This window comes from Gobio gobio, assembly GCF_949357685.1.
Source record: "Gobio gobio genome assembly, chromosome: 21".
Taxonomy (NCBI): domain Eukaryota; kingdom Metazoa; phylum Chordata; class Actinopteri; order Cypriniformes; family Gobionidae; genus Gobio; species Gobio gobio.
In genome coordinates this window covers 38,876,642-39,020,820 of record NC_137117.1, presented here as the reverse complement: position 1 = coordinate 39,020,820, position 144,179 = coordinate 38,876,642, and the positions used below count along the sequence as shown (strand labels likewise).

Genomic DNA, 144,179 nt, shown 5'->3' with positions numbered 1-144,179 from the left:
AATTAAAAAGAAACGAAAAGCGAATGAACATCGATCTGGTAATGGATCAGAGACTTTAAGAATGGATGATACAGATGAAAAGGAGGATGATATGGAGGTAGGGTGGACAAAGATAGATGTAAGGTCACGAAAGAAGGAATCTAAAAAGAGGAAAAAAGTTAAGGAGGAAGGATCAGAAAGTAGTTCGGTAGCGAGCGAGGAAGAAGGGGATGGAAGAAATAAGATCATTGGAGGATTTAGGGTAATATTACAATTTAAAGAAGCGGTAGGAGTTTTAGGAATAAATCCGTTGGAGTTGACATACAAATTAAGGAAATTAGTAGGTGAGATGGAGTTTGCAAAAGTGTTGCGAGATGGTGCTTTATTGATAGCATGTATGAATGAAGAGCAGCAAAACAAAGCTATAAAACTAAATGTAGTGGGAAAGAAGTCAGTGATGAGCTTTAAGATTGTAGGACAGACGTTGTGGGTGTTTGGGTGTAAACAGAGTTCCGTTAGGAGTTAATATGGAGGAACTAAAAAATAATCTAGATGGAGAAAAGGTCATTGATGCAGTCCGTTTACAGATGAATAGAGATGGAAGAAGAATAGATAGCTTGTCAGTGCGTCTAAAGTTTGAAGGGAAAGAATTGCCAGAACGGATTAAGATGGGTTTTATCAGCTACTCGATTAGGGAATAGCCCCACCGTTGAGGTGTTATAATTGCCAGAGGTATGGACATAATGCATCAGTATGTAAAGCTAAAATTAGATGTGCGCGTTGTGGAGGGGAGCATGAATTTGTGAAGTGTGATGAAGGAGTTGGTTTGAAATGTTGCAATTGTGGAGGAAGGCATAATGCGGCATATGGTGGGTGTGAGGTAAGGAAAAGGGCAGTAGAAGTACAACGGGAGAAAGTCAAAAATAATCTAACTTATGCTGAGGCGGCAAAAGTAGTAAGCGTTAGGAATAAGCTTAGTGGTACAGAATGAATGGTGTATGAAAAGATGAGTGAAGATACAGGAAAAAATGCAGAGGGGGGAGTAACAGAAGATACAATGTTGGTAAATAAAAAACAATTTGTGCTCTTTATGGTAGAGGTAATCAATTGTACTGCTCAAACGGAAAAAAGAACAGAAAAGATACAAATAATTCTCAAGGCAGCAGAAAGATTTCTAGAGATAAAGGGTTTGAAGTGTGAAGACATTAGGAAGAGTCTCAATTCAGAGTCTCAGTCAAGCCAGGAGTTATGGGTTGGATAAAAAATGTCTTAATTGTCTTACAATGGAATGCTAGAAGCCTTTGTGCAAATGGTCAAGAGTTTAAAGGATATATTGTTCAAATGAAAGAAAAGTCAGATATTATATGTATACAAGAGTCATGGCTGAATTCTAGGTTAGATTTTGTGTTAAAGGGGTTGTGGTGTAGAATAAACACGACCAGACCAGAAATGCAGTGAACAACTTTTGTTTACTCTCACTCTCCAAAAACTCCACTCCACTAACTAGGCAGAACCAATCACACACGGAACAATCAGACATGTATTGTGATCACAGAACAATCTATCTTTCTTTTTTAAACAGTGCTTTTCCACCCTCTAGTGGACACAACATTTTCCCCCCTCTCCCACCCTCCCATGCAACTCTTTACACATGAAAGGTGGCAACAAAGTCTTTCAAATGACCTGGTCGGTTTCTGGTATGCACCGGTCTTGGGAGGGAAGGGTCCTGGCATAGAGCTAAAGAGCCCGGAGACTGTGAGGCCTGTGAGATTATTGGTGGGTTAAGTGAAACAGGGGTTGGGGCCAAAAAGGGGTCTAAGTCTTGCTGGCCAACCTGAGGTTTTGCAATTTCCCGTTCCTGTGGGAGGAAGGTATGTGGCGGATTCCCATTGCTTTGTGGGCCGACTGGGGTAGGTGCAGCTACTTTATGAAGACGGCTAGCGTGCCATCGGGTACCATCCTCCAGGAGATAAGACGCCCTGCCGATCTGACGAATAACCAACAAGGGGGCAGACCAGAACGAGGCCAGTTTATTACTCCTGTGGGGTCTGCGAACTCTCACCCAGTCCTGAGCTACAATATTTGGCTCTTTGGCGCGTCTGAGTCTGTCATATCTCTGTTTCATCCGGCGCTGCTGGCGCGTGATGTGAGCTTTTACCCCCCCGGGGGGTCCCTTGGTTGTGGAGGGATGGAGTCTGTCCAGTGGCAAGGTGAGTTCCCTGCCCAACATTAATAATGCAGGGGAGACCCCAGTGGTGCTATGCTGCGAGGCCCGGTAGTGTAGCAAAGTCAGACGAATGGCTTGGTTGAAAGAGCACCCTTGTGCCAGGTGTGCTCTAAGGCCATTTTTTAGAGACTGGTGGAAACGTTCCACACCCCCATTGGCCTGGGGGTGGTACAGGGTGGTGCGAATGTGCTGGATACCTTTATTCTCCAGGTAAGATGAGAAGTCCACTGAGATGAACTGAGGGCTGTTATCTGTTGTAATAGTTTGAGGGAGGCCCCAACGGGAGAACAGCGAGTCCAGAAAGTTCACAATGACTTGAGTGGTGATGGAGCCGGTGGTGGTTAGTTCTGGCCATTTGGAATGCAAATCATATGCTACCACCAGGTATCGCTGGTTGTGGGGAACCCCATGAATCTCACCGCAGATATCCATCTGCAGGTGCTGCCACGGACGTGTGGGCCAGGCCAGGGGTCGGAGGGGCGGGGGAGGTGAGTTACCTGTTTTCCCGCTCACAAGACAGGCTGGGCAGTCTTTAACTAAAAGTTCAATTTCTCTGTCTATGCCCGGCCACCAGACCCTGTCCCGGCAACGCTGTTTGAGCTTAACTATCCCCAGATGCCCCTCATGCGCCATTTGGAGCACACGAGCACGAAGGGGACCTGGGACCACAGTGCAATGCCCTCGTGCCACACATGTGTCATTCCAGCAGGATAGTTCATCTTTGACACGGGCAAATGGTATTAGCTCTTCTGAGACATGTGACGGCCAGCCTTCTCGGATGTAAGTGCGGAGCAGGGAAAGGATAGCGTCCTGCTCTGAAGCAGTTTTAAGCTCCTGTAGTGACACCACGCTCTGCAGAGGCGTGTGTAGCAGCTGGATGATGTCTTTTTCGGGGCTAAAGTCTTTTGTTGTTTCCGGAACTGGAACAGAGCGGGACAGGAGGTCAGCCACCACGTTTTCACGGCCTGGTGTGAACTGGAGGCTGTAGTTATACTGACGAAGCCGGTCATACCAGCGGTGTAATCTCAGTGGTCTGTGACCGGTTCCTGACGTTGCCAGTAGTGCCACTAAGGCATGATGATCTGTCCTCAGAGTGAAATGGCGGCCATACAAGTACAGGTGCCATCGTTCGCATGCCCATAGGCATGCCAGCGCTTCCCGTTCACCCACTGAATATCGTTGCTCTGTTGGGTTAAGAGCCCGAGAAACAAAAGCTATAGGCCTTTCTACACCTTTCTGTACCTGTGACAGTACCGCTCCAATGGCTGTGGCGGATGCATCGCAGGTGACCATGGTCTTACAGGAGGTGCTGAAGTGTGACAGTATGGGGGGTGAAGTAAGTTGGGCTTTGAGGGTGTGCACAGCCTCCGAACATGCCGGCGTCCACACCCAGGGCTCTTCTTTCCGGAGTAATTTCCGTAGTGGGGCAGTAGTGGCCGAATACTGAGGAAGAAACTTTAAGTAGTAGCCCGTCATCCCTAGGAAAGAAGCAACCTGGGCAGGTGAGTTTGGTTCCGGGATGGACTGAATGGCCTCCACGTTAGACTGGAGTGGAGAAATGCCCTGTGCTGACAATTTGAACCCCACAAACTCGATGACGGGTACAGCAAAAAGACATTTTCCACCATTTAGCCTGTGCTTGGCGAGTGCATCAAAGACCCTGTTGAGACGCTCATCATGAGTGTGCGTTGTGGGCCCGTGCACGACAATGTCGTCGTGGTAGATGACCACGCCTGGTATTCCCGCTAGCACAGAGGTCATGACCTTTTGGAAACAGGAAGGGGCGGAGCTAAGGCCAAATGGCGTCCTGGTATAACGAAAAACTCCCTCATGTGTCACGAAAGTTGTTAGATTCCTGCTGTCGGCATGGAGAGGCACCTGCAGATAACCTTCTCTCAGGTCCAGCTTAGAAAACACTGTGGAGCCGTAGAACTGAGCGGTGAGTTCCTCCGTCGTTGGTAAAGGGTACTTATCCAGAATAACTGCCTTATTGACTTGACGCAGGTCCACACAGATGCACAGAGCACCAGATTTTTTAGTGGCCACCACCAGATTTGAGACCCAAGGTGATGCATCCACATGCTCAATGATGCCTGCCCCCAGCAGGCGTTTTAGTTCTGTCGACACCCCCTCCCGCAGGGCCAGGGGTATGCGGCGTAGTGGCTGAATGACCGGTGTGATGGAATGGTCGATGAGGGGCTGGTGCATAAATGAGGTGAGGCAGCCCAGTCCATCAAATAGTGTTGGTCGCTGCTGATGCCACATTGCGGTCACAGCCAGTATAGCGGACCCCTCCGTGTCCACTAGGGTGAACCCCAGTGCAGTGAACAAGTCCAGCCCCATCAAATTTGCTCCTTTGTGGGCCACTTGGAAGATGAATGAGGGCAGTGTCCTTGTACCGTAGCGAGCAGTCAGTTTAAGTGACCCCAATAGCTCAATTTTTGAATCGCCATAACCACACAGGGCTGTAGAAGGCGTGGCCAGGGGAACCGCGCTGAAGAACTGACTGTAAGTGCTTGCATTGATCAGGGACACACTGGCCCCCGTATCCAATAGCAGCGGGATGTTCACATCATTCAGGGTGACAGTGCATGATCTGAACGGCACAAGACCTGAAGTTACATTGTGGATGATGGCAGGTTGGGACTGATTGGTGCGCGTCTGTTGTCTAGTTGGGGCTGAACGACATACACTGGCAATGGTTTTGTTTTCCACAATTATGGCATGTCTGGCCCTGGGCTGGACAACTTTGGGCTCTAGTGATATGCGAACGAGATCCGCAATTAGCGCAGGGCTGTTGTTGATGTGATCGCCTACGTTGTTGCCGCATGAGTTGCATAACCGAGTCAGGGGCATCTGCAGCCGCTTCTGCACCATGTTCGTGTGGCTGTTCAACTGGTGGAGTTGTTTCCATAAATGTTGAATGGCTGTGAGTCAAACTATTTTGGCTTGTGAGGGTAGCCACACATTCAGCAGCGCTTTCCACATTGCTCTAGATAGCGTCAGGTCATCTGGCTGTAACAGCAGGGTTTCTCTAATTTTGTTGTCATTGGTGTGTTCAATCAGCTGATCGCGGATCATTTCATCACGCAGCACTCCAAATTTGCAAGAATTCGCTAGCCCTCTCAGATTGGCCACATACTGATGCACAGACTCACCGGGAAGTTGATGGCGCCGACGAAATATGAACCGCCGTAGTAAAACACTCTGTGGAGCGGCAAAATGTTAATTTAAGGCCGTCACAGACTGTTCATACGTGGCCTCACTGCTGTCGCTGATTGTTCCGAGCACTCGCTGTCCCTCCGCACCCAGGCAGTGCTGGAGAAGTGCTTTTTTCCGTGCTGCACTCACTTCTGTGAGGCCGGCTGCGATGAGATATGTCTCAAAGGACTGCAGCCAACGAGGCCAGGGTATAGGAGGTTCACCCGGGAGAGTGAGGAAAGGCTGCGGTGGAGGTAGAGAAAAATCAGCCATCCTTGTCGCCAAAATGTGGTGTAGAATAAACACGACCAGACCAGAAATGCAGTGAACAACTTTTGTTTACTCTCACTCTCCAAAAACTCCACTCCACTAACTAGGCAGAACCAATCACACACGGAACAATCAGACATGTATTGTGACCACAGAACAATCTATCTTTCTTTTTTAAACAGTGCTTTTCCACCCTCTAGTGGACACAACAGGGGTATGTAAGTGTGAGAAGGGACAGGGAAGATGGTAAAGGTGGCGGTTGTGTTACATTTATAAAAGAAGGAATACCTTATAGAGTTGTGGAGAAAGGGGTGACAATGGAGTATATAGTTGTAGAAAGATGGTCTGGAATGAAGAATTGCTATAATACATTTTTATAATCCGTGTAAAAGACTAGTACAAAACAATATGGATGAAATAAAAGGATTAAGTGGAGAAAGAGTAATATGGTGTGGTGATTTTAATGCCCATTTTACTTTATGGGGTGGATTATTAACAGATACAAATGGATCAATCATTGAAGAGGTAATAGAAAGGAAAAACTTGGTCTGCTTAAATGATGGGAGTTACACACGTTGGGATGTAAATACTGGTTGGGAATCTGCAATAGTTTTAACATTTGTTTCAAATTCCCTGAGTGGAATAATAAATTGGGAGGTTCTAAGGAATTGTACAATTGGGAGTGATCATTTTCCTATAATTAGTTCTATTGTAAATAATAAGATAGGAAATGTTAATCAAGGAAATACAGGAAAGTGGAAGTATGAGGGAGCTGATTGGGAAAAAATCAAAATATTGTGTGAGGAAAGATTGAAATTGATAAAGGTGAATGAGAAATAGGAATTGAGAAGATATATACGGAGGTAGTGTCAGCAATTCACAATGGTGCAAGTAAATGCATTCCAAAAAGTAAAGGAAAGAGAGTGGGAAAAATAGTTCCATGGTCGAATGAGAAATGTTCAATAGCAGTTAGAAGGAAAAGGAAGGCATTGAAAAAATTGAAGAGAACTCATAACTGGCAAAATATGATATTGTATAAGAAAACTCAGGCAGAAACTAGGAAAATAATAAGGGAAGTGAAGAAAGAGTATTGGAGAATATTTTGTGAGGATATCGGGAAAAATACTGCAGTTGAGGAAGTGTGGAGTATGATTAAAAAGATGAGTGGGATTCAGGGACGGACTGGGGCTAAAAAACAGCCCTGGACTTTCTCCCAAATAGGCCCATCATCCGGCCATTCGCCCCTAGCCGTGCGCAACAGAAACTAGCAAGGATGTAGGCTACTATGCCACAATACTGTCAGACTATCAGACAAGGTATTCACAACAAGTGACATCTCAAAACCTATGGCTAGGCCCTATTCATTTTGTCTGTGAAGCTTTCACAAACAACCACCATGTCTTTGCCAATTCCACAATAATAAACACAAATATGAAAGACAAGGAAAAACTGCACTCTGATGGAAGACAGAAAGTGCAAGCTAGGATTTTTTGGTTAAACAAAAACGTAGTCAATTATGTAGCCCCCTTCCTTGTATGTTAGCACGTTTAGAGTGGTAGCAATGCATGCCTGATGTTTTCCCATTTAATTCAATACCTTAGTCTTCATTCCACCAGAAAATGTGAGCTCACTACAACCTCTCATATACAACAACGTGAATGAAAGAAATGAAAACCAATGCAATACGATGATGAATGTCCAAAAGATGACACCCACAGACTGTTTTTAAATGAGTTTGGATACATATTTTTTGCTTTTAAACTGTGTGTGTGTGTGTGTGTGAGAGAGAGAGAGAGAGAGAGAGAGTGTGTGTGTGTGTGTGTGTGTGTGTGTGTGTGTGTGTGTGTGTGTGTGTGTGTGTGTGTGTGTGTGTGTGTGTGTGTGTGTGTGTGTGTGTGTGTGTGAGAGAGAGAGAGAGAGAGAGAGAGATTTTGGTTAGATCACAGTTGTAGGTTACAGTTTGACAAAAGCACAATGTTTTGTTTTATTGCGAGTGTACACAAATATAAGCAAACACTTTGCAGTTTGAATGATGTCCTGTATGAACAAAATGACGGAGTAGGAGAGCGGGGTTGGTTGGTACACTTTTCACTCTCTGTCATATTTCTCAGTCATGCTATATGTTAAAATAACCTAACCAGTAACAACTGAAAGGTTAAGATCTCAGCTAATCAACAGGTATATTTAATGTTCACAAATGATTCCAAATGTTTTTTATTCATCATTAAACTCATGTTGTGCGTTTGTGCCAACCAGCCCCAGTATGGGGGTTGGTTGGCACATGCAATGGGGTTGGTTGGCACAGATGCTTTAGTTACAAAAAAATGAGGTGACAAATATAAAGAACTTGAGTATTTAATTAAAACAGTCAAGCAAAGTATCTGCTTAATGTGCTGAATGGTATTTTTATGTCCTTTGCTGTGCTCTAATACTTCTGTTTTGAGTCTTCACCTGTCGGGCTGACTCTAGCATAATCTGTGCTGGTGTCTTTCCTCTGTCTATTGTTCTTAAATACTTTCTAACCATTTTGACTTCTAAAAGAAAATTATTTAATACATAAGTTTATGTTCATGATAATTTAACATACAATCCTGATAAAAATGTAATGCATAAATATATTTATATACATGCAACATATATGTAATATTTATCATGTTGGTTGGCACATGTGTCAACTATAGTGCCAACCAACCCCACCCACATTAGGACACACCTCTTTACTGACATGATGTTCGCCACATAGCATAGCTCATCAGAGACTTTTAAATTTCATATTAAAATATAGATGATTCCTATCTCTATCAACTGAAATCCTTACATTTTATATATCTCTATCTATCATAGTTCTAAAATGTATTTAGTGGGGGGGACCATTTTTTTGTTTTGATAAAATTTTTGTCTGTAAAATAGAAAAATTGTCCTCACCTCAATAGTTAGTGACCGTTTGATGATTTTAGTCAATGGTTGTGTTTAGGTCAAGTTGGCAGTCATTTTAATGTTATATATATTAGTTAGCAACTTTGGTGGTTGCAATGCAATTTCCCATTGCCAACGGCCTAAGTTGCTAACAGGTTAGCAACTATGGTTTTGGGAAACGCACCCCAGCCCCGCTCTCCCCTGTACTGTTTTTATGTTTCCACTGTTCGATCGCGGCATCGCGTCCGGGCCTCATCCCTCTCTCTCTCTCTCTCTCCCTCTCTCCCTCTCTCTCTCACACACACACACACATCACGTCTCTCTCTAACAGTAGTTCTCCGCATGACATTAATTTTCGCGCAAGTTTTATTTATTTTTATATCGTGTATTCTCCGTGTAAATTCGTGCACCGAGCGGTGACGCCCGTGCCAATTCTGGAAATCCGGGGACCAATCACAAACTGGCTACTAGTAGGCCGACTTTCTCAGGTTTTTTTTTTGCGCAAAGCAGCATATAAGTGATTGTATTAGTGCCCCTGCTGTTGGCTGTTCATATTGCGTTATTAGACTCTTTTCTTTCTCTTTTTTTTCTTTTGCCGACGGCCGGGTGACGGCCCTCGGTTGGACGGCCGTTCTGGACTTTTCCAGAACGCACAGATTGTCAATCCGTCCCTGGTGGGATTAGGAGAGAATATAATTATCCAGTGTTAAATATTGGGGAAGAAATCGCTACAAACTACCTTTTTGGACCTCACACCGCCCCTTTAACTTTTTTAAATATTTTTTTTTAAATATATAATATCACCTGACATGTCTGTTCAATGAAATGATGGGCTGAAGTGGGTGTGACTTTTTGTTTGGGGGTGGAGCAGTCCTTTCATGAAGCAAAGCCACATGGGACACAGTGCCATCAATTGGTTAGATAAATATCACTTTTTAACATGTTTAAATTTAAATAAATGTATACCGTAAATCCTCTAATATAGGCCCGGGCCTTTATTTTACTCAAGCGCATCGCGGTCCAGGCCTTTATTGGAAGGAGGCCAGAATTAGAGGCAGGCCTCAATTTCTATTTGAGCAAATCAAACTACCAGTAGAATGAATAAAAATGAGATTTTGCGTCTATTTCAACCTATAAAATACTAGGTTCATTTATTGAAAACATACAGTTACCATAACATTATGGTATGCATACAGAATATTAACAACAACAAAAAAACGTAGCAAACAGTGCATTGTAAACACTTAACCATACACGGTAGGTTATCGATCAAAGATACGTGAGTGCTAATTTCAACACACCTGTCCCTCTCGGAAGCACAGTATGAGGTTGTCCTCACTCCCGTCGGGTTTCACAGACTGCCCACACACTTTGAAGGACTTGATGATCAGGTCCTTGTCCAGCTTTTCCCAAGCAGCGAGAACCCAGCCCACTAGCAGACGGCGAGATGGTGCTTTTAGGTTCCCTCCACTTGTGTATTGCTTGTCTGTGTCCCCAGCCATCCACTCGTCATAAGAAGCATGTAGGCTCGCTTTGAAGGGCTGGTTCCACATGATATCGGGGGCTTGGACATACTTAGTGCAGCCTCCTGGGATCACCGCGGTTGTGATGTTGTAGGGTCTCAATTCCTGTTTGGTAGAAGTGCTGATGTGACAGCGGTAGGCATCCCACACCAGCAGGCGCGGGCGAAAACTGAATTTGCCTACCACTGATCTGAGCCATGCTGTGGTCAAGTCGTCATTCATCCAGCCGTTTGCAGATGTGGCGATGACTGCTCTTGAGATCTCTTGCTGCATTGCCTTCACTTCACGGATGACCCCCCGGAAGATTACAAAAGGCTTGAGTTTAGTGCCATCAGCTTTGGCAGCAAGGACAACAGTGAGATGGCTTTTCTCGTGGCCTGTTGTTTTAAGCGCAACACTCTTCGTCCCCCTTACGTCAATGGTACTGGGAGACACCATATCGAACCAAACGGCAGTCTCATCCATTGCAATTATGTCCTTTTCTGAAATTCTTTTCGAGACGACAGTCTTGCTCACATAGTCGACGAATGAGACAAGTTTCTCTGTGAGGAGATCTGGGTCCTTCTGAGCCATTGTGGTGCGACGTCGCAATGCGAAGCCATTTCGGTTTAAAAACTTTTGCAGCCAACCCCTGCTAGCCAGAAATTGTGCACCTCTATCACTCACTGTCGGGTAGATTTCCAGAGCCTTGTTTCGGATCATTTTTCTCGACACTCGGTTATGATTGTCCCTCATTGAATGAATCCACTCAGAGAGTTGTGTGTCCAACTCCTCGCTAACCTTTTTTCTCCCTCCTCCTGGCAGTCTTGCTCTCTTTTTGTTTGATGCGGCTAGATCCATTTTCTGCTTTTTCCAGTATCTAATTCTTTTCGGGTCAATATTAAAATGTTTAGCAGCTTGCTCCCCAGAGTGGTCTGTAGCATATTCCAGCACTTTCTCTTTGAACTTGATGTCAAATTTTCGTCTCCTCTTTGGCTCTGCAGCTGCCATGGTAAACGTTAGCCTACCGGTGACTGAAGTCTCACGTGCGAGTCAAGATTGAGGTGATTGACATGACCAGGTTACCATAGCAAACACCCCCTCCCCCCTGCCCAGAAAAACGTTGGTTCTAATAATAGCCCCGGCCGCTATTAGAGACCGGCCTTTATTTACCTTTGGTGACAGCGAGACCGGCCAATGTTGGAGACCCGGCCGCTAATGGAATACAGGCCAATATTAGAGGATTTACGGTATAAAAAAATATATGCATGCGCATTAGCAGGTAAAGAAGTTTGTTTTATTGTTTAAATATTTATTTTGTTTTTATCTATATGCTAAAACTGTGTTTTTTTTGTTTGTTGCCTCAGGGCAACACTGTGCAGTTAGACCACTTTTGTTCCGGCAATATCATAGTGTTAGGACCATATGGGGCATTCAAGTCTTCCTGGGAAGTTTGTTTTTACACGTTCAGAAAACTCGTTTTCTTATGAGTATTATGAGTATCATTTATGTTTTTTATTATTATTATTATTAACACCGATCAGGCATAACATTATGACCACCTCCCTAATATTGTGTTGGTCCCCCTTTTGCTGCCAAAACAGCCCTGACCCATCGAGGCATGGACTCCACTAAACCCCTGCAGGTGTGCTGTGGTATCTGGCACCAAGACGTTAGCAGCAGATCCTGTAAGTTACAGGACTTATCCTGTAAGTCCTGTAAGTTGTGAGGTGGGGCCTCCATGGATCAGACTTGTTTGTTCAGCACATCCCACAGATGCTCGATTGGATTGAGATCTGGGGAATTTGGAGGCCAAATCAACAACGTTGATCAACTCGTTGTTGTGCTCCTTAAACCATTTCTGAACCATTTTAGCTTTGTGGAAGTGTGAAAGAGTTAAAGAGGCCACAGCCACCAGGGAATACTGTTTCCATGAAAGGCTGGACATGGTCTCAACAATGCTTAGGTAGGTGGTGTGTGTCAAAGTAACATCCACATGGATGGCGGGACCCAAGGTTTCCCAGCAGAACATTGCCCAAAGCATCACTGCCTCCGCTGGCTTGCCTTCTTCCCATAGTGCACCTGGTGCCATGTGTTCCCCAGGTAAGCCACGCACACGGACCCATCCACGTAATGTAGAAGAACACGTGATCATCAGACCAGGCCACCTTCTTCCATTGCTCCGTGGTCCAGTTCTGATGCTCACGTGCCACTGTTGGTGCTTTCGGCGGTGGACAGGGGTCAGCATGGGCACCCTGACGGGACTCAATGAGCCTTGGCCGCCCATGATCCTGTCGGCCGGTTCTCCACTGTTTCTTCCTTGGAGCACTTTTGAGAGACACTGACCACTGCAGACCGGGAACAGCCCACAAGAGCTGCAGTTTTGGAGATGCTCTGACCCAGTCGTCTAGCCGTCACAATCTGGCCCTTGTCAAACTCGCTCAAATCCTTATGCTTGCCCATTTTTCCTGCTTCTAACACATCAACTCTGAGGACAAAATGTTCACTTGCTGCCTAATATATCCCACCCACTAACAGGTGCCGTGATGAAGAGATCATCCGTGTTTTAGTACCCTTATGGCACATTGTTGCCCTGAGGCAACAAACCAAAATCTGGTTCAGGGGTGGGGGGTGGGGTGTGGGGGGGCTACACTTTTTATGATGGATATAATATCAGGGATCCCCAAGCTCCCAAAAAATGGGGTGAAATATTTTTTTCCCCAAAAAATAAAAAGTCATGCCATAGAGGGTTAAATCAATAATTAAAAAGGGGATAAATATACATTGGCAATTGTTTTGGGATAAAGAGTTAAAAGGCAGACATCTATATTTATTACAACCAATGGTAGGTAAAGGAAGGAATTCAAGAGGGAGAAGAAAGGAAGATTGTGTTCTTTCAAGACTAAGGTTGGGACGTACAGGGCTGAATTCAACATTGCACATAATAGGGAAGCATCCAACAGGACTGTGTGATTGGTGTGGAGTTAGAGAAACTGTAGAACATGTACTTATTCAGTGTAATAGATATATGGAGGAGAGAAGTAAGTTAATCAATGAACTTCAAAAAAATTGTGAGCAGCAAGTAACGTTAAAAGAGATTTTGAATCCAGTCAGAGGTGATAGTCTATTAATACAATTTTTAAATAGAACTCAGTTAATTCATAGAATATAGATTATTATTAATGTTATTACTATTTCTCTGGGCTTAGAGGGACTTCGGCTGTAGATGGATGAGCTGAACACGCAGCAACATCGAAAGCTTGAGTTCTGATAAGTCTGGGTAAAGGGAATTCAAGTCTCTGATCCATTGCTTCAGTAGATGGCGGTAATGCTCAATTTGTAATTGCGAGCCGCCAATAAAAAACGAAGAAGAAGGTCTAATCCTTTAGGAGCAAAGATGGGCCGAGGATCGCCAGTTTGCCAACAAATACGTGAGAAAATTATTGAAATGTTTAAAAACAATGTTCCTCAAAGAAAGATAGGAAGAGATTTGGATATTTCACATTCAACAGTGCACAACATAATTAAAAGATTCAAGGAATCTGGAGGAATTTCAGTGCGTAAAGGACAAGGGCGCAAGCCTAAGCTGAACAACCGTGATCTCCGATCCCTCAGGCGGCACTGCATCAAGAATCTTCATTCATCTAGAAGCGATATCACCACATGGGCTCAGGACTACTTTGGCAAACCTTTGTCAAGTACCACAATACGTAGTTACATCCACAAATGCCAGTTAAAACTGTACTGTGCCAAAAGGAAGCCCTATGTTAACAGTGTCCAGAAGCGCCGTCGACTTCCCTGGGCTCGGAGGCATCTGGGATGGACCATCACACAGTGGAAACGTGTACAGTGGTCAGTTGAATCAGTATTTCAGGTATTTTTTGGGAGGAATGGACGCCGTGTGCTCCGGACCAAAGAAGAAAAGGATCATCCAGACTGTTACCAGCAACAAGTCCAAAAGCCAGGGTCTGTCATGGTATGGGGTTGTGTCAGTGCCCTTGGCAAAGGTAACTTGCACTTCTGTGAAGGCACCATTAATGCTGAAAAGTACATAGAGATTTTGGAGCATAATATCGTCGCTGCCCGATGAAACTCACGTATGTCCAAAACGGTTACTTTTCAGGAAGTGAAAAAAACACCGTATTTCAAAAGCAGTTGAATGTAGCATTGTCATACTAGGTACGGCATCTTTACATGTAACCATATTCTTGCCAGTGTGATGATATAATCCACATTTGACCAAAATTGAGTTTAAATGGACATACGTGCATATTTTACAGTAACGGTGGTCGATACGCGTTCTTCCGATCATTAATTAGAATGGCCAAGTCGCGTTTCATATTGACAGAGGAATACGCCAGTTTATTAAATAGTCTACGTCTTAGTTTATTAAATTAGAACTAAACTGTGGAGAGCTTCAATGTCGTACTTTCGTCAGCCAGGTTCACAAATATAAAAATAAATAAAAATATTCAGTGACAATTACTTCGTCTAGACCATTTACCGATAAATAATAGTTGTGAATATATAATAAACTTGAGAACAGTTGTCAAAAACAAATGTTTGCTGATACTTTACCTCACAGTGTTATTCGGCTATCCAGTGCTGAGCTTCGATGAAACTTCACGAGACCGGCAAGATGCTTCCACAGGGCGGGAGATATGCGGCGTGATTGACAGCTTTGACACCAAATGGATATACGTGAAAATCAGATGACATGATTTCACAACTTTTCATTGGCCATTTAGATATGTGAAGCATACTGTATACGGAAATGAACCTGGACATTCAATCCGTCGAAAAATCTCAAAATCGGCAAAATGGACATACGTGGTTTTCATCGGACAGCGACGATATGCTGCCTTCAAGAAGACATCTTTTCCAGGGACGTCCATGCATATTTCAACAAGACAATGCAAAACCACATTCTGCACACATTACAAAGTCCTGGCTGCGGAGGAAGAGGGTACGGGTACTTGACTGGCCTGCCTGCAGTCCCGACCTGTCTCCAATAGAGAATGTGTGGCACATTTTGAAGCGCAAAATGCGACAACGAAGACCCCGTACTGTTGCCCACCTTAAGACTGGTTTGCAGGAAGAATGGGACAAAAGTACACCTGAAACACTTCACATTACAAAGTGGTAAATGTTTTACTGTCCCAACTTTTTTTTAAATGTGTTGCAGATCTGAATGCACGGGCGGATCTACAGAGGGGCAAGGGGTGGCAGGTGCCCCCCCACTCTAGAGCCTTGCCCCCCCAGCTGCCCCCCTAACTTTGATGATCCAAAAACTGTACTTGTAAAAACAACCCGCCAGTATGTCCAATACATTTACCAAAAGTAAACCATTTAATTTTTAATTTTAAATGTATTAAAATTAAAATACATAAAATACCCCTCCCCCCGCCCCTCAAATACTAGCTACGTCCCTGATTCAAGCGTGCAGAGCGGCGTTCGCTCAGTCTGGCTCACACACAGCGAGTCTGCTGCGGTGCAGTGGCCCTACAAACCCACTGGAGAGACTGAGCTGCCCCAGAGCCCCTGAAGGTGAAGTGAGTTTCCCCAGGTGTAGTTTAAACACACGTTTAACTTAAAATTACATTTGTAATGAATGTATTGTATGTTAAAGACGATTCAGCATCAGCAAAAACAGCGAGTCTATTACGTTGGCCAAAATCAGCGGTTGTGATTCGTAAGAGCACTCTTCCCTTTGATTAGCCTAATTTTGATTTTAGTAAAGACAAGAACAGCTTAATAAAAAATATAAAAATATTCCATAACTGCCAACTCTCACGCATTCACCGTGAGACACACGCAATTGACCCTTTTCACGCTCACACGCCACACATACATTTTCTCACGCACAGAAAAATCGCGAAGCAAGGAAGACACGGAGACCGACAGACTAGACAGAGCATTTTACTTATGATATAAAAAAAAGCTCAGCTCTCAGATTCTGTCATTTTTATTACGAAATTTAAACAATAAATGCCGTTTTGGCGCTTGTAAATGTTACGTGACAGATCCCTAGCTGCACGTGGACCGATCATCTCTACTAGCTAATAGTAAATAAACACGAATTAACAATGTTGAAAGAAACAGTAGCCTACAACTTACCTAAATGTATATTCCTTATACATAATATCGACCAATCAATCTAACAAAGGGGTCAATAAAACAACTGGAGAACAATTATGTCACATAACATTTACCTCAGGAAAGCCATTTAATGACCATAGCACATTAGTTGGCTAGAAAAAAAGAGCTATAGAAAGTATTTTAATAATAATAATAATAATAATAATACATTTTATTTGTACTGCACTTTACATTTGGAACAAATCTCAAAGTGCTACAGTTAAGATCATTTAAGAAGGATAAAATACTAATAGATTGAATGGTTAAAAGTCATAAGTTCTCCTAAAAAGAAATGTTTTTAGTCCTTTTTTAAAAGTCTCAGTAGTTTGAGGTGCCCTCAGATGGTCGGGGAGGGCATTCCAAATCCGAGGAGCGGCAGAACAGAAAGCCCGATCACCCATAGTGCTGAGCTTTGTCTTGGGGAGAAGGAGGCGGTTTGAGTTTGTTGATCGAGTTGTAGTTGAAGGTGTGAGTAGTTCTTTCAGATAGGGGGGGGGGGCATTTCCATAGATGCACTGGTGGGTTAGAAGGGAGACCTTATAGTCAATCCTGGCGGTAACAGGAAGCCAGTGAAGTGAATGGAGAATGGGTGTGATGTGATCGTATTTTCGAACTCTCATCAGGATCCTAGCAGCACTATTCTGAACGTACTGCAGTCTCTGCAAGCTTTTGTTAGGGATCCCGGTGAGAAGTGCGTTACAGTAATCCAGTCTGGATTACTAAATTTTACTAAATATGTGTAGTGTACCATATTACATATTTATTGTATTTTTATTTATATCATTAAAAAAAGTTATTATAATAAAAAAAACCGCATTGTATGTAATTTGAGTTATTTTTAACCCTAAAAAACACTGCCAGCTGATAGGGCTCTCTGTATGTTTACAGCATTTGGTGAGTTGTTTTTTCTTGAGATTAGGTACATCTTGTGTGCCTAATATTTATCCTAATGAGTCAATATTAAATCAAATCACAATAATTTAATTGAATTGAAATAACAAAAAAGCGTAGCTTACCAGAAATTGTACCATGTAAACACTGTAACATGTTGTCACTAAACCTAATAAAATTCAGTTGTTACTAAAATGTTAGTGACAATCACAATACACTTATTGTGATGCAATTATTTATTTTTTTACATTTGATTTAGCTAGTACGCAGTCCTATTAAATCCAATTCCTCTCAGATATCACAGCAATGAAACCAGGTTACAACTGGGGAAAAAACAAATACAATAGGATTAAAGGGTTAGTTCACCCAAAAATGAAAATTCTGTCATTAATTACTTACCCTCATGTCGTTCGACACCCGTCAGACCTCCGTTCATCTTCAGACACAAATGAAGATATTTTAGTTGAAATCTGATGGCTCTGAAAGGCCTCCATTGGCACAATGCACGGTTCACTCTCAAGACCCTTAAAAGGTACTAAAGACGTCGTTACAAAGTCCATCTCACTACAGTGGTTCTACAAATAACTTTATGAATCGGCGAGAATAGTTTTTGCGCGCAAAAAAAACCCTAAATAACAACTTATATAGTGATGGCGATTTCAAAACACGGAATCATGAAGCTTCGAAGCGTTATGAATCAGTGAGTCGAATCATGATTCGGATCGCGTGTCAAACCGCCAAACTGCTGAAATTTGGCGATCCAAACTGCTGAATCGACTCACTGATTCATAACACTTCGAAGCTTCATGAGGCCGTGAATTTTATGCGATTTTATGATTCATTGAAATACATTTCTTACATTCAGTTCCTTTAATGTCAAAAAGGTTCAGCTGACAAAAAAGATTTTGAATCCCTGGTGAAATTGTTATGCCTGTGTTATGACATGGGGGCAAAAAGAACAAAACACTGACAAAAAACAAATAGACAAAAAAAAAAAAGTTCTGAAAAATATGAGTTCTGAATGACCGACAAACCACATGGCAAATAACTGAACACGAAAGCAGCACGCGACTTTCTGCTCTTAGAAACCTTCTTAGAAAAAGTGTAATTTATTCAACATCATAAACATTGATTCAAAATATTGTACTTGATGTCACCCTGCTCATTGGGTGTATAAAACACTATTGTGAAGTGTTACAGGATTAGTTTAACAGCATTTATTCATCTAGGTCAATGCTCATTTCTTTATGTACTGATACTATTTTAAAATGTAAGATAAAATAATGCATTTAAAATAGCATTAATGTATTAGGAATGTACATATTAGTGTTTTGATGAATGACTTAACTTTAAACTAGATTAATAAATGCTGTAATAAAAGTTTACACATTTACTAATGTTAACATATTGAACATTATTGTAATCCCATTTATTCAGATAATGTTCCTCAAGGAAAAGCGAGCATACAACAGACATCATCTCAGGCCCTCAGCACCTCTACACCAAAACTATCCAGAAAGCTGTTTTTTTTTTTACAATACAATTTACAATAAAATAAGCAATATAAAAGAAATTGATGAACATTGAATTGTGTTCACTCTTACAAAAATGTAACATGACAAAAAAAAAGAGCCAGCCACTCTTCATAAAGCCTCCCAACATTGAAAAAAAACCAGGTGAACAAAGGCCCTTTAAGAAGAGGGAACACAAATACGGAAGAGGGATGTACTAATTATTAATGGTGCATTACTGCCACCTGCCAGACTCTCAGATACTGTTGAAGTGATATAACCAATCTTTACCTTCATTTTCTTTCTCTTATTACTCTCTAAAATGGCTTCTGCATGTTCTTTATTGTCTCTATTCATTTGTTCTATTTTTTAACACTTTAAAGGGAAAGTTAACATAAAATGAATACTCAGTCAATATTTACTTCAAAAACGTCAAAAGCTTTGTCCACATGGAAGTCAGATTTCCCAGTGTCCTTTCAAAGTATCTTCTTTTGTGTTCCACAGAAGAAAGAAAGTAATACAGAATTAAAATATAAAAAAGTTATAAATGTTAACTCAGAATTCCATGAATAAAGGTCAAAACAACAAGATTTCAAGCTGCACTCTATAAATGTTGCCTCTTTGTCGCCATCTCTGTGTGAAACCTGCAATTGCAGTTATTTGTGGTATTATCATCTTTACGTGGGTTGTGCAGCGGCTCCTCAGCGCGGATGAATCTAATGTTTTGAGGAGTTTGTGTCGCTGTCATTCATTCATCGCACCGGTGTGGATACTGTACTTCTGAATCACAGATTCTACGTCTTGGAAGTACATCCAAAATAATAATTTTCACTGGAGAATGTCATCTGAACAAGTAAGTAACATGTCTGCCACTTTTGTTCTGACCAACTGAGGAAAATATACAATAAATCACACTACAAACAGTGATTATATCCAACGATCACTTAGCTCATATCACATCAAACTATGTAAATAATTATTATTGTTATACTTTGTTCTCAAATTGTTAATGTTAACAAAATCAGCATTGTGTGACTACATGTAGCTATTTAGTGTGTATTAGCATTACAGGTCTGAAGATTTCAATTTCTTTTGCTTTTGACTACGGGTGAATCTCCAGTTGTCAATGATTCTTGTCGTTTGGACCTTTCTGGATTACAATCTGCCATCAAAATTATAGCTACATTTAATTGTTCCAGCTGCTGTGAGAAAAGGCTATAAATGATCTGCCACCTGCAGCATCCTCACATGCGATACTACTACTAGCCGGACTCTTTCTTTATGTATACAGACGTGACGTAATGACAAAAAGACATGCTCGAATTTCCCGTGGAAATCCACCAGTACCACTTTAATTATAACACATTATTACAAGCTTACTGTTGTGAATCGAGCTAAGGAAAGGAGATAGTTTTGAACACTGGCTGGTTATGTTCTTGCTGAAAAATAGATCATTTTTAACCAAAAAAAGTTATTGACTGCAGATGTAAACTCACAATTCAAAAGAAATTATAAGATTTCATACTTTTGGAACAACATGAAGGTGAGTGAATAATAGAATTTTCATTTTTGGCTGGACTATCCCTTTAAATACACAAGCGATTCTGCAAAGTCATGTTAGTGAAGGGCACAAAACAATACAGAACCTAAAGGCAGTGTCCCATATCATCAGGTAAGTGCAGGATAACCCCAGACAAACACTTACACAATCAGCATAGCTAAGTGTGGTTGGGATGTGAGGCATTTGCTGAGGAAAAAATATGGAAATTCAGACGAGAGCCGATCAGGTCAGTAGTTCATCAGTGAGAGAAGAAGCTCTTTGGTCACTGTTAAGACCAACCAACCACCTCTGATCATTTCAGACAGGCTTCAAGTAGCTTTCAAAGAGTTTTCAATTCAAGCACCTAACATGCTTCCTTATACATCCATCGTGAGCACAAATACACAGTGTATCCCATAGTTCCTTGAGGCCAGTCTTACCACTGAAGACGTAATGGTCACAGCGTGTCCATAATCACCCCTGCTCCTGTACAGGTGTCAATATTGTTGTCTTCGAGCAACAATGTCTTAGCACTAAAAAAAAAAAAAATTCCTAAAAAAGCCCTGGTACCCCTTTGCAGCTGAGCTGAAAGCATGATAGAAATGTGGAACGATATAAAGCAGTATTGCTGAAGCCTCATATCATCATCCATTTTCACAGTCGGACATTCCTGCGCTCCATTGACTGTTGACAAATCCCTCCCAGAGTGCTGAACTTTGGCCCAAGGTTCTGCAGGAAGTCCAGGTTATCACCAAGGTTGCTAACAGTCAGCTGATCCAGAGACTGGCAATCACTGCCCTTCCCCTCATACTCATACTGATATGGGTAATATTCAGGATAGTCCTTCTGTGCTTCCGGAAACCCGCTGATCTTCTATAGAATAACAAATAGAAAGAGAAAAATCATAATCTTAATGCTTTTGATAGGATTATTTGCTGATAGAATGTGATTTGCTAACTCATGGTGTCTCCATGACCAGCAGATCTTCGTCCATTAATATTACATTGTGCTATGAAGGATCTAGCAGACAGGTGGCGACAGTGCACTGGATTTTCAATTCGGAACAAGTTGAAGCAAGGTCTCTTATCCACCAGTAATGTGCCAAAGGCAAGTCATGCAGTGCAATAATATTTAAACAGTTGTTACCACTGGCATAAAACCAAATTAAATTAACCTGTTGATTCACATATACCCTTAAGCGTACTTTAATATTACCCTTGTGCACTTAATTATACTTCACATTTTAGAAGTATATTTTATACATTTGCAAATAATCTAATATATGAAATGAATCACTGTGGAATCTCATCTCACTGGTGAAATGAAAACAGATATTATCAGCAGCTCATGAGAATTCCCCTATCTCTTGTTCTCTCTTGTTTGTTCTCGTTGACATTGTTCATGTAAGGGATAATCCACGGCTAGCCATGCATTAAAGGATTTTAATGAACGCCATAGAGGCGACATAAAATTATTTATGAATGACAGGCAACACTGATAGTGACAAGGCAGTCTTTATTTGAACTAATCATATCATTTATTTAAATGAATTATGTAGAGTGTGAAATAAAACCGGCGTCTCTAACCACAGTTTAGGCTACTATAAATATAAAGACATTACATTTATAGAAATGCATTAAATAAAAAAATATAAAAAAAATCAAACAGTTGGAAATTTAATTTGGGGATTGTTTTACTCATCGTTATACTAATTGATGTTAAACTCAACATTTCCATTTATGGTGAAATTGGACATGGAAAAGGGTAGGGTTATTTCATGTTTAGTCTTGGAGGTGAAATTCTGTTTCTCTTTGCTTGTTGAGGTTCTAGATGTCAGTATGTAACGCAAAAATAAAGGTTTACAGACTGTTAATGCGTTATTCGTAGTGACCCATGATAGATTTATTTCGTGTTTTTCCTAGAATGGGCAGTGATGTATTACAAAACATTCAGTGGCACATGCCAATCAAATACAGACGTGACACAAATAAATGATACAAAATATTACTGTATATAAATAATACTATAAATATTACTTTAATGCGTTTTATTGACATTTAAAATACAACAAATTAGGCTATTTATTCAGAATTTTGTGTCACAATTACGTCAACATGGCACACGGCAACATGTTCCGCGACTAGGTGTCATTCAGGTGTCAGTGTCAGCGTGTTACGATAATGTCAGTGACACATGCCACTATCCACTGGCACATGCCAATGAAGACCGGATGTGCCAATACGCATAGTGACACGTGCCATTGGCTTCTGTGCGTCAGATGTCATTTCACTTAATGTTAATACTGCTACTGTCACTCTGTTTGCAGAGTTTACTTTGGTTAGAACTTTGAACTGTAATCAAACTGACTGGAACTACCTGTGCATTAAACGGTTTTACTGCACGCCAATCAGCCAATATTTAAACAGACCAAGGTATAATGAAGCTTATGTAAAAGAGTTTTGTGAGAGAGAGATTGACTAAGTGACACTGACAGCGCTAGTCAAAGCATTTGTCAGTTGTGTTTTGCTCCGTGTTCACAACAAGTTTCAATCCTTTCGATATAAAAGTGACTCACTCATGAAGAGTGATCATCTATTGGCGTAATAATGTTGCTGTTCACGGTCAGGGATAATTTTTTTCCGGCAGAAGGAAGACTTTTAGTAATTTTACTTCATTAAAGTTGCATTGGTACATATTTTTTGGCTTTAATATCTGTATTGTGTGGTAACTGTTTTATAAAAGCAATAAGGTACTCGAGGCTAACGCTGTGTCGTGAATAAGGTTGCAAAGGGGCGGAACGTTTCTGGTAAATTTCTGGAAACTTTTCATTGGAACTTAACCAATTTGGAAACTTAACAGGACTTCACTGGAATTTATAGGATTTTATGGGAATTAATTGGAAATTTGGGGAAATTTATATAAACTGTATCATATACAAATATAAACATTATGTTCAGTCATAAGCGGACATGTTAGTTTTTTTTTTGCATACTAGTATATTTTTCAATTAATTACTTCTAATTTAGTAAATATGTAAAATAAATATATTTGTATTGCAGTAATTTTTATGGATGCGTTATTTATTTCAGTGTCCCATGATTCTTCAGAAAGCATTCTTATACGCTGATTTGATACTCAGTTATTATCAATGTTGGAAACAGTTTAATATTCTGCTTAATATTTTTTGGGCTTGTGATACTTTTTTCAGGATTCATTGATGAATAAAATGTTGAAAAGCATTCATTAAAAAAAGACATCTAACAATATAAGTCGTTACTATCCATTTTTTAAAAATAAAATTTAACACATCCTTGCCGAATAAAAGTCTTGATTTCTTTCAAATGACTGACCCCAAACTTTTGAACGGAAGTGTGTATTGTTACATAAGATTTCTATTTTAAATAAAAGCTGTTCTTTAACTTTTTATTCATCAAATAATCCTGAAAAGAGTATCACAGGGTATAAAAATATTATGCTGCTCAGCTGTTTCCAACATTGATAAATCATCATATCAGAATGATTTCTGAAGGATCATGTGACACTAAAGACTTGATGTTTTGAAGGAATGTACAGTGCATGCCTGCAGGGTGTGGCCTCAAAAGCCCTGCATTAAATAGTGTGCTGTATGTCTGTGATTGAGGAATGTTCAGGGAAGAATTTCAACTGAAAATGCATTAAATCTGGTTGTTTTCGACTACATTTAAGTTCCCTGTTATAGGCTAACCTGCAATTTGGCAAATTCCCAATTTTTTTCCAGTAATTCCCATGGAATGTTTCTAGCCTGAAAATTCCCTGGAATTTTGCAACCCTAATCGTGAATAAGTCACGGCTTCGCATCATGCCTAACAATGCCCTTCAGCCGTGAATTATTCACATACAGCACAGCTTCGAGTACCTTATTCCTTACATCAATTTTAGGCTACCTTAAAATTATTTTTGTTCTTTCTATCTCATATTTACTACAAATTTCCTGAAAATCATGCCAGTTAAGTGTTTTGCGTAGTGGACTCACCCGCTCAATGCGTTCTGCCAGGTTTCTTTCTGTTCGAGCCAAGCTGAATGTCTGGGACAGCTGGCCGCTTCCATTCTTAAAAACAAGTGTGATATTTCATTCAGACTTCAGTTGAAACAGGTACTTTTTTGTTTTTAATGTTCATTTAATTGTACTTGTTATTTCTGTATTTAACACGTTTAGCTAGTACTACAATGATGGTCTAAAACCATCATTAACAGTCAGTATGACTACTTTAACAAGTTTCAAAACCATTACAGCTGATTAGTGTTGAATGAGTCATTTGAAAAGCTTACCATAAAGCTTCCCCTTCCCCTTCTGAGCTCTGACCAGCTTTGATATGGCTTAAAGAGAGGAAAAAAACAAATACATTTTTAAATATCCATTTTAATCAAATATAACACTTACTGTATACTGATCAAAAGTTTGGGGTCAGTACATTATTTTAATGAAAATCTAGTTCAGTCATGAAACTCTAGAGGGCGCAGGTTGATCGGTCCTTTTCATTCAATCTACAAGCGGATTGGCCTCTGCTGATCCTGCAGCCAATGAGATTGCTGGCTCAACATTTAAACAGTCTGGTTCAGTGTTTGCTGTAGGCTAGTCCTGCAGTATCAGAGTTCCTCTGAACTCCTCCACCTCCCCAGCTCCACCTGCCTAAATTAGGATTAATGTATGTCTATTCATGCAGCAGCAGCAGATCTTACATGATCACAGCAGTGTGTGTGTGTGTGTGTGTCTATTAGCAGTCGCAAGTCTACAAGTCTAGCAGAACTATTCCGCAAAGACCAAATACATTAAAGGGTCATGAAATCCCCCATTTCAGCAGCAGTCAGTTCTCACCACAGTTTCGAAAAATGCTATAAAAGTGGGCGTGGTTTAGCGCCGAGTAGAGGGGGACGAGGGGAGACTGACAGCACATCAACGGCTTCTGATTCAGACAATTTTATATCGCTCTCATTAAAAGCATCAAAACTTCCCACAAATGCACGCTGCAAATGACCATTAAGTTACACGCAACACAATATACACAAGGCTTTGTAAGCTCACCGTTACACAAATACATATATATCCTGTGAATCAACGGACAATTAAATGCACAGCCATTTGCAATTTGTTTTCTGCATCGGAAATACATTTGAACACGCTGTTGCATAGCTTTGATAACTTTTGAGGCTTATTTTGTGGAGTTTTTATAAGCCGTTTGGTCGGTTAAATGGCCGTAAAAGAGTGGTTACACGATGAATCGCGTTTGTGTGAAGACTCAGGATCTATTGAAGAGAACGTAGGCAACGCATAATCTCATACAAAGCGGAAAAAATACTCGTTTTTGATCCATTAATGCATCTCTCACTTACTGTGTGCGATCTCACTGTTTGAAGCCAGTCAGAGAAAAATGCCTATCAATGCGTGCGGTCATGAATAATTAAGCGCGTGCTGTCATGAATTAAGCAACGCGTCTTCTCATAGGACAAGGACACACAGTCTCATGAATAATTATGAGACACAGATGAGTCATCGCCGTACTATAGTACGAGAAAACATCACAGCCTATGACGTTGACATGAAGACGAATTTAAACCAGGAAGTTGAAAATAGAGCAAAAATTAACTAGTTTTCTCCCACATTCAAAACTAACAGATGGTAACATTGCCTTCCATGATGTTCAACACATACTTCTGTTAAAATCTCAGAAAATTTGGTTTAGGGTTTCATGACCCTTTAACATTGCCATATTCAATAACAATGCTAAAACTATTTCGAGAGTTGTCATGACTGAAATAAATGTATTCAGCAAGGACACATTACACAGAAAAAAAGATCAATGTCAGCATTGATAATAATAAAAAATGTCACTTGAACACCAAATAAGAGTATTAGAATGATTTTTTGAGTAATGATGCTGTAATGGCAAACTCGGTTGTAAAATGGATGTCTATGGTCTGTATATCAGAATCATGTTCAATAACGAATGCAAGGAAATCTACCATTCATTTACATTTGATTAACTTGATTTGCAGATTTTCTATGTGGTTTCAGTAATATGAACCCCACTGGGACTTGTGTCAAGGCACAAGGGACAAAAATCCCAAATGTCTTTGTTTTCTTTAACACTCATATCTCAGTTTGATGGATGCCCTCACTCACCATGCTCATCACACCTCCACCATTGGACATTTCCTGGAATGACGCAGAGTTATACTGATACTGTGAGAGAAGGAATACATTTAAGTTAATATTTCACATTACCAAAAGAACACTCTGACTTATGACCATGACATATGATATTTAGTATTATTACATTTTTGAATGGTTAGAAATAGTGTTTTAAACAGACAAAAATGTCACACGTGTCTAGCAAAAGCCACTACAATCTTACAGCAATCTGCAACTATTTTACATTGTCAAATTGGTGGCTAATGTGTATGAATGCATGTTTGTTCTCATTTATTCGTTTTCTTATGATCATCTTACACACCGCTGATGGTTAGGTATAGGGATAGACCTTCTTCTAAAAATCTTGTTTTTGCACAAATCACAACCCTCATTTCGGAATGGAGTCATTCACCATTTCCAGTTCCTTTTTAGTCACATTTTAAGTGAAATAACTAGGAAACTTGACAAGTCTCAACTCGCCTTTTTGAAAGCATTTGGATGCTTTATCATTTCATTTTTCTTTCCCACTCCCACACTCCCACTCTGTTGGGCAAATACGTTGCTATTGAATAACAGTTCATGGTCAGCCAATGAGACTAGGACAATATCACAACATCACAGATCTACAGCTAATTCAACCTTTACATTTCCACCGTATGATAATTCAGTTTTAACCTGTCCCCCTGGATATGTTTTCACTATCAGTCATTAATTTGCTTTGTTTAAAAAGGGGGAAACAAATCTGATCCTAGGTAAATATTTTTCCAGAATGATCAAACATGTGCCACATATAGAGTAAAATAACTAAGCTGATACCATATTTAAATCCATTTAGCAGATTTGTGTGCTTTGCTTATAGTCAGCTTTTCCATTCTTGTCAATGAATGATCTAAGGTTAATTATTGGCAGTCGACACATTTATTTGATTTGATACTCACCCCTGCAATGCTTCTCAGTGTACCATTCCTGTATCCATCAGTAACCATGTAATCAGGCTGGAAAAATAGTAATATGCAAGTTGTTAGCAGCTTGTTATTTACTTACAGTATGAGATTTAAAAGGCAATGTCACATCCTTTCTTTTAGTCCTGTTGTTACTTAAATCTGAACAGTTACGGATATTATGCTAATGCTTATATATACTTTTGAATACGTTCTATTGTGATATATAGTAAAATGTAATTTATTCCTGTGATCAAAGCTGAATTTTCAGCATCATTACTCCAGTCTTCAGTGTCACATGATCCTTCAGAAATCATTATATATGATGATTTGTTGAAACATTTATTTTTATTATCAATGTTGAAAACCGCTGCTATTGCTTTACATTTTTGATAAATAGAAAGGTCAAAAGAACAGCATTTATTTAAAATAGGAATCTTTTGTTACATTATAAACTGTCACTTTTGATCTTTTTTTCATTAGAGTTTAAAAGGCATGGAGAAAAAGTCACCGCAAAACTGTGAGAAAGAACTCCCATTGGTACCCATGAAGTCATTTGCATATTCTATTTTGGCATAACAGGTCCTAACGTGTAAAAGAAGCAAGTTAAACTTGTAAAAGAAAGTGTACATTACTAACATGCAGTTGAGCCAACAACCTGCGTTCAAGTGTGAGTCATAAACTGCATGTAGCGGCACGTTGCTATTGGGATTCTGTTTACTGTGCCAAAATGGGATACAACATTCATGTCTAAACATATGGCTTTCGCCAACGTAGACATTAAGTCAATGGGAAAAAAACCTTGTATGTACCGGTGCAGATGTAAATTTCATGCCATCCGTCAGACCATTATTGGGAGTAAATATGGACTCGGGCTGAGGAGAGAAAAAAAAATGACAGGCAAAATGATTCATCAGGGTTTGCTCTCAGACAACAGGAGCTGTTCCCTGTAAAACTGTGCCAAATAGCTCACCACAGGTTCAGTCTTTATATGCAAATATCACTGCCCATACTTTGGATTTTCGCCACACTCAGAACCTGATTTCACCCAGTGCAACACGTTCCTGGATCAACATCTTTGTTCAATCAGATTTGAAGGACAAGTTTACAGTTTATGTCAAGTGTAGGCGCTTCTACATCAGTGTTATTCACCATCATTTCCCTTGGATAACTTATAAGTAGGGTTAGGTTTAGGGGTAGGGATATGGTTAGCATTACATTTTCGGATAAGAATGTATTGAACCAGGAACGCGTCTAATGGCTCGTTCACACCAAGAACGTTAACTATAAACTAATGATAACTATATTAGCGCCCCCATACCAGTGGACGATATCGTTCTGTTTATTCTAAGCGCGGCTTGTCTGCCGCTTTAAATGCACAAGCTAGTTACAGCAGGATGGATTCTGATTGGCTGTTAACAGTGATGGGAATAACGGTGTTATAGATAAACGGCGTTACTAACGGAATTATTTTTTTCAGCAACGAGTAATCAAACGAATGACTGTTTCTCCCGTTACAACACCGTTAGCATTACTGAGAATAAAATGCTCTGTCAGTCGTGTGTTTTTTTTTCTCTGGTAGGTTGGTGTGTGTGTGTGTGTGTGTGTGTGCGTGCGCACGTGCGTGCATGCCATGCGTGTTTCTGGTACACATAACTGATGATGATTGGTGGGTGGGAGACAAGGTTGAGGTTGTCACACACACACGCATATGCACAGTCAAACACACCAACGACCAGGAGGAGCGATGGCAAGTCCAACAACTTCAAAGGTAGCTTTCGCAAACTGGAAGTATAAGCGCTACTTTTAAGGTAAGAATGTTTATGTAACGTGCAACTTATGCCAAGTAGAGTGGAGTCTCTCCACGTCGGGGACAAGTAATTCTGATCTAATGAAGCGCCTCACATCATCATATGCCGCCACAAAATTAGTGGCTAAAAACCCAGGTGATAACGTGAGCTCCACTACTAAAGGAGTAGTATAGTACTGATAATATTTACACAATATTTACACTATAGTAGGCCTACTGATAATATTTACAATAATGTATTGAATTTGATAGGTGTCTCTCACATTGTCCCACAGCAACATTACAATAGTGTACATTAATGTACAATGTTTTATAATAATAATTTACTCTATTTAGTGTCCAATTCATTCATTTAACATATTTAATATTGGGGGCATCCAAGTTATTTGACATATTTGAACATTTGAAAAAAGAAAAAAAAAAGTAACACAATAGTTACTTTCCCTGGTAATTAGTTACTTTTATAATGATGTAACTCAGTTACTAACTCAGTTACTATTTGTAAGAAGTAACTATAACTAATATAACTAACCCAACACTGACTGTTAATGTTTTTATTGTTCATCGGCTGGATAAAATCGGTCTGAAAGTGATTCCAACGATATAGCTTCTCTGTGCTGTTATCATTATAGCTTTGGTGTGATCTCTGCTATTCTTTAATATTGAGAACGATTTTTAGAACTATATCTTTATTGTTATATTTATAGTTATCGTCCTTGGTGTGAACGGGCCTTAACTCAAAATGATAATGATAATGCTTTGACATTCACACATCAGTCTAATGCAGAAATACCACAGTTATATTCAAAATGTTTAAAGCTAAGCGATAATATTTAATTTATTGATAAATACGAGTGTATGTAAACAGTGAAAAAAATATTTTGTTATATATACTATATACATATAGTAACGCAGTAGCATTTTTGTAGCACAAGTCACATAAATAAGGGACATTCAATACCAAATTATGCTTCTTATTAAGAAAGGGAGAACACAGCTGATCGTTTTTACCGCCTTCTACTAAAATCATAACTTTGAACTTTGAACAAGACCAGTTTCACATACCTTAAAGACTGAGCCTCCTCCCTCCTCGTTGTATTTGACAAGGGTTTGGTTGCCTTCATCCTGCAGGTTCAGAGGAATGTGTTGAAAGGTCTTGCTTTTACAGTCACAGCGGATACAAAAGAGGAGTAGAACTGCAAAAAAACAACAAGGTCTGTCATTATATTATGCACATTACATTCATTGAAAAGATTTCATGAAAGTACAGTAAGAGTAAGTGATATTATATGAACTGCACATTTGTTAAACAATCAAACTAGTGGACTATGACGGACTATTAGTGGATGGTGTTATTTAGTTGGAAAACTCACGGGCCAAAAGGAGAAGTCCGGCAAACAGGAGGCCGATGGCTGCTGGACCCAGCCTTGAGGAGAAAGGAAGACGCCCACGACACACGTTTGTTACCGTACATTCACACACAACCACCCGCAGGACCTCTTCTGACTCCAGCGCTTGTTGATCCTGCATCTTCAGAGGAATTGAGTAGTTTCCATATGGCAGAGACGTCAAACTTATAAGAGAGGTCTCTGCTCCTACGGTATCAACACAGCAAAACGTTAATGATAGTGTGAAACAGGGTTATTATAGTAAACATTAAAAAAAATTATAATAATTTTTGCAAACAAAATTACTAAAACTAGATATGTTTTGCTGAAGAAAATGTGAGTGGTGCTCGCTGTAGCAAAACTCGGCACTATGCAGCTACACTCAAAACATTTGTAAGTCTTTTTTTTTTAAGATTTATGCATTTCAATTAATAGTAAAATTCCATCCAATTGAATGAAATAATGCTTACATATTTCAATTAAACAACCCTTAATCAATTATTAAATTAAAATATGAAAGGACTATTCAAATCAATCTGATGGAATTTTCCTCTTTATTGAAATTGGTAAATCTTTAAAAAAAAAGGCTTAGATTTTTTTTTTTTTCGTGTACTAGGTGTGTACTCTCTGCGTCATTGCTAGAGAGCCAACTGTCTGTGCAATGTTCTGATGCTGAGATATGGCTTGTTTATTTTGCTAAGTGGTTGCTAGATTCAGATAAAAATCATTGCTCGGCAGAGTGATAATTCAAGACTACTTGGAAGTCTGAGTCAAAAGAGCCCACCCCCATGTCTTTATATTGTTCTGATCCGGAGATATAGACCATTGATTTACTATACAGTTGCTAGGGGGCTCTAAATGGTTTCTGGGGCGTGGCTAGACAGTTGCCAGGATGATACCTAAAGCCTAGTGACCAGCCTGAGTCAAAAGAGACCCATTCTTCTATGTTCTGATCCAGAGATATCCATTTTATTCGTTTTCAATGGACGTCTATGGGGTGTTTTTTTAGGGAACTGTAACTGGTTGCTAGGGCGTGGCTAGGAAGTTTAAATGCAAGATGAAAACAAGTCTTTAGAGCATTCTGATGCGGAGATATAATGTCACAAAGTTCAGTCCAATGTTAAGGATCAATAAGCCACACGATTTGTCCCCTCATTCATGAATCATGGGACAAATGGTGTGGGACAAGTTAGGTGCCAAATCAAATAAAAATAAAAGCTCTTTCAAACTATTGATAAAAAAAATAATTGCATATCAATGATATTAAAATAACACTGGTGTCAAACTATGTGAGATCTTACAGTATACACCTCATTAAATTATGTTAGATTTTATTTATTTTTTAAATCTAACAAAGAAAAATACAAGTCCTTGCATCTTATGCAATTCTCACATAAATGTGTCATTTTTATATTTTCACAGGACACAAATACTGATTAAGAGAATGATTTTTGGATCAGCAGATGGGACCAAATAAATGGGGAAACATCCTCAACCATTAACCGTGTAACTGTAAATGAAGTAGGAAGCCAATCCCGAGCAATATCGGGGGCCGATTGAGCATTTTTCAATCAAAATTGAAGAATTTGGGGGTGATCTTTGATGCAAATCTAACATTTGAGCCACATGTAAAAAATACAGTTAAAACGTATTTTTTTCATCTTAGAAATATTGCCAGAATACGCCCAATGCTTTCTTTTTCTGTTGCTGAGCGGTTGATTAACACTTTTGTGTTTACCCGGATTGATTATTGTAATCCCTTAATGGCTGGGGTGTCAAAAGCTACCCTAAACAAATTGCAGCTAAAATTCAGCTTCTAGAATCCTTCCAAGAACTAAGATGAGAGATCATGTCCTATTTTGGAGTCTTTGCATTGGCTTTTAATTCCCTATACTCCGACGCGTAATCTTTGTTCATCTGAAACTGGTCTTTTAGTTGTTCCGAAAACTAACTGCCTAAGACTGATGGGTGATAGGGCTTTTTCCTCATTAGCTCCAAAATTATGGAATTCTTTACCGATTGAGATAAGGCAAGCTAAATCTCTCTGCATCTTTAAATCTCGCCTTCAAATTTTTCTTAGGGTAGCTTTTAATTGAACATTTGTATCAATTGTAAATAGTTTTTGAACTGCTTTGATTTAACATTCTTTTTCTCTTTTATTCATTTTCCTTTTATGTTTATTTTTTTGTGTACTTTGTTTTATCTGTTTCTGTAAAGTCCCATTTTTTTATGCCCTTCCCTCTGTCAAATAGTATAGAAGATGAGGCGAAACTGATGATTTTTTTGGTAACAGTCACTAGGTGACGCTTCAATAGCGCGGCCGCCATTTTGGGGTGAAAATGCCAACTTAACAACAGGACAAATACACAGAAACAAACAGAATGACAACGAAAGAGAAGTCAAACTGGAATAAAAAATGCAATGTTTGGCAATCAGTGTGACAGTTAGGTAGGTAAATACTAGTATCAGATTAGGACTCTGTACCGGCAGATTCTCAATATTCAATGACTCGAATCGGGGGCACAAAAAACTTGATTGGGACATCCCTAAAATGAAGTAAATGTGTGTGACTGACCTGTGACGGGCTCCAGCTTCCAGAGTTTCTTAAGCTCTTCTTCTCCTCCCAGAGAGAAGGTAAAAGGACTTGAATATGGAGGACCGTCAATGTCTGCTGGTACCACACTGACACGGTCGACCTTGTTCCCACACATGACCATGTTTTTGGAGGTGAGATAGGGGGCATTATCATTCACATCACCCAGGAAGACCACAACAGTACATGTCCCTGTAGCTGGAGGCTGTCCTGTGAACAGCATGTAGGGAAAAAAAAGTTGTGTACAGAGATTAAATGAGGAATTTTAAGAATTACAAAATACGTCTTCATAAAATATATACACACACATACCGATCAGACATAACATTATGACAAATATTGTGTTTGCCCCGCTTTTGCTGCCAAAACAGCCTAGAATAAAACTTCTAGATCTTATGGATTGTCTATGTTGTCGTAGTTCACATTTGGAAAAGTGTTCGGATTGTTTGAACATACTGAGAGCAGATGCTTTGGTGCTTACCGTCATCTATAGCCTGGACTACAACAGTGTAGGTGCCATTTTTGATAAATGACGACTCCCGGTCCATCTTCTGAACTGTGGTGATCTTTCCTGTCTTCGGGTCAACACTCACCCATTTGGCTGGGTCTTGTACTAACTCATACCTACATACATATATACAGATAGTATAATACTTCTGCTTTACTTTCTACTCATGATCAGTATTCACTATTATTAAGTATATCAAGGATGCTTAAAACTGATCAAAAGTGACAGTAAACAATTTTACAAAAATGTATCACGGTTTCCACAATGGGGTAACACTTTATTTTAGGGTTTAATTCTCACTATTAACTAGTTGCTTATTATCATGCATATTGGCAGTTTATTAGTACTTATAAAGCACATATTAATGCCACATGACTACATCCCTTAATCCTGCCCAGTACCTAGACTTAACAACTACCTTAATAACTGATATTAAGCAGTAATTAGGAGTTTATTGAGGAAAATTCATAGTTAATAGTTAGTTAATAGTGAGAATTGGACCCTGTTTTCGACATTGATTATAAGAAGAAATCTCCAAATCCTCATATCTGAATGATTTCTGAAGGATCATGTGACACTGAAGACTGGAGTAATGATGCTGAAAACACAGCTTTGATCACAGGAATAAAATACATTTTAAAATATATCCAAATAGAAAACAGTAACTTTAAATTGTAATAATATTTCGCAATATTAATGTTTTTACTGTATTTTTGATCAGATGAATGCAGCCTTGATGAGCATAAGAGACTTAACATTTAAAATCACAAAAAAATCAAACATTTACTCAATTATATTATAGTGTGATGAAAGTAAAAAGCAAAAGTGTGATCAAAAAAATTCCACAAAAATGTAAAGTTTAAATGATGAGTAATTTGATATTGCACAGCTGAACCACACCTGATTTTGTTTACATCCGAGTCTTCATCTTTGACTTCAGGTACAAACAACACATCTCCTGGTTCTCCATTTTCATTTCGGTAAATCGTTTCAATAGTCTTCTTAAATACAGGGGCATCATTCGCATCAATGACTTTCACTGCCACTTTGACAGTGTTAAACTTTGGTTTGGAGCCTTTTAGGACCTTTCCATCAACACACTGAAATAATTTCTCCTCGTTCTCGACTGATATCTCCAGTTCTTTGATCTCAGTTTTCAAAAAATTCTTCCCCTGTGAAATACATTTATATTGTGAGCCCACATAACCACAGGCTGTCCATTTTTTTTTTTATTCAGTCCTGTTTTTCAGCTGGTCAACACAATGTGAAACTAACATGCATGGCAAAAAATACTATAATAAGTAGTTGTGTAAACCAGTTCCCAGTGATGACTTCTATATGACTTTATATTCTGCAATAGTATTGATTTGACAGCAATGACCCAATCGGATGAGAACTGAACTGAGCTGGATGATGACATCCCTGTTTTCTACTTCTTTATAGCTGAATTGAACTCAGTTATTGAACTGAACTGAATCAACAGTGAACTGATTTCAACTGAACAATGACTCTAATGTCTTTCTAGAGCTGCTTTACAGCAGAATTTAATTCTGTTTGCATCATTACTGATTTAAAGTGCTATATAAATAGGAGGTAACAACTTGATTCTCTTTGAATACACCTGATAATGTTTTCTTAGAAGTGAATGAAATATTAAAGGGAACAGTGGCATTTACCTTGACAACAGACAGCACACCTTCATTGGTTTTGGGGTCTGTCTCGATCTTATAATTTTCATCTTCGTTGCCCTTCAGGATGGAGAACACCGCTCTTGATGCAGGCGTGTCCGGTTTGTCCTTGTCTGTGACGCCAATTCTTAGGATCTCCATGTTTGATTCCATTTCCATCACTTGAGTGCTGTACTGTTTCACACAGATACATTAATGTTTATCAAAGTATATCACACACAAGCTTTGTTACCAAATTACTCAATAAAGCCTTCTATTTAGTTAGGGTAAAGTGTGTGATTTCTGCACCACTAGTGCAGCATCAATTGGTACTATAAAACAATTATTTGCTTGATCTTTTGCATTTTCTGTAGAAAATGTCAGTGGTGTTTGCCCATACAAAAACCCCACGAGTGTTGCTATGTGGTTGCTAGTCTCAGCCTCAGATGTCACACCCATGGACCGTTGGCTCAACATCTGATACATATGGCACACTTATCTGGAAACGACTTCGAAATCGTCATCTGAATGGTTGAATTCTACAGGATGTCCGCGAGACATGTGTGTTGCGTTCTTAAACGGTACACTTGGAAACAAATGCCAAGACTCCCAACTCCCTTGTGGAAGAAGAATGCTGTCGTGTTTACAACTGTGACAATGAGTGCTTACCAGGATCAACTAAACGCTGGATTTTCTAAAGTAAGACTTTACATTTTCACGCCCCTAAACAAGATGTGGAACAAAAACTCTGATTGGTTGCGTTACATGTCAGTCAAACGTCCTCTTGGGCGGTCCTTGACCAATGAAAGCTGCGATGGAGTCCAGACCTTCTGCCGTGAGTCTGAAGGTCTGGCTACGCGAGACTATGTGGTTGCTGAGGAATTCTGATTGGTTTTGAGTGAGTTGCTATGCTGTCTGCCGTAACAAGCACCCAGTTGCATGTTTACAAACAGGTTTCCTAAACACACTGCCCTTCTGTCATTGGTCAGCCAAACAGACTGCCCTAAACTCATGCCATTGGCCGACCCGATGTTGCTATATCACAAGGCAAACTGTAATGTTTTGTAGACACCACACAGTCATGATCGCTTGGTTTCCCTGCAGAAATGGGCTATTTTTAAACTCATAACATGGGTTGACCCTTTTTTTTTCAGTTTTCTCGCAGTTTTCTATGCATTGTTTTTGACTGAAATGCTAGTATTTAAATGAACCAATTTTATATTCTACCAATGATAAAACTGTGCTAGATTGATGATGAGTTTTGTGATGGAAGTGGATCTGGAAACCTTTGAGCTCCTCCTTTATGAAAACAGATGTTTATGTTTATGATTAGTGCTGGCTGCACTGTGATTTTCAAGTTCACATTGTGTATAACGCATAACAGTGACTGTACAATATGTATTTTAGGAATGGGAGTGGCATATTTTGAGTTGGGTCACTGGGCTAGGTTTTTTACGTTTTGTTTTGCTGACCTAGGGCATATACTATGATGCCAGTTAAGGTGGTTAGCCAGGTATGTTTCAGTTTAGTTTTTGCCAACCCTGGGTTTAGGCACCATGAAACTGGCTTGGCTTTTAGTTGTGTTTATCGCCATAATAACTTGCGCTAACCTGCTCCGGGTCAAGTTTTGTTCTTGGTGAGAGATCTCAAACAGAAATTGGACCAATCAGCTGACACATATCTAATTAAATAAATTACTTCCCCAGTTTCTCTGGCTCCATTAAAAGGTCACTACACAGTTAAAGATATTCAAGACAAAATTATCTGGCATTTAACGATGATTTTTTATTATTTTATATTATTTATATATTGTTTATATCATTATTATATCCCTAATTCGTTACACATAAGCAATTTTAGTTTAACAATTAGTATTAAGCATGTAGTTTAAATGACAATAAATATATAATACATAAAATAAGATTTGGAATCGATAGATAAAGTTTTAAAAATGACGACATGTAAGCTGTTCATGTATGTATATATATATATATATAAAAAAAAAAAAATATATATATATATATATATATATATATATATATATATATATATACATATATATATACATACCTACACAGGCGTTAAAGTGGCACCTCAGATAAATTAATGCACCAGGCATCCGCTTTATCCATTTGAATTTGATACAAGCGCAACATCATGTGTACAGTAAAGGCTCTGTGGCGAAACTAGCTGAACCAGACCTCTTACTCCGACCATGTGAACGGAAGTGTTGAGGTAAACTATAGGCTGCCTATACGACTGAAATCATGGCCATAGTCAGCTATGAGGTCGCCGTGGTCTAGACCTCAGAGGTGTATATAAAAAATGTTGTAAGATAATTTCATCAGATTAGGCATAAAATAATGAATGTGTGTGTACATATTGTGAATTAATTTATTAAACGTATTTACCTAGCGTTCGTAGCCTTCAGTGAATTCACTTGTCTAAGAAAATGCTTAATAAAATATAATAATAATAATAATAATAATAACAATAATAATACATTTTATTTAAAGGCGCCTCTCTGGGCACTCAAGGATACAGAACAACACATAAAATAAAAACAGTAAGAAATAAGAAAATGTAGATGGTTATGTGGGGTACGCAATTCTGAATAGGTGAGTTTTTAGTCTTGATATGAAGAGTGTGAGAGAGTCCAGAGGTGTTTCTCAATGTCAAGGATCCTTCCTCTGCAGGACTGGTCCTTCCAAGTCACTTCCTTCAGAGGCTAGGCGAGGCTCCTCTTTAGCATTCGGAGAACAGGTAAATGGAACAGGCTAGCAAGTGCACGTCATTGCCTCATTACGTCAGTGAAAAGGTCCGTTAGCCATCAATAACGTGATTTGTATAATATCAGTACGGTAGTAATTTTTACTGGCATTTACTTATATTTACTACGGTTATAACAAATGTTTGGTAATGTAAATACTTACACTTGAAAGCACATTGCCCCGTTAACGCTCCGACTCCGATATTTTGTATTTTTTGAACAAGATAGCAAAGCTGCGCGCATAGGATTGTGGGTGATTTGAGAGCGTGAAGTGCGCGAAGTCTACTCGTATGCATCCTTTCCTGTATATGGCATATTTTTCGAACGAAGGACTCAGACCTTGGTTGAAATTCCGAGGATCCTCGACATTGGAACAGTCCTTCGACGGATGTCGATGACGTAGCATCCTCGGAATTCTGGCTTCCGAGGATCCTTCCTTGACATTGAGAAACGCCTCAGGTTCCTGAGGTTCCAGAGTTGAATGGCAGAGCGGCTAAAAATCCCTGCTCCCCATAGTGACGAGGCGAGCGGGAGGTGGACAGATTAAGCAGATCTGAGGGAACGGGAAGGGGTGGCGATGTGGAGGAGTTTGGACAGATAAGGAGGGGAAAGGTTGTGGATGGCCTTGAACGTAAACAGGAGGATTTTGAAATCTATGCGGAATTTGCCCGGGAGCCAGTGAAGTTGCTGCAGAACAGGGGTGATGTGATGAATGGAGAGGGTTCTGGTGATGATTCAGGCTGCAGAGTTCTGAACCAGTTGTAGTTTATGGAGGTATTTGTTATGTAGACCAAAGAGAAGAGAGTTACAATAGTCGATGCGGGAGGCGACAAGGCTGTGTACAAGAATGGCAGTGGAATGTGGAGAAAGGGGAAGGGCGGAGGCGATTAATATTGCGTAAGTGAAAATATGCAGACCGGGTGATGTTATTGATATGAGATTGAAAAGATAAAGATGAAGTTTGGTTTGCTGGAAAGGTATGTCATCCACGTAGCAATGGAAGTGAATGTTGTATTTGCGGAAGATATTGCCAAGGGGAAGGAGGTAGATGATGAAGAGAGGGGGCCCCAGGACAGAGCCCTGGGGCACACCAGTGGTAACGGAGGACGGGTTGGAACTGCAGGATTGGATTTGGGTGAACTGAGAGCAGCCTGAGAGGTAAGATTTAAACCAGTTAAGGGGTGTATGTGAAATACCAATGGAAATTAATCTGTTGAGGAGTATAGTGTGAGAGATGGTGTCAAAGGCCGCACTCAGATTGAGGAGGATGAGAATGGTGAGTAAACCAGAGTAGGCTTCCAGGAGGAGGTCGTTTGTGATTTTAATTAGTGCAGATTCAGTGCTATGGAGGGGGCGGAAACCAGACAGGAATTGTTCGTACAAGTTATTAAGGGATAGATGCGAATGAATTTGGGAAGCAACAGTTTTTTCAAGGTTTTCGGAGAGGAAAGGTAGATTGGAGATGGGACGAAGATTATTATAGTCATTAAGGTCAGCACCAGGTTTTTTCAATATTGGAGTGATGGCAGCAGTTTTAAAGAGTGTGGGAACAATTCTAGAGGAAAGTGAGGAATGGATGATGGCAGAGATGAGGGGGAGGAGAGAAGGGAGGCAGGCTTTCACCAGAACTGTGGGGAGAGGGTCTAACTGACAGGTGGAGGGCTTGGACTTTATGATTAGGTATGAAATATCTGAATCTGAGGGGAACTGAAAGAAGGAGAATGAGTGAGACGTCAAACAGGGTTCAGGGGAGGTGGTAAGGGAGGAGTTTGAGCCTAGGTGCAAGTGAATCTGATGAATTTTCTGATTGAAAAGCACATTAGGGGAATTACAAAAGGCAGTTGAGTACAGATGGGGGGGGGGGAGGCCGGGCGGCGGTTTGAGAATATTGTTGAGAAGAGAAAACAGTGACTTGGAATTACCTTAATTTGAACAAATTATGCCAGAATAGTAGCTGAGTTTGGTTTGAGAAATGCAGTCCTTATTGTGTAAAATGTGATTTTTGTGCAGTTTTCTTGTACAGTCACTCAAGCTGTCGACCTTTGGCCTTCATTTGCCGTAGTTCTGAAGTGAACCAAGGGGCAGATGTGGAGAAGGAGACAGACCTGGTTTTCAATACAGGCTAAATATCAGTTAACCCTATGTTTACTTTCTTCACTGACACAGACCAAAATGAGAAGACTATCAGTCAGAGCTCAGCTTTAGGAGGGGAAGAGAGAGGGCAAAAGAAAGTGTGAAAGAGTGATGGAAATGAAGAGAGTGATATAAATGTGAGAATGATGAAATGAGGAGAGAGCAGGTATTACAGTACTGCCCAAAAACATGGTTTTAAAAACTTATTTTTTTAAGCCTTCAAATCATCCTAAAATGCACATATGTAGATAAGAGAAATAAAAAAATTCTTGGGGGACCATGCCCCCTGAAACCCTCTAATTTGGGACCTCTGTGGTTTTAAAACTCATCAAGGCAGTTGTATGCTCAAAAGTTGTTGCTGTTTCTGGAAACCTGTTTGATTTGACCTCATATCTGGAGTTAATGCATTTATGCTGTTAATGTGTTGCAGACTGGAATATTTATATATAGGCCTACTTAATATTAAAACTGAATATTCAGACAGTATATACTCATTGTATCTCTGTGCTTTAACGATTTTTAATTTTAATTTTTTACTAATTATTTCTGTGGTAGAAAACGTTGTGGCACCAAGATCAGCTACTATGGCCCTTAGGTTTGTTATAGCCCCTGGTTGCAGTGGAGTTAAAAGGACAAATCAAGTCACAGTACCAGTCAATATGGGAGCTATTTTGACTGGATGTGAGAATAGCCACAATATATGGACCATCATACATTGTTGTTTTGTTTGTTTTATGATACAGCAAAACTTTTGTTTCTGCATTTTGACATTGACTCTGCAATAGTTCTATCTAGGTTGTGAATTATTTCTGTTGGAGTTGTCTTCAGCCATTTTGGTGTGTTACATTTTAATCAGTTTTGGACTTTTAAATTTAAAAGGTTTAAATTTACATTGTGAAAAACAAGGTTGTGTTCCATATTGTGTGCTCAGCAATTTTAACATAGTATCGTCATCATATCAGTGTCGATGTACCAAAATAAAACCATTAAAATATGAAGTAAATAAGTATTGTGAACATATCCCAAAAAGTATTGCTATACCACGATACTCAAAATGTTACCCCACGGTGAGTAATTTTTTCCTCTTGCACCTACACTTACAAAATTTGAGGGTTCCCCCACCTGCCAAATCCCACTTTAATATATGTATATACCTATTTATATATGATCAACTATATAAACTAACTTCACAACTTTTGCTTGGACTGATATAGCAAGATATTTTCTTCTTGCTGTGTAAATGCATTTATATACTTCATATTCTTTAATCTCTTAATCTTCTGCAAAAGAGAGAATTGAATCGTGCTGACTCTTTTAATCTGAGGCTGCGTTTAGCCCCGACAAAAAGGTTTTTTTAAATGGAAATGGTGCTGCGTTGAACAGCCTTTTCTGATGACGCAGGAGTTGCAACTATGGCAGCTCAGAAGGCAATTCTTTGTGTTCTTTTTGATGAATTTTCGGAGCCTGATGAAATCGCTATATATACGTGTTTAATACTGCAAAATACGCTTGATGTTATAGTCTTAATGTCCAGAATAAAAGAGAACATTCCAATCGAGTGAAGGGATTTGTGGAAACTGTGGTTCCTAATTATTGATCCAACATTTGCCTTGCATTTCAGGATGAAAACACATCTATTTAGCCTCACGTACTACTGACAAAACCATGTCTTCTAATATCTTCAATTGTTGCGTTCACCGAGCTGCAGAAGACACATTTTTAAACGACTTTACTTGGACCCATTGGGTGAGCTGTCTCTTTAATACCATGTGGTTTATATACATGTTGCTGCTGATTGGGCTGACATTTTTGACACACCCACCAAGCAAGAGAAAACGTATCTCAAACCCGTTGCACACCGTTTTCAGGAAACATGTCGTTCAACCCGGAAATCCTAGCAAAACGTTGCGTTTGAGCTTGCCCTGAGTTTCAGCATGTGATTGGCTGTTCACTACTGATGCTTTTATGTTCCATGAATTTAGGATCAAGGCCTGAGTTAACAGAGAACGTTGATGACCAACATAATGGTAACAACAAAGCATGATTGGATTGGTTTGGTCTTGTCAACTCGAAACTGATCCTGTAATCCTGAGTTTGTTCAACTACCATCATGGTACGGGCTGCTGGCAACGCTCGTCACAGTGTTTTTTTAGCACATCAATCTAAAAAAGACTGTCTAGCCTGACTCACCTGGGTAGAATTGAATTCTGGTAGATGGGTGTTGGAACTGGTGATGTCCAGAAAAACTGTTGCAGTTGAAGACAATGCAGGTGTCCCTTGATCCATCGCTTCAACTAGCACTTTATATGATTTTGCTTTCTAAAATACAAAAGAGATAAGAGATTAAAAATACTGGAACATTCTCAAAACATGCAATTGCCTTGCCACTAGTTACTCACATCATAATCAAAGCATCCTGTGAAGACGAGCTGTTTGATTTTAGTGGTCCCAGTCATGTCCTTCAGGGAAATTTTGGGTGAGGCAGGTACTTGTGACACCACCCTCATGGTGAACTGGGAATTAGGAGAATCCATCTGATCATTGTCATGAGCTTGTAATGTTGTCAGCGGAGTGCCTGTTCAAACAAGGATAGTTCAAAAAGAGAACATATCTCTGCTTGATATTTAATGGTAACAGTTTATATGATAGACGAAAGCATTTTAACAGACAAAACTACACTTTATCTTCATGTATGCAGTAATACGTGTTCTCTGAACCTTCAAGAATGTTCTCGGCAATTGATCTACGGATAATGTCCGGGTTGAACTCAGGTTTATTGTCATTCAGGTCCTTTATTTCCACATTGAATGACAGCGTTTTGTCCACCTCTGCGCCAGTCTGCCTGTCCAGCACGTCAAAGTCCACCTACAAAAGAATCAAAATGCAACTCTGAACTACATCAACATAAACTGAATCAGTCCATTCTTTGAATCCCGATGTATTATTTTGTTAGCATTAGTGTCATATCAAATCCCGCCTTGAAATCTTGCTTTGCCACAGGTGAGATCTTACATGGAAGATGGGATACATTTCCCGGTCGATGGGCTGGAGTACGTATACAACCCCAGTATTTTCGTCAATGGAAAACAAATTAAGTGGCTCTTTTGTCACCCCGTCTCCTTGGATGCGGAACTTGACGGAGTTGTCCCCCTTTTTGTCATTGAACATCTAGCATCAATAAAAAAATAAATGCATCATGTACCATTAATGATTATATATTTGTTCACTTTTTAGACAAAACATTCATTATTCTAAATAAATCCATTATGATAATCAAGCCTGTTTAAACAATGCAAATGACACCTGATGATTGATATTACTTAAAGGATTAGTTCACCTCAAAACAAACATTTCCTGATCATTTACTCACCCCAATGCCATCCAAGATGTCCATGTCTTTCTTGCTTCAGTGGAAAAGAAATTTAGAGGAACACATTGCAGGATTTTTCTCCACACAATGGACTTCAATTGCAACCAAAATGTTGAACGTCCACATCAATGCAGTTTCAAAGGAAGGGCTTCAGAGCCTCTGCACGATCCCAGCTGAGGAATAGGGTCTTATCTAGCAAAACCATCGGCCATTTTCTAAAAAAATTCAAATGTATATACTTTTTAACCACAATTGATCGTCTTGTGTTGGTCTGCAACAAGCCAGGCATTACGTAACGTACGTTGAAAAGGTCACGCCGAACATGGGCGGAAGTACTGCCCCACAGTTTACAAAGCAAACGTTCGAAGACTAATACAAACGCTTTTTTCACAAAATAGGTAAAACAATGATAAATTAAATACAAATATACAGTATCATTCAACATACAATAAAATTTGAACAATCCTCCTTCTCCACACTTTTAAACAATGGGGCGGTACTTACGCCCACGTTCGGCGTGACCTTTTCAACATACGTTACGTAATGCCTGGCTCATTGCAGACCAACACAAGACAATCAATTGTGGTTAAAAAGTATATACATTTGAATATTTTTTTTTAAATGACAGATTGTTTCGCTAGATAAGACCCTATTCTTCAGCTGGGATCGCGCAGTACCATTTGAAGCACTTCAAAGCCCTTTGAAACTGCATTGATATGGACGTTGGAAGTCCATTGTGTGGAGAAAATTCCTGGAATGTTTTCCTCAAAAAACGTTATTTCTTTTCCACTGAAGAAAGAAAGACATGGACATCTTGGATGGCATTGGGGTGAGTAAATTATCAGGAAATTTTCATTTTGAGGTGAACTAATCCTTTAAGGTGCAGTATGTAATATTACTTCAGTTCAAATTCAAAAATATTGGTGTGAGTTTTTCCCTTGCCCCTCCTCTTCACACTTGACGCTCACATGGGTTGCCACTTTAAGTAGACGCAACTTCTGATCCAGTTTGTTTACTAGCTACCGTGGCGGCAATACGCTGCGTTTTCTGCCAACTGGCAACCCGGGGGTCGAAATACTATTGGGTAAATTGGCAGCGGGCGGGGTCACACAGACCAAAACAAAAACAGACATTCCATTCGGAACACACGTTTCAGAATAACTGGCTGTAGCATTGTTTTTGAACTTAGCATGCATCATAAATCTCTGCAAACATATGATATTTGTATACTTTAGTACAGTCAAAAACGAACATTACATACAGCACCTTTAAAGATCTTATCAAATCAAAATGGAGTTTTATGGATTTATCTTTAAGGCCACGTATAGGATTAGCATTAGGATCACTAGAAACTTGTTTGTGCTAAACTCTGCAGAAAATTGGCCCTCCAGGAGAAGGATTGGACACCCGTGCTCAAATGTTCCTCCTCCTAATGTCATCAGCAAGTAGAATATTCATGAACTGAAACTAAAGCCTGTGGGATATCTATTGTAGGCTTGAAAATTAACAAAGACATTTGCTGTTCTGTTCCAACCCCCTCCAAGGACCATTTGGATCGCTAAAGGTAGGCCTACATGAGGTGTTGATAGTGATCAAGGCCTGTAGGCCAAGATGTGTCTACGTCGGGGTCTGCTACTTGTCACACCTTTAGTACAGTGGGGGAAGTCGTAATCATCTGATTTGTCAGTTTGAATGTCTCACATTTGGGTTTCAGTCACATGGACAAGGAAGGGATAAAAGAAGATTGTAACTGTAACTGGGGACTCTCTTCTTTTCCTCTGGGTCTCTTTCTTGGGCACTCTTTTCTTTGGCTCATCTTGGGAGGCTTTGCTCTTCCTCTCTCTTTTTATATACTTTCTTTCTCTCTCTTGCCCTCTCTCTCTCTCTCTCTCTCTCTCTCTTTATATCTCTCAGGTATTATGCAGGGTACAATTAAGTGGGTTCAATATGATTTTTTTCAAGTGTAACCATAACCAAATACTGTTATTAAACTGTGGCGGGAGGAGCAAACGACAGACACAGTGGGTGTGGCGTCAGGCCTCGAAGAGGCATTTATTACCACAAATACACATAAAAATGTTCAAAAAGGGGAATAAAGTGTAAAACAAACAGGGGATCTGGTGTCCTCGGTGTGCCAGGGAATCGTGAAGGAAGGGTAGTGATTGGATAGGATGGGTCCAGGAAAGAGGCGGGGTCGGACCTTTTCATTTATAACTTATGTGCTTGCTAGCTTTGATTCAGTATTAACATTAATATGCTATCCATTGCAATACAATATCGTCACACTATATCAGCGCTCTCCCATATTTTGCTATTATAACTGTGCTTATTTGCGGTGTTGGTATAAGTAGCAGTGGGTGGTAACACACAATAAATGTACAGTTTTATACCATCTTGCTGATTGTATCTTTAGTCATTCGGCAACCCTGCAGCCTGAAGCACTGTAAGCGAACCACCCTTACCCTATAACTAAATATGTCCTGCTATGAAATGCTCTACCCAAACCTCCCAAACGTGCACAGAACACAAAAAAGAAACTCTCACCTCTCATCAAGAGATTTAATGAGGTCTTTACATTTTTGTGAATTCACACTGGAATCAGTGACTGTGTAAAGTTACCTGCGTTACCACAAGGGGATAATTTCCAGCCTTGTTCTCCTCAAGGTCAATGGTGGACAAAACCCATCTTCTCTTTGAACGAATAAGAACAGCGTCCTTTGAGATAGAGAGAGATACAGCATATTGAGTGGTGATCAGTTTCCTTTCGGATTCTACAAAGCCTAATAAGTTTCAAATTAATTGAGGAGACTCATTCCCCCAGTTTAATTCAGTAATGGTGCCTAACAAAACTTGTTATTACCAGGTTCACCTAATGTGGTCTTCCCATTGAATTAACTTAAATATTTAAGTACAGATAACCTTAAAGCACTTAACTCAAATTTTCCAGTTTATATATTGTTGTATTATTTTTAAACTGCTGGGATAAAACATGCTACATAATAATAATAATAATAATAATAATAATAATAATAATAATAATAAGGAAATGAAAAAATAAAATACCTTTATTGTTAACACATTAATTTGATGACTGAAATGTTTTTATTTTTTACAGTGCAATTACTTACAATTATTAAGAAAACAAAGCTCAACAGATCCTGAGTGACCTTGTTGAACTCATTGGACTCAAAATGGAAAGATATTATGGATGGAGTCTGATAATTGTCTGATTTTTTTAAATATTCCGTTTGAAAGTAATGCGTCTTTCAAAAATGCATATTTCTAGCTCTTTTATTTTACGCTTTTGTTTTTTCATGTTACATGATGTAATGCTTGTGTATTCTATTCCAAATGTCTTGTGGTTTGGCCTGATGACAGATGGGGTGTCAAGACAGTGAGTTGAGACATAACTTTCAAATTAGTTTTTTTTTAGATTACCTACCCGCTTTTCATGAATGATGGCATCATTTTTGCTGGAAGCGGTCACTTCAACAAGCTGATGAATAGACAAAAATCAGGATAATACTAATTGACAAACACAATCAATACTGATATAATATCCCTCTTAATGTTTGAATGATTATGTTATTATTGTTACATAAAACTGTTAATATCCACTTGACCGTTTTTTTTAATAACACAGTCATGTTGTATAGCTTGTTTTAAGACCATGAAAAGAACATGAGAAACAACAATCCATAAAAATCATCATACCAAATGCCTTACTCACATACAGTATGTGGCTTTATAAAAATGCCATGGTTAAACTTTCTCACACCCTGTAGGCTATACAACATTTTTACATGGTTCAAGTGTGGCTGTTGTCATTAAAAAAGCATGACCAATTTTGTTGTACATAATGTGACTGAAAAAAAATATGCCAATACAGTATGTACTTGTTTTGGGTGACATGAAGTCACTTTGATTTAGGGTATTTCCCTCATCTCCAAACAGTGTCAGCCCAATAAAACGTAAATATGTGAAAACCCCAAATGGCCTCAGACCCTAAATGTTTGATGAGTTGGGGTCCCGGTTCATTAGTCAGATTGGTTCGTGTGATGTTCCCTTTTAAGTCCACTTGCATTGTGAACACCAACAGCACTGAGGTCACTTGCAGCTTATCCACATTTGATTCACTTTGACTGAACTGGGTTTGATTTGTTTAAATTGGAACTTTTATAAATCTCATATATCAAAACCATAACTAGATAAATAATATGCAGTGAGATTAGAACTGATGCTAAAACTATGACTGCAGACAAAGTCAAGGTACTCAAAAACAGACTTGGATACATATTAGGCTGCCATCAATGCAACCGTCTATGCAATCAATGCATACCCTGTCATGAAATTACTGGTAACGCCTTCAATAAGTTATATAGGTAACACGATGAGAATGGTGTTTGTACCTGCAAGACAACACCACCACGCTGCTTCTCTCAGATTAAATGCTATCATGTTTATACCTTCTGCTAAAAACGAACTACAAGATAGAAGTCTTTAGAAAAATAGGTATGGTTGCTAATACAAAAAAAACCCTAGCCATTCAAAGTGAAACACACTATCTATGGAAAACACAAGGAAGCAACAACACAGGTAAACAAATCACCTAAGAACGTCATATGTCACCATAGAAACGTCACTTGATATGAACAACAAATGTGTTTGATAAACCACAGATTAATCTGTTTATGACAGTATGACTCTCTTTCTCTTTAACATGTTTATGACGCTTGTGCACTTTAGCATGCTGTACTAAAGCATTACACACTTCCTTTTGGATCACCACTATTTTATTTCAGGTCACAATGTAAATTTCTATTCATTGGGTTAAGGTTACAACATGTATAATTGCAAACTCGCTTTTAGTCAGTAGAAAGTCTGTTGGAGGACCATCACAATAAAAACTCATATATTAAGCAGGCAATCAACTAATACTCTAATAAGATTTGACATGTACAATTTGCAAAGTTACTTAAACGAATGCTCAAAATGGACCATCAGAATAAAGTCCAGTAGTCACCATTTTCAAATAAAACGATTAACTACGATGTTAATCAACCATTACAGCTGATTATGATTATTAAAGTTGACTCAGGTTTACTCACCGCAAGTAAAAACAGGAAAAAGGTGCCCTTGGTCATGTTGCTGTGCTCCTGTTCGCTGGCGCTCTCACAATGTCAGATCACCTGTGGCAATCACCTTAACTAAGATTAGGTGTAAAACGAGACAGCCATCCCACACCTTTTGTGTGTTCGTTCAATTAGAGCATTCGTGGTGTATGTGTGTGTTCATGTATGTGTTTAAACAGTGTCTTTGAATGCAATGAATCATCTATCAACACAAAAGCCCTTGGGGCAGAAGCCTGGGAGTGGCTATTCTGGCGAACAGCGAGTGAGGGAACATCACTTTGTTTTTCCCCTCTCAGCTAAAAGAGGAAAAACAGGCTGCTCAACTTGCCATCTGCCAAGAAAAAATAACCTGTGCTCTGTTTAAAATGTAGATCAACTCACTGAACTAAGTTTATATATTCAGCATCAAACAAACAATATAATTATTGTTCACAGTAATAAAAAAAAATAAAAAAAATAATATGAAATTATTGCACAACCTGATGCTACAATTAGGTGGCGATATGCAATAAGATTGCATTTTACTTTCTGTTTTCTTTGTGTTTTCATCGAACATACTCTGAATTGACTGAACGTACTACCGGCCTCATTTTTGGAACTGGATAATCCCGAGTAGGTTCAGGGTACATGTGTCTGAACGTCAATCTGATTGGCTGAATGTATGGACATTGTGACATAGCGTAGTCCATAAATAGATGGCAAAAATGCACGTCGACAGCTTCTTTGTCTTCAGAAGCCATATTGGTTTAGCACGTATCTGCGTTCAATCCTGTGTGTAAAATTAAATAAAAAGTTGGTCTCATGTCAGGGTTGAGAAAGTGTGTGACGCCAAGGTCAGTCGTCGAGGGTGCTGACTGTGAACATTATAATCACTTTACTATCTTCAAGCTCCAATCCCGTTTGGCCCTTTTCTCAACTTCGGTCAAGGGGCTCGCAGGTTGAGCTGGTGAAAACCGAGTTTGAGATGGAAGAGAACCCCCATCTCTTGCGCTCTCAGCTGACTCAGAGGACCCCGTTCTAGATCTTGACACTTGCTCCTCAAATTCTTCACACCAGAACGAGGAACTTGTGCTTTCTGAGGGGTTGGATGTAGATTAGCAGACGGGTAGAGCATCTCCCTCAATCTACCACATTTGAGAAAATGCTTAAGGTTGTTACCCGTGCACTGGCCAAGCTTAAAGGGGTCATTTATTATTTTATAATGTTTCTTGAGGCGCACTTATGATGTTAATATGATTTTTACATCAAAAAATGTCATAATTTAGAAATAATTGGCTATTTTCCATCCTGATTTTAGCCCTCTGATTTGAACACTCTTTTTGAAGGGGTATGTCTGCTGTGAGACTCTAAACACCCACTGCTGGGATTAGCTAACATCTTTGCATATGAAATACACTATACTACTAACACTACCAAAAGTTTTGAGACACCTGCCTTTACATGCACATGAACTTTAATAACATCCCATTCTTAATCCGTAGGGTTTAATATGGAGTTGGCCCAACACTCTAAAAAAAAAAGGTTCTATATTGCACCAAAAATGGTTCTTGGCTCGTAATCATAGGGGAAGCTTTTTTAGTGCTATATAGCACCAATTTTGGTGCTTCAGTGGTTCTTCAGCGGTTCTTCAGCGGTTCTTCAGTGGTTCTTCAGCGGTTCTTCAGAGGTTCTTCACCGGTTCTTTGACTAAGGTGCTATATAGCACCTCTGAAGAACCGCTGAAGAACCACTGAAGCACCAAAATTGGTGCTATATAGCACTAAAAAAGGTTCCCCTATGATTACGAGCCTTTTTTTTTAGAGTGAACCTTTGCAGCTATAACAGCTTCAACTCTTCTGGGAAGGCTTTCCACAAGGTTTAGGAGTGTGTTTATGGGGATTATTGACCATTCTTCTAGAAGCGCATTTGTGAGGTCAGACACTGATGTTGGTTGAGAAGGCCTGGCTCTCAGTCTCCGCTCTAATTCATCCCAAAGGTGTTCTATCGGGTTGAGATCAGGACTCTGTGCCAGGCCAGTCAAGTTCCTCCACACCAAACTCGCTCATCAATGTCTTTATGGACCTTGCTTTGTGCACTGATGCAGTCATGTTGGAACAGGAAGGGGCCGTCCCCAAACTGTTCCCACAAAGTTGGGAGCATGAAATTGTCCAAAATGTGGTATGCTGAAGCATTAAGAGTTTCTTTCACTGGAACTAAGGGGCCAAGCCCAACCCCTGAAAAACAACCCCACACCATAACCCCCCTCCACCAAACTTTACACTTGGCACAATGCAGTCAGGCGAGTCCCGTTCTCCTGGCAACCGCCAAACCCAGACTCGTCCATCGGATCTCCAGACAGAGAAGTGTGATTGGTCCCTCAGAGAACACGTCTCCTCTGCTCTAGAGTCCAGTGGCGGCGCGCTTTACCCCACAGCATCCCACGCTTTGCATTGCACTTGGTGATGTAAGTCTTGGATGAGCTGCTCGGCCATAGAAACCCATTCCATGAAGCTCTACACACTGTTCTTGAGCTCATCTGAAGGCCACAGATCCAAATTTGGAGGTCTGTAGCTGTTGACTCTGCAGAAAGTTGCCGACTTCTGCGCACTGTGTGCCTCAGCATGCGCTGACCCCACTCTGTAATTTATGCGTCCTACCACTTCGTGGCTGAGTTGCTGTTGTTCCCAATTGCCTCCACTTTGTTATAACACCACTAACAGTTGAGCGTGGAATATTTAGTAGTGAGGAAATTTCCTGAATGGACTTATTGCACAGGTGGCAACCAATCACAGCACCACGCTTGAGTTCACTGAGCTCCTGAGAGCGACACATTCTCTCAAAAATGTTTGTAGAAGCGTCTGCATGCCTAGACTAGTGCTTGATTTTACACATCTGAGGCCATGGAAGTGATTGGAACATCTGAATTCAATGATTTGTAGGGGTGTCCCAAGACTTATAGCAATATAGTGTTAGTATTATATGTAACTTTCTAACTAACTTTCACCATACATAACAATGCAAACATGGCTGTGTAGTTAAGAGCATCACTATAAAGGGAGTTTTGGCAAGTGTCCAGATAAACTAGTGTTGCGTGATGGACAGATTCAGCATTTATAAAGAGAGTGTTCTTTGAACCTGTATTTTCTGATCACATGGGTTGTAAAAATGGTTTTATAGTCATATTGTTTACTGGCTAGATTTTCAGTTAAATATCCATAAATGACCATAATCATCCTAATGCTGCACTCACCTTTCACAAACACCTTTTCTGCGCTGCTAGTAATTATCTATGTGCACACCTTAGCACTGATAGTACACTTACTGTATAACAATTAAAAAACATTTTTAAGGTTGGCACATACAGACATGGTGACTCATTTATATCATCTGTGAGAATCTTAAAAAAGTAATTAACTGTGCTGAACTCAATCAACTTACTGAATTTGTTGCCGTTTAAACAGCAAACAAACACCGAAACAGCACTTCTAGGATACATAAAATAGCTATGAAATCAAAGGAGTAGACAATTTTATTCTAAAAATATTATATTTGTTAAGCAACAACATATACTGTACTTTGAGATGTGCTAAAAAAAATCGATCATTCTTCTTTCAAGCATGTATGTCCACATGTGAAAAGGGAGTTTATTTTAAAATGGTCCAGAAAAAAAGAAAGAAAATAAACATTATTTAAACAGATAATGGCCTTTCTTTAGATAGATTATATCTTGATTTGACTTTATACCAATCAAGGTCTTCGGGATCAACTTCCAACCAAGTGTGTTTGGGGCAAGTTAGTGTTAAACTCCAGAAGACATTCACCCTCCACTAGCAGGATTGGACATTCGGCTTTAGATCATAACAGAGCTACATCCTCAGACATTGCTTTTTCCATTTTACCAAATAACTCATATTTTGTGCAGCTAAAATTATGCTGAAACTCTAATTCTAATCTAATCTAATTCAGTTTAAATCAAATGTTTTTGAGAAGTGCTTCATGACTCATAATCCAAATCATTCCAAGGCAGCCTTATGAATCCCCCAAATGAGCCAACCAAAGACAACAGGGAACACTCATTAATTAAGATGTTAAAGTAGATAGGAAGAAACTTTGGGAGGAGGCTCGGCTGTGAAAGCTAATCAATCTGTCATCCCCAACAATTCAAGTAAAATTTATTATTGCAATTATAGCATTAATTAATTAGTCTTAGAGTTTCCTAAAGTTTCTAGAAAAAGATATTGACTTTTGCAATTCATAAAAAACTCACATCCACAATGCACGCAAAAAAAGAGGGTGGGTGGTACCAAGATGTTGCTATCTCATTGCTAAGTTCTTCTGAGTGGTTTGTGTGTGTTGTGTAGCCTTTGCTAGGATATTCTGAGTGGTTGCGTACTGACAAGAAAGTCTATATAAACAAGTGAAAATTGTATGTCTGATCGCTAAGCAAATAAAAACAAGCAAGCCCTAAACAAGTAAGATATCGTAGTCTGTAGCACATACAGTATAAGTGGGAATATTGTGCCGAAGTTTGCTAATGATGGAGACCATGTGGTCTCAGAAATAGCGAAATAATGGAGAGAATCCACAAATATAGTGTGTGTTTTTGATAAATAATGCAACAATTATGAGTTGTCTGTGTTTTAAAAGGAGACGTATTGTTTCACGAAGATAAGGTTGATGAGTGTTTGTACTAAAACTGTATAAAAAAAGTCATATTGTATTAATTCCCTATTAACATTATATATTTTAAATTCATGTTAATTACCACAGTTGTTGAAGCCATGCATTTCAGCTTTCTAGTTGCAAAGGTATCATTATGTTATGACTTTACTTGTTGAGGCACATGACTATTAACTCATTCAAAATGAATTCAAATAAAATGAATTCCAAACCCATAAAGACATATTATTTAACAATTAGTCATGTGCCTCAACAAGTAAAGTCATAACATAATGATACCTTTGCAAATATTTAGCTAATGATTAATTAAACTGGACGTTGAAATGCATGGCTCTGACCCATTGTGGTAATTAACACATTAATAATTTACATTATGAGTTAATATAATATGTTATTAGGGAATTGATCTCATTTTGAATTTATGGCAATTCATATATTACTTAATCTATTAATCATATAGAATGTTCATTAGTTGCTGATGCAATAATTATTAATAAATGGTTTAGTTCTTCATGAGTCATACATTAACTTATGATTATCTGTGCATTAGTTAAGCCTGACTTAATGCATATTAGTGCACCAGTATTGTAAAGTGTTACCAGCAACACTTACAGATGAACATACAAATGAATAAGGACAGAGTTATGTGAGGACACTGTGTATATTTCACTACACTGCAGCAGCACAATAATCGGCATCTTACCGTATAATACTCAAATGTAGGTGCTCAGGAGTTAGGGTTCGGTTCACACAGAAAGCAAAAACTTTCAAAGCAAAAATGCAAGACGCGAGCAGTGGAATGGGGGAAAAACATATGGGGCCCTATTTTAACGATCTGAAACGCAAGTGTCAAAGCGCGAAGCGCAAGTAACTTTGTGGGCGGGTCTCGGCGCTGTTGCTATTTTCCCGGCGGGATAAATGGCTCTTGCGCCCGGCGCAAATCTAAAATGGGTTGGTCTGAAGTAGCTTCATTATTCATAGGTGTGGTTTGGGCGTAACGTGAATAAACCAATCCGAGCGTCATCCAACATTCCCTTTAAAAGCAGGTGTGCAAGTTCCATTATGGATTGCTATTATTATGGCGTATTTACCAGGCGCACGCCAGGAGCGGTTCACAGCCGAGGAGACTGATGTTCTTGTAAGAGCAGTGAAAGACAGAGAAGTGAAGTTGTAATGTTGTACATTATGGTAAAGGTGATTTCACAGTCTTTTTTTTTTTCAGTCTTTCAGTTTTTTTCAGTTTTTCAGTCGATTTTTTTTCCTGGTTCTTGACGGACAAACCAATTTGTCAGATGTCCTATACATATATGTCTTGCCACTATTGGGCAAACAGGTCTTATCCTTAATTATTACAATTAGCCTGAATCATTTGTAAGCTAGATTTATGCCTATTTTTTCACATCTTCGTGGCACACCACAATGATTTCCGTCATCTCATGTGTTAATATTTTTTTAGTGTAACAATTTATGATTTGCAAAAATAACTGTTGCATCTGTGTAGGTTACATGAGCAAAGTGTTTGCGCGTTGTGCACGCTATACATTATGGTCAAGCATGCGCCCTTAAAATAGCATAATGAACAACGCGCAACGCGCCACTGACTTTAGACTAGGTTTTTTCTGGTCAGTGGCGCAATTGTTTAATTGAACAGCAAAATAGCACCAGGGATTGTTTGCGCCGGAACACGCCTCCTTTTTTGCGCTGAACCGCCCAGGTAGCGCAAGTTCATTCACTAGTTTAGCGACGTGCTTCTGTGGAGGGAAAAGCGCGCTTTGCGCGGGTGCAAAATAGGAATGACACATGCGTCGGTGTACAAAGTCAATTGCGCTGGGTGCAAGATAGGGCCCATGGTCTCGAGACACGTTTTAAAAAAATATATTTTATCTTGAGCACCGCGTTTTGAGTGTCATGCACAAGATGCTGCAACATATGCAAGATGCGGTTAAACATGTCCATCTAGTATGTTCGCACAGAAAAACAATGGAAACATAGCACAGTACAATGGAAAAAGCGTGTTCTGTGTGAACAGCTCCTATGCCGATGAACACTTCAGTCAAGACCTCTATATAGGCTATTCAGTTTTTTTTTTTTACCAATATCTGCATAAACATGCATAAGTGTCAAATGAGTTCTGAGACATGCTGGTCCTCAAACAGAGTAGTCACGTCACTCACTCCATGCAAGATCGCCTTTTGAAACAGATATTCATTTATCAAAGTCATTAAACCCAACATATAAAACCGAAATAATCTTTAGAGTAATTTTATGAATAAATGTGGAAAATCAAAACTTTAAAAAAACCTTTAAGCCGTGTCATCTTAAATTCCAACTGTAGTGAAACAGCTGTCAGCCCTTAGATCCCACGGCCATGTCTCCCCTTATCAGGCGGTGAGGTTGCTACATTTGGAGGTCTAGATTTAAGACAAAAGATTCTCTCTGCATCCCAGGAAGCCAAATCCAGTTTGATAGATAGTCCAAAGCATGTTTCTACACACTATCATGACAGCCCAAAGAATGACTGTGTTAGAGGTGAACTGCCTATTTGACACAAGCTGATGTGAGTGAATACCTAGTCTTTGATAAAGTCAATCTGGCGTGCACCCACGAACTGAGCGCCAAAGTAAAAAGAAACTCATCCAGCCATTTGCCAATAAAGTACACACAGCTCAATCCTGTGATACCACCATCTAAAGGGAAAAAACACCATCTCAGCACAATCCAGAGAAGACCAAACTTGATATCTTAAAGGGTTAGTTCACCCAAAAATGAAAATTCTGTCATTAATTACTCACCCTCATGTCGTTCGACACCCGTAAGACCTCCATTCATATTTGGAACACAAATGAAGATATTTTTGTTGAAAGCTGATGGCTGAGAAAGGCTTCAGATAGGCCTCCATTGGCATTCAGTACATTTACACTTCCAAGACCCATAAAAGGCACTTAAAACGTCGTTACAAAGTCCATCTCATCACAGTGACTCTACAATAATTTTACGATGCGACGACAATAGTTTTTGTGCGCAAAAAAAAATCTAAATAACGCCTTTATCCAGCTTGTTATTGTCTTCCGTGTGTGCCTCCACGACGCATGCACGAGAATATGATGCAGATCCGGCGTTCGGACCAAGCCTGTAGTGCTCCTGTCAGAAATTGAAGCTTTCGCGCCTCGATCGCCCCCCGGTGGCCGGTCCCAGTATAGCTCCTAAACCCCGCCTCTCCATGTATTTGAATGGAGAGCGAGACACACTAAACAATTAAATTACACTTCAAATAATTGTTTCCTAAAGATGGTTTCTGTCATTTTAGGCAGTTTTTATTACGATAATTTCATTTCAAGTGTTCGTTTTTTAAATAAGTTTAGTTTTAGTGAGTTATTTGATGCTATAAAAACGGGGGTGTGACGTCATGATTGACAGCTGAGATTGACGGCTTCTCTGAGTGAAGTTGTCACTGAGGCACTAACGGACTTTTTTCGGGATTTTTGGGAGGAGATTGGAGCTTAAGCTTTAATTTCTACATTCCCATAACTGTTTATTTCACACCAACACAATTAATTATTCTGCATCTGCGAGAGTGTGGGCGGGCTTTTGATAATCGCGCCTCTACTTCCTGTTCTCTACTGCGCAACTCCGGTCCCGAGATCGCTACTGCGCAGACTCGGTCCCAAGATGTCAGCGCCGTGAGCGGGCCTATGAAAGCTTCAACTATGGTCAACGGAAGTCAATGAAGTCGCGTCGTCCATATTTTTTTACGGTCTATGGTTCGGACACATGACCCAGAAGCGATTTGTTTACAAGCAGAGGAAGACGCGCGTGTCTCAGCTGTTGAATTCTACATTGATCATGCTTTAGGTCTCGGCGTAGTTCTCAAAATGGGGCTTAAGTGTGCATTTCATGGATTCCCGAACGCTGGCGCTACATCATATTCTCGCGCATGCGTCGTGGAGGCACACACGGAAGACAAGAACAAGTTGGATAAAGGTGTTCTTTTGATTTTTTTTTGCGCACAAAAACTATTGTCGTCGCATCGTAAAATTATTGTAGAGTCACTGTGGTGAGATGGACTTTGTAACGACGTTTTAAGTCCCTTTTATGGGTCTTGGAAGTATAAATGTACTGAATGCCAATGGAGGCCTATCTGAAGCCTTTCTCAGCCATCAGCTTTCAACTAAAATATCTTCATTTGTGTTCCGAATATGAACGGAGGTCTTACGGGTGTCGAACGACATGAGGGTGAGTAATTAATGACAGAATTTTCATTTTTGGGTGAACTAACCCTTTAAGCTGAGAGAAATTCAGGTATGGCACTGTTGAAAGACCTCAGTGCAGAACTATCTCAGATTAAAGAGTATATTATGCAACCTCAGGCCATGTCCACTCAATGTCCTCCTCTAGTGAGGGATGTAACTAGTGCATCCCACCACAGACTCAATATCCACCTCAATGTTACTGGCAGCCTTATGACCAGAAGAGAGAGACGGTTCCATGACCACAATGGTTCCCAGAACAACATTATCACCCTCCTGCGACTCGAGTAAGGAAATGCTTTGCATGTCAACAAAGTGGATTAGATGTCTACTGTAGTCACTGTTACAAGTTTGGTGCTGGCTGTCGAGCATGGATGCCCGTGCTGTACATATTGTGGCACCAGCCCCTTGTCCTAATATTGAGACACTATGTGGTGTTGTATTGCTCCAAAAGCATGCAAAGCAGGTCATAGGACAGATCAAAGGAAACACTGTAGGTTCTATTCATGAACAAATGTGAACACTGTCTCGACTACAAAACCGCCCACACTTGTAGGAAAACAGTATCTTGTGCAATGTTACATTCAAGGGTTGCTCGTAGATGCACTATGGGACACATGTAGCCTACAAATCTAGATGCACCCTAGCGGCAGCAAATCTAATTTGCAGCCAGGGTAGTCTAGCAACTCTCTGTTGACTTGCGAGCTGGAAAAAACAAACTCTGGTCAGGCCAATCACATCGTGTATAGAGTCGGTGGGCAGGCTTAACATAATGACGGCAGAGTTGCGGCAGTTCCGCGTGCTACTTGTATACAAAAAAGCTGGCGAACAGTGGTCTTTTGAATCGGCTTTGGAAGACTTTGGAAGATTTTCTTTGAGAAAAGAACAAAGAACGGCACTGAAGTCATTCTTAAGAAAGGAAGATGTGTTCGGAGTTTTGCTGACCGGGTACGGCGAAAGTTTAATCTATCAACTAGCTCTGCTTCACCTTCTTCGCTGCTCTGGTTGGTTGTAGCACTATCCAATTGCGTCCAGAGGGAATTTGAAAGACAACCATTTATCCCGCCCCTCGGATTGAGCCCTACCAATGGTGAGTTCCCAGACCCAACATCTTGATGTGGATCTGGCTTGTCAGGCTAGGACACATGCTCTCAAGGGTGCAAAATGTCACATCATGTCGAGATGTGGAGAAATTATCACCTGCCAAATGTGAGAGTGTCAGAGTCAATCGAGGCACTCGAAGAGCTCCAACTCATAGCTGCAGTGGTTCAGTGGTTCTTCAATGGTTCTTCACCGGTTCTTTGACTAAGGTGCTATATAGCACCTCTGAAGAACCGCTGAAGAATCACTGAAGCACCAAAATTGGTGCTATATAGCACTAAAAAAGGTTCCCCTATGATTACGAGCCAAGAACCATTTTTAGAGCCATATAGAACCTTTTTTTTTTAGAGTGTGCTTCTCTGATAGGGTCCTTCCACAAAAGGGTCTGTTAACTGACTGACGTGGGCCGATAGCAGCATGAATTATCTTTTTATCTCTTTATCTATTATTATAATTAATATAACTTAGAGGAATACTGATATTAATCAACAAGTGATGTTTTATTAACAGATTTTGGGAGGAGCAGGTTCCGATAATTAAACCTAATTAAACACAAGTGGAGCATGTTCAATTAAACCCGATTAAACACGAGTGGAGCACATTAAGTTAATCAATTTAATCGACGATAAGAGGTGTATATATACAGCAGATTTACCTTCTTTTCGTTGACAGTTTTTTAGCATCCCTCCACCACCCCATCTCCTCACTTTGATTTAACAAACTCTTTGGTTCGGGCCAAAATTCAGAGCCCGGAGCCCTCCCCTGCACAGCACGTCAAATACGCATAATCTTTACTCTATTTTAATTTGATGTAAGTGTTAACTTGTGAAATGGCATTATGGGTGTTACTTGTGGTTCTTAAGCTTGCACGAAATGACATGTCAATTTGTTCAATGCTAACAGATGTATATAACAACTTTGGTTTGGCATTGACTTTATCCAATTCTTTTTGATCAATTCACTTTTTGAAGAAGCACTCCAGTAAGGCATCCAACAGAATCTATCATTTCTACTCATGCTGCTGACAGTTATTGAGGTGTGGTTACTATAGTCTTCACATTTGACTAAAAAGGAAAACAGGTTTAAAGCATGCCGTTCATATGACGCAGCAATGTTCATAATATATGAAGTCATGTATATCATTGTGGGTGTAGCCAACACCACCACCACCCTGTTCTCACCCCTAACAGACATTTATAAAATTTTCTGAAGATTATATTAATTATACTGTAATTTACACTTGACTTAAACATTACACAAGCAGTCTTCTCCTGTGAAATCCAAGTGGCATTTCTCTGGATTCACCAGACTATTAGGGTGCAAATAGCCATGCTTTGTGGCTATCTACAAACAGAAAAAAAAAACATAACATAAGTAAACTTTGACCATTTATTCCTTATTAGACAGAAAATAAAACATAATACTGTCAGTGTTGGGCAAGCTTCTCATAAGACTAAACATGCTGTAAGACTGTTAGTGTTGTTCGGCTAGATAAATTACAAATTACTTCAGAAAAATGTGCTAAACTACAAAGTAATCTAAGCAGCTTGTTGTATTAATAGAGTGTTTTCATTTGATAAAGGGGTTTGAGTGATCAATAACCAGTATACAACCTGATGAAAAGATATTTGTTCAATGCTATCCACATTTTATTGAGTTTTATTGAGATGCCAGGGCCCACACCCTCCTCCATATGTTGAAGGTGAACCAAAAACAACTGATACCAGCTCTCGGTGATGTGTGTCGGGGTCCCAGCTATGATAATAACTTTATCAAATGTTTACAGAACAAGCGGGAACCTAGACTGGGTAAACTCAGCCTGATCTGCCGGTGATTTGATTTCGCCCTGCAACTCAGTCTGTAAACCTGTACATTGATTTCTACTGCTTCTGTTACACTTTTGCGGGAACCAATCACAGACTGGCTTATCCACTTGACGCGCTATTGGCGGGTTTAACACAATGACTGATAGAGAAGCGATGGGTCGTTGCCTGTTGATCAAACCTCTTGGGGTCTGATTGGTTGAAGGACTATCGAATTGCATACAGAGTCATTATTTATTTTTATTTTTTATTTATTCTTTATTTGACAGGGACAATGGACAATACAATATTACCCCAGAATTAGCTACAGAGCTAAATTTCATCTGTTGTCCCTGGGCAGGAGTACACCAAATTATCAATAAAAATACCATACAGATTAAATACAATAGAATACAAAAAAATAAATATAAAAAATTATAAAAAAATAAAAAATGTTCAAAAATCGTTTACCTTGTATAATTAATGATCACAAACCTGACTTGCCTTTAAAAATATTTTCAAATGTAATTTAAAGGTCCCATGGCATGAAATTTTCATTTTATTAGGTTTTTCAACATTAATATGAGTTCCCCTAGCCTGAATATTGTCCCCAAGTGGATAGAAATGTTGATCGGTGTAAACCGAGTTCCGGCTGTCTTTCTCTGCCTTTGAGAAAATGACAGGCCAGACTGGCCAATCCTGAAGTCTCCGGTTTTAATAATAATAATAATAATAATAATTTGTTACATTTATATAGCGCTTTTCTAGGCACTCAAAGCACTTTACATATAGAAGGGGGGAATCTCCTCATCCTCCACCAATGTGCAGCACCACCTGGATGATGCGACGGCAGACATATTGCGCCAGAACGCCCACCACACACCAGCTGATTGGTGGAGAGGAGACAGAGTGATGAAGCCAATCTGTATATGGGGATGATTAGGAGGCCATGATGGACAGAGGCCAATGGGCAAATTTGGCCAGGATGCCGGGGTTACACCCCTACTCTTTATCAGAAGGACATCCTGGGATTTTTAATGACCACAGAGAGTCAGGACCTCGGTTTAACGTCTCATCCGAAGGACGGTGCTTGTTACAGTATAATGTCCCCATCACCATACTGGGGCGTTAGGACCCACACAGACCACAGGGTGAGCGCCCCCTGCTGGCCTCACTAACACCTCGACCAGCAGCTACCTAGTTTTCCCAGGAGGTCTCCCATCCAGGTACTAACCAGGCTCAGCCCTGCTTAGCTTCAGTGGGAAACCAGTCTTGGGCTGCAGGGTGATATGGCTGCTGGTAATAGCGCCAATAGCGCTTTTGACGTCCACACAGGAACGGTTACCTCCCTTTCCTCCGCCCAGAGAATCTGGCACGCCCATGCAAACGCTCGAGAGATCATTGCTTGTGAACGAGTGAACGCTGGCAGTTTCTCAGTGTTTTGATGTACAAATGAAAACAGAAGTCTTTTTTCAGTTCCTTCTGATCTGTGATCAGTGATTTCTGATGTGTAGCTAATTATTTATTATTCGTGCACACAATGCGGCTTCTCTCTCTCCCGACAGAACGGTGTTTTCGTGTTTTCTATCTTGTGAGTCAGTGTTTTTGTACGTCCTCGTCGCGTCTATCTGTTCTAAAATGTCCATACAGTCGTTTCTGCTCAACATCAGCAGACTCACATCTCTTTAGAGATAAACCTCACACATGCCGAAGCTCGGGCTGCACTGACCGGTCGGCCTTCAACATCCCCGACCCCCAGTACTGCATCTTCAACATCCCCGACCCCCAGTACTGCATCTTCAACATCCCCGACCCCCAGTACTGCATCTTCAACATCCCCGACCCCCAGTACTGCATCTTCAACATCCCCGACCCCCAGTACTGCATCTTCAACATCCCCGACCCCCAGTACTGCATCTTCAACATCCCCGACCCCCAGTACTGCATCTTCAACTTCCCCGACCCCCAGTACTGCATCTGGCCCACAGCGGAGGCACCAAACGCGACGCGAGATTAAGCAGAAGGGGGTAAGCGTGAGGGTATCTGGGCTAGCCTAGCCCCACAATAAACTGGATTACATTCGATTACTGCTGTTGTGTCTTTGTTTGCGCTGTGTACTCAATGCGCGTCACTGACGCTTTCCATATGATAGGAACATCTAAAAATAATGCAATAATCACCACTTACTAACTCGTTCATCTCGACAGCTGTAATGGTACATTGCATGTGTTACAAAGTTGGCAATGCTAGAGTCACCAAGTAGTTTCTGTCTCTTCAAGACTTCCACTTCGTGGTCAAACACCGAGCCGGTTCTGTCAATAGCAATGGCAAATTTATGTCTACATTTATTTATTTCCACATGTATTTATTTCCACATTTATTTATTTTCACATGAATTTATTTCTACTTTTCTTTTTCTGCATGCTAAGAAGGGGGGCGTGTTTTACCTCAGACATAGCAATCGAGCTCAGAGTGGCAGAGCTGAAGCTTTGAGGCCACAGTGACACCTTGTGGTGTGACCAAACAAAATGCAAGCCTTTGCAAAAAGTCGCACAGGGAATGATTGACTTAGAGATGGGCAATATATCCAAAATCATATATCACAGTTTAAGTCATTTAATATGTATTTAATTAATGTGTGTAGGGTTACCACACATACTCTTTATTTCAAAAATGGCCGTAAAACAATGTCTGGTTGTGTTCTGACTGAAAATAACCTACATCCAATGAGAGAGCAAGATACAGGGCAGCGGTATTTTAATAGATATATTTACAATTATCAAACAGAAATAAAGCACAAACATATGCTCCATGCATCTTTCCAACCATTTCCTCCTCCATTATCTTTTTTTTCTTTCTCCTTTCCGTTGCAAATCAGCGCACAGACAATTTGGAATGCAATCTTCTTGCGGGCTATAATTTTTAACAACAATTCAAGTCTCGCGCGAGAACTCCGGTCTCACGCATGTGTGATCTTGCATTATTTCCTTGTCACTTCTTGCGTGTGTTTGCTTGTTAAACGTAGTTTACGGACTGGACAGAGTTGTCGCGATTCTTCCTCTTGTACAGTCATGCAGTGTGAAACCCTGTCGCCGATCCATCGTGCAGTGTGCACACAGCAGCGACTGAATGACACTACAGATAGTCGTGCAGTGTGAAAAGAACTGTAATCTGATGAGTTTGAAAATCGTGCAGGGTGAACTCGGCATTAGCATAGAAAAAAACGATCAGGATAGAAAACAGATGACATGGCAGAGGAAAAATTCCTCCCAAGTCCCAACAGCACATTGTAACCTAAATGCAAATTAAGGACAATACACGTCACAAAATAGGCGTCTTCTCACTACAATGCTTTCTTTCTGGTAATCATCAATTGCAGGTTTATTGTTTGATTTGTGCCTCTAGCAAAACTGTGGGGTGTAGGTTTTACATTATCATGTTAATATAGCCTTACAGAAAACAAATGGCAATTAGTCATGAAAGTACGATTCATTGAATTCCATCAGCACAGTCATCTAGAAGACTGCTTCGTGTCATGTCCTTCTTTAATTAGTATTAATAAAACAGAAAAATACAAAGATGATGCTTTCCATGTGTTCTCTACTTGTTAAAAGACTCAAAGTTGAATAGAACAGAATAGAGTGGAGTGGAGTGGAGTAGAGTAGAAGTTGAGTTGAGTAAAATAGAACAGAGTGAAATAGAATAGAACAGAACAGAGAAGAGTGGAGTAAAGTAGAATAGAACTGAACAGAGAAGAGAAGAGTGGAGTAAAGTAGAATAGAACTGAACAGAGAAGAGTGGAGTAAAGTAGAATAGAACTGAACAGAGAAGAGAAGAGTGGAGTAAAGTAGAATAGAACTGAACAGAGAAGAGAAGAGTGGAGTAAAGTAGAATAGAACTGAACAGAGAAGAGAAGAGTGGAGTAAAGTAGAATAGAACTGAACAGAGAAGAGAAGAGTGGAGTAGAGTAGAATAGAACTGAACAGAGAAGAGAAGAGTGGAGTAAAGTAGAATAGAACTGAACAGAGAAGAGAAGAGTGGAGTAAAGTAGAATAGAACTGAACAGAGAAGAGAAGAGTGGAGTAAAGTAGAATAGAACTGAACAGAGAAGAGAAGAGTGGAGTAAAGTAGAATAGAACTGAACAGAGAAGAGAAGAGTGGAGTAAAGTAGAATAGAACTGAACAGAGAAGAGAAGAGTGGAGTAAAGTAGAATAGAACTGAACAGAGAAGAGAAGAGTGGAGTAAAGTAGAATAGAACTGAACAGAGAAGAGAAGAGTGGAGTAAAGTAGAATAGAACTGAACAGAGAAGAGAAGAGTGGAGTAAAGTAGAATAGAACTGAACAGAGAAGAGAAGAGTGGAGTAAAGTAGAATAGAACTGAACAGAGAAGAGAAGAGTGGAGTAAAGTAGAATAGAACTGAACAGAGAAGAGTGGAGTAAAGTAGAATAGAACTGAACAGAGAAGAGAAGAGTGGAGTAGAATAGAACTGAACAGAGAAGAGAAGAGTGGAGTAAAGTAGAATAGAACTGAACAGAGAAGAGAAGAGTGGAGTAGAGTAGAATAGAACTGAACAGAGAAGAGAAGAGTGGAGTAAAGTAGAATAGAACTGAACAGAGAAGAGAAGAGTGGAGTAGAGTAGAATAGAACTGAACAGAGAAGAGAAGAGTGGAGTAAAGTAGAATAGAACTGAACAGAGAAGAGTGGAGTAAAGTAGAATAGAACTGAACAGAGAAGAATAGAATAGAATGGATTAGAGTAGAATACACTGTAAAAAAAAAATCAGGTCTCCAATTGAAAACTTTCTAGTGACTGATCACATAAAAATGTTTTAGTTGTCCAAATTGAATTTCCGTGAATTAAATTGCATCAATTCACAGAAATTAAATTTGGCTGAAAAATTTAGATGTGATCAGTCACTAGAAAATTTTCAATTGGAGACCTGATTTTTTTTACAGTGTAGAGTAGAGTAGAATGGCGTATTATAGAATAGATTTGAGTAGAATAGAACTGAACAGAGAATAATAGAATAGAAGGCAGTAGAGTAGAATAGAGTAGAGTAGAATGGCGTAGCATAGAATATGGTTGAGTAGAATAGAACTGAACAGAGAATAATAGAATAGAACAGAGCAGAACAGAATAGAGTAGCATAGATAGATCTGAGTAGAATAGAAAAGAGTGGAATAGAGTAGAATGGCATAGCATAGAATAGAGTTGAGTAGAATAGAACTGAACAGAGAGGAATAGAATAGAGGGGAGTAGAGTAGAATAGAGTAGAGCAAATAGAATAGAATAGAGCAAAATAGAATAGAGTTGAATAGAATAGAGCAAAATAGAATAGAGTTGAATAGAATAGAGCAAAATAGAATAGAGTAGAGTAGAATGGCATAGCATAGAATAGAGTTGAGTAGAATAGAACTGAACAGATAAGAATAGAATGGAGTAGAGTAGAATAGAGTAGAATATGGTTGAGTAGAATAGAACAGAGCAGAACAGAATAGAGTAACATAGATAGATTTGTAGAATAGAACAGAGTGGAATAAAGCAGAATAGAATAGAGTAGAATAGCATAGCATAGAATAGAGTTGAGTAGAATAGAACTGAACAGAGAGGAATAGAATAGAGGGGAGTAGAGTAGAATAGAGTATATGCAACCATATATATGGTTAGTTGTAAAATCTTTATTTAATTATAATGTAATTCATAATCATGTTTCTCAGGGATTGTCATGTCAGTGCATACCATTAGAATGAGCGTTTGTTGAGCAATTACTCTGGTTTTTCTTTACATTAATGTGTCATGTTATACATGTTAAAGTTGTCATTTTTATGGATTATAGCGTAGGTTTGAATTATTGCACTCATATGGTGCCAGAGACATCGTTAAATGAACCTGTTCTGAACCAGTTAACTGATATTGCAGTTATGCACTAAAAAAATAATTACCCTGAAAGTCGAAAGACACACCTGCACATTCTGTTCTTAGACTGTTTTATACATTTCAGACTATCAGGAGAGTCATCAAAACATTGAAATAGCACAAATAGAAAGGATGCAACAAAAAAAAAAAAAAAATCTTATATTTGAGATTTTGAGCTCTGTACACTCGATCAGGCATAACATTATGAACTTGACATAAACTGTACATTCATAAATTAATTACTTATAAATTTTGTTTTAATAATAATAATAAATGTATAAAAAAAATACAATTGAAAAAAAACAAAAAAAACAACTAAGTAAATTGCCTGGACATAGGCCGCATCTAATGCATCTAGCATTAAGGAAAGTATTTTAACACACCTGTTGCATTGTGTTAGCTGTTACACTTGGGATAAAATATGCTGTTATTGTGATGAAATGTCTTATTTTTTAACGCCACCTTTAGAAAATATCTGCACTGCCCATCTCACGCCTTCGGTGCAAGGAGAAATAAAACAAAAGAGAGAACCATAGCAGGCAAAAACATGCATTCATGAATCATGATGTGCATCCTATGCTGAGAGAGATCTGGGTGAGGCAGATTCATGTTTTTCTTTTCTTCCATATGTGACAGACATGTTTGCCATGCAGCATTCGACTTCACACAGAGATTAAATGAGATTATCATGAGAGCGTGTGTTATAACTCTGACAAACAATTTGGCAAATGCAAGTGTCATATACTGCAGTCTGAACTTGTTAAATAGCTCTCGGCAATGACAATGGGAAATTGTAAGGTTTCACACTTACAATTGAATAAACAAAAAGCAAAACAAAAAAAAACATGCTGTTAAAGTCTCTTTTTTAAACAAAAATGTGAAAAAGGGAAAAGTGAATTTTATTATAATTGAACATTTCATTCACATTGTGCTATACATAAAGTCGGTCATAAACTTGTAGAAAATGAATGCATCATTCTTTCATGGGCTATAAAGGAGTGTGTCAGTCTAATCGAATCTCATTAGAAGTGGCCACTATGCAGTTGTGCATAAACATAAAGCACATACATATTCTAAACTTATTTCTTATTTCTGTGTATTTTTTATATAGATTTATTATCACGGTTTCCACAAAAATGTTAACTATTTTCAAGAATGAAAACAATAAGAAATGTTCGACACACATATCAACATATTTGCTTAAAACCCCTGTTTTATACCTGACTAAAGTATGTCTGACATCCTTCAAAAATGTTTGTCATACAAACTCTTTGAAAGAATGTGTAGGGAACAGTAACTGTGAAGGAACCCTGTGAACTGTAAGGAGCTTTGGATTATCGATTACTGTAAATAAAGAGAGGGTTGTGACAGATAGACAGACAGACAGAGACATATAGACAGATTTAACACATTGCTAGCATGATAAACCCAGACCAACGTCAAAAGACGCTGACAGGGGTAACATATTGATCTGTTGTCTGGCTATCACCAGACCAAGCTCAATCTTTTAAGATTGAACATTGGTCTGGGGAGTCTGCTCTGTATTTTCTCCTGCACAAGTTCAAATAGACTGTACGCAATTGGATAGTCCTTCAACCAATCAGACCAACGATCCATCGCTTCTCTTGCCGTCATTGTGTCAAACCCGCCAATAGCGCGCCAGGTGGATAAGCCGGTTTTGTGATTGATCCCCGCAAAACAGTAGCCTGACGTTGTCATACTCAATTCTAGTCAGAATATGAGTCTGATACTGCTCCGTTGGGCTGTGATTATGGGGCGTGTTTCAACCAAACCAGGAAAGACCTCAATTGGATAGACCTACAACCAATCAGAGCAACGGAGCGACGCATAACATTAGTTGTCAAATGTCAACAGAACTCAACTGCACTCTGTTGCCAAGTCTGCGGGTTGAAGCGACCGCAATTATGTGATATACAGACCCAGGAATGCAAATTTTAGCTGGCAGCCCTGCCAAAATAACACATATTTTACCCCCCAAATGCCTTTTTTCCCGGAGAACCCCCCTGGAAAGCTATTGGGCTTGTTTTTGGCTAGTTTTGAGGAACGTTAGCAATTGGGTGGGTTTTGTTGTAAAAACTTGGCAACTCTGTCTGCACGCTGGAATAAGTAGCCTAACGTTAGAAGAAAAAGATGAGTGTAAACGATCTTTGCCGGTGTTGTAAAAAAAGAATTTAAGGATACACAGAGTACTTACCAACACGATCATCATTTCTGAGAGAAATAGTAAAGGTGAATGTATATATGAACAAGTTCTCCGTTTAGGATTAGAACAAATTCAACCCAAGCGCCTTTGATGACGTGGATGATTACGTTAATGTTGATCATCTGTCCATCATCGTCTAAAGCCCGCCCTGACAATTTCATTGGTCCGAACAGTTTCTGTTCGGGCATAATTACTTCTCTATGGATCAAGTCCAGACCGAACTGCCCGAGTAAAAATGTTGTGGGCGGGGCTAAGTTCGGCTGGCATCCAGGCTAGCAAAACAGAAGCAGGATAGAAATATGTACAGGTTTCCAGCCTGAGCTGCAGGGCGATTAATGTTGTTATGTAATAGATAATTCGACTCTAACTGCAGTTAGATAACGTGAGCAGCACTGCAACAGCTACTATATCCAGATGCTGTATATTATATTCTAGTACATATTCACCTGTAAATTCTGTTTATAGTAATAGCCATCTGTATATTTATTCACTGTATATATTCATCTGTAAATTCAGTTCTACTTATAGTAATAACCATCTCTCTACTTATACATATTTATATATATTCAGAACATTTTTATGTCCTGCACTTACGCAACCATTGTATATCCTGCACTTGCTGCTATTGCACTTCTGGTTAGACCTAAACTGCATTTCGTTGCCTTGTACTTGTACTTGTGTAATGACAATAAAGTTGAATCTAATCTAATCTATCGTCATATTTCAAGTTTTTAGTCTCTCTTTCAGAGATCTTTCTGTCGCATGTGTTTCTATGAAGTAGGCCATGCAAGGAAAAACGTATAACGCCTATGAATAATGAATATGAATAACGCCTGGAATTAAATTGGTTGCACTGTTTTTTAAAACACGATTTAAAACTTCTTTCTTGGGTTCAATTCTGTATAGCATGCTATGTATGCTATGTATTTAGCACGTTGTGTATGCCTATGTGAGTATCATAAAATAATATTCAGACGTTAAAGGGTTAGTTCACCCAAAAATGAAAATTCTGTCATTAATTACTTCCCCTCATGTCGTTGGACACCCGTCAGACCTCCGTTCATTTTCAGAACAGAAATGAAGATATTTTAGTTGAAATCTGATGGCTCTGAAAGGCCTCCATTGGCACAATGGCACGGTTCACTCTGAAGACCCTTGAAAGGCACTAAAGACGTCGTTACAAAGTCCATCTCACTACAGTGGTTCTACAATAACTTTATGAAGCGACGAGAATAGTTTTTGTGCGCAAAAAAACCCTAAATAACGACTTATATAGTGATGACGATTTCAAAACACGGAATCATGAAGCTTCGAAGCGTTATGAATCACTGAGCCGAATGATGATTCGGATCGCGTGTCAAATCGCCAAACTGCTGAATCGACTCACTGATTCATAACGCTTCGAAGCTTCATGAGGCCGTGTTTTGAAATCGTCATCACTATATAAGTCGTTATTTAGGGTTTTTTTGCGCACAAAAACTATTCTCGCCGATTCATAAAGTTATTGTAGAACCACTGTAGTGAGATGGACTTTGTAACGACGTCTTTAGTGCCTTTCAAGGGTCTTGAGAGTGAACCGTGCCATTGTGCCAATGGAGGCCTTTCAGAGCCATCAGATTTCAACTAAAATATCTTCATTTGTGTTCTGAAGATGAACGGAGGTCTGACGGGTGTCGAACGACATGAGGGTAAGTAATTAATGACAGAATTTTCATTTTTGGGTAAACTAACCCTTTAACAACACTGAAATGATCAAAGAAATGACCGCTATAACCAGTAGATGGCGGAAGAGGAACACTTATTGGCTCATTAGCTATTTTTTTCTCTTTTTTTAGGAATTTTTATAGATCATCAAATCACTATTATAACATTAATATATCTATTTTTGTTACTTTATTTGTACTAAAGTGTTGTAGGGAAAATCACAAAGTCTCATGAAAAACAAAAACTTCTGACTAAACTTCATAATAGATCTTTATTTAGACCGTCTCTGTGCTTTGATAATGGGAAGATTTGTGTAAAACGTAACCTTGCACTAAAATTCATTCAGCGTTTTGAGACTGCACATAAAACTTGTTTTAATCAATATGGATTCTCATTCCTGGTAAATTAAACATATGACTGGTCATTATTTTCAACAGAAATGCCCATGATAGGCTACAACACTCAACGCTGTAAAATCATGCACTCACATTTCCCAAATAAAATACATTAAAGTTGTCTCTTCTTTATCTCTCCCCAGAATAAAATGCTACTGTAAAGCCTAGTCGAAGTCGATGCACATATTGTGTTAATAATTACCAGAAACTGCTGCAAATATAGTGAAACTGCTGTCTGTTCTGCTCAATCCTATTCAACCAGATTGACAGCGCGAAGTTGTTTGGAACTATTGAGAACCATGAACCACGTGGCGGCGAGATCAAAGAGTGCCACAACTCTCTTTTTCTATGGCTCTGTGTTTACCCAGTCTAATTGATCCGACAAAACCCAACAAACGTGTTTGTTGGTGTTTCCCTTTGCGGTGTGGGTTGGTCTTATCTGTAACAAATCTGAGAAATAGGGTGGTGCCATACCATTTAAAGATGTAAAAACCAACAACAAAATATTAAAATCAATCCTATAATGGATTGGCAACCAGTGTAAAGAAAACAGAATCAGAGTAATGTGGTCCCACTTTTTGAGAACCTGTCAATGATCTCGCTTGACTGGGTAAACCCAGCCCGATCTGCAAGCGATTTGATTTCGCCCTGCAGCTCAGGCTGGAAACCTGTACATTTTTCTATCCTGCTTCCGTTACAAGTCTGCGGGGACCAATCACAAACCGGCTTATCCACCTGGTGCTTTATTTAGCTTTTTGTTTACATTCAACATGGCGTTCACCAAAGCGCGGCAACCCATTGATGCCACTGCTGTTTTAAAAGATTTCAAAGGCAAGTTTTCTTTAAAAATGGACCAGAAACTTGCCCTGGAACAATTCCTACAAAAGAAGCCTTACTACTGACCGTTCTGCAAAATACGTCACCCGGATCGTTGGTCTGATTGGTTGAAGGACTATCCAATTGCGTACAGAGTCATTTGAACTATGCCAGTCGATCACGCCTCTTGTGCAGTAGAAAATACAGAGCAGACTCCCGAGAATAATGTTCAAACATTCAAACATCCGTCCTTGAAAGTGTCACCAACCAATCGGCTGTTGTTTTGGGCGTGTCTTACGCCCACTTCTGCTGTGCTGGTATCATTAGGATGATGTCCACATTATCACTTACTGGCATTCTTTGCGAGTTTGTTAAAACACTTTTAAGAAACCAACTTTCCTAGTGTGATTATGTTTACACAAATCTACCTTACATCAAAACGATGGAAATCGTTTATGCATCGCACAGATATCAAACAGGTTTCCCATGATTGGTGTAGAAGATAATAAAGATTAATATGTGATAACTGTCTACACACATAAAAAGACACAAGTTATATAAAACACACAAAATACATCCTACGTGTATATATTAAATCATATTATCGGCATTAATTCCAAGGCTGTAATCAAGTTTGTAAACAAGTTTGTAAGGTCTTTGTGTGATGTTCAAAAGGGTCTTTGGAATGTGTTGACCGACAGGGAGGGGGAAGGCAAAGTGTCCCTGTTTGATGTTTGGGCGCACCTTTTGCTTCCAGATAACACTTTGGTTTTGTGTGTGAGGGTTCCTTACGGGGGGTCCTTGCCCCATGTGGTCTTTATGGGTTTACGATGAGGCAGGGCGAGGCGTCTTTTCCGGCCATTTGATTCCATGGATTAGTTTTTATGATTTGTTCATGGTTCAGAGAGGGGGTGTCTGGAATGCTTTGTTGTGTCGATTCGCTGCTTGTTCATACATATTCCTACACCGAATAACTTGAAAGACTCTAATGCACGCATTACTCTCTCTAAATCATAAAATGCCACAAATTAAAAGTTTTTAACCAAAATTTGTTTTGACAAATTTTAGAGAGTCATCAAAAAGTACCCCTAAGTTTTTTTTTTTAACCATAAATAGATAAAGTGCCTAAATCAATACATGGAGACCCAGAAACATTAGGGGGTGCAAACACAATAATCTCAGTTTTGCGTTCATTTAGATCAAATAAATTCACAACCATCCAAGTTTTCAAGTCTTTCAGATATGCTAGAAGAGGCCCTAATGGATTATCTTCCTTATTCATTGGCATGAAATGATTCTCTCTGTGTTTTTTTTTTAATTAGTGCCAAGCATATATGAAAACAGGATCGGTCCCAAAATAGATCCTTGAGGAATCCCACATGTAAATAGGGCCGAAGATGATGTAAATTCACCCATGGCAACTGAAAACCGTCTGTTAGTTAGGTAGGACTAAGAATTTAGTGATCTATGGTGTCAAACGTCTCACCAAGATGAAGTATCAGCAAAACACAGTTAATAGAACATTAAGAACCTTTAAAAGTGCAGAATCTGTACAGTGATGTGAAATGATAACTGCTTTCTCCAATATCTTTGAGAGAAAGGGCAATTTTGAAATAGGTCCGTTATTAGGTCTTTATAGTTAGTGATGTTTGTCCTATTTTTTTCCTTTAAGTAATGTTACAAATAGGATACAAAGTGATATTAAAGGGTAACTAAACCCCTGCTCAGAGCTTAACTCCACCCACTGGCAATTTTCAAAAAATGCTGGAAAAGTGGGCAGAGCCCGGCGGACACAGAGGGGACAAACCGAGGGCGGGGCTGAGCGGAGGGCGTGCACCTGAGACCCGCAGTGACGGATTGACTGACAGCTGTCAGACTCGCGAGTCGCAAAGATGGAGAATGACTGGAGTGACGCCAGCTTTGCAACAGAGCGGTCATTTCTCCTACCTTCACCTGAAGTGGAGGAGGGTGGATTGTCTGTAACAGACACAAACCCGGAGCCTTATCAATGCGAGCCGCTGCTCAAACTGCGTTAACTCCCGATGCCGACGATGCTAGTGAAGCAGCCGCGCAAGAGAACTGACCTAATCTATCTGCGTCCGCGGCAACCACTTGCGTGTCAGGGTTTGAAAGCGCGTCTCATGTATGAAAATGATCTGTACACATGACGGGCGGCAATAATATCGCAAGAAAAGCCTGACGTGTACTGACAACTGCATTATTCAACCGTATTTTCTTCAATACAATGTTAAAGCAAGTGTCAAGTGAGTTTCATTCATAATGTTTACTTCATGTAATATGACAGTTCATACTGGAGTGAAGCCGTTCTCATCATGTGATTGGGGGAAACATTTCTGAGGGCGTGGTGAGCTCGCGCCAGGGGCGCGGATAGTGAGCCGTTGGAGGTACCATCCTACGTCACGATGTACCACAACGTCCAATAGGAAAATTCAACTGCAGTAGCCAGCGTTCAACCTTAAGAGGGCAGCACTTTGGCGGTTTTACACCATATTTTATAGAATTAAAACACTTTATACTCAAATGTCAAAACATTTACTCGAATCAATGAACAGCATTAATAAAGCCCCAGTATTACAGATCATTAACTAAAAAAAGTTGGTTTAGGGTTTAGTTACCCTTTAAGGACATGGTAAAATTCTAAACAATATTCACAAGAAAGCAGATTAGATCGCCCCCTATATCCTTAAAGTTCCCTATTTGAGGGGACAGCTATTTGTAGTGATGTCACTCATTCAATCCCACAATGCACAGCAATAATGAGTGTACACCTGATGTGTACTGAGTGTAACTCCTTCAAGTGGACTAGTAGTGGACTAATGTAGGGAATAGTGAATGAGGGTATAGGAGGCAATTTCAAACTCAGCCCTAGACTATTTCTAAATTGTCTGCATTGCTGGTTTGTTTAGTTTTCAATGCCATCTTGTGGAATCATGTTTGAAGTTATGTGATCTTTCTGTGTTTTTGCAAAGCTTTTCTACACAGTGCAGTATACTGCCATCTGCTAGTCATACAAATCAAGTGCAAGACACAGTGTGAGTGTCCCATTACAGTGGCTCATTTTACATGTGCTTGTCATGTTATTTAAAGTGCTCTTATTATGTTATAAAGGCTCCTAATTGTGGTGAAAATTCACAAATAAAATTAGTTTTCAGACCAATCAATGGTAAAAATTTAATAAAATGTATTTGTATGAAATCGCAATCCAGGGTAGTCTCTCTTACAACCGAAACATATCTCAAAGAGCCACAAAGTGAGCTCCAAGCAAAACACAGGTATTTATTCAGTCAAATCTATATATATAATCTTTTTTTTTTTTTTAATTTTAACAAAGACTTTTACATTGATTGGATAAACAAATGAGCAGATTATCATAAGGCCGCCTACTTCCTTTTATCATATAAGTACATTTTCCGGTTCATCGACATCCATTATATTCATCGGCATCCCACAAAATGTATTGATATCCCACAATATGCATGCCCACCTGACGTGTGCAAATATTTTTAATTGAAAACATCTCATCTGACTCCCCAAACTCTCCCTGGCCTAACTGACCTTGACTGCAGAAAGAAATCCTTTTTCCCAAATTGCTTCTCACAGCATTGGTAGATTAGCTTTGAAACATCAAAGAGAAAGAAACACAATAGGCCTATATAAGAGTTTTTCATCAAGTAATATACACATTTCAGGCATAACATTATGACCACTGACAGGTGAAGTGAATAGCACTGATGATCTCTTCATCACGACGCCTGTTAGTGGGTGGGATATATTAGGCAGCAAGTGAACATTTTGTCCTCAAAGTTGATGTGTTGCGCTGCATTCACACAGGGCGTCGGCATCAATGCTTGTCGGAGGGCGTGTCTGAAGCTTGGTGCTGACGTGACCGCCATAGTGACAACAACCAATCATACTACTTTTCCGGTGCTGCATAAACGTAATTGGCTCTGCGCTAAGGTATTTGCATAAGCAATCTGATTGGCTGACGCCTGCATTGGTACTTGAAAAGTTGGAAAGTTTTCAACTTCTGTCGCAAGCAACAGCAGAGATGCGGCGCAACGGAACCCACAATTCAGTTTGGCAACGCATGATGTCAATCATTCAAAGTAAATGAGAAGTGTTGATGGCCCGTGTGAATGCAGCGTTAGAAGCAGGAAAAATGGGCAAGCGTAAGGATTTGAGCGAGTTTGACAAGGGCCAAATTGTGATGGCTAGACAACTGGGTCAGAGCATCTCCAAAACTGCAGCTCTTGTGGGCTGTTCCCGGTCTGCAGTGGTCAGTCTCTATCAAAAGTGCTCCAAGGAAGGACCAGTGGAGAACCGGCCGACAGGCCAAGACTCATTGATGCACGTGTGGAGCGAAGGCTGGCCCGTGGGGTCCGATCAATCAGACGAGCTACTGGAGCTCAAGAAGTTAATGCTGGTTCTGATAGAAAGGTGTCAGAATACACAGAGCATCTCAGTTTGTTGTGTATGGGGCGGCACAGCCGCTGACCAGTGCCCATGCTGACCCCTGTCCACCGCCCAAAGCACCAACAGTGGCACATGAGGACCCCGGCGCAATGGAAGAAGGCGGCCTGGTCTGATGAATCACGTTTTCTTTTACATCACGTGGATGGCCGGTTGCTTTGTGGCGGCGCATTATCTGCTGAAAGAGCCACAGCCACCAGGGAATACCGTTTCCATGAAAGGCTGCACATGGTCTGCAGCAATGCTTAGGTAGGTGGGACGTGTCAAAGTAACATCCACATGGATGGAGGACCCAAGGTTTCCCAGCAGAACATTGCCCAAAGCATCACTGCCTCCACCGGCTTGACTTCTTCCCATAGTGCACCTGGTGCCATGTGTTCCCCAGGTAAGAGACGCACACGCACCCGGCCATCCACGGGATGTAAAAGAAAACGTGATTCATCAGACCCATGCCGCCCCATACACAACAAACTGAGATGCTCTGTGTATTCTGACACCTTTCTATCAGAACCAGCATTAACTTCTTGAGCAGTTTGAGCTCCAGTAGCTCGTCTGTTTGATTGGACCACACGGGCCAGCCTTCACTCCCCACGTGCATCAATGAGCCTTGGCCGCCCATGACCCTGTGGCCGGTTCTCCACTGGTCCTTCTTTGGAGCACTTTTGAGAGACACTGACCACTGCAGACCGGGAACAGCCCACAAGAGCTGCAGTTTTGGAGATGCTCTGACCCAGTCGTCTAGCCATCACAATTTGGCCCTTTACTTTCCGGATGCACTGTATTGTTTTGTTTTTCAGGGAGGCATCAGTTTGAAACATTGACATCCCAACAGAGATTTAAAGCTTAGATTTTCTCACTTTTCTGAATTTCCAACACAACAAGTTTTGTAGATGGAATCATAAAAGTTGATTGATTTGTGTTGATCAATTGTACACTATATTGCCAAAAGTTTTGGGACACCTGCCTTTACATGCACATGAACTTTAATGACATCCTATTCTTAATCCGTAGGGTTTAATATGGAGTTGGTCCACCCTTTACAGCTCTAACAGCTTCAACTCTTCTGGGAAGGCTTTCCACAAGGTTTAGGAGTGTGTTTATGGGGATTATTGACCATTCTTCTAGAAGCTCATTTGTGAGGTCAGGCACTGATGTTGGACGAGAAGGCCTGGCTCTCAGTCTCCCTTTTTCTGGAAACATGTTATCTGACTCCCTGGCCTTACAGAATGAAGAATTAATATCTACGGGATAAAATTAATCATTAATAACATTATGCATAGAAGTCATCATTTAGGAGTAAAAATAGTCCAGATTCTAATAATATTCCATATTATTAATAACAACAATCACACACAATATCAATTATTGAATAATTTGAATTAAAATTATTTGTTAATTAAAAGTTTGTTTTCACCACAGAATAAATAATAATAATAATAATAATAATAATAATAAGAGTATGAGTGGCTTTTTATCTTTTTGTTTACAAAATGGCTACTTTTATCTCACAGTTCAGACTTTCTTCTCAGAATTGCGAGACAAATTAAAGAAATAAATTGCGAGTGATAAACTGTCAGAATTGTGAAAATATAATCGCAATTAAATTAAATAAAAAAATTAAATTAAATTAAATTATATTTTATTTTTTACCCTATATTTCTTGCAAGATTCCAAGAAAACCTATTGTAGTAAACGATACTCATTATTTATTTTAGTGATGCTTTTATCTCTGACTCTGGCAAACACTGACTGCTCGTGCTCTGTTGAATGTGCTGGGCGGAAGGAAAAATAGTCCCTATCCTGCACAACTATTTGCCGACATTGTTCATTTTTATTAAAACAAATTCGCCACTTGTGATATGCACCCATTTCATGATAAAAAAAATAAATAAATTAGTGATTACAATCACTAATTTGAAAGAAACATCTAGTATCGGTATCAATAAATTAGGATATATCCACGAGTATTTACCTCAGTATCAGTTTGCTATTTGAAGATCCATCCGCCCATCACTGCACACAGTCAGCGACTCAAACGCGCCAGCAGATTCTCTTCTCATGAATGTGCGTCTGTTTTAAACTTAAAAACAATCCGCACATTCTTCAGTGAGGATCAAACAACCCCTTTATCTGGAAAATCCTCGATAGTTGTCCGCGAGGTGACTCGAAATGAAGCTTCACTCTGACTCGCGCCCTCAAAGTTGCTCAAACACTGATGAGGACGGAACAAACAAGCTCAGCGACGATCATTATATCGTTGTCAAGCTCGAAGATGAAGATCCAGAAACTGAGATGGAAATGAGTATATTCGCTCCTGTCGAAGAAGAAGATGAAGAGGAAGAGGAAGAACTCTCAGACTGGAGCAGAAGAAACATCCGAGAGCGAGGTTTGACCTAACTAACGTTATATCGCATTCTCTGTCTGCATAACGTTACCTATCAAATCTAAAGACATTATAATGCAGGTTTTTAAAGTAAATAATTGCTTTATACTAATATATCAACTTTTCAGAGCCATTTCCCAACATTGTTCTGGTGATTGTTTAGTAACGTTAGATGTATGATATGAAGTCCGTTCTCCTCATATTCACACGTGTAATGTTTGTTCATTAACGTTACTTTAACAACCAAAGTGTCATGCTTCCTATTCAACATATTGTTTTAACACTTCGAACCCAACACATTTCTTTTAAATTATTTGCTATATGTTATGTTTTTTATATATATATATATATATATATATATATATATATATATATATATATATATATATATATATATATATATATATATATATATATATATAGCCTAAATGTCATGGTTTATTTTGTATCTAATGCAGTAACATTAAAGGGATAGTTCACCCAAAAAATGAAAATCACCCCATGATTTACTCACCCTCAAGCCATCCTAGGTGTATATGACTTTCTTCTTTCAGACGAACACAATCTGAGTTCTATTAATAAATGTCCTGGCTCTTCCAAGCTTTATAATGGCAGTGAATGGGAGCCCAAAAAAGTGCATCCATCCATTATAAAAGTGCTCCAGGGGTTAATAAAGGCCTTCTGAAGCTAAGCAATGGGTTCGTAGAAGAAAAATATCCATATTTAACATGTTATAAAGTAAAATATCTAGCTTCCACCAGACCGCCTTCCGTATTAAACTTATGAAGGAAGCGTGACTGGCGTGTGATGTTGGACGTAGCGTAAGCGTTATGAACTGCGAGAGGTGTTACACTTTCAGCATGAGTTGAATATGGAAGATATTTTACTGTATAATGTGTTAAATATGGATATTTTTCTCACTCAACCCATTGCTTCGCTTCAGAAGGCCTTTATTAACCCCTGGAGCCGTGTGGAGCACTTTTATAATGGATGGATGCACTTTTTTTGAGCTTAAAATTTTGGGCTCTGCCATTATAAAGCTTGGATTAGCCAGGACATTTATTAATATAACTCAGATTGTGTTTGTCTGAAAGAAGAAAGTCATATACACCTAGGATGACTTGAGGGCGAGTAAATCATGGGGTAACTTTTGGGTGAACTATTCATTTAAGTGTATCATGCATATGGAGAAATTTGGGTCAGTTATATATTTTCCTCAATTTCTTTCTCAGAAAACCAGGAGGATTCTGCGCCCCCTGAGAAACAGTCTTCCAGGAGTTGTTTGGAAGGAGACCATAAGAGCCGACAACCTTTTCTGGCCGAGCCGAGCCGAAAACAGAGTCCTGACTTTAGTGCCGCCGACAGGGTATTGGGCCACAGCCTTCCTTCTCTCTTTAACCCTTAAAGGGTTAGTTCACCCAAAAATGAAAATTCTGTCATTAATTACTTACCCTCATGTCGTTGGACACCCGTCAGACCTCCGTTCATCTTCAGAACAGAAATGAAGATATTTTAGTTGAAATCTGATGGCTCTGAAAGGCCTCCATTGGCTCAATGGCACGGTTCACTCTCAAGACCCTTAAAAGATACTAAAGACGTCGTTACAAAGTCCATCTCACTACAGTGGTTCTACAATAACTTTATGAAGAGGCGAGAATAGTTTTTGTGCGCAAAAAAACCCTAAATAACGACTTAGTGATGACGATTTCAAAACACGGCCTCATGAAGCTTCGAAGCGTTATGAATCAGTGAGTCGAATCAGCGGTAAAGTGCATTGTGCCAATGGAGGCCTTTCAGAGCCATCAGATTTCACCTAAAATATCTTCATTTGTGTTCTGAAGATGAACGGAGGTCTGACGGGTGTCGAACGACATGAGGGTGAGTAATTAATGACAGAATTTTCATTTTTGGGTGAACTAACCCTTTAACTTGGAATTTGCGAGCTCTTTAGGCTTGTGTGTGTGTGTGTGTGTGTGTGTTTGCTGTTGGTATGAGCACAAAGAAAACTCTCTCTTTGCTCCCATCCCATATGTATTACGAAATGCTATAAAATCGCTAGCATGTTCAAATTGGCAAGGTTTAAAAAGACGTGGGCAGTGATTTCCTTCAGCTGTCCCGCAACGGAAGCGAAAGTGTTGAATCTGAGCGCGCAGATTGCTTTTATAGTGCAGGTGTAGGGCTGGGACGGTTACCGCATTACCGCGGGTCTGAGATCGTCACCGCCATCACCGAAAAAAAAACAAAACAAAAAAAAAACATTGGCCTGCCCATGTGTACACGTTGTGTCTAATTCCATGGATTCATTGATTCTAATGACATGGATTGTGTCTAATGACGTGTGTCTTATATGGATTCAAGTTTTTCTAAACAAAACCTAATCAAAAGATGGAGCAAATCCGACCTTTCGCGTGTTGGGGAGCGCAATGTTCCATTATAACATTCCATTTTTATCTGTGTAATGTCTTTTAGCCTATAATTTGAATTTAATTTTACTAAAGCATAAAATACAGGCGCATAACCAGGACCTCAGTTTTTAATTGCACGTGCTTAACACATGGTTGCGCAGCCGACAATAGCGGGTAGGTAGATAGAAGTCATGAAAGTAGAAAAAGAACGCACCGCCCGGGCAATGGGTTTGTGTCGAACGCTGGTGACCGCTTTCTCCCATAGCTGGCAAAAAAACAAAACAACGGCAGGTGTTATTCCGGTATGTGTGTAAGGGGGTTAACCTTTGACCCTATCTATCATCGCTAATGTTTTTTTTTTTTTTTGACTTACCCTATGTTAAATCATTATGTGTGTGTGTTTGATTTTGACAGTTAGTTTTGACCTATGGCTTACCCTATGTTATATCATTGTGTGTGTGTGTGTGTGTGTGTGCTTTGCCGTCGTGTTCATTTTATAGGAGCGTGTCCGCATTCCAGAGCATACACAGGGTATATAAATGGGGCCACTTTTATATCATTTATTTATCGTTTCCCAAAACTGCACCATTCATAGCAGAAACTTTTATCCAAATTTAATACTAGAAAATGTAAAGGCACAGTCCACAACAGTGACAAAAATGAAAACAATAGTAAAAGAATAGTTTAACTGAACCGGCTTTAGAAAAAATCATCCAGCATAGAGATAGAGATGAAGAAAACATACAGCTTTAGAAACAACGCAATGTTTTAAACGTGTTCACAAAAAATAAACGTACATGTTTAGAAATCATTCCGCCTCTTTTCACACCGCAATGGTCATATTGCCTCTCAAAAACAAGGGGCCGCGCGCCTGTGTGTGTGTCTGTGTGTGCGCGCCCCTCTGACATCTTCCCTCGCATTCCAAGCACGGTGAAAGGCAGGATAATATTTCACATTATTATCTCTCATGCAGAGGACAGCACATGTGTAATCGTATATTGTATGCATTGAACAAATTTTTTTAAGCACCTGTTGTTTTTAAGCATGTTCACACGCAATAAATTACTACCAGCAATGAGGTGACCTACCATCGACCTCGTACAAAAGCCATGTATTGTATTAAAAAAAAAAAAATTTTTAATTGGCTCAACTACAAAAGATTTGTTACAGAAGTTACATCTCTCCAGAAAACAAATAATGTCAAGTTGACTCAACTAAACGTTGTTGTTTTTTGTTATTTACAAAAGTTGAGACAACAAGAAAAAGCTAGAGGAAATTAGCACTAAAATATTTTTACAGTGTGGGGCAAAACAGTGGCCTTGGACCTTCTTGCACAAAGCGACCCATAACAAGCGGTCCACAACACGTCAAGCCCCCTTCATTTATAAACGCTTTTACAACACAGATTGCTTTAAAGCAGCTTTACAGTGATAATAGGACATTCATTTTGCTTTTGAAGAACAGTTTTTCATCTCACCATAAACTCACCAGCTCATTAAAGCAATTTTAAACACCACTTACTAACATAACAATATTGATGCTATTTATACAGAAATATGAATGCTATTTTTATTGAAATGCTTATCATTAACATTAATGAATGACAGGCATACTTCTTTATGTTATAATTGTTTTTTCCTGGTGCACATGGCAATTAATAAATCATTTAGATTTTTAGTGTTCTTGTTTTGTTTTACAGATTTTGAAATCTTTTCCATACAGTGAAGTTTAATATCACTAAAGTTGAACACCTACGATGAGATCAGTCCATATAAAGCAATGCTCTGGTCTAAGACTTGCTATGTAGTGCAGAATGTGGAGTGTTTATGGGGCCGTTCTGGTGGTTATATGTCATTTCAGGAGATTGACATCTGTCATTTTAGGGAATAGAGCTCCGATTGTTTAAAAATTATATTGGTCCTGATTTTTAATGAAAAATACAGCATATGAGAATGATTAGTGAAGGGTCATGTGACACTGAAGACTGGAGTAATGATGATAAATTCAGCTTTGATCCCAGGAATAAATGACACTTTACTATATATTCACAGCAACTATTAGAAATTGTATTAATATTTCTTAATATTGTGTTTTTACTGTATTTTAATTAAATAAATTCAGCCTTCTCCTTTCAAAAACATTAAAAAAGTCTTGAGAAAAAAATAAAATAAAAATGATTTTATGATGTTGTTCACTTTATTCAAGCAATTCCTCTTGATTTAACACCATTATATCTGGTTCAAATGTAATTGCTTCATGTTAAACTGTCTTAAAACTGTTACTCTTTGGTTTTCATTTTGATAACATGCTTCAATCAAGTAACCCAATCAAACGATTCCCATCATGCTTTGCAAAGGGGCTGAATTCGGAGAGTAAATGTTTTAAATAAAGTGATATTTAATGCATTTTTAACCAGATGAGAAATGGAGAGAGTTTTTAATGCTTAATGTTATGTTGGTATTTAAAAGTTTGTGTAATGTTTGGAGGTTATTGTGGTGAAGTGTAGAGCGTGTGCTTGGGCTGAGGATCTGCTAATAACAATTAAAGCGGTTTCAATAAGAACAAACAATTCCTTTGGGCTCGCCACGGATGTGACAAAACCATCTTCTGGCTAGCCAATAAGATCTAAGGTGTTGTGAATGTTGTAAACATAGTACTTCACTAAATAAAAATAATCAACTGCATTATTTATGTTTTTATATTCATTTTACAATAATTAAATTGAATAGTTTGTACAAAATTAGGAATGTTAACCTGATTTAAGTAAATGGCATTGAATTAATCTTATGTAAAAAACTTAAGTTTACTGAAATAAACAATGTTAATTAAATCCAACATAACCCAATTACGTGGAACCTGCTGACATAAAATTAAGTAAATCCAACGTATCATTTTTTTTTTGAGTGTGTGTAAAATAATGCATGTGAACTAACTAGCAAATTATAGCCTATATGTATTTTAGTATATGACCCGTTCCTTCATGGGACACTTGAATATGAAAGTTGACAGTTTTACCATGTTTTAGTGAAAATAATATTTTGAGTTTTATGAATCACTTTCCAACGACTGTTTTTAGATGACGACTACTCTTTGAGCACGGTCAAACAAAATACAACATATGAAAATTAAACTAGGATGTTCTTTCAGATCGTCTTTCTGGTCTATCTAGGAAGTGGTCACAACCAAGACAGTTAGTTACAACATTTTACATTTGAGAATGATGTGGTACCACTTTTTTTATAATATGCGAACTTCAATAAAAAGTAACAGGCACTAATTTATTGCGTGTGAACATGCTTAAAAACAACAGGTGCTTAAAAAAATAGGTTCAATGCATACAATATACGGTTACACATGTGCTGTCCTCTGCATGAGACATTCAGAAAATAACTTTAGCACGCTTATTTACCCGAACCTGTCTCAAACACACACACACACACACACACATCGTGACAGCCCTACATTTTACGCAAGGTTGCCAGATTTTAAAAATTAAAGTAAAACACTGGGCAGAAAATGTATCAATTTAAGATAAAAGCTCTGATTGGGGGAATTAAAATCTTCTGGCAAGAATGGCAGCACGTAGAAGCTTGTTAAAAACAATCTGTAATATTTTGTCTTGTCTTTTTTCCGTCAACGATATTCCATGTTGATATAGTCACAGTCATCTATTAATGATGCTGCTGTCGTCTCATTTTAGTCATGGGGAAAAAAAGGTACAACGAACATTTGTCATAGATTTCAACCACTAATTTCTCACAGAAGAAAGTCGCATGGGTTTGAAACAACATGGGGATGAGTAAACGTCCTTAACTTGTAATTTCAAATAAACAATGTTGCTCGTGGCAGTAATGATCATTCTCTTCCGAAGGACATGAATGTGGGACTCCCTTCTGAGGAGCACACATTTTACCGAGCTGTGCCTCCGTCTGATTCAGCCAGAGGTCCTGTAGAGATGTCCGGCCTGAACATGGCAATCAGCCCTTTAGCTGCCATGGAGCCTCCAGTATTTCCAAATGCACCCATACAGGTTTGTTGAGTCTAACTGTGCGTTCACACCGCCGCCGGCGAGAGCGTCAAACTTCGCTCTGGCCGCCCTGCCATCGACGCTGTAGAAGATTCGTGGACGCGCTGCTGCTCTGACGTAGAGCGAATGCTTGGTCTTTTTTGAAACGGCATTTAAAGGGGCTGCAAAGCAAACAATCATGTTGATCGGCGTTTGTGCAGACTGACCACAAGTAGGGTATAACCGTGTAATATAACCTCATGAAATCATTTAAATGTGAAAGTTAAAAAAAGCAGATCGATGGAAAGAACTTAACAATTATAGTTACATGTTTGCTAATGAAATAAACCAATTAAAAGCCATTTGTGTGGTGTATAAATAATGTTGCGCATCTTCTTATCAAACCCGCCGCACCAGCAGTGATCAACCTCTCCTCTATTTTGCTTGGGAACTAATGTGGTCGGAACCAAAGTTTACAGCACTGCGTTCTCTAGAATCATCTCAAGCGGAGCACTTCTACATTCCCATTGGTTGACGCCGAAGCGCGTCGTAGCTCATTACCATAAAGTTGACCTGATTTCAACTCTCCTCGACGCCCAAATCGTCCAAGACGCGCCGCGCCGCTCTCGCCGGAGCTCCCATTGAGAATGAATGACTTCCGGCCACTTTGACGCTCTCGCCGGCGGCGGTGTGAACACACAGTAATAATAAGTGTTGATTTTGACACTACTTAAGTTCATACCCATTCTATGCATAATAAATTGTTACACAGATGAAGGTCCGATTGCTTTTTCATTAATGTCCTTGTTTTCTAAACCAGAGCAAATCTGTTGTGGGGGAGGATCAGCAGAATATACTGCTTGAGGTCCTGAACTATTGTAGGGTAAGAGCTTCTGTTTTCAACTTTAACACATTAGATGTCAGAATCAAGGTCTTATTAATACACCAGTTAAATGCATCTCATCTGTTTGTTGTCTTTCAGTTCCTGCATGCAGCGGTGCAGAGGCTTGAACAGAAGATTGACATACAGATGTCAAATGAGGTGTTGTAGACCTTTAAACCTCCGTGATCCAGGGCTTGACAATAAGGATGACCCAGGGCCAGCTGACAGAACCGTCACTTGGCCAATTTATGCTGTCAATTATGTTAGTGTGTGCATGTTATACCAGAAGGTCTTCAACCCAGCTCCCAGGGACCCTCTGTCCTGAAGAGTCCAGCTCCAACCCTATTCAAAGGGCCTGTTTACTCGGGACCAGGAGTAAACAGGCCCTTTGAATAGGGTTGGAGCTGGACTTCATGTGGTTAAAACGGTTCCATTACACTAAGCCACATAAATAGCTGCTTTTCCACTGTCTGGCCAGTGTGAGCCAGGGCTTTCAATTGGCCGGCTGGGTTAATGGCCTCGGACCTCTAGCACTGAGCCCAAAGCCACGCTGCAATTCCACCGTCGGGCCAGAAGCTCCGCAGAGCTTCACTAAAACCCACCCATACTCTGTGGAACAACGTCATACCCATCTTTGCAGCAAATGGAAGTTTTATCAGAAAACTATTTAGAAAGAGATCGCAAAACGGACGTTTGTTGGCACTTTTGTTGTTTACTTAAATATTTAAAACCCAATCATTGATGTTTTATCATAATAAGTGAGACATTGACCATATTGAAAAATTTGTGTTTTTAGCCTCATTTGTCCCACAGAAGTGGTATTTACTGTTATTTCACAAAAGAAAGAGGACACGCGTATTCAGTCGCATCTGTTTCTGTTTATTTGTAGTCACAGGACTGTATGTTTACATCTTATTTAGATTCTACAAAATTTCCACCAAAAATACGACCTGAGGAGCTTTAGCACTCTCTCCAGGGACAGTCCCAAGACAGTTATATTTTCAGTCAGAGAAACAGAGGCAGAGTTGCTTTATTTTATTACTTAAGCAGAGCTAAATATGGATATCAGACAGTCCAGTATAAAGACGTACTGACAGCTGAAATAAATACACGATTGTGATCGCCGATATGATGTGCCTGATTTCGTTAAGCGGTCGTATTTACCATGTTTACTATGGTAATGGTTTGCGCGCATTCTTTTGCATGGCATATAAATATTTCTGCTTTATACAGTGACCAGAATCCACGTTGGATCACAAACAGAAGTTGTTTCAAACACTCGCTGCTGTCTGAAAGTGAGTTGAGCTAAAAGGATTTTAAAAGTCTTTGCTGATGTTAGCTGGTATGTGAAATCATCCACGCCTGTGGCGCTGCCGTCTCCAAACTCAGATAAACTCCGCCTTTGTTCGTAATCACACCTCTGACCCGCTTTGGACCAAGGTATTTGGCCGTTGGCCATGAGGGAGCCGTGACAAGGCCCGATCAAGCCCCGGAAGTGGAAATGCGACTGGCACGCCTGCTTTTGGCCCGACAGTGGAAACGTGGCTAATGTGTCTCCGCAAAGCGAATATAAATCTGATCTTCTATTCCTGCGCTTTATACGTTCATTTTCTAAATTTCACTTCACGCAAGGAAAGCAACAGATATGAGCTGCATTTTATTTATCATCAGCTAATTTCAAGATCAATATTAATAAAAGTAATATTATAGTGCTTCAACTAATCAGACCACAAGAGGCATGATCAACGGGCATCAAGCCATCGCTTCTCTATCCGCCATCGTGTTAAACCCGCCAGTAGCGCACCAGGTGGATAAGCCAGTCTGTGATTGGTTCCCGCAAATGTGTGACAGACTCTTTAATATACAGGTTTCCAGACTGAGCTGCAGGGCGAAATCAAAAAACCCACTCTAGGGTTTTACAGCTGCTATTGCACAGTATGAAAAGTTACATTTCTTAAAGATGTTTGTTGTAAATATGTATTGTGATGAAATCTTTATATTTGCCATTTTTGCCCCAGGTAAAAGCATCACCAGAGCAAGTTAAAATCTGAACTACTAGGCCAGAAGGAAAACAATTCTGGTTGTCAAGCCCTGAGACTAACCACTGATGCCTGTACTTTGACATTTTATGTGAGATTATTTTGAAAATAGATAATCTGTTCTCTTTTCTTTAAAGCCATCCTCTGGAAGGAGCTCAGCAAGGCTGAAGAATGCTTCAAAGGTTTGTCTGTAAACCATTTAAAAGATTTAACTTTTGGGTAAAAGGCAACGCTCGTTACGGTCGCCTTTTTACCCAGCCGTCCAATCACAGTGGAGGAGGGGCGGGACAAATACTACACTGACCAATCATCCTACTTGTACAACAACTGAACAACAATGGATTAATATTGCGTTAATAATAATAAATATTGCTGGTTACTGCATTTTTATATTCAGTAATATTTTTCAAAATAAGATACTAGTAACACATTACCACCATGGATAACACTAAGCTTGCAAAGCGTTTTCAAGCGCCACCAGCTGGCCGTTTTCAGAAGAGCACCTGGGATTTTTTAGCTGGCTAAAAATGCTTTGGCGGACACACAATAATTTAATATTTATTGCTAGCCATTAGGGCTGGGTATCAATTCAGATGTTCCAATTCGATTTCGATTTGCAAGCTCTCAAATCGATTTGATTTCGATTCCACTCAATGAATATAGATTTAATACAAATACTATATTTATATATATAAAAAAAAAAAGAACGGTGAACATAAGTTTACAAGTGGATCATTAAAAAGAAATTAAGAGCCACAAACCTGTATATTAAACTCTTTTTAGTTTAGGTACACTTGGGTACATTAAAACAGAATTCAAATGCATACAATTATGTTAAATACAATACAATTTTGATGTAACTTTATTCAAAAAAATGTATCTGAGAAGTATTTTATACAGTTTAGTTTTTATAGATATTTTGATATATTTATTCTAAAACATAAAGGATATTGGATGATTTTCAGCAATTTTCAGTACACAACAAGCTTTTCTTGCGATGTTGCCGCCCGTCGTGTGTGCAGTTACTTTTCATACACGAGAAGCGCGTTCATACTTGGACACAAGTAGTTGCCGTGGTAACAAACAACAATACCGCAACATGCTGACTTATGTGGACTAACTTTTGAGGAAATCTGTTTATAATATGAGCTATTGGGTTTTAATTATTTGTCCGGCACTGTCAATTGACTCAGTTGATTGATTATGTCTATAATGGCTAACGTACGTGCTTAAGTGAACGCTCAAGTTTAATACAATGATCATAAAGGCAAGCATTCGCATGTATGTGATCTATTTTCACTCCTTTGTAACATCCTGCAAGGCCAATGAGAGGGTGACCTCTAGTGGAGAAGACTAGTAATTAGATTTATGATAATCTTATGTTTAATGTTAATGTTTAAACTGCTGGGTTATTCAAAAGGATTTTTCTAACCTGTTGTTGGGATACTCACTCACCAAGAGTGTTTTTGTCATTTGTTTAAGCTGATAATGTGTCCCACATCTCTCAGAGACCTCTCTCAGAGTTACTACCTGTTGAAGAAACGCAGCTGTCCAGCTCTTTGGCCCAGCGTCTTGGTCCACCAGTCCAGAGAAACCCGCGGTGGACCCCTCCATGGAAGCGAGGGCCGGACAGGGCAGATTTTCTGCAAGCTGACAACAACAGCCTTCAGTTAGGCAAACCTCCCGGGGCAGGACGAGGACGAGGCAGAGGACGAGGTAGAGGCAGAGGCAGGGGCAGAGGACGGGGACGAGGACGCCCGGGGCGCAATAATGAATCTCAGCGCCTGTTTCAAACTCCTGATCCTGCGTTACTCATGTCAAAGCCATTTGGAGATGAGACGACAGATGATCAACAGCCATCCCAGATAATGAAGAAAGGATTTTTGTTCAATATGGGCTCAAAGGATCAGCAGGAATCCTCGGCTCAGGTGGATGGGGAGAACGTTGAATCGGAGAAGATGCCCAACAATAAAGAGGCCACACTTCAAGTTCAGAAGGACAAAAAAGGTAGGATGACAGCGTCGTGACGTAATTGGTGGGCAGTGCTAGGTTATTAAGGTAAATGTTTGAGATGATAAAAGGGAATCAATTTAAAAAAAAAAGTTCTTAGAAGTCATGAAAAATGATTTCAGGGAGAAGTTTTCACTGGAAGATTGAGTTATGATATTTTGAATTCAAAATGTGATATTCTACCAATTGTCTATGGTATCACAACTTAAGGGGGCTTTCACACTATGCACTCTGCTTGCGTCTGAATCCGAGTGAGATTTGTTCCCGGTTTCCCCCTCAGCGCTAGCCTGGCTCCGCCCTCCTACGTACTTCCGCTCAATTTTCATTTTCCTTCAGGACTCCGTCTGGGATTGCGGTATATTCTCTGGTTTTCTCCGGTCAAATTTTAACCGGGCCAATCAGCGAACAGAGGGAGTGGCTGAGAACAATGACGTTGATGTCTTGCACTAGTTTGAGATGACATACGCCACGACCAAACGTTAGCGATTGGTTATGGCAGATCCAATAGTTTTAAACTTCAACAGAGAACCCGCCTTCAAGGAAGTTAACGCTTGTCAATGGAGAGTGGCCAGACTCTCTGTACAAATGAAATGAAACGTGCACGCTGCATGATGTCGACAAAACGATGGTCAATATTCTGTTAATTTGGGGCTATTATGTGTGCTATTGGTGCTACTGTATGCGTCACATGAAGGTGGCTCTTTGCTGTATACAAATGGACTCTTTTGAGGAGACGGCTGTTTTTGAGCAATTAATTTGCTACTCTGCATGATTTACACTGCATGCTCACTCTCGCTCGCATCCAAGGTCATCATCATCACCACCATCATCCCCTACAATTGTTTTGTTGAAAAATGACATTGTCAGTGCTGAAAAGCATACGCTGGTTACTTTACTTCCTGATCCTGAACATGTGCGCGAGTCTGAGCTGCTTTCGCATTCACGAGAACAGTGCAACCAAATTCAGACTAGGGATGGGACGATTACCGGTTTCACAATAAAATGTACTGACGGTTAGTATTATTGTTTAAAATGTAATTATCATTAAAACTGTGTTTGATTATCACGATTTTGAAACCACCCACTGTTGTATAGCGAACGCAAGGCAAGTTAACTTTGACCTCAATACCAAAACGTCTGGAAAATAATTGGACACAATGTTGTTTTGAGTTGAAATATTTTATTCATGAAGCTTCCGCTAAGAAAAGTTCACAGCAAGTGGCTTTGAGCCAAAGACGAAGTTCAAACAAGACTATTAAGGGGGATATTTAAGGGAGGATAATGTATATTCATTGTACACTTATTACACAGATTTATTTTTTTTACCACATAATTACCTTGGACATATTGAGATTAACGTTTTAAATCTTGCCTGTTTATAAATCCATTTTGTACAGTGTACAAAACAATCGTTCAGACAAAGATGATCACAAAAATATTATAGTAGTATTAATAGTAAAGTCCTCTGATTTCATTTTCAATACAATCAAAAATGGAGATGCAAGTTGCAGTTGAATGAAACGAGCGAGCGTGTACAATTTTGATAATTTTGGTCACTATAATCGTGATATGAAATTTTCATACCGTCCCATCCCTACCTCATACAGGTTTGCTTCGTCCCTATCCGCATACTATCTGTCCTAAATAGTATTCAAAATTAGAATTGGTGCGTCCCAAATCATAGTTTTGTTGAAATGAGTATTCCAAAGATACCCGGATGGTCTACTTTTTCCGGTCAGTATCCAAAGTGCAGATCCTTGCTCACTCTTAACGGATACAATTTCCTACAACCCATTGCACGTTGGAAGAGGATTCAATTTAAAACGTTTTATTTGTGTTTGTAGTTTTATATTACAAACATGGCAGATGTGCGAGTCCGGCGGTGAAAGGGATAGTTCACCCAAAAATGAAAATTAGCCCATGATTTACTCACCCTCAAGTCATCCTAGGCTTCTCAGACGAAAACAATCAGAATTATAGTAAACGACTCCTTTGGCTCTTCCAAGCTTTATAATGGCAGGGAATTAAAAAGCACATTTATCCCAGCGCACAGCATTGTTTTGGATGTTCAGTAAGCTGCGTCTTAAATACGCAATACGTCATAAAAGCTGCCCAATCAGGTTGTGAACATATCCCTGTGCCTTTAGCTTTGGTTATCTTTGGGTTGGGTGTTAAAATACCAATATTAGGGATGTTAACCGATGACCGTTTGACCGATGGTTGACCGTATCAACGTTAACCGATGAAGGTTGTTGGTTAAAAAAAAAAAGTGATCTCTAAATTAGGCTATTATAGACAGTGGACTAAACGCTACTACAGTTAGCCATCTCATTCCAAAATCTTTGTGTGAAGTGAACAAATCCCTCACACTTAATTTTTCATAACTCGCCTGTTTGTACTTAATAAACCAATAAAAACATTTGGCCATTGTCTGTTATGGTTTAGGAGATGTTGGCATTAACAGAAGTTGACACTTATCTCTTTGAAAAATGTAAAAATAATTTTAATTATACAAAAGAGTTGTTCTGTCCGTTATTAGAAGGCACACAGTGAGTTAGACCTGCCTTGGCCGGTGCGTCTTTTACGCATTCTGAAGGTGCCTGTTTTATCCATTGGCTTTATCGTGTTGCAGTCTATTAGACAACGTTCCGCATAAGATGGGCTTACATTTGGAAATACATTACATCTACATTTCAGTGGTAACACATAAGGTGTTGATCATCATCTTTCTTTATTATTGTTAGCACTACCTCGAACTAAAGCGGCGTCTCTTCGGAGCTGTCATTTTCTTAAATGAGCCGCGGCAATGTTTCAAATGAGCTTCTAATGCTAGACAAATGCCTTTATTTTCAACGCGATCACCTTGTACCCAAACCATTTCGAAACTAAGGAGCCATTTGTCCTCCGATTACAAACAAGCTCCTCGGCGCCGCGTTTGCGGGACTCATGTTTCGCGCTGTATGGGATTTAAAAAAAGTGACGTGAGTGGAAGGCAGGCGGCGGCGCCAGGACAGTGTGTGTGTGTGTGAGAGCGGGAGGCAGAGCGGCAGAGAGATGCCACAGAGTTGCGAAATTGCAGGCGCGGCTCGCGGCTGTTATTTCAAATAGCGCAGCATATTTTAAACGAATCGGTTAACCGGTTTCAACCGGCTAATGAGGCTCGATGGTCGGTCAAGAAAATGTTTAGTTTCCGCCATCTCTAACCAATATGAATGCTAAGTGGACCAGGACTAAATGTTTTTTGGTCCGGAACAAACGAACCAAGTGAACACACCCTAAATTAAAATGCATGCCAAACTAATTCTTCCACTCGCATGTCAAAATGTTACTTCAATAATTTTAGTTTAAGTATCAATGTTGTAAGAAATTGATTACCGAATGGTTTTATTTCCCCAGTAATGATCGGGAGCCCCTTGCGGAAAGTGTGGATCCCGCTGTCTGTGTACAGGGAGGTGTTTAAGGAGGTGGAGCCCCAAAAGGCTGTAGAGCCTGTGCTTCACGCCCTCTTCCCCATCAGCACACTGTCCTGCAGTGCGGTCACGGGCAACCCCGCAAAGGGCATCCAGCAACTCAACCCAAACAAAATAGAAGCCCTTCGAGGTACATTTGCACACAACATGCCACCTACTTGTGCTTTTTCATAATGAATGATGAATTTAAAAATATGATTTTGACTTTTTATACATTGATGCATAAACGTTTAAGGAAGAATTTCGTTAGCCTCATAGCATAATTGCCTAGATTAGGCAATTATGCTATGAGGCTAACGATTTGTGAATCAAGTTTCTCTCCCAAGAGAGTTTATTCCCAAACTACAACATTACAAATTTGTGTAATTTGTGCACCATTAGCATTATTAAATTGACAATTGATGGTATTCAAACAGGGAATTTTCAATATATAATTTTGTCTATACTTTGTGTGTGTTTAGAGTTTCTGGCTGAGATGTACCCACAGTTTGACATCGGCGTGAGGGGTGTGTCATGGGCACAGTGTCTTGGAGTGATCAACAACATCACCAAAAACCTCAAGAAACGAGCTGAAAATACATCACATCTGCCAAAGGAGGCGTGTTTCTCCATGATCATGCCAGCTAGTTCTCAGGTAGGACCTACATAATAAACTCTTTCATTCAGTAGATTAAGGGACAAAAAAAACATTTTGATTAAACAGTGCTTCTGTGCTTTATTTCAGGTTGAAGGTGACACAAATTATCCTTCATACTTGTGAGGGTCTGTTTTGTTTTTTAATCCTGACACACACACACACACATTTCATTTCAATGAATCATCTGAACTCTAAATAACAATGTTCATAACTGAAGTGCAACAGCTGTTTGTTTCTCTTTTCTATCGCTGCTATGTTTCAATGACAAGAAAATGCATAATATATTAACATTTCTTTTGTTCTTAATAAATCAATATATTAACCGTTTTTGTTCATACATCTGTATATTTTTATGCTGTCAAATAAAGTTTTTTTTCCAGATTTCCTGTTGAAAATTATATTATTAAAGTAATAACCAGTATAAATCACAAATTGAACTAAATACTAGTCACACGTTCTAGAAAAACCACCATTAACAGCTACAAGCTAACGAGTCGCTCTTTACAAACCCCTCAAGATTTCACCTCAATATTATTGAGCAGTTTTTGATCGACGGATGCTCAGTGTTAGCGTATCCCTCTCTTTATGCCCATTTTGCGCTCGTATCGAAACTTGCGGATGGTGCTGTTAATAGCGCCCACACAAACCTTCCAGTCACTTCCATCTTCCTCCAACTTCATCCAGGGGAAACGCTCCACCAGGTGCTCTGAAGAGGAGAAAAGTGAAAGAAGTTATGACTGTGGTTGAGAACTGAGAACTAGTCCTATATTCAAAACTACGTCTTTCCTACCGTTGGGTGCTTGTAATGGAGCTGTGCCCAATCTGCCACCACTTTGAAAGAGTAGCTAACTACATTGCCGCTAGTCAAACATCTCACCTCGCAGTGCGGAGATCTTGTTGTGGTCGAGAGCCTGAATGCCACGCCGCACGCCACCATAAACATTACTGCGTACCAGCACATCCTCTGGGAAGATGAATTTAATGAGATATCGCGCGATAAGCTCAGGACGTGTTCGCAGATGTGCTGCAGACAAGGCAAACCCAGGAACCTTCACATCCCGATGAGGGGGGCCGAGATACACTGCTCAGAAACACACACCAAAATAAGGAATAAGACGTTTACATGGTCACTTTTTGTTTCAATCTAAATGAAATCGTTCTGATTAATGAATCCGATCATGGTGTTTACATGAATGAAAGTGATTGGGTTTGTGCTCGTTTGTCACACGCTTCAAATCCGATTTGATCGTTTGCGTGGTTTTTACATTCAAAAACATCATAATGAAGAAGTAATAGGCTATTTTCTACCCTGGTTTTGAGCCTAGCTCAAGTTGTGCATATGAGCTTAAGCTCCCCCGTCAGTACACGTGGGGAATTATTTTGAAAACTTCTAATGTGGAAAAACGGGAACCGGAATGATTCGCCCATACATGTTCGACCCAGAGTCTGATCCCGAATCGCAGGACAATGAACCAACAACACCTCAAATACAAAGGATACTCCAGCCTGTGACAGCGTTGGTAAGTTATCGTTAATTGTTTAATTAGACACGTATGCATAATCTGTAGATATCAAACGATCTGTAACAATGCAATACTATCACATATTAAAAAAATATATTTTACTCGCATAACATGGGGGGATGAAATCTGGCGAAAGTTTTTTTTTGGGAAAACCAAAAGGACTATTATTCACTCAATAGCCTACGAAAGTGATCAGAATTCCGCACAAAATCGTAGCGCAATAAAATAGTTTTTAAAAATGAAGCAGTATTCTATAGTTGGTTGCGTAATTTCGACTTTCGTGATTGGCCATAATATCTAATGAGAGCTAGGGCGATATGGAATAATTACAATGTATTTGCAATGATTATGTCAGTGATATAAAAGTATCACTAGTTGCAGTAAGTGTACAAAAAATGCTATTGCAATATTTACATCTACCATACACTGGGTGTACCTCTAAATATATGTTGCCATAAAATTAAGTGATAATCATGATTTCATATAATCTCAGTTGTGATTATTTACATTTCCTAAAGACATTAGCTCTGTTTCCATCCAAAGTTGCAAATGAAACTTGGAATATCACGCAAAACCTCATTTCCATCTTATGTGATCAAGACAACACAATCGTCACTTCCTGGGAAATCTGCGTATAATGTAGTAAAAAGCGCAATAAATGCTGTCATTGTTATCTTGCGCTGGAAGGCAGATCATCATTATGATGATAGACTTTGATTCTGTTCAATGAAATTGATCCACTGGTTTGTCTAGTTATCCAATCACATCCACCACTGAGGCAAAGTCACGCGAGTGAGGGATTCATTTGGTTAATGTGTTTCCATTATAGTTTACGTGCATGTCGTCTTATCGGATAAAAAAAATCTGCCTGGAATTTATGTGCATCTTGGCATTTCCAGTTGGGTTTTTAATGCGATATCCCAACATTACGTAGTTTTAATGTAAAAAAGATTCAAGATTCAAATTTGTGATCTCAAAGCACAGCCCTAATAGGAGCTACATTTCATTGACAGATTTCAGGCTGCACTGACCGCTGTTAGACTCCCAGTCAGCAGGCATGTCGTATTCTTCTGTGACGTGGCTCATCAGCACTTCCTGCTGTTTCTGCTCGGTGTCGCTGTCAGACAGTTCAACATCAATCTCTGCAGCCGCTTCACACCTGACCGCTGTAGGTGCCGATGTCACTGATGCTCTCTTCTCAGGTTGCACGCTTTCTTCAAACTTTAGCTGTGAAAGAAACATTAACTTAACTAAATACCACTCCAAGAAAAAGCTTGTGGTGTATGGTGGTTAACTTTTGGTTTTTTTGTGTGCAGTTCATTTACAGTTGCAAGAAAAAGTATGTGAACCGCTTGCAGAATCTGTGAAAATGTGTATAATTTTAACTTGAATAAGAGGGATTATACAAAATGCATGTCATTTTTTTTATTTAGTGCTGTTCTTAGTATTCACTAGGCTGCACTGCTGTCAATGTAAGACCCGTACGCATCTAATATAGACACGCGCCGATTTTACTTTCACTTTAGACATAACCGACTGTTTATGTTAACCTTGTGTGTATTTGACAGTATTAGCGCAGTAAGACGACTACTTAGTCCAGTAATCACATGTTTGACAGGCATTCAGTGCGCGCGCTCGGAAAAGTGCATGTTTATGCATGCGAATGAAATATTTAACCGGCAAGGCTTTAAAACACATGCAAATTATGAACTTTCGTGATTGTGAATTACTATAGTGTCCCGTGAGTATAACTGTATGTGAATGTATGTCGCGTTGTTCATTATATTGGGATGGAGGCAAATGATAGAATGTGTAGAAAAATAATTAACTGAATGCAAACCGAAAAAAACGCAATTCACAAATGCGTATTGAACCGTGAATGCCTTACCGAATGTTATATTGAGAATTGTGGCATCCCTAATGTCTTCATTATTTAATGTATGTTTGAATAAATCTGTCATGAAAACAAATTAGTTTATTGATGTAAAAAAATTCTAATGTGCCGTTTATATGTTTGTACAACTGTATTATCTTTTTAGTATTGATTATTAAATAAGTTTAATTAATTTATCGATTATTTATTTTTTGGTTTTCTGCCAAGTTAATCATGTCCAGTTTCTGCCCAGAGTCTGCATCCCTAGGTGTCGTGCAGTGTAGTGTTAATGTTTAGTGTTAGATCTTAGAGAAGAGTTACTGTCATTCTCACCTTCCGTGTCTTGTCCATGAACCGATAGTAGCGGGCCATTGAGTTAATTACAGACAGACAAATTTTCCACTCTTTGCCTCTCTCTCGAAGATCAAATTTTGGGTATCTCTTTACCGCCCACTCTGTGGAAATACGCACCATTGTTAAAACGAGTGACTTTCATGCTGCTCAGTAAACTGCAACCGATATGAAACGGAGCAAGACATTTATTTCCTTAATCAAAATCTCTACATTCACAAGTCTGAAATGGAAAAACTGCAGTTGATTAAGTCGTTGCAAAAATGCCTCAGGAAAGTGTTCTCAGAAAAGTTAGTTCTGAGAAAAGCTTAATATGTTTTAGGGCTGTCAAAATTGCTGAAAAGCTAAATTCGAAATTCTTTCTTAAATATTATTATCAAAATTCGAATTCTAAAGGCAATACTGAATTTTAGAGGAAAAAAGTACTGTATTGTCTCCTATGCCCACAAGAGGACGCAAGCGAGCGCAACAAGCTAATTTAAACCAAATCAATCATTGCGTCTTTTATTGATATGAAATGGCATTCACTTTTTACAGTGCATTAACTTTTCAAACAATTGTTATTAAATAAAATATAATTTCATTAATGAGCATGTAAGGAAAATTAGGTAACAAAAGTGGATAAAACTGCAAGTGCATCAGTGACCTGAGAAAACACGCTTCAACAGACAACATCATGTGGACACAAAACAGCAAACGGACATTCAGAAACAACCCATTTCCACTCACTAAACATCTACATATTGTTGGTGAAAAACACCAAACGGTCAACTTGACCTGCAGCGAGTGCTGAGCGTTTTTGGCTGAGGTATGATCAAGTATGTCTTTGACAGCTGCGCAATGTGTGGATACATATAATGTTCTCTTTCATTTATATCCATCTCATGCTCCAAAGCCCTGATTGGCTTGTTCTGCATTGCTCTGTGTCTGACTGTATACGCTGTCGCCCATTTTCTCTCTGACTCCGAGTCCTCACTGTTTTTGCCGCCTTTTTCAAATGAACAACACAGCCGCACCGCTGTACTGGATAAACAAACCGCGTCAGTTCCGTCATGTCTCGCGCGCCTCTACCAAAAATTTGAATGCACGGTTTTTGCATTCGAATGTGCACTTTTTTTGTAAATTCGACGAATATTCGAAATTTGAATTTTTATTTGACAGCCCTAATATGTTTAAAATGTAAGTCCATGATTTAAATGTAATAAAAAAAATACATCACAGAGACCATGTTGCCAAATTAGTGACTTTGTCTCTAGATATAATGAATTTTCAATCAAATTAAAAAAAAAAGCACCTATCAACAAGTCTAGTGACTTTTTGGACTGACAGAAAATATGTAAATGAGAATGGGTTTATTGGACATGTGGCTTCTAGGATCTTAAGTTATAGGAACTAGCCACCAGGGTGGTTTCCCAAGAACTAAAAGTTCCATCTATCACTGTGTTGAGTTAGATTATAGTCTATATATTTACTCCTGAAACTGTGTGTGTAGACAACTTTTTTTAAAATGGCGGCGGGTGCTGGTGTTTCGCTTGTGTTCAGCCAATAAGTGTAAACTCACATCACTGGTAGTTCCTATTGTGCTGGGTTAGACCCGACTCTGAAGTAGGAGCTAGACACAGATGTAAATGGCCTGACAGATTAGGAGAGGAGACAGATGTTAATGCCAAAATTTTCAATGGAAAGTAGCTAAAGACGGCTCAAAATGTCACTAGATGACATTGAGCCGTCTTTAGCTACTTTCCATTGAAAATGTTGGCAACACTGCACAGAGAAGGCCATTCGTGAAATAGATCCAGCTCACCTCTGATGGCATTGATCTTGTTTGGGTCGAGTCTCTTCAGGCGTCTGGTTGGGTTTCCAGTGGTGCTGCTTTGAGAAAGTTCCTCCACTGTGAAAATGTTTCTTGTGAGGTACCGCACCGCCGCACCAGGACGTGCCATTTTACCGGCCCTCTGTAGGATACAGTTTGACAGGAACACCTTTCTATCGGAGCTACCCAGACAACCTACAGGAGTGGAAACAGACACAAAGGGCAGCATGAAATCATTCAATTTAGCGAGGTTCAAATGCCAAAATACACTTTATTTACACTTAAAGTGCCCCTATTATCCTATTTTAAAGGTTCCTAATTTTGTTTGTAGCTCATCTCCTACAACAGGTTTACATGCATCTAAGGTCAAAAACACACATTTTCTCATAATATACATTGCACATCACCTCCTTTCTCACAGTGTCTGAGGCTGTGTTCTAGACTTGCTGCGATAGTCGGTGTTACAGTCAGGCGAAACACCGGTTACATCACTTGTCCACCACTGATTTTTTTTTTATAGTAATAAAATCATTTAGTTCAGTTAGATAACAGACACTACAACTAAAAACCGAACGTGTAATACAGCACGAGCCACACAGACCCGCAGCAGGAGTCAGATTTCATTCATCAGAGAGTGAGGAGCGGACAGACCAGATGATCGCGCAAGAGTTGGTTTCAAAGTGAAATGTAAAAGTGCCTATTTAAGGGAGTTTGTCATTGTACTGTTTTGTTGTTGTGTTTCATTAAGAAGAATAGGCTAATGAACCCACAATTCAAGCAACCCGCCCCCGAACTGGCGCTAATTCTAAACCAAAAGTAAATTGAGCACGGTCACACAGGCATTCATTCACAGCCGCACAGAGCGCACACATTTACGGCTGCACTGTCATTCATTCAAAATTTCGGTTTAAAATTTTGTGATTTAAAAAGCCCCTGCCGTACGATTAGTGTTAGTGCGGTTCATTTGAATAAGTGTGAATGCTGCCAGCTGCCATGGGTCTCGCTGCGCTTTTATGTTGCGTTCACACCAAACGCGAATAGAGCATCAAAATCGTGTCTACCGCGTCTAGTTTGACGCTTGAACATTTTAAATCCATTCGTGCGTCTACAGTGAATTGGACGCGCATATAAATTGAGCATTTGAAGTGAAATAGACACGCGTTCAAGCCGCTCCAGGAGAAAATGTCATAAAACACCACTCTGCCTCTTTTCATTTTCATGAAAAATATATATTAAACATAAATAGCCACACAAATGTGGTCCAGGCAACTCCTACATTATCTTCACTGCATGTATATTTAAATATCCTTAAAAAGTAAAGTTATGAAACTTTTCTCTTTGCCCTCAGTCAAAACGATTTGGCAGACAACAAATGATAGATTCATGACACCAAAGATCGGCCGTTAGATCCACACAAGACGAACCACTACAGGACATCAGAGTGGCAAACGTCAGAAGGACTGGCCGGGGAAAGGCTGCTCTCGCCGGGGTTAATGAGCGCTGAGTGCCCGGTGATCACCTGGATCTCACAACTCCACAAACACAAGATTATATTTTTTAAATAGGCGCTCTCTTTATAAATAAACCACAGATTTGATCTTTAAACAACTACATTTTCACCTGAAAAAGTTTTAAAACTCATTTTGTGACACAATAGTTGTATTTTTGAATTATGCAGGGTTTCTCATCACGTCACTTTACCACATGACCGCAGCGAGCAGGCTCCTGATTGGTTAACGCGGCACGAATTGACGCCAAAGTTCCGATTTTTCAATTCGGGCGTCAGACGTGAATTAGCTTCAAACGCGTGAATGCACAAAAAGCACCACTCGCGCGTATCGCTCAATTCGTGTCCAATTTGCGTGAATGAGGCGAAATCGTGTCCATTGCGCCGCACGAAACGCGTCTATCGGGCCGCAGGACCTCCAGATGCGCGTCAACGCGCCTTTCCATTGACTTAACATGGAATTCACTCGCGCCAGACGCTCTATTCGCATTCGGTGTGAACGCAGCATTAAACAAACTGTTCAACACGGACCAAAGACATGTAAACTAACCAAAAACAGGACATGATGTGAACACACCCTGAATCCCTTCCTTTTTGAGAGCTGAATCTGCTCTGATTGGTCAGATGGCCCAGTCTGTTGTGATTGGTCTAATCTGTTCTGATTGGTTGGATGGCCCAGTCTGATGTGATTGGTCTACCACTTACAGCGCGTCTCGGAAACCAAACAGCCATTACCATATCTGAATTTCAGGTTTACACACCTACGTAGGTCAGAGCAGAAGAGCAGGTCAGGCAGAATCTGTTCTTTCTTTTAGGAGTCAATAACTCCATTTATCATGTACTTTAATCTCTGAAATTTTGCAAACCTTTTTACATTCACAAACATAATAAGGGCACTTTAAATAAATTATCTGAAAGCAAATCATAGCATGTGCTTCCCAAGTAAATTTCTCTTATTTTAAGAATGTTTAGATATTTTTCTGAAAGAAGGACTCTCTTACTCATCTTAGAAAGGTCTGTAACTAAAGCTGGGCCGCTGGTCTCGGAGCTGATTTCAGCTGTACTCTTCACTCGCTCCAGGTGTTGCTGCATTAGACTCATTTTATTCATTCTGAGGGGTTCTTGTGCTGTGTGGGTTGGTGCTGTGGCCCTGGCCTGGTTCTGGAAAGCAAGTCGTGGAGGGCTGGGCACCTCTGAGCCAGGAGAGAGGGCAGGAGGTTTCCAACTCTCCACAGATGAAAGGGGAGACGTAGAGGGAATATGAATAAGACGGGGCATCGACGATTCAGAATTGATCATGGCTTCAGACTTCGCCTGGCAACTGTCTCGGTAGCTGGACGACAAATGTGTCCTCTAAGATCAGAGGGAGAAAGTTACTTTACAGTCAAGACTGCATATGGGTGTTTCTTCTACGGCAGGCACTTTTATGTGAAAATACAGAGCTGCTGGTTGTCATTTATATTATATATTTAAGCAAAAGTGTTTTCTACAAAGTTATCTTGGGGTAATAATATCTGTGTAGGAGTACCTGACATTACATTTCAAGCAATAACATGCTAGAATTCATCTAAAACTAAACAAAATGTTTCTATTTTTTGTATAATTAGTTTGAAAAGTTAGTTTTTAATCACCCCATGTTAATTGAGAGTACAATTCATGTCACACTGCAGGATTATTTAAACAAACTGAAATGAACAAAAACTCAAAGGTGATTAAGAAATAATGAAAATGGCCATATTCCAGGATGACTATGTCAAGATCCATCAGCTCAAACTGAAAGAATGAAGAATCTTTTTCACACATGAATTGGCCTCTTGATGGTAATAACATCATAACATTTATTTCCATCAAGAGGTGAATCAATGTTTGGTCAAGTATTGCCAATGCAAGAGTCCAGCACTCTGTAAAGTCTCCTCCAGCACATCCAGAAGACTCTCAATGAGTTTAAGGTCTGGACTCAGAGGAGCCGATTCATGTGTGGAAATGATTCTTCATTCTTTCACAGTTTGAGCTGATGAATCTTGACATTGTCATCCTGGAATATGGTCATGATGTGTCTTCATACATGGTTGTTTAAGAAATGAAAAGCTACACACTCCATCAGTTAGGGTTAGAAGAACTGCTGCCAAACATAGCACATGATAGAAACATCATAATCACTGCAATAATGATCCAATCATAGACTCTTAAAGGGATAGTTCACCAAAAAATTAAAATCACCCCATGATTTACTCCCCCTCAAGTCATCCTAAGTCTATATGACATTCTTCTTTCAGACAAACACAATCTGAGTTATATTAATAAATGTCCTGGTTCTTCCAAGCTTTATAATGGCAGTGAATGGCAGATTCTGTTTTGAAGTCCGGGGGGTTAATAAAGGGCTTCTGAAGAGAAGCGATGCATTTGTGTGAAAAAATATCCATATTTAAAACTTTATAAACTAAAATAACTAGTTTCCGACAGACGGCCGTACGCATCGATTTACGGTGAAAGAGTAACCCCTGACCTGACGCATGACATATTGACGAACGCAAAAGCGCAGAGGATATAGCAAAACAAAACACCGGTCATGAATTAGAGTCTAAAACGAGAATTTTTAAAGAGAAATGCCGGAGGATTTCTATATAAGAGCAGAGGAGCTTGAGTTTGTTGTCCAGCCCTATTTGTTTGAACCGCGAGAGGTGTCAAAGCTTGCAATACTACATCCTGCGTCATACATTGCATCAGGAGTTATTTATTGCATCAGGAGTATTTATTTGCCGTAAGTCAACTTACGTAGGCCATCCACCGGAAGCAAATTATTTTAGTTTTTAAAGTTTTAAATATGGATATTTTTCTTACACAAACGCACCACTTCGCTTCCGAAGGCCTTTATTAACCCCTGGAGCCGTGTGGATTACTTTTATAATGGATGGATGCACTTTTATGGACTTCAAAACAAATCAGCCATTCACTGCCATTATAAAGCTTGGAAGAGCCAGGACATTTTTTTATAACTCTGATTTTATTGGTCTTGTCATATACACCTAGGATGACTTGAGGGTGAGTAAATCATGGGCTAATTTTCATTTTTGGGTGAACTATCCCTTTAAGCATCTGCCTATTTAAATCCAAACAGCAATTTTTTTTTGGGACGGGCAGTGTATAACTATTACTGTAATATGCTCAACATTTATTCACATTTATTTGTATTTCACAATGCATGTCGTTTCAAAGCAGCTTTACAGAAAATGCTTGCGTCTACATTACATTATTTAAATATTTATATTTGTGATATTTGAGTAAAGTGTGTTATTTTTACCTGAGAGAGCACAGCTGGATTTTGGATGCTTGCTACTTTCGCCTGGAGCATCTCAAACTTCTCATCGAGTTTCAGAATGGCTCCATATGTAACCTGCACAAAGACACCTAAATGTCATACCGACTTATAAATGACAACTCAATGTTTAATATTAACAATCTTTATTAAATCCATAGTAAAAAAAAGAAAAACGTTGCAGAATTGATCCTTCGCTGAGCTCTGCCCTTCTTGACTACTGTTGACTCGCAACAGAACGTCCCATAGGAGCGAATATGAGATTTCTGTTGTTGAGCAATTTCAGTAAAATGTGCTCATAAAAACTATTAAAACTATGATTGGATGTGATGTGGGCCAGCATGAATTGATATTGCAAAAGCATTTTATGTGGAGAAAAATAAAAATCGAGACCCTCATTCAAAAAGTAACATTAGTGTGAGTAAACAAAACCCGACGAAGTGTCTGTTGCCGTCTGTCGGCCCGGTGTGAACTGACCTTACAACAGAGAGGATTGGTCAGTAATGTTTTAAGGGCGGGGCTTAGCGATGGATCAACTGGCTCATCAGTACCTGACAGTACGCAAGAATCTCTCCCAGAGTTCTTTGTAAGTCAGCTCCATATATCTCAGTCGAAATGACACTCTCTGCCTTCAAGCACAACAACAACAAAAGAAAGGCTTTGAAAGAAAAGTTAGGTAAAAAAAAACAAGAAATCATGGCAACTTATTGAAGCCATTGCTCATTATAGGAATGAAGTATGTTTGTAAGGAGCCATCACCTCATGTGAATCACATGGTATTTCATGTGTGATTTCATTTATGAGAACTTCATCATCCGCCTCAGACACCTAGCAGAAAATAGAAGACAGGATTAGGACCGTTTCATATCTACATTTGCTCTGTCAAATTACCAATAGAACTGAATCCACACATTACATATTCTTGCCTCTTATTAGAGAGTTAAAGGGTTAGTTCACCCAAAAATGAAAATTCTGTCAGTAATTACTCACCCTCATGTTGTTCCAACCATGTAAGACCTTCGTTCATCTTCGGAACATAATTTAGTATATTTTTGATGAAATCTGAGAGCTGTCTCACTCCTCCATAGGCTTTCAGAGGGAATGAAACTTGATGGCCCAGAATAGTAAGTAAAAACGTCATTTAAGGGGTCCAAATGACTACAGTGGCTCTGTATTAAGTCTATCATGCGACGAAAATACTTTTTGAGCGGAAAAAACAAAAAAAATAACGACTTTATACCACTATTATTGTTGTTCAATTTGAGCCTCTGACGAGAGTTCGCGGGAGTGCCACGACGCATGCGCGAGAACTGAGATTAACCCTACTCCGAAAGAGTGAGCAGCCAGTAACAAGCGTAGTAGAAGAAGAACGCCGTAATCTCAGTTCTCGCGCATGCGTCGTGGCACTCCCGCGAACTCTCGTCAGAGGCTCAAATTGAACAACAATAATAGTGGTATAAAGTCGTTATTTTTGTTGTTTTTTCCACTCAAAAAGTATTTTCGTCACATGATAGACTTAATACAGAGCCACTGTAGTCATTTGGACCCCTTAAATGACGTTTTTACTTACTATTCTGGGCCATCAAGTTTCATTCCCTCTGAAAGCCTATGGAGGAGTGAGACAGCTCTCAGATTTCATCAAAAATATACTAAATTATGTTCCGAAGATGAACGAAGGTCTTACATGGTTGGAACAACATGAGGGTGAGTAATTACTGACAGAATTTTCATTTTTGGGTGAACTAACCCTTTAAAAGAAGAAAACTATCAAAATCAGGGCAGCATTTTGAGAAAATAATATACACCGATCAGGCATAACATTATGACCTAATATTGTGTTGGTCCCTCGTTTTGCTGCTAAAACAGCCCTAACCCGTCGAGACATAGGGTGCTTCTCAATATCCCTCCTCATTTCCTCGCTCTTCCGTCCTCCATCCTACGACCCGGAAACCGACCGAGCTCAGCCATCTTGTAGGACATCTCAATTCTCTAATTGCACCGAGGAGTGAGGAGGCTTCCTGAGGAGTCATGAGCGAGGATACACGGGTGTATCCTTTGCGGAAGTGTTTTATCAACTAAACGTGACGCACGTATAAATTCTCCTCCCCCCTCACATCTTGCCACAGTTTATTCATTATTATTATTATGTTTACATGTACAAGACACAAATGTATGTCAAATAACAACAACTGACAGTTGCAGAATTATATCAAAGCACAAGAAAATTAAAGAAACAAACTGTAATACTATACAACAAATAAAAAGCAGTTAATAACTGGGAATAATTAGTTGTTATTAATAACTGGTAATATTAAATAAAATATGGTATTGTGTAGGGGTTGAAACTATTACAATATAAATAGTTATCTCTAATGTTCAAGAATCCCAATGTGCAAACTAAATCCAGCGGAGTAGAGTCATCATTAATTGACGATGCTTTGAAGTGATGCTAAAGGGAGCGAGGATATATCATTTCACTTCAATCAATTCCTCCGTCCTCACATCTTTTCCTTGCATCCTTCCCTCGCATCCTAAAGGGGTGGAGCTAAGACGCGAGGAAAGGAAACGAGGATGCACAAATAAGAATTGAGAAGCACCCATGGACTCCACTAGACCCCTGAAGGTGTGCTGTGGTATCTGGCACCAAGATGTTAGCAGCAGATCCTTTAAGTCCTGTAAGTTGTGAGGTGTGAGGTGGAGCCTCCATGGATCAGACTTGTTTGTTCAGCACATCCCACAAATGCTCGATTGGATTGAGATCTGGGGAATTTGGAGGCCAAGTCAACACCTCAAACTCGCTGTTGTGCTCCTCAAACCATTCCTGAAGCATTTGTGCTTTGTGGCGGCGCATTATCTGCTGAAAGAGCCACAGCCACCAGGGAATACCGTTTCCATGAAAGGCTGCACATGGTCTGCAACAATGCTTAGGTAGGTGGGACGTGTCAAAGGAACATCCACATGGATGGCAGGACCCAAGGTTTCCCAGCAGAACATTGCCCAAAGCATCACTACCTCCACCGGCTTGCCTTCTTCCCATAGTGCACCTGGTGCCATGTGTTCCCCAGGTAAGAGACGCACACACACCCGGCCATCCACAATGATTCATCAGACCAGGCCACCTTCTTCCATTGCTCCGTGGTCCAGTTCTGATGCTCACGTGCCACTGTTGGCTCTTTCGGCGGTGGACAGGGGTCAGCATGGGCACTGGTCTGCGGCTGTGCCGCCCCATACACAACAAACTGAGATGCTCTGTGTATTCTGACCCCTTTCTATCAGAACCAGCATTAACTTCTTGAGCAGTTTGAGCTCCAGTAGCTCGTCTGTTTGTTCGGACCACACGGGCCAGCCTTCGCTCCACACGTGCATCAATGAGCCTCGGCCGCCCATGACCCTGTCGGCCGGTTCTCCACTGGTCCTTCCTTGGAGCACTTTTGATAGAGACTGACCACTGCAGACCGGGAACAGCCCACAAGAGCTGCAGTTTTGGAGATGCTCTGACCCAGTTGTCTAGCCATCACAATCTGGCCCTTGTCAAACTCGCTCAAATCCTTACGCTTGCTCATTTTTCCTGCTTCTAACACATCAACTTTGAGGACAAAATGTTCACTTGCTGCCTAATATATCCCACCCACTAACAGGTGCCGTGATGAAGAGATCATCAGTGCTATTCACTTCACCTGTCCGTGGTCATTAATATGTTATGCCTGATCGGTGTATGTATTCATGTGGAACCGACTGCCACAGATGGTTTACTTACCATCCTGAGCAGCCCTATTGTATTCCTCTCCAATAAGTTTGAGAATGTACAGTGTGATACTCTACCATACTGTCACTGATGGGACTGGGGCCTCTGGATCTCATCACTGCTGTGCTGTCCATGCTCTCGAGACTCTCCTCCTCTGCCTCCGCCTTCAAACCGCACACAACACTTCTCCCTCTGTTGACTGGAGGAAGAACAAAACATGGGTATGTGTGGATTAATTCACTGTGCCAAAGTTGTAGTAACTTATAAATGCTTGTATAGAATTTGAATTGTGGCATAGCTGTGCTAATTTCAAACAAATGACATCTGAAGCAGATGTTAGGCGTCTTATGTTCGGGTGTCAGATGAGCATACACTGCCGTTCAAAGGGTTGGAGTCATAATAATAAATGCTCAATCTTTTGAGCATGTGAGGACACTGAAGACTGAAACTTTAGCTCTGCATCACAGAAATAAATTATATTTAAAAATATATTACTATTAGAAAACAGTTATTTGAAATTGAAATATTTCATAATATTACTGTTCTTACTGTATTTATGATCAAATGAATGCAGCTTTTGTGAGCAGAAGAGACGTCTGACAAAAATCTCCCTGTGTTTCATGAAAACAGTGACTCAACCTTTTGTACAATCATGTTATGAATTGATATTATGAATAAAGTGCCTGAATGGTGTTACAATACTAGCACTACTAAGAAAACATTACAAAGTTGCCATGGTTTCTGGACATGTACTTTGTTATATTTTTAAGTACCTTTTATTATATAAAACATAAATACAGTATTAATGCCTTGTTATTTTTGAAGTATACTGGAGTACCATGGGAACCATGCAACGCTAATTATCATGTACCATGGTATTATTATGGCAATCATTCAGTATCATAGTATATCAAACTTATCTTGGTATCACCATCTGATATTATTACTGCACTATGGTAAGGTATCATCACAGAATGCCATAGTTAATACAATAGAATAGAAAATACTGGTTTTAAACATGTGGACATAGTTGACATTTCCTTTACCATGTTAATGACATTTCTAAGACCTATTTGTTGTTAAAAACGGACATTACAAAGCGTTCCGAGCGTTAAACAGCTGATAGTGGTTACTTCCGTTCGCAGTAAACGAGGAACGGTTTGTTGAATAAACGTTCAGTTCTGTTTTTAGAGCCAGCAAAACATGATAAAGCGATAAATACAAGCCAAACAGTTTATGTATTGTTTGAGCTAGTCGCATTTAAAGCGTTCAATGTGTATTGTTGTGAAGAGATGCACTTGTACCGTGTACAGACATGCTCGGTCCGCCGCTTGTCACTCGCGTTGTGTTTATCGTACAGGTTTATTGTAATTTATCACCTATTACTTAAGGTTGTTGTTGCTATTGGAACGGTTTACTTGGGTTATGCTGTTGTTATTGTACGAGCTTTTAGGTTACGTTCAAACCACGCCCGTTCTGCAAAGTCATTCCTCTCTGCGCATGTCTGAACGCAGCGTGGCGTTCACTTCACAAAGCAAAGCGTTCCCTACGCCCCTCCTGAGAAACAGCCAGAAGCGGCGAAGGGAGGCACTTTGGTGCCCTGACGTTTTCAGAGATGAATTCACTGTGCGTTTCGGTTAAATGTCTGTTTCTGTTAAACTTTCTCAGTGTCATTATTCAGGTACAAACGATCGTCTAAACCGGTGGCTCAAACGGCACATGAACGCGCTTAGAGCGCCGTAGTCACGTGGTATCTGATACTTTCCTCAGCGCTAGTCAGGTTGGAGCAATCACAACAGTTGGCGATGATGGCGTTTTATAAATAATTTTATATCGCTTTCTTTGGGCGGATTTCAAGTTTTATGTCAAGAAACGGCTCGTTTATGTCTAAATATATCCAGCAAAAAAAAAAAAAAAATGCGTCACGGAGCTCCTGGCAACAGCTTTATTTAGTCTAAATCATATGCCGTGTTTGAAATCACACCATAACATTACCCTCATTCACTATTCCCTACATTAGTCCACGAATATAGTTCACTTAAAGGAGTGAACGAAATCGAGTGAGTGAATTCAGACATGGGCGGATGTTGGGGGCCCTGAGCAAAATACAGGAATGGGACCCTATTCAATTGCACATTTACAAACTTGACGTTCCTTTCACTGTTGTGATGATTGCTGCTGCATGACCTTGACCCATAGTTGTGTCCAATTATTATTATTTATTTTTTTCATGTACATGTTATTGCTTTTGTCATGTTGTAGATCCTTTGTTCACATGTATAACTGTTAGACACAGGGTCATTTTCACTGCACAATTGTTTACACAACCCAAGGCTGTCCAATTCTAAACTTTAAAATATTTTTTTCCCCACAAATTTAAATTAAACTGAAAGAAATTATTACACGCATAAGAACCAAAAATGTGCCTGTGTGGAAAGTAACTGCGCATGTGTCATCTACTTAACAGAAATTAGTGGGCGCCATTTAAAATGATAAATAGGCTATAGAATATGCACTGTTGCTCCATATTTAATTATAACTTCAGATGCATGATATTTTCATTTGTAGGGCCCTATGAAATCTGTTTTCTTCTAAATTCTATTAAAAAAATCCAGGGATGGTTATATTACATTTTATTAATCAAAAAGCATGTCTAATTAATTGAAATCATGAAACTTGATTAATTTAACAGCAATTTATTAAAAGTTTAACAAAATATATATTTATTTGTTTTATGTGTTTAAAATGTTCTGGTAATCAAATAAAGGCATACAAAATGTATCTTTTATTCCATTGAAAATGAAACAAACCCTTTCATTTTTGTAAATTCACAGTGCTACACAACAGGGGTTTAGGCCTATGTTAATACATACCTATGCATACAGTACTGTCCAAACTTTTGTTTTGCATTGAAGACCTTTTTCTGTGTGTATATGTTATGATGATAGTTTCTCTCAAATGAAACAGTAGCTACAATGCTCGTGAAGTGTAGGGCCCTATGATTTCTGCGATGAAAATGTAGACAGAATCGTGGAATCCATTACATTTTGGATGAATAAATCCAGTGCACTGCAATGCAAAGTCAGTACACTTCTGGTTTCGGACACCACCATAAATGGCTGTCCCTTTAATGCCCTGTTTAAGGGTATAGGGGGGGATATTTCGGACACAGCCATCGTTTTATTTATGTCTTAATTTATTAGGGGCCAAGCAACGAAGGTGCATAGGCATTGTATCCATTAGTCGTCTTCTTCTTCCATCATGGGAGCCAATGGTAGACTATGCTAATAACTTTTAATTCATTTTGCCTATTGTAATGAAACTGGTCTTAGTAGATTCCTTGGGTCATGCTGAGAACATAGATGCCAATTGTGCCACAGTTGGCCAAACTTCCTGTTCCTGTTTGATTGTCTTTAAAAACCTACTTTTTCGAACTCCTCCTAGACCGTTTGGCTGATTTTCACCAAACTGAGTCGGATCATCTTCAGACCATGCTGGCAAAAAGTTATAAATTTTCTGTTGATATACCAAACCATTATCGGTCATTGAGGGTTTATGGCATGATACTAAAACTGCAATATTTTGGCTTTGTGACACCAACCTTTGTGTGTGTCATTGTCCCCCCCACACCACAACAATTGACCACGCACACACCACATCAATTTGGTCACAGTGCCACCTGTTGGTCAAAAGGGATAAGCAATTAAATCATATTAATAGTTATTCTATTTAAGATTTTTCCTACATTTTGCCTTAAATAATCTAAAATGTCTTAAATTACTCATTGTTGCAGTTGGTCTGATGCTCCCAGCCATGCTTGCATAACTGATTATGCCTTGTAACCTTAAGAATTGGATCAAAATTATTACTTTTTATTGTTGTTGTTTTTTAATGTAAATGTAAATGTGCTGGGTGTGTAAAGAAGGTTTGTGCTTATTTGCAGCACGTTCCTACACATGTTCTTCTGCGACAGGCCTTTGACCTGAAAGAAGAGAGATAATCATGAGTCTTGGCATACAAAACTAATTTACCTGTAGTAAATAAATCTATTCCATATAGTATCTAAAATATAGAATCTAAAATTGAGAGAGAGAGGACTCACTTCACGCAAAGACATGTTGCCTGCTGATATTCAGTAACGTAATAATAATGAAATTGAACCAGATCGCTCAGCTGCTGAGTTCATACCTGAGGGATGAGACAGATGAATTTGCCCTTTTGGCTCCACCCACACTCAGACCGGACGGCACCATTGACCTGCTAGAAGCAGGAGATGGTGGCGGAGCGCAGTCCCCTGTGGAGAGCATGTCACGGCGAGGTTTGGAAGGGTACATGTTCGGAAGCAGGACCGTGACACTGTCTATTAGGTGCTTTGTAAGAAAAGTACACAGCTCCTGTTCCAATAGCTTGATGCAGCTGTCAGGGACACTGCAACCACAGAAAATGGGGCAACACTTTACAACAAGGTTCCACCTGGAAACATTAGTTATCATGAATAAAAATCAATAAAAATACTTCTAAATCATATTCTTATTTATGCATATAAATAAAAGCTCTATGATCTCATTATATTAGCTCTATACATTCTCTCAGTTACCTGTGATCTGCATTATTGCTACTTTATTCACTCTAACTGTTCAATAACCTGTTTGTTTTTTACTCCCCATCCGTATCATCTGTTCTGTAACACTAGCATTAATAAAGATTAATGAATAATGTAACACATTTTTTGCCCATATGTAAGTTAATGCTATTTAATGCATTCGCTAATGTTAAAGTCTATGAAAACAATGAAGTTTTGGGGGGTTTTAGTATGAATATGTAAGTCGTACTGTTATCTATAAGCTAGTGTGCTCCAAAACAATGACAACATTTGCATTAAGAAGATATTAGCATTCAAAACTTTTCTCACTTCAGCCAATTTGGATCAATAATTTTGATGACATCACTCTGTACTTCAGATTCTCATCAGATTTTCTGTCCAATCAAATGCTCTCTAGAATCTACAGGGTCCCGTCCCCCAAATAAACGCTGAAGCTGACGCATACTGAGTCAAATGGTACCCAATTTTCCCATGACGGCCAATTTGGGTGTCGGCCATTTTGAATTTTTATGTAAAATGCTATATTACATGAACGCATTGGCGTATTGTTACGAAACTGGGTATGTATCTTCGGCACAATGCCTTGAAGTTACTCAAAAAGTGACACCTTGTGGTCAGATTATAACAAAAACGTTTGAAAATAATAGTAATTTTTAATACATTTTGCCTATTGTAATATAGCATTTGTAAGGCATTGTAATATAGCATTTTAATAAAAATTCAAAATGGTCGACGCCCAAATTGGCCGTCCTGGGAAAATTGGGTACCATTTGACTTGTTTTAGTATCATGCTTTGTTGACTCGTTAACCGATAATGGTTTGGTATATCAACACAAAATCTATAACTTTTTGCTGGCATGGTCTAAAGATGATCTGACTCGGTTTGGTGAAAATCAGACAAATGGTGGTCTAGGAGAAGTTCGAAAAAGGATTTTAAAGAAAATCAAAATGGCGGACAAGAAGTTGGGCCGACTATGGCAAAATTGGCATCTATGTTCAAAACTGGTCTTAATAGATTCCTTGGGTCATGCTGAGAACATAGGCAAAAGGAAAATCAAAATTGCGGACAGGAAGTTGGTCCGACTATAGCAAAATTGGCATCTTTTTCGAACTCCTCCTAGAACGTTTGTCTGATTTTCACCAAATCGAGTCAGATCATCTTCAGACCAGGCCAGCAAAAAGTTATGAATTTTGTGTTGATATACCAAACCATTATCGGTTAACGCGCCAACAAAGTTTATGGCATGATACTAAAACGACTGCAATGCTAGAAGATATAAGCATTCAAAACATACAGTACATCACTTCTGCCAATATGGATCAGTGATTTTGATGACATCCCTCAGCACTTCAGCTTCTCATCAGATTTTCTGTCCAATCAAATGCTCTCTAGAATCTACAGGGTCCTGTCCCCCAAATAAACGCTGAAGCTGTGGCAGAAATCGGTCACTTGTCCACACATTTACTATTTTCTACATGGTGAATGGCATACTAACACATTTTAAAAAGTAGATCGAGCAGCTATTCGATATGTCCCGCCCTCTCTTCCTGTTTTAGTGGAAGTTATGTCAACAAATTGAATAATGCTGCACGTTTCAAGGTATTCAGTGGGCCTTTAACTAACGAGACTTTATTGTAAGGGTGGGTTTTAATAAGGGCTATTTATGTCAACAAACAACAGAATTTTAAAGGACCAATTTAGACTTTACTTATTAATTTATTTATTTTATTTCCTCATTTGATTGACAAAACAGCATTATATACAAAGACTCACCGAAAGATGCAGGGTCCAAAAACTTCTGACAAGTCCCCTGATGACATGTGGTTGACATGACATTGGGCAGCGACCCGGGACAGGAAGTGGATGAGCAGGGACAGGATATTGAAGGTTTCAGGTGCATAACTGAACAGGACTTTCTTTGCACGCCGGAGGTTCAAAAACTCCCCTTTGGTTTCTGCACGATAGACAGAGGATTAAAACAGATTTGGTCCGATTGCAGAAGCCTTCATGAGATGAGAATATTCTCGAATGTGGACGTACTTGCATAGACTCTCAAGAGCCGTTTGGTGTCTCTGACTGGGATGAGTCCATGGGGCAGTTCTCTCAGGAAGAGAATCAGCAGAGAGGCCACGGCATGGACATCATCGCTGCGAAAAGCCTGAACCTCACCACGGTTCAGACTTTCCCTCAACGCATCGCGTCGGGCTTCTGATCCGCTGGCACGGAACAATTCACGCTGATGGAGACCTCAAATACAAATTATACACATAATCTCAACATACCTTTGACATACAAGTACCTACTCTAAGAGGAGCACTTTCAACAACACTCACTCCTCCTACCATATTGTTCCAAAAACTCCACCATCTGCATGAGCACCACAGGAACGCCCTGCCGCATCTGTCCCCTGTCCTTCAGTTTTTGAAGGGAGACACCAAATACAGACTTCGGCTTGAGTGCTGGATCTGAAACATCAGTATTAGCCTGCAAAGAAATGAAAGCAAAAACAGACGTCTAGTGTGTGATACAAAAGCAAAAAGATGGAACTTACAAAAATAATTGTAGGTCATATTTCACCCCAAATTAATAAATTAAGGAGTCAAATTTTGCATAAAGAAAAGGAGGCCTGTGTTTATGACCATTTAAATTTTCTTTCACATTGCACTGTTATGATAACATTCAAATTTTAAAGCATTTATATATTATTGTTGTATTTGTTATGAGGGATTATGTCTAAGTTTAAAATGTATCTGTAAAAGATAATGTCTATCACCAGACCAAGCTCAATTTAAGATTGAACATTATTCTCGGGAGTCTGCTCTGTATTTTCTACTGCACAAGAGGTGTGATCAACGGGCATAGTTAAAATGACTCTGTACGCAATTGGATAGTCATTCAACCAATCAGACCAATGCTCCATCGCTTCTCTATCCGTCATTGTGTCAAACCCGCCAATACCGCGGCAGGTGTATAAGCCGGTTTGTGATTGGTCCCCGCAAATTTGTAACAGAAGCAGGATAGAAATATGTACAGTTTTCCAGCCTGAAATGCAGGGCGAAATCAAATCGCCGGCAGATCTGGCTGGGTTTACCCATAATGTACTACAGTAATGAGAATAAAAATATCTAAAAGTATTTAATGTTCCTAAAAATATGCAACTGATACATTTTCTTTTATAAGGTGCAAAATATGACCTGGATATTTATTCAGCCAGTTATGAAGATTAATTGATTAGCTATGAATACTTGGTGATTTAGGTCAGGTAGGCTACTTACCCAGCAGCACATTGGCATTACTCTGCGCATTATTTGTATTATTCCCATAATATGTTCGTTGCTATCAAGATACAAGTCGGGTTTGTCAATATACTAGCCAAAAAACAACTGGAATCAAATGAATGTAAATGTGCAGACACTGTTCATTGTGACATCATGGAATGTTCAAGTGTTCCGTCATGACAGAATGATGGAATCTGAATCCAGGCGTTGCCATGCATACAAAACCACATGAATATGAGCGAGAACAACCAATGTTTGGGATCTATTATCATGTTTGACTTTGTTTTGTTAATGAGTGTGTGAACCATTTAAAAACGTCTGTGTGAATACAAGTGAATTTTCATGTACATACATGACAGGCTAATTCATATGTGCACACACACTATTTAATAAAAACCATTTAAAAACTTTTATTTAAAACAATGTGTAATAACATATATATGATCTATCTATACATTTACATATAACAACATTTTTATTCCGTTTGTTATTCAGTCAGAGCATCCCCTGTACGGTCTCTGTATCCATGAAAATGTTAAAGACTGTCTTTTAAAGTTGTAGTGAACATGAGAACATCACATAACTTTACAAAATCTAAAAGAAAAAAACTTATATACAAACAAATGGAAAAAGTAATGATCTTCTGAACAAGATGAATTAAAGAGCACCTATTATGGCATTTAAAATGTTCCAAATTTTGTTTTAGAAGTCCCCAACAACAGTTTTGCATGCATGCAATGACAAAAAAGACTTTAGTTTTCTTATAATATGCATTTATTTTTACCTGTTTTGACAGCGATTCTCAAATGATCCCTTTAGTGATTCACTTTTCAAAACCCCGCCTTTACGTGACGCTAATCTGCGGTGATTGGTCCGATGACCCAGTCAGTTGTGATTGCTATAGTCTGTGCAGATATTTTCGGAAACGGAACGCCCATCACCATAAATGGTTTTCTTAACTGGATTGAGGGCGCATTCGTCCTCAAGCTTTATTTGTTTAAATTAGCTCAAATGACTGTCAGATGTAAGTAATTACCATGTCAATCTATACATCATTTAAAAGATATAAGAGTCAAGCTTCCATTTTTTACCTCTGTTTTATTCTCAAAGTCTTATAGTGACAGTAATTTGTTAATATGTGTCAGGAGTTATGAATATGAAAACCGCGTCGGTACCGTTTGATTGTAATATGAGCCTCAGCTGATCTCATTCATAAAAAAACTCCTCTATTCTCCTCAAGAAGACTCGCGACAAATCAACATCCCTCAGGGCTTTTAGTTCAAAAGTGTGCAGATGAGGAGAAATATTGATAGATTCTCATATGTCTGTGTCAAATTTCTAAAAAGAGGAGTATTTTTTATTCAATATTTCCTCAAAATGGGCAGATGTATCCTAATCATGAGCGATTGAGTCTCTTATGTGTTGTTTTCAATTCATACTGGCAGCCGGAGGGCGCTCTGTGCACATGTAGTCCATATATGGTACAGACAGACGAAGAAGAACCATGTGCCATAATAGAAGTCCATAATAAAAGCTTCCTGAGATCGCGAAACATGCAAATAGAGACATTTGAAGACTAATAAAACACACAATCGCAACGATGTATGGTTTGTCTTCAAGCCACTTAGTCTTCAAATGTTCATCCTTGGGCAGATGAAAAAAGTTTGCTTTTGAGTCGCACTTCAGAACACAGCGTCTCGTCGCCATGATGTTTTCTAGTTTTCACTGGCGTCTTGGAGCACAATAAGTGGGCATATCATATTCAAATAACTTGACAAGTTGACGTCATCTAGTCAGAGAAAAAGCTTCAGTCTTCTAACGATTCTTAAAAATGACTCAGAGTCGACTCTTACTTTTGAAAGAAAATAACTATATATACGGTGCACTGTCATATTTCAAACTTTGCAGGATGTTTTTGTTCACTTAGATCTATGTTACACACTACATGAAAGGTAAATTTCAAAATTCCATGATAGGTGCTCTTTAATGAAATCAAGTAGAAACATGCTAAGAAGCTATGATGTTTTGTCAAAAAAGATTGACAATTGTGAGAATATGTTAAATAAAAATTAATTGATCCAACAGTTTAAATACTTTAAACACTTAATTGATACAGATATTCTTTTTATATCAACTTACGATAAAAACAAGCATGTAGGCCTATAACATTTAGTTTGACTAAGGGTAAATGGAGTACTGAGTGTCTGTGGTGTTCGTATTGCTATTTATAGTATTAAAGTTTCCGAATTTGATAGTGTCAGCATTCATGGTTCATTACTGCAAAATGATTATAAAGTTGAAGTGGGTGAATGCGTTTTAAATAGCAGAGCGCTGGATCACATTGGACCATCTGACTGAAGCAGTCTGGATGGAAAATACTGTTGGATTATTGCTTGTAGGCGATGGAGTTCAGGACACAGACTACACTGAAGGACAAATGGAGTCTAGAGTCTGTTTAACAGGGGGGAAAGACACAGGATAAATTAAAGAGTAAGAAACATAGTTTCAGTATTAGTTATTACTATAATACCAAAACAAACAATGTAACAGTCACCACAGTAAAACTTACTTTAGGGACTCGAGTTTGCAATTTGCATCCTCCAGTAGATGGGACAATAATTTCACAGAGTTTCCAGGTATATTCCAGCTCAGATTGAGTTCTCTCAGGTGTGAGGTGTTTGATTTCAGAGCTGAAGCCAGAGCAGAACAACCTTCCTCTCTAATGCTGCAGTTACACAACCTGCAAAGAGAAGCAATATGCTGTTAATGAGTGATATGTATTATCTACTGTATATGTATTCTTACCGCATACCAACTTCATTAATGGTAGAAGCGAGTTTTTCACTGAAAGCTCTGAAAATATGTGATTTTGGATGCAGTTTTTTCTTAAACAACTGCAATGTATACAGTAATAATAACAACGTTGTAACGTCACAAAATGTATTGAAGTGTTTTTAAAATGTAGATTTTTTTTTGTGTTTGTGTGTATACATAATTTTCAATAATGGATAATCTTTCAAAAGTATTTGATTATATTTCATTGATGTTAAGTTTATGTAATAGTTTAGTATGCAATAGTTTAGTATTATGTTCAAATCTCACTTCAGTTTCTCTAGTTTACAAAGTGGAGCCTTCAGTAGATCTGACAGCAGCTTCACTGCTGAATCTTGAGGTTTGTTCCAACTGAGATCAAACTCTCTCAGGTGTGAGGGGTTTGACAACAGAGCTGCCACCAGAACGGCACAACCTTCCTCTCCAATACTGCAGTTAGATAGTCTGCATAAATGAGGAGAATAACTTACAGATGATCAAAAAGTAACAGTAAATGACAGATTTGAATTATTTGACACTTTGACACAAGTGCTCAAAACCATTAGAAGATGATAATTTTGGCATTTATTGTGCTTTTAACTGCCTAATTTAAAATCTGAATTCATCAACATTAGAACAATTACAAGCATACGAATGTTATGCAATTAATAATTAGTACATGAGTTCCATTGTATTAATCTCAGTGATAACATACAGTGGATAAGTCTTCACGTCCCTGTGCAAACTTCTGCAGTTCCAATTTTTTTTTCTCCGAAATGTTTAATTTAGTTTTTTAGCGGTATTGCAAGGTCAAAGGTACAATAGTTCTGATATGATTGATCTTTTTTCATTTAAATATATATATATATTATACGGGTAGGTGAGGTAGGTGGTTTCATTGCACCAATATACAGCGCGATTCACAAATATTGGCACCTTTGGTAAATATGAGCAAAACAGGCTGTGGGAGGAAAACAATCTGCCATTTAATGGTGTTAACTAGTTAACTGATGTTCAGGAGTGGGGCCACGTCTCAACCAATCACCTGACTTCTCAAAACCTTCTTATATCGGGCCGCCCCTTACAGTACTGTTTGTCCCGTTCTCTCAAAGTTCACTCACTACGTATTCAGAGTTGCAGATTAACTCAATTCAGATCACGATCTGTTCAATTTCAATTTCACCCTATCGAGGATCATCTCTCATCATTCTGACCACAGTCATACTTCCCAATGCTTGCGGCCCAGCGAGCATTTTCATCCAAAACCTTCCCAAGAACTTTCCAACTTTGCCTCGTTTCCAGGCTTCCAGACTGCAGCTCTTGCTCCCCCTAGCGGCATCCAAGCTGTATTTCCAACACTCTCACCATCTAATCTTTCTCAAATAATTTCATCATTCTTTCTGTGTTCACAATCTTCTCAGAAACCCCACTCACTCCTACAAAAGGAGTAGGCAAAAGATCCATTGTGTATCTGTATTTGTACTCGTCAAATTATTTAATTTCCAACGTTTTTTCGCTTCGGTGAGTAATGTAGCCAATCACAGACACGTTTGTTGATTTTCTACAACAGGTGTTGAAGTTAGAATCCACTCACCGCTCGAGTGTTTGTCCAGTGCTGAGTTCTGCACGCATGCAAATCCTCTCTAAGTGTTAAGAGATTCATTATGTAGTCAGCTTCGCTGATTATATAACAGAACTTTGTGAGATCGCGTTCATTTAATGAGTGACAGTTTTAAGTGATTATAAAGGGAGCGCTCTTTGTGCGCTGTCTAGGCGAGATAAAAAATAATTAATAGGCCTATAATATATTCAGAATTTTAATAAAACTTTTGTTTTCCATTCTTGACAAGCGGCCACATACACACTTCAATACATAGGCCCATATCTGCATATACATGCAGGATTCACTCTCGAAATTGTAATGACCAAAAATATTTATGTATGAAATCAGGCTCATATAAATAACACGATTCCTGGCTGCATGTCCATATCTATGGATCACTGGATCATTGGTAAGTTGTAAGGAACACTATATTGAATCCAACCTTTAGTTTAAACTGATAATCGTTTGTTTTACACATGTTTTCCCCTATAAACTCCAGTCATGCAGCAGCTCTTCTGCCACTCATTCCCGGCTGAGGGGGCATGTTCCAGCGGGAAAGTGATGGCGATACATACCCTCTATAGACCTTATATAGCCCAGCTCCTTTTCAGCGCTGCACTCGATGTCTGTTGACTTCCGGTTTGAATTTCCACAGCGATCGTACATATTTATGAATGAACTGCTTGTTTTAAAAATCTTCCCGGTCTACTGACATTTGTTAAGACATTTGCTTTAAAAATTACAATGTTCATGATAACTTTCATTTACTCTACAATAAATAAATCCACTTCACCAGCTAATTTCTCTTAGAAAGCGATGCCATTGAAAGATATAGAGCTACCGCGAAAACGTAAGTTCAAAGATAATATTCTAAAGATGGCTGTGCGCATATTTCTCTGGCGCATAAGGTCTTTATAGCTCTTTTTTCTATCTCTCAAACAGCTAAAGATTTTTCTTATAAATTTTTTCCATACCTCCATCACTCTATCCATCATCCCTCCCTCCATCAATCAATCCATCCAGCTAACACTTCAGTCCAGATACTTCATCCAGCAGATTCTACCACATACAGGCCAGTCTGGACTCCTTTTACCTCCATTTCTATTTTCAACCGATCTATCCTTAAAAGAGATGAATAATCGACTTGTCTTCTCCCCACGGCGCTCACATTTCAAGCAGATTTCCAGTGCTTCTTTAGAGTCCTCTGGAAGAGCATACTATGCAGTATGCCTCACCTTCGATTGCAAAAGCAGCCCCAAGATCTTCGACTTCCTTTCAGAAGAACTATGTTGGATTCCCATCAAAAATCACAGACTCCCTTACGTCCTCCACCTTCTTGATGACTTCTAATTGTCACACCTCCATTTACACCACCACGGTCTGGGCTTTCCACTCTCATCAAAGTTTTCAGTGACCTCTGCGTTCCACTATTAGAGGAGACAACTTCTCTCCAACTTTATTAAAGGTCCCTTTTTTCCTGTTTTTTTTTTAAGCTTTGATTGTGTTTACAGTGTGCAATATAACATGTGTTCATGTTTCACGTGTAAAAAAACAGTATTTTTCAAACAATTTACTTATCTGTATACCGCGGTTTACATTGTCCTCAAAACGGCTTGAAAGATTTCCCTGTTTTATGAAGTCCCTCCTTCAGAAACACGTAACGAGTTCTGATTGTGCCAGCGGTTCCCGTGTAGTGATGCGACAGCAGCTTAGCGCACGTTGCCCGGAAAGGTCACGCCTCTTACCATAACGGGGAGATGAACGCGCTCAAACTACAGCCCCTGAAGGCCAAACAAAGGTGATTTGACTCCGGGATGAAAATAACAGCGTCTGGACGACATGGTGACAAACGCAACCGAACGCAACACTTCCTCTTCTCCACGAGGGAGAGCAACAAGACCACGCCCCCTTTTTTGCGTATTCTTGTGGGCGGAGGTTAGTCAACAAACTGTTCTACTGATGTCATTAAAGCAGGGAGTACAGGGTTGTAGTCCAAACCGGCCGTTCGCTGTAGGCTTTGAAAGGGAACTTCTGTTAAATAAAATATCCCGCTTGGCATTGAACTTTGAGCTTTATAATTTTACAGGTATTATATATGCTCTAACAGCAACATTACACACTAACTAAAGTTTGAAAAATGGGATCACGAAGAACAGGACCTTTAACAGATAAATACAAAGCAACAGTTAACTAACACATCTAGGCCACCTCAATTACAGCATCAGGATTAACCCTCAGGGAAACCCTTCTTGTCCAACATTCTGTTGAAAGCAGCAGCCATACAGAGTTACTCCATGACAGAGTTAGATTATGCATGCAAATGGAAATGCGTCTCTGGCAACAATTTCTCTCATCCTGGAATGGCATTCATTTTTTTTACAACAACTACATCACTCATGCCAATGACATTAAATATACACTGAAGCAGCAGTCAGGCACGATCTCCTCAGTTCTTACGAATACACCCGATAATCATAGCCACCATTCTTTGGGGGCACTAATGGTCTAATGGTTAAAGAAAATTAATACTTATTCACTCAGACAACAGAGCAGTAGCAGAAATCATAAACACTGGCAGATCACGTTCCACAGTTATCATGCAATTCTTGCGAACCGAGCCGCTGGCATATCCGGACACCTCAATCTCATAGATGACTCACATTTCGGAAGTTCAGACTCTCGGCTCCTGAATCAGACTTTTTTGACAACCAAGTTCAACTAACCAGCAGAACAGAAATCTCACTAATGCTTATCAAGAAGCCTTGCCGTGCCTCGAGCACACTTTCAGCTTTCTTAACCGGCTGGAACTGTTTCAAAGGTAATCCGCCTTCCACTAACCATCGACCTACTTAGCCTCTGCATCCCCTTTCTACACTCAAGCTATGCAAAACACATGTTCCCCCCATTCCCTCTATGATGTTCAGAATTTGCCCCTACTTCCTCCGCCTTCAATCCATCTATCCATGTCAAGCCAAGCCTACCTCAGCTCTTCCCAATCTTTGGGGGTCCTATTTACTAGGCCTACATTTAACTGAGATGATACCCCCACTCTGAGTCTCCCGGCTGCCAACACCAGATGTCCAGATCAGCCTGACTACCATCTCCTCTCTTCCCCTTCTCTCTTCCCCTTCATCCTCTCCCTATTCATACCTAACTTCTTCAATAAATAATTCTCCAACATTTATGGTTGTGGTGTGGACCTTGCTCGTGAATCCTTTAAGTTTTAATTTTAAAAAAATTCACACAAAAAAAGCCAAATAATTTTTACTTTTACTTTGGCTCCAAAAAATTTTAATTATTGACTCTTCTGTATATTTCAGGAATTTGACAATGAAATAAAAAAAAATTCCTATTCATATTGTAAATATATTTTTATTTTTTTACTTATTTTTTGCCTTTATTTAAAGAGAAGGGAATTAGACGGGTAAAGGACCTTGAGGATCGTATGTCAGAGCACGTGTCCATATGGCAATGACTTAGTGATTAGAAACACATAAGCCATGACTTGTTTCATAAAAATCCTATATTGACAACACGAGAGAAGAATGGTTTGAGTGGCCACATTATCTGTAAGGTTGGAAAATTGTAGACATTAGTTGCGGGTCAGAAAGTCTTCAAAACTAAGATGCCACCTACATCGTTTGGGAGGGTTATCATTGAACAATTATTTGATGTAAAACAACAGACTCAAGCACCTATATTTTGCCAGACTTTACTGCCATTTTCAATGGGGCTGGGTCCTATGGTCAAACAAGACCAAAATAAAGCTATTTATAAACAAACACCAGATGTGGGTTTTGGGATTGACAGAAAGGTAACCATGTAAAAAAAACAAAAAAACATTCCCATTGTGAAGTATTGCAAACAACTTGTTAGAATACATGGTATCATAGACTTCAACAAGTACCAATAAACTTTAAATCAACACCTGACTGTCCCGGCCAAGAAGCTTAAAATGGGCATTGGTTATGGATTACAGATATAAAATGGCCATTGAATATTACAGATATAATGAGGAGATGAGCTGAAGAGGAAGGTCCACAAGTGGACTTCTAGATCTGGCAAGATTCCATAAGGATAAATGGTTTTGGATTCCTTGCCATATGTTCCTTTGACTGTATAGGAGACAATTGCTGTATTTTGTATCTTTTTTGTTGTTGTTGAAGAAAAAAAAAACATGTTTTAATGATATATGAGTTTATCATTTTTTATCAGTTTTGTGAATACTTTGAATGAAAGATCCACAGCATGTTATGCTCTTATTACAGTGTTATTATTATGTTAATAAACATAATGTATGACTGTTACACTCACTTCAGTGTCTCCAGTTTACAGTTTGAATCCTCCAGTAAATCAGAGAGCATAATCATTCCTAAGTCTCCTGGTTCATTCCCACTCAGATCCAGTTCTCTCATGTGTGAGGGGTTTGATCTCAGAACTGATGCTAGAAGAGCAAAGCCTTCCTCTCTAATACTGCTCTTAGACAGCCTGAAGAAAGAAAACATTTCACACAACATGAAGTGGATGCAATTATATTTTAAAGGAATGTTCCACATTAAACTCAATTTTTTTTTCAACCACTGAAAATAACTTTCATTTGACTCCCAGTTTGTAAAAACCAAAGCAAGTCATACTTAATGTAGTGCACTTAAAATAGATGTCTATAGGACAAGGGATTGTAAGGCACTGCAGTTTTTACATTCTGCCATTACACATACTCACATTATATAACCAACCAACCAAACATAGCTAATGACAAGAGTATATCTTTAACTTACTGCAGTTTCTCCAATTTACAGTTTTGATCTTCCAGTAGATCAGATAGTAGTTTAACTCCTGAATCTCCTGGTTTATTCATACTCAGATCCAGCTCTCTCAGGTATGGGGGATTTGACTTCAGAGCTGAAGCCAAAGCTGCATAGCCTTCTTCTCCAATAGCACAGTTAGACAAACTGCAAAAAAATAAAATAAAACCTCTTCTCATTCAACACAAAAACATCATGGATAGATGAAGGACAAAGTTGAATGAATATTTTATTATTAAACTTCTTGAACAGTGTATATACAATATGTTCTTAATATCATAAGTTAACATGCTAACTTTTTATATGTATCAAAGTAGTTTTATTCTTAAAGCAAGTGGAAAAAATCTCAGTTGAATGAGACAAAAATGCTCAAATAGTCAAGAAGAATAGTCAACACTAAAATCTAATCAAATAGGTATTCAGTAGCTAAATAAGAAAATATGAATAAATAAATAAAAATAAAGTTTACATTAAAAATAAGAAACAAGGAAACAAGGGACAATGTCAAAAGAAACACTCAAAATCTCTGAGCTGTTGATTACTCATGCCTTTTCACATATATGGAGGTATCCATATACTAACAAAACATTTTTTGCAGATGTGAAAGCAGCTTAAGTGTTATCTTTAATTATATGAGGAATGTTTGATTATAATAGCTCTGTGACCCTAAAGCATGAGAGCAGGCAATGACAAACAGATAATCTGAAGGACATTAAAAACACATTGTGTACAAAAAAGCTTTGAACTACTGTGTCATTTAGAAAAACACAGACGTCAAGAATAACAGTGACAATCAACAAAATATTCAAATAAAACTTCACAAAACAAGCTACAAAGAAGTCACAACAAAAACAACAGCAAAAATAAAAGCAGATAGTAATAATAAAAGAAAATACTAAGGCACATCTCTATAATTTATTCATGATGCAATCAGAGGTGGGTAGAGTATTAGATCTTTGCAACAAACACAAGAGACAAGAAATATTTCTGGCATTTCATCTGTCTTTGCATGTCCTTTGCTTTGTATAATAATGTATACAGCCACATTTGGATTATTAGACAATGTCGAAAAAACTGATTCGTGAACCAATTTAGACAGTTTTGCCAACTTGTTTAATCAAGTCTTTGAACAGAATTGACTCAAAAGAGTGGTTCATTTGTGAATGGGGTATCTTTCATGCCCCAGAAAACAAAGAGAGCTTGGAATAAACTCTGCATATGAGAGGAACGTCGCCCAGCGTAACAAAGTAAAAGTACAGTTATTTCATTAGAAATGTACTCGAGTTAACCCTCTGGAGTCTGAGCTGTTTTGGGGCCCTTTAGGAGTTTTGACATGCTCTGACATTTGTGTTTTTTTCAGTTGCTTATAAACACATTAATGGCAAAATGTAATTACACTGTATTTAGCACAAACTGGACTACCATAATATCTGAGCAACATGCATGTACATGCTTGTATTTTTGAGAGAATAATGTTTATGCGTGTTTTTTGAAAAAAATAAAAATAAATGAAGGCCTCAAAACACATAATAGATATGTGTCCACAAGACTTTTGACTAATTGGTGTTGTTGCCTAGAGATTTTGCTTCAATCTGATGTGAGAATCATTGTTCCTACTCATCAGTGCGATCGGAGGGGAATCATAAAGGAGGAGGCTGGGCCAGTCTTGGGCCAGCACATCCCTGTCCTTTGAGAAAAATGTTTGGCAGTGAGAGTCTTCTGAGGCGAAGAGGTCTACCTCTGCCCTCCCGAAGATTTCCCAAATTTTCTGAACCATCTGATGATGGAGCCTCAACTCTTCTGAGGATGGACCTTGTTTTCGTGAGAGCATGTTTTCTCATTGGTTCATCCTGCCTGGCACATGTGCTGCTCTCAGTGAGTGCAGGTTGAGATGTGCCCATTCCAGAATACGTTTCACCAGCCTGAATAGGAACTTTAAGGTGAGACCTCTCTGGTTATTTATGTATGACACCACCGTCATGTTGTCTGATTGAACTAAGCCATGGTGCCCTTCAGGTCTGGCAGGAATATCTGCCAGCATTTCGAGGCAGTTAATGTGCAGCTGCTTTTCCTAGGCTGACCAGGAGCCTAAGGTCGGTTTGCCTTCACAGAGAGCTGCATCTGTCAAGACCACCTTCCTCCTCGAGACCGCTCCCAAAGCCACGTCAGATTGGAACCATTAGGGTTTCATCCAAATTACATATACAATGACATATACTCACAGTCTCACTTCCCAATTCTCTCAACCCTTCCAACCAGACAGCCCTAACCAAAAATAAATCAAATCTGCCTACCTTTTTTTCTTGATTAGCCAGGAGTGTCACCAAGGAGTGATTGCCTGCATTCTCCAACATAAACTGTTGGGGTAACAGTTTATGACCCAGGACCAGTAGTGAAAAATGAAGACCAAGAGTCAGGGGTACAATTAATTAAAGAAAAATTTCACAAGGAGTCACAAGGAGTTTGTAGGCCGCGCTCCCTCTCCCCGCCTACTGTACATACAATTCTCAACAGTTATACTGTTTTCAAGGTCTAGCCACGTCATCACTGCCAGGTGGATGATTCTGATTGGCTCAGATAAAATGGACAGTCATGGTAAATTTCCACACATTGTCAGTTAATCAGGTTCACATATACATATATCTAGGGCTGGGCGATATATCGCATGACATTGTTAGGCGCATCTCGTCAGTAAAGCCGGTTCCTTGATTAGTAGTAAATTGCCATCACCTGCTTTCAGATAGAGCGGCATTTACTACACAGAGCCGTAGTTCACTGACAAGCTGAGCCATATCGCATTAATTATCACGAACGTATCGCCTGCGATAATTAATGCGATATGACTCAGCTTGTCAGTGAACTACGGCTCTGTGTAGTAAATGCCGCTCTATCTGAAAGCAGGTGATGGCGATTTACTACTAATCAAGGAACCGGCTTTACTGACGAGATGCGCCTAACAATGTCATGCGATATATCGCCCAGCCCTACATATATCACTTGTTGACGCTTTAACCCCATAATTTGGCACGTAGTGACCTTCCAAATTCTGGAGCAGGCACCAGCTTGCCCAGAACAACAAGTCCACCCATCTCTTAGGATGCCTGTAATCCACCTCCAATACTGATCTGTAACACGGAATACAGTGCACACACACAGATACACAGTCTCTCCAAGGTTGGAGTTGGTTGAGCTCAGATCATAGCCACAAAAAGTTTCCCAAAACTTACTGATAGCATGTGCTTTCTCTCTGTGAGAGGTACAGACAATAGTACAGGCAATATTCATCTTGATTCTTTAGTGTTTCAGTAAAAGGAAATATAGAATGAATAAAAATGAAAGACCATATTTCCATATTTCATCTCTGGAAGCCGGGCTAAGTGAGCCAGCACTGTTACTGCACTCCCGTCAGGTTAGGGGTGTGTGATGCCTCCAAAATCCAAACACACGACAACATGTTCTGAAATCAAGCGTTTAGCAACACATCACACATCCCTAGGACAGACCCTCAGTCACCACTCAAAAACCAAATACAAACTTTAGAAAACATAAAGGAGGAAACAATCAGTTGTTCTCTTGATTTAAGCAAAACCATAACTGGAAAGAATCATTAAAAATCATAATGATTATATTGGAGGATAAATATTGATTAAGGCTTTGATTATAAATTTAATTAGGATATATACAATTATAATGAAGCGGCAATGGATTTCAGAATCCACCTTTCAGCGCATTCCCATCTGTCTCAGAGGGGAGAGAGCCTTGTCCATGCACTTTGTAAAAGTGCGGGGAGCTATGGACAGCCCAAATGGGAAGACTGTGTACTGTAATGCCACACCCTCGAACGCGAATCTCAAGAATCGCCTGTGATGGGGAGCTATCTGGATGTGAAAGTATGGGTCTTTCAAGTCCAGAGAGAAAAAACAATCCCCTTGGCATATTTGCAAGAGGATTTGTTTCAAAGTTGTCATCTTGAATGTCCGTTTAATAAGGACGCAGTTCAGATGTCTGAGATGGAGGATGAGCCGCCATCCTTTTTCATGCTCGGCTGGAGGAACCGTTTCCACGGCTCCTTTTGCCAGTAAAGCCTTCCCCTCGGAGCGGATGAGATCTGTTGCTCTGTTGAGAACCACGCCATTTAAGTGCGGTGGCCTGCGAGCGAACTGGAGTGAATAACCTCATTTTATTACCCCCAAAATCCAATTTGACTCTGCGGGGATGGCTTCCCAAGCATGACAAAGGATTGGATTGTTTCGGGTGACGGGCCGCTCTGAAGGTTAATGGAAGAGGAAAAGTGCTCACTTTTTGAATATGTTTGTTTTTTATTTTGTTTGCTAAAACAGCGGTAAAAAGCATGGGAGCGTGATTGTGAATGGGCCCACTGATTATAATAAACACACTACCTCCAAAGACCAGAACTGAACAGGGGACTGGGAGGCATAAATGAGGCTGTTTGGGGGGTGGTCCAGCCACGGCAAGAGCTGGCCTCTTCTTCTTCCTGTTCGTCAGATCAGGACGACTTCTGAGGCGCTGGGTCCAGTGTTATCTTAGGCCGGGGTCCCTGGCACATCGGGAACGGGTAACGTTTCGCAGAGCAGGAGCGCTGACGAATGACTGAAGGAGCTGGCTTGGAAGGCTGCTGAGTCGGCGCTGTTCTAGGGCGACTGGTAGTATTAGCAGAGCTGGAACATTTTGGCAGGAAGTGTCACATTGACTGGGATGACTTCTGTGCAGCAGTGAAATGTTCAGCGAATCCATCCACCGCAGGGCCAAAGAGGCTGAAGAGGGCCCTTCTGGAGAAGACCACTGTAGACCTAGCTCCTCAACTGGCTTTGAGAGAATGCGGATAAGTTCGGCGTCAGTCCCAGCTCTGGCGTCGTAAGTTTATCTAGGTGGCTTTTAGAGAGAATTTGCCGGATAGCTGCAGGGGAATCACACTCGTGGCGTCAAACAGCTGAAGTTGGCATTGCGCTGAAGCTGAAGGCTGATCCGCTGCGTTGCTTTTCAATGGCAAGAAGGCTTGCTCAGTCACAAAGTCAGTGAAGAGATGATCTTCATTGCTGAAGGAGAATTAATCTGAGATTCTATGGCAAATCGCCCGAAATTATCAGAAATGACCCTGACTGGAAAAAAAAATTCCAGCCTATCCAGCCAATGCATTCCCCTGAGAATGTTTTTTTTTTCTTCATTAAAAAAAAAGAATTGACAGAAACCACTAATAATAGATATTACTATATACATATCTGACAGTCAAGCATTGGATGCAGTGTTTAATTACTTTATACCACTGGTTATATGTACAGTATATACAATATAATAGTTAATATGATAATGATACTCACTATAGTTTGCCCAGTTTGCAGTGTGGATCCTCCAGTAGATCAGATAGCAGGTTCAATCCTGAGTCTCATAGTTTATTCTCACTTAGATTGAGTTCTCTCAAGTGTGAAGGGTTTGACTTCAGAGCTGAAACCAGAGCAGCACAGCCGTCTTCTGTAATGCTGCAGTTATGCAACCTAGAGAAAACCACCACATTTATAGCGCAAGACTTTTAGGTTTTTGCTAATCTAAAATTATTACTGATAACTAGGGATGTCCCGATCCGATCATGTGATCGGAAATCGGGCCCGATCACGAAGTTTGAGACTCGATCGGAATCGGACGTTACCTCCCGATCAGGACTCGGATGTATATATATATGTACAGGGCTGGATTAACATAAGGGCTAGCTGGGGCTGAAGCACGGAGGGGGCCGTGATTGGCCGAGGAAATGATTGACAGTCGATCGGGAGAACCTAAACTTTTCCTGGAGCGCCGCTCGCCAAACCCCACCACGCCCCCACATATTAAGTGCTGTTATTTACTCGAGTGCTGCAAATGCATGGGATTGGGAACAAGCATCAAAAGCCAGGTGACGAAACGGCATTACCTGATTGAACGAGCGCATCCAACAGACTCGAAGCGCGAGAGCAGCTGGATCTTCTCACGCACAGCGCTGACGAACTCGTTCTGCGATTTTGCCGCTCTATTGAAGTGATAACGCGTTACGAGCACCAGGCAGTCGCTTTATCCATTTGAATTTGAATTGAATTCCACAATAGGGTGAGAAAAATAATCTTATTTCTGTTTGGGACAGAAACAAGATTTCAATCAGAAACAAGATAATTTTTCTCACTCCATTGGCAGATAATTTTGCTTGTTTTAAGCAAAAACTCACTTCATTTTGATTGTATTTTCAAGAAAACAAGAAAAATATCTTCTGTCATTTTACTTATCTAGTAAATGCACCTTGATTTAAGAATTTTTAGATATTTAGACTAGAAACAAGACACAAATACTGAGTAAGAAAAGCAGTGTATCCCTTATCTTCCATGCATCAGAGGGCTTCTATCTTTTTTGACACTTCAATTAGGCCATCTGTCATAAATAATCAGGTGTCTACACCTGGCGTGAGCGGCCAAGCACCCTAAAAAATTAAAGCAATCCTGTCTGCGTTGGATGCGGCGAGAGGCGACGCGACAACAAATTCCCCTAACAATAAACTGATCGCACGTTATATTTCTGATGCACTTCAAGATCGGCGGGGGGAGATTGATGAGGCCGACCGGGAAGAGGTAGGGGACTCATTTACGTTTTTTTTTTGTCTTTATTTGGTAATATTTCAAATTAATATTAATAAAATAGTATCAGTTATACATTTTGGCGCCCCTATGGATGAGTGGCGCCCCTAGCATTAGCCTATTCCGCCTATGCCACGGGCCGGCACTGCTTATATTATAGAAGTATCGGATCGGGACTCGGTATCGGTAGATACTCAAAATCAAATGACTCGGACTCGAGGGCAAAAAAACCTGATCGGGACATCGCTACTGATAACTGTTATTTTGTTTTGATGGTATAAGTAATGTGTAAAAACAACATATTTAAAATAAAATACATTATAGCGCTGAAAATGTTGACAGAGCTTGTGGTTCTTACTTAAATTTCTCTAGCTTACAATGTGGATCCTCCAGTAGAGCTGAGAGTAGTTTCACTCCTGTGTCTGTTGGTTCATTGCAGTTCAGGTTGAGTTCTGTCAGGTGTGAGGGATTTGCCCCGAGAGCAGAGGCCAAAGCAGCAAAACCTTCTTCTGTAATACTGCAGTTTGACAACCTTCAAAGAGAATGTCTCTTTATATGAATGTTATGTCTTCATATGAATGTTGTATCTTTGCTCTTAAATATACCCCCCAGAATTTTCAGCTAAACTGGGTGGGGATACATTCATACATTGGGTGGAGATACATACATATAATGCATCATCATAAAATGTGATATAACATACTGTAATGTCTCCAGTTTACATTGCGGATTCTTCAGTCCAGCAGAGAGTAGCTTCACTCCTGAATCCTGTAGGTTGTTGAAATTGAGGTTTAGCTCTCTGAGACGTGATGAATTTGAGCTGAGTGCTGAGGCCAGTGCTGAGCAGCTCTTCTCTGTCAGATTAGAATCACACAGCCTGGGAGCAAAATAATGGAAATATTTAATTTGAGCAATAATGTTAATTATTGCTGCTGTTATTACTATTGTCATCTTAAATCATACTGATTTGAATCTTCAGAGTATTGTACAGTTTAGTTTGTATGTCAAGTAGCTGTACAACTAATTTTTTCATCAAACAATTCACTCTCTCATCTCTTTCATTCATTTACTTTCTTCTTCTCTACAACATACATCAAATTATCCTATAATTCCCAATTTTCTCCCTGTACCTTTTATTTATCTGTTTCACTATCCATTAAAAATATATGTATAATATATATACTCACTCAGCTTTTCTAGAAACTTTGACCACTGGCAGCAGTCTCAGAAGACATTCTTCTGATTGATCATATTTACTCAGTTTAAACTCATCCAGCTCCTCTTCTGAGTTTAGCAACACAAACCCCATAGCCGACCACTGAGCAGGAGAGAGTTTGACTCCAGAGAAACCACTGGGACCTCTTTCCTTCAGGTATGTTTGGACTTCCTGCACTAGAGAATGATCATTCAGTTCATTCAGACAGTGGAAAAGATTGATGGATTTCTCTGGAGAGGGATTATCCTTGATCTTTTCCTTGATATATTTAATAATTTTTTGTTCATTTTTATAGACATTCCCTGTAAATGTCAGCAGGCCTTGTAAGAGATGTTGATTTGACTCCAATGAGAGGCCCAAAAGGAAACGAAGGTAAAGGTCCAGGTGTCCATTCTCACTCTGTAAGGCCCTGTCTACTTCTCTTTTTAGCAAATTGGTCATTGTGGAGCTAAAAGGTTTCAAATGCTTGGCAGGTCTTTGGATGAAACAAAGAAATTTGAATAAAGCAGCAAGAAACTCCTGAAAGCTCAGATGAACAAAGCTGTACACCTTCCCCAGGTACAATCCAAACTCCTCTCTGAAGATTTGGGTGCACAGTCCTGAATATACTGACACTTCTCTGACATCAATGCCACATTCTCTGAGGTCTTCCTCATAGAAGAGCAGGTTGCCCTTTTCTAGCTCTTGAAAAGCCAGTTTTCCCAGGGAAAATATGTTCTCTGTTGTATGCTGAAGATATACTTCTGTATTTCCTTGGTACTTCTGGCTTCTTTGTTTGATCTGGTAGATCAGGAAGTATGTGAACATTTGAGTGAGAGTCTTTGGGATCTCTGCATTCTCTGCTTCACTCAACATTCTCTCTAGAACAGAGGCTGCGATCCAGCAGAACACTGGGATGTGACACATGATGTGAAGGCTCCTTGATAATTTGATGTGTGTGATGATTCTATTGGCCAGACTCTGATCATTAATTTTCCTCCTGAAATACTCATCTTTCTGAGCATCATTGAACCCTCGTACTTCTGTGACCTGATCAACACACTCAGGAGGGATCTGACTGGCTGCTGCTGGTCGAGAGGTGATCCAGAGGAGAGCAGAAGGAAGCAGATTCCCTTTGATGAGATTGGTTAGCAGCACGTCCACTGAGGCTGGTTCTGTCACATCACACAAATTATCATTGTTCTGGAAATCTAGAGGAAGTCGACACTCATCCAGACCGTCAAAAATGAAGACGATTTTACTGTCATCACAACTTGGTAATCTCAGCTTTGCAAAAAAACGATGCAGAAGCTCTATCAGACTGATGTTTTTGTCCTTCAGTAAATTGAGCTCTCTGAAAGGAAGTGGAAATATGAAGTGTACATCCTGATTTGCTTTGCCTTCTGCCCAATCCAGAATGAATTTCTGCACAGAGACTGTTTTTCCAATCCCAGAAACTCCTTTGGTCAGTACAGTTCTGATGGGTTTGTCTTGTCCAGGTGAGGCTTTAAAGATGTCATTGCATTTGATCGGTGTGTCCAGCATATAAGCTGTCCTTGGAGCTGTCTCAATCTGTCTCACTTCATGGTCATAATTGATTGCTCCACTCCCTCCTTCTGTGATGTAGAGCTCTGTGTAGATCTCATTCAGAAGAGTTGTGCTTCCTTGCAGTGAAATTCCTTCATGAATTCTATGAAATTTCGCCCTCAGGTTGGATTTTAGTTCTTGATAACTTGGTGTTAGTTCTGGTAGGTAGAGTGATACCACAGAAGTATATTCAAGCATGCTTGTTAAAGTATTGTGTACATTAAGCTCTTATGTACTAAAGGCTCTCTTGTATGTTGTCTCTTGTCTATGTTATTTTAGGTGTGATTTAATAAATTCCTGATTCCTACATTTTTACACCCAAATAACCTGGTTCACTCAGAAATGTCCCATTACAAATGAAAAATGGGTTGTTAATACCATTTCATATTGACGTTAAGGTAGTGGTGTGGTGTGCAATGACGATATTAGACTGTGACCAATTAAAATGCCTAAAATGTCTTAAAATTAAATAGCATTTACAGAGAGATTGTTTGTATCACACTCCAGTGCACATTCTATCAGTTGGCTGGCACCCAAGTCCCAATATACAATGCAATATACATTCACAATTCCTATTTAGCAACCTAGTGGTAGAAGTCGGTGTCTATACCAGTAGACATGAGAAACTGGTAGAAATTTGACAACCGGAAGAAATTTTTATCTCCATTATGGTTAAGGTAATTTGACGTTGCAATTCTTATTCAACATGAACGTTTATTATTTGTTTTTCAAACGATTTTACTCCCAAACGCTGTTCTTATATACAGTTTTCTAAGCGCACACACCCAAAGCACACACACAGAGAGCCGGCTGTCACTCAGCGCGAGTACTGAACTAAGTTCTCTTTCGTGACTTATTACACTTAAAGGGCATATTGCAGGTAAATTTTTTTTTTTAGATTAATATATAACCTTGTATCAAAATACCATATGAAAAGGTAATGCAGGATTTAAAATGTTTTAAAAAGACATAAGAGCACAAATTTAGTAGATAAAGTGGCCGTTTCGTTGGCCGCTTGGAAAAAGTGCTTTTTTTTCAACATCGCATCATATTACGTCACGAGAGGGAGTCGCTGGCTGAGCTCTGCGTTGGCTCAGTGCAGAATAGGTTGGTATTCAGTAGAGTCTGTGTATTTTCGGTAGTTTTTCTATTCCAATTTATCATTGTCATGTTAAATTATTGTGTTCATCCTGTCTGGACATCGAGTCTACAGGTTTCCTAAAAAAAAAAAAAGTTAGGAATTAAGCATGGTGGTGTTTTGTGCAGGTGAAGAAACGGGACTTCCCTTCGCGCATCTGCTTCGAAACACACGGTGGTGTGTATAGTGCTTTAGACCGGAGGATTATCATCCCAGCGATATGATGGATACAAACATTGTTACTCATGTAAAGCCGGCTACACACTGGCTACGTGACTTGAGCGTGGCGTTTTCTATGTCTTTACACAGCAGAAGTGTCTGACACGGCGCTGCTGCTGCTAGGTGACGTACAGGGAGGGCTATACTTCCTTCATGTTAAACATATAGCAAAGACCACGGGTGCATCGCAATCATGGTCTCAATGAGCTCCCTAGTTCAGTAGTCAGGATACTGATCAGGACATTATAAGTCAATGGGCTGACTCCCTTATCAGTGCCCTGACTAATGTCATTTATTAATATGTATTCGTGTCAAAATGACAAACAGCTTTTTTGCCTGGAAACGCTTCCAACACGCTTGCGTGCCGTGAAAAATATGCTTCGGTTCTATTTCTAGCATGTGCTTTCGGGGCGGCTCGAGCCGCGCGTGTCACGCAGCCAGTGTGTAGCTTGCCTAAATGATGAATAAACATCCACACGCGATGCTTCTTTGCCGTCGTGTTTACATTGATGAATACAAAGTGTACATTAACACAACTGAATACAGTCTCACACTTTTTCGAAAAAAAGTTCTGAATTATGTGCTGGTAATGTAAATATTTTATTCATGCCATGTATGTACATTCAAGTTCACTGAAATATCATAACGTCATTCGCATCCACACACTATCGGTGAATCGGCACGAAATAAACCCATAACAGAATTAATGAATAAAGGATAAACACAATAACACTGTCTGTGGTTCAGCCGCCAGCGGAAGATATATATATATATGGTTTCCGATACTGGTCCGTTTCACGGGTGCATTCCGGAAGCCGTTGCTGTGTGGGATGTGACGGTCCCGGATCCGTCAGAGATGCAGCTCGGAGAAAACGTGAACTGTGCACCGTGAGTCTTGTTTTTAAAACATTTGCTAAGTACCAAATCAGTCGACGTGATGAGAAACCGCTGACGTTATATCACATAACGTTTAATGTGGACGGATATTAACGAGTGTGACTTTTCCTGATGGTCAAAGCCTATTAGTTTCTGTTAATGGTAACGTTAAGTATACTAGATGACAATAACCAGCTTTGCTATTGCCTGAGACATGATAATCAATACAGTATTGTAATCTGAGCAGTGTTCATATCGTTAGCTAGCTTATATATAAGCTAACACTGGTCTCTCACGGAGACACCTGCCGCTGTTCTCAACAGTTTCTCCTCACACAACAACTCAATTTATATCCTCTAATCGTTGTTCTGTCTAATCCTGGTCTGTCCCTAATTGTGTGTCATAATTGTATGGCTGTGGTCTGCCATATGAGTATTAATTACATTTATAAATTATTCAAAAACATTTATAATGTCCTCAGCGTCCGACCTGTCATTGCGATTCATTGTTTTCCTATCGCTGAGATTCTCCGCACTCCCTCTCGTTATGTCACATCCGGTTTTGGCATTTTTAGATGCGGAAGTAAAATTTTCTCACAAAAACGACTCCAAAAGCCTTAAAGTATATTTTAAAGGTCCCATGGCATGGCATTTTTCTATTATTTTATAGTGTTTCCTGAGGTGTACTTATATTGTTAGTATGATTTTTACATCATAAAATGTCATAATTTTGAAATAAAAGGCATTTTGTCTATACTGCTGTTTGCCCTGTGGCTGAAAGCCCTGTTTCAAGAGGCGTGTCTGCTGTGAGACTTCAGTAAAAACGCCCACTGTTGTGATTGGCTGACATCGTTGCATTTGAAATGAGCGGAGGGAGCGTGGTTTAACGAGGTCTACGACGCACGAGCTGCTGCCAGAGAGACGGATGGACCTGAGTTCACTTCACATCAGTTCTCTCAGCATGGAATATACTTCAGGTTATTAGTTTATTTCTAGTCGGAGGGGCTGTCACTCATGTCAGAAAGTTAGTAACTTTAGTAAATTATGGATCAGCGCTGACTCGAGACGCGAACCGTTTAGAACGATTCAGTCCGATTTGGTGAACTGGTTCGGTTCACTAAAAAGAACCGATTCAAAAGAATGATTTGTTCGCGAACCGGACATCACGGAGACGGAGCGATTGCTAACAATGTTATTTATAGTAACTACTGAGTTGTGAGAGCGCTGTCTGTCAGCGCGAGTTTATTGTGTTTGTATCTGAGAGTTCTGAATAAACACGAGTCCCAGTCACGCCGAGTCCGTCTTCATCATTATTCTACCAACTTTGTAACACATGCAATGTACCATTACAGCGAGATGAACGAGTTAGTAAGTTTGATTAAAGCATTATTTCTAGATATGTTCCAATCATATGAAAAGCGTCAGTGACGCGCATTGAGTACACAGCGCAAACAAAGACACAACAGCAGTAATCGAATGTAATCCAGTTTATTGTGGGGAAAGCTGGCTAGCCTAGCCGGATACCCTCACGCTTACCCCCCTTCTGCTTAATCTCACGCCGCGTTTGGTGCCTCCGCTGTGGGCCAGATGCAGTACTGGGGTCAGTGCAGCCCGAGCTTCGGTGTGCGTGAGGTTTCTCTCTAAAGATGTCGCTCTGCCGATGTTAAGCAGAAACTCCCGACTGTATGCAAATTTAAGAACAGATAGACGCGACGAGGACGTACAAAAACACTGACTCACAAGATATAAAACACGAAAACACCGTTCTGTCGGGAGAGAGAGAAGCCGCAGCATGTGCACGAATAATAAATAATTAGCTACACATAAGAAATCACTGAGAAACTGCCAGCATTCACTCGTTCACAACCCATGATCTCTCGAGCGTTTGCATGGGCGTGTCAGATTCTCTGGGCGGGGGAAAGGGAGGTAACCGTTCCTGCTTGGACGTCAAACCAGGAGACTTCAGGATTGGCTCGTCTGGCCTGTCATTTTCTCAAAGGCAGAGAAATACAGCCAGAACTCGGTTTTACACCGATCAACATTTCTATCCACTTGGGGACAATATTCAGGCTAGGGGAACTCATATTAATGTTGAAATACCTCATAAAATGAAAATTTCATGCCATGGGACCTTTAAAGAAAATCTAGTTCCTACATTATTTTTCTAAACATTGACTCACTGGAGTCTCTAACCTGCAATATGCCCTTTAAACTGTAAAATACTCACGTTTATGTCAAAAACACAATGTTTACATACACAGTCTGCAGTTGTGTCTCATTATAATAGATTTATGCATTCGATCTTAAAGTGACAGCACCCTAATATACCTGCTGCCATCTGTATTGTTAATGTATCTAATAAAAAAAATCACTTACTAAAAGCGTACTAAATCACTTAATCTCTCTTCCATTCATTTCCTATTATCACTGTAAAGCTGGTTTGAAACAATATATATTGTAAAAAGCGCTATATAAATGAAGGGGACTTGACTTGACTTACTGCTCTTGACTTTAGTATGTTTAATAAGAACCAATGTTTAAAATAAAATGTTAATAAGAATGCTACTGTTAAAATAATCTTCTGTATCTCATAAAATTAAAACCACTGTGTATTTCATTTGTACCATTCTTATTTGTAACATTGTATCATTCTGTTGTTTTTACATCCGGTTGTTTTAATATGCATCTTTATTTCTTATTTTAATAATATAATGAATTAAAAGAAAATAAGTGAAAATGAAAGTGAAATATGATTTTGATCATTTCGCCCACAAATACTTCCTAAATAGTCTATCATTATTTTTTCTTTTATGTTTTGGTATCTTGTAGGATTATATTTTTTAAATAGGGAAATTTGTTTGGCTGTACTGCTCTGTAACTTGCAAAATAGTCAATATGAATATGAAATATCAAATCAATATGAAAAATAATCATGATAAGATTCTGAATTATGATCCTATAAGGTAAAATGTACTGATTATATGATCCAGAGCTCTTACTGGTCTTTAGTCGGTTGGCAAAGTCTGCCTGATTCATCTCCCTCAGAACATGCAGTGTGATCTTCAGAACGCCATCTCTGACATTGCTCTGGCCTTCATCCTCCTCTTTCTCTCTCTCAGAGCATGCTGGGTAATCTGGGCTCAGTAGTTTCTTGAACCTCTTCAGTTCTTTTTTCACCAGAGAAATTACTTTGTGCTCAAGCCTCTAAAATCAAATTTCAAGGAACAATAATCAACCAATGTCAATTTAATTAAATAAAATGTGTGGGTGTTTGTGTTTATTAATGTATATTACAAATATGCAACCACTCATAAAGGCAGGCAAATACACACCTTAAAGACGACGTTCTTGAGTTTTCCTCTTGAGGAATGAAGTCCATCTTGATTGTCACTAAAGTAAAAGATAACTATCTTAGACACATTAGATGCTTCACAAAACATTTTGCACAGTGCTGTATGTATATAGACTATAGTCTTAAACCAATTTGAGAAACATTCTACTGAAAAATGTTTACAGGTGGGCACCTTCTCAATAAGGTTCAGACACCACATATTCCACCAAATACATACTAGAAGAACATATTTAATCCGTTAAACCACTATTCTGACCTCTTCTCAGCAGAACAGTTTTCCTCACTGAAATTAACATCAAGATCCCTCGACTGGTCACTCTTCAGGGACACACAGCTGCGGTCAGATTGGTATGATTTTACCTGAATTGGACTAGAATAGAAAACATACTTTACATTTACAGACACACACAAATAAATGTGTGATTCTGTGTGTGTATTTCAATTTTGTCTTTAAGCCACACTTTATGGTGGATTAAATAAAAATTATATAACAAAACATCAAACTGCGTGGCATTTACAGTATTACAAAGAAAGATAGCAGAAACACACTTTTCAAATGAACATTTTTACATAAAGATCTTGAGTATGAAATGATAAAACAATAGAAATACTGTTCAAAACAAAAGACATAGATCTTTTCAAAAATCACTGTGATAACAATCATTTATAAAAAGTTTAGAAAAATAAAATTATTTCTGAGAAAAGTCTGTGAAGCATATTTTCGGATGCCACTTCCTGTTTGTTATTATTCATACATTCATTTTAAAAGTCTTGTGTGTCTAAATACTTTTTAGGGTGCTATATTTACTGTACAAAAATCATATTCTAACCTCTTCAATGATTCAGTTTTATGTTTCAATGAAAGCTTAAATCTGGAAGTCATGATTCCTTGCTAACTGGACTGCATGCCTGCAAACACATAATCATTGTGTAAGAAATAGTCACACACTATATTATTACAATATGTATAATAAATAAGTTTAGCTAAATAACGTCACCTCCCCTCTGCTAGTCCTCCTCATCAAAAAGATATGCTAAAGATATGTCGTTTGAATTTGCAAGTTGTCCAGTGTTCACGTCGAAGAGATTTTCACTGCTTTTGTCCCTCAATGGGTCTCTCCTTGTTTCGAACACAGAATGAAAAAAAAATGTCTCATGCTTTTTTCACTTTTGATTCTACCTTAAAGTGGCTTGACTGGTTTATATTTATCAGGTTGCAACAGGGAATGCACCCTTTTTCAGCAGGCTTGGTTACTTTAGTATTTTTTCTATTCATTTTCCCCATTGGGCTTTTTAAAACTTATTCAATAAAATTTATTCTAAACCACATCAGAGTAAAAAGTATATAAAAAAATTAGGGGGAAAAAGACAAAAGAACAAGACTGTATACAATACTGTTGCAGGCCCCGCTCCAGAGATCAGTCAGACATACAGGAAACTGTTATCTGCCAGCTCCTCAGTATGTGTGTTTATTGACAACAAATAAATCTTTAACATTCACAAAGTTTCTTCAAACACAAAAATGAAGCTTTTGAATGTCTTTTCGTAGTTTGTCTCTTTTTTTTTCAATTTGCATTTTGCAACCTTTCATTCCTGTTTTCTCATGGATCAACACAGTCAAATCTAGCATTTAATTACTTAGATTATACACTCAGCTCTTTCTATGCCCTCGGACTCACTTTCTGGATTTGCTCCATTTCCTTCATCTGCATTGTCTGGACATGCTGTCTGATGGGAAGGCACAAACCTCAGAAGGCAGAGTCCCTATTACCTACGAGTGGCATGGGATGATGCCAGGATGGACAGTTGACACTTATGTGATGGCAGACAAGCAGCTTGCTTTTCGCCTTTTTTAAGTCAAACTGGAGTACGATTACATGTGGGAGAACATAGTTATGAACTGTGTATCAATGGATGGATGACGTGTTTCCATTTCTCTGCCAGCCACTTGGGGGATAATTATGGAGCCAGCAGGAGGAACAGGTTATCAATGTGTATATGGCTTTACCCCTAGAGTATGGAGTGCCTGAATCATTAACTGCTGTGGAATCACCATTAAAGGATGAACTGATACAGAAGCATCCGCAGGTAATGCATGGCTTTCTGTCTGTTCCGACAAGCTGGGAAGGACAAACCTGACCACTCACTAGCCTATCGTATCTCATCCCTAAAGAAGGTAATAATTCAAGAAGAGATTCAAAGGCTGCTCCAAGATGGCATTGTTGAGCCCTTACAATCTCCTTGGGCAATCCACACTTGTAGTCCTACTTGTGCCTAAACCTGATCAAAGCCTACGGTTTTGTGTTGACTATAGGCGTTTAAATGTCAAAACACCTCAAAATGCATCCTATGTCCCTCATCCATGGTATTCTAGAATCTATGCATGGAGCACAATATTTCAGCTTACTGGATTAAAATGAGGGTATTGGCAAGTGGAAATGAAGAGGGGACACAGCTAGCTTTCATCACCCCCTTTGGCCTATACCAGGGGTGTCCAAAGTCCGGCCTGTGGTCCAAATGCGGTCCGGTGATGAATTTCAAACGGCTCGCAGCTTGTCTATTAAAATATATTATATGTGGCCTGCCACACAGCATTTACAAACCGTGCAGTTCCACAATGTCAACACAAGGTTGCAGTACATGATTGTAGTAGGACAGGGAAATGCAGCAAAAACGCAACGCACTCCCGCACTCACAAATGTGTTACTTGCTGAGCATCTCGATCACTCACTCACTAAACAGCCCGTGAGAAGTGTTCGAGCTCGTTGTAGAGTTTTCCGGTACAAGCTGCAAATTTCTCTGTGATTGAATTTAGTTTAAAGCCAGTTGAAACAGCGCTGACTAAAGCAGAAGCTCCATCCGACTGATGTTTTTGTCCTTCAGTAAATTGAGCTCTCTGAAAGGAAGTGGAAATACTCCAGTCTTTAGAGTCACATGATCCTCAGAAATCATAATACGCCGATTTGCTGCTCAAGAAACGTATTATTATTATCAATGTTGAAAACAGTTGTGTACATTTTTTTTCTGGATTATTTAATGAATAGAAAGTTCAAAAGAACAGCATTTATCTGAAATATAAAGCTTTGGCAACATTATACACTTCTATACTGTAACTTGATCAATTTAATGCTTACATGTTTGCTAACAAAAAAAAATAAACCAATTAAAAAACATCTGTGTGGTGTGGCTTTTGTGTTCATGGTTAAGTGCTAGTCTAATTTCAACATTGTACTTGTTCCTAAAACTAATCAAGAAAGACTACATGGCCAGAAAGTACACAATAGATGTTCAGAAAAAGAAGAAAGTGGTAGGCAACGTAAAATCACAGAGCGGGGTCAGCGCATGCTGAGGGTGAGTCGCCAACTTTCTGCAGAGTCAATAGCTCCAGACCTCCAAACTACCTGTGGCCTTCAGATGAGCTCAAGAACAGTGTGTAGAGCTTCGTGGAATGGGTTTCCATGGCCGAGCAGCTCATCCAAGCCTTACATCACCAAGTGCAATGCAAAGCGTGGGATGCAGTGGGGTAAAGCACGCCGCCACTGGACTCTAGAGCAGAGGAGACGTGTTCTCTGGAGTGACCAATCACACTTCTCTGTCTGGCAATCCGATGGACGAGTCTGAGTTTGGCGGTTGCCAGGAGAACGGGACTTGCTCCTAATGCTTCAGCATATCAAGACATTTTGGACAATTTTTGGGGATGGCCCCTTCCTGTTCCACCATGACTGCGCACCAGTGCACAAAGGCCCATAAAGACATGGATGAGTGAGTTTGGTGTGGAGGAACTTGACTGGCCTGCACAGAGTCCTGACCTCAACCCGATAGAACACCTTTGGGATGAATTAGAGCGGAGACTGAGAGCCAGGCCTTCTCGTCCAACATCAATGCCTGACCTCACAAATGAGCTTCTAGAAGAATGGTCAAAACCTTGTGGAAAGCCTTCCCAGAAGAGTTGAAGGTGTTATAGCTGCAAAGGGTGGACCAACTCCATATTAAACCCTACGGATTAAGAAAGACAGACATCCCAAAACTTTTGGCAATGTTTGCTGCGTCCCAATATGCACACTATCCGTCCTAAATAGTATTCGAAAATAGAATTAGTATGTCCCAAATCGTAGTATGTT

General features: G+C 39.5%; 4 protein-coding genes across 5 annotated transcripts; 1 reads left to right on the top strand and 3 right to left on the bottom strand.

The window, feature by feature from the left end:
* Nucleotides 1-17,981: 17,981 nt before the first annotated feature.
* cdh26.1 (cadherin 26, tandem duplicate 1) lies at nt 17,982-48,920 on the bottom strand. 2 transcript variants are annotated; one of them, XM_079803015.1, is made up of 20 exons: nt 48,633-48,851; nt 46,967-47,020; nt 46,144-46,239; nt 43,167-43,322; nt 42,872-43,019; nt 42,554-42,729; nt 42,345-42,473; nt 35,261-35,446; nt 34,485-34,756; nt 33,558-33,700; nt 33,059-33,286; nt 30,469-30,690; nt 30,161-30,291; nt 28,098-28,160; nt 27,283-27,339; nt 26,825-26,887; nt 26,336-26,395; nt 24,484-24,531; nt 24,188-24,262; nt 17,982-21,048 (listed from the first exon to the last, which is right to left on the bottom strand). In XM_079803015.1, exons 1-20 carry the CDS (start codon nt 48,666-48,668, stop codon nt 20,830-20,832), a joined length of 2,562 nt encoding a protein of 853 aa, XP_079659141.1. In that variant the 5' UTR covers nt 48,669-48,851; the 3' UTR covers nt 17,982-20,829. The 2 variants fall into 2 exon arrangements, with proteins under 2 accessions (XP_079659141.1, XP_079659142.1); XM_079803016.1 differs by lacking the exon at nt 26,825-26,887 and having other exon boundaries at nt 48,633-48,920.
* A 29,110-nt stretch (nt 48,921-78,030) lies between these two features.
* LOC307117851 (uncharacterized protein) lies at nt 78,031-94,226 on the top strand. Its single transcript, XM_079803025.1, has 10 exons — nt 78,031-78,399; nt 79,629-79,762; nt 84,673-84,831; nt 85,628-85,690; nt 85,790-85,849; nt 87,867-87,911; nt 89,238-89,736; nt 93,136-93,339; nt 93,671-93,843; nt 93,934-94,226. Exons 1-10 carry the CDS (start codon nt 78,183-78,185, stop codon nt 93,967-93,969), a joined length of 1,590 nt encoding a protein of 529 aa, XP_079659151.1. The 5' UTR covers nt 78,031-78,182; the 3' UTR covers nt 93,970-94,226.
* LOC307117850 (BEN domain-containing protein 2) lies at nt 93,903-109,474 on the bottom strand. The gene is made up of 11 exons (XM_079803024.1): nt 109,279-109,474; nt 108,052-108,173; nt 104,989-105,057; nt 104,781-104,858; nt 104,215-104,307; nt 101,915-102,266; nt 99,398-99,601; nt 97,576-97,697; nt 96,401-96,596; nt 94,724-94,927; nt 93,903-94,552 (listed from the first exon to the last, which is right to left on the bottom strand). The coding sequence occupies exons 1-11, from the start codon at nt 109,289-109,291 to the stop codon at nt 94,413-94,415; spliced, it is 1,593 nt and encodes a 530-aa protein (XP_079659150.1). The 5' UTR covers nt 109,292-109,474; the 3' UTR covers nt 93,903-94,412.
* Nucleotides 109,475-111,907: 2,433 nt separating this feature from the next.
* LOC307117275 (uncharacterized protein) lies at nt 111,908-141,236 on the bottom strand (the record flags this gene model as incomplete). Its single annotated transcript, XM_079802064.1, has 17 exons — nt 141,057-141,236; nt 140,889-140,967; nt 140,315-140,428; nt 140,039-140,096; nt 139,706-139,910; nt 132,880-134,632; nt 132,396-132,569; nt 132,051-132,224; nt 125,049-125,222; nt 124,585-124,758; nt 118,959-119,132; nt 118,482-118,596; nt 114,921-115,062; nt 114,619-114,825; nt 114,352-114,532; nt 112,163-112,402; nt 111,908-111,956 (listed from the first exon to the last, which is right to left on the bottom strand). The coding sequence occupies exons 2-17, from the start codon at nt 140,939-140,941 to the stop codon at nt 111,908-111,910; spliced, it is 3,987 nt and encodes a 1,328-aa protein (XP_079658190.1). The 5' UTR covers nt 140,942-140,967; nt 141,057-141,236.
* Between the last annotated feature and the right edge of the window lie 2,943 nt (nt 141,237-144,179).

What these genes read in the sequence shown, in the direction of transcription:
- cdh26.1 (XM_079803015.1), bottom strand. Translation starts at nt 48,668, where the DNA reads ATGACCAAGGGCACCTTTTTCCTGTTTTTACTTGCG. An exon ending in TTTTCCTGTTTTTACTTGCG is followed by an intron (nt 47,021 to 48,632) that starts GTGAGTAAACCT and finishes TCTATTCATCAG; the next exon opens with CTTGTTGAAGTGACCGCTTC. An exon ending in TCGGATGTAAACAAAATCAG is followed by an intron (nt 33,701 to 34,484) that starts GTGTGGTTCAGC and finishes ATATGTATGTAG; the next exon opens with GTATGAGTTAGTACAAGACC.
- LOC307117851 (XM_079803025.1), top strand. Translation starts at nt 78,183, where the DNA reads ATGAAGCTTCACTCTGACTCGCGCCCTCAAAGTTGCTCAAACACTGAT. An exon ending in ACATACAGATGTCAAATGAG is followed by an intron (nt 85,850 to 87,866) that starts GTGTTGTAGACC and finishes TTTTCTTTAAAG; the next exon opens with CCATCCTCTGGAAGGAGCTC. An exon ending in CAAAATAGAAGCCCTTCGAG is followed by an intron (nt 93,340 to 93,670) that starts GTACATTTGCAC and finishes GTGTGTGTTTAG; the next exon opens with AGTTTCTGGCTGAGATGTAC.
- LOC307117850 (XM_079803024.1), bottom strand. An exon ending in TCATGGACAAGACACGGAAG is followed by an intron (nt 96,597 to 97,575) that starts GTGAGAATGACA and finishes TTTCTTTCACAG; the next exon opens with CTAAAGTTTGAAGAAAGCGT. An exon ending in CAAGATCTCCGCACTGCGAG is followed by an intron (nt 94,553 to 94,723) that starts GTGAGATGTTTG and finishes TCTCCTCTTCAG; the next exon opens with AGCACCTGGTGGAGCGTTTC.